This window comes from Nomia melanderi, chromosome 8, assembly GCF_051020985.1.
Source record: "Nomia melanderi isolate GNS246 chromosome 8, iyNomMela1, whole genome shotgun sequence".
In the NCBI taxonomy this organism is placed as follows: domain Eukaryota; kingdom Metazoa; phylum Arthropoda; class Insecta; order Hymenoptera; family Halictidae; genus Nomia; species Nomia melanderi.
This window is the reverse complement of record NC_135006.1, coordinates 10,921,597-11,061,663: the sequence shown is the minus strand read 5'-3', so window position 1 is coordinate 11,061,663 and position 140,067 is coordinate 10,921,597. Positions and strand designations below refer to the sequence as shown.

The 140,067-nt window shown below is 40.7% G+C and overlaps 14 protein-coding genes and 2 long non-coding RNA genes across 41 annotated transcripts; 8 read left to right on the top strand and 8 right to left on the bottom strand.

The window, feature by feature from the left end:
• The first annotated feature begins 4,795 nt into the window (after positions 1-4,795).
• On the top strand, positions 4,796-8,077 carry LOC116427555 (uncharacterized). Its single transcript, XM_031978032.2, has 2 exons — positions 4,796-6,422; positions 6,506-8,077. Exons 1-2 carry the CDS (start codon positions 4,887-4,889, stop codon positions 8,075-8,077), a joined length of 3,108 nt encoding a protein of 1,035 aa, XP_031833892.1. The 5' UTR covers positions 4,796-4,886.
• A 113-nt stretch (positions 8,078-8,190) lies between these two features.
• Positions 8,191-14,804, bottom strand: LOC116427556 (protein rolling stone). 3 transcript variants are annotated; one of them, XM_031978033.2, is made up of 2 exons: positions 14,452-14,804; positions 8,191-9,947 (listed from the first exon to the last, which is right to left on the bottom strand). In XM_031978033.2, the coding sequence occupies exons 1-2, from the start codon at positions 14,561-14,563 to the stop codon at positions 9,094-9,096; spliced, it is 966 nt and encodes a 321-aa protein (XP_031833893.1). In that variant the 5' UTR covers positions 14,564-14,804; the 3' UTR covers positions 8,191-9,093. The 3 variants fall into 3 exon arrangements, with proteins under 3 accessions (XP_031833893.1, XP_031833895.1, XP_031833894.1); XM_031978035.2 differs by lacking the exon at positions 14,452-14,804 and adding an exon at positions 11,846-11,994; XM_031978034.2 differs by lacking the exon at positions 14,452-14,804 and adding an exon at positions 10,508-10,656.
• Positions 12,292-44,414, top strand: Ca-Ma2d (Ca[2+] channel Muscle-specific alpha2/delta subunit). Of its 6 annotated transcripts, none has more exons than XM_031978026.2 (13): positions 12,292-12,432; positions 23,301-23,382; positions 26,232-26,497; positions 28,429-28,877; positions 30,524-30,843; positions 32,813-33,073; positions 34,174-34,302; positions 36,333-36,697; positions 37,278-37,482; positions 38,634-39,222; positions 39,658-40,013; positions 40,984-41,280; positions 42,154-44,414. In XM_031978026.2, the coding sequence occupies exons 3-13, from the start codon at positions 26,244-26,246 to the stop codon at positions 42,445-42,447; spliced, it is 3,519 nt and encodes a 1,172-aa protein (XP_031833886.1). In that variant the 5' UTR covers positions 12,292-12,432; positions 23,301-23,382; positions 26,232-26,243; the 3' UTR covers positions 42,448-44,414. The 6 variants fall into 6 exon arrangements, with proteins under 6 accessions (XP_031833886.1, XP_031833887.1, XP_031833890.1 ...); XM_031978027.2 differs by lacking the exon at positions 12,292-12,432 and adding an exon at positions 14,708-14,878; XM_031978024.2 differs by lacking the exon at positions 12,292-12,432 and adding an exon at positions 19,766-20,232.
• A 2,358-nt stretch (positions 44,415-46,772) lies between these two features.
• Positions 46,773-61,490, top strand: stj (voltage-dependent calcium channel subunit straightjacket). 4 transcript variants are annotated; one of them, XM_031978020.2, is made up of 19 exons: positions 46,773-47,056; positions 48,096-48,282; positions 48,652-49,191; positions 49,759-50,166; positions 50,995-51,309; positions 52,067-52,123; positions 53,921-54,001; positions 54,076-54,150; positions 54,745-54,849; positions 54,957-55,028; positions 55,134-55,281; positions 55,375-55,441; positions 55,568-55,737; positions 56,182-56,305; positions 56,729-56,761; positions 57,391-57,668; positions 58,088-58,431; positions 58,540-58,782; positions 59,286-61,490. In XM_031978020.2, exons 1-19 carry the CDS (start codon positions 46,971-46,973, stop codon positions 59,676-59,678), a joined length of 3,726 nt encoding a protein of 1,241 aa, XP_031833880.1. In that variant the 5' UTR covers positions 46,773-46,970; the 3' UTR covers positions 59,679-61,490. The 4 variants fall into 4 exon arrangements, with proteins under 4 accessions (XP_031833880.1, XP_031833882.1, XP_031833881.1 ...); XM_031978022.2 differs by lacking the exon at positions 52,067-52,123 and having other exon boundaries at positions 46,774-47,056; XM_031978021.2 differs by lacking the exon at positions 56,729-56,761 and having other exon boundaries at positions 46,774-47,056.
• Positions 61,382-63,091, bottom strand: mRF1 (mitochondrial translation release factor 1). The gene is made up of 2 exons (XM_031978103.2): positions 62,758-63,091; positions 61,382-62,405 (listed from the first exon to the last, which is right to left on the bottom strand). Exons 1-2 carry the CDS (start codon positions 63,089-63,091, stop codon positions 61,501-61,503), a joined length of 1,239 nt encoding a protein of 412 aa, XP_031833963.1. The 3' UTR covers positions 61,382-61,500.
• A 1,224-nt stretch (positions 63,092-64,315) lies between these two features.
• On the top strand, positions 64,316-69,543 carry LOC116427579 (scm-like with four MBT domains protein 2). 2 transcript variants are annotated; one of them, XM_031978093.2, is made up of 8 exons: positions 64,316-64,999; positions 65,116-65,185; positions 65,809-66,221; positions 66,307-66,396; positions 66,466-66,980; positions 67,059-67,909; positions 67,983-68,635; positions 68,712-69,543. In XM_031978093.2, the coding sequence occupies exons 2-8, from the start codon at positions 65,140-65,142 to the stop codon at positions 68,880-68,882; spliced, it is 2,739 nt and encodes a 912-aa protein (XP_031833953.1). In that variant the 5' UTR covers positions 64,316-64,999; positions 65,116-65,139; the 3' UTR covers positions 68,883-69,543. The 2 variants fall into 2 exon arrangements, with proteins under 2 accessions (XP_031833953.1, XP_031833961.1); XM_031978101.2 differs by lacking the exons at positions 64,316-64,999; positions 65,116-65,185 and adding an exon at positions 65,256-65,522.
• Positions 69,544-72,187: 2,644 nt separating this feature from the next.
• On the top strand, positions 72,188-82,770 carry Nrg (Neuroglian). Of its 3 annotated transcripts, XM_031978092.2 has the most exons (11): positions 72,188-72,347; positions 73,624-73,700; positions 74,318-74,450; positions 75,016-76,434; positions 76,601-77,061; positions 77,178-77,534; positions 77,615-77,873; positions 77,946-78,266; positions 78,333-78,982; positions 79,290-79,382; positions 79,490-82,770. In XM_031978092.2, exons 2-10 carry the CDS (start codon positions 73,646-73,648, stop codon positions 79,379-79,381), a joined length of 3,747 nt encoding a protein of 1,248 aa, XP_031833952.1. In that variant the 5' UTR covers positions 72,188-72,347; positions 73,624-73,645; the 3' UTR covers position 79,382; positions 79,490-82,770. The 3 variants fall into 3 exon arrangements, with proteins under 3 accessions (XP_031833952.1, XP_031833950.1, XP_031833951.1); XM_031978090.2 differs by lacking the exon at positions 79,290-79,382; XM_031978091.2 differs by lacking the exons at positions 72,188-72,347; positions 79,290-79,382 and adding an exon at positions 72,369-72,671.
• LOC143174827 (uncharacterized) lies at positions 82,490-85,153 on the bottom strand. The gene is made up of 3 exons (XR_012999215.1): positions 84,853-85,153; positions 83,672-83,951; positions 82,490-83,568 (listed from the first exon to the last, which is right to left on the bottom strand). It is a non-coding gene; the product is annotated as an uncharacterized LOC143174827 (long non-coding RNA).
• Positions 85,154-88,839: 3,686 nt separating this feature from the next.
• LOC143174828 (uncharacterized) lies at positions 88,840-90,244 on the bottom strand. Its single transcript, XR_012999216.1, has 3 exons — positions 90,019-90,244; positions 89,041-89,318; positions 88,840-88,936 (listed from the first exon to the last, which is right to left on the bottom strand). It is a non-coding gene; the product is annotated as an uncharacterized LOC143174828 (long non-coding RNA).
• A 5,014-nt stretch (positions 90,245-95,258) lies between these two features.
• shf (WNT inhibitory factor 1) lies at positions 95,259-101,214 on the top strand. Its single transcript, XM_076370165.1, has 6 exons — positions 95,259-96,045; positions 97,265-97,507; positions 97,819-97,962; positions 99,340-99,492; positions 100,385-100,480; positions 100,560-101,214. The coding sequence occupies exons 1-6, from the start codon at positions 95,892-95,894 to the stop codon at positions 100,784-100,786; spliced, it is 1,017 nt and encodes a 338-aa protein (XP_076226280.1). The 5' UTR covers positions 95,259-95,891; the 3' UTR covers positions 100,787-101,214.
• Coq7 (ubiquinone biosynthesis protein COQ7, mitochondrial) lies at positions 99,513-101,553 on the bottom strand. The gene is made up of 3 exons (XM_031977988.2): positions 101,379-101,553; positions 100,103-100,266; positions 99,513-100,025 (listed from the first exon to the last, which is right to left on the bottom strand). Exons 2-3 carry the CDS (start codon positions 100,257-100,259, stop codon positions 99,595-99,597), a joined length of 588 nt encoding a protein of 195 aa, XP_031833848.1. The 5' UTR covers positions 100,260-100,266; positions 101,379-101,553; the 3' UTR covers positions 99,513-99,594.
• ewg (DNA-binding protein Ewg) lies at positions 101,533-111,862 on the top strand. Of its 6 annotated transcripts, XR_012999214.1 has the most exons (9): positions 101,533-101,674; positions 103,741-104,023; positions 105,489-105,613; positions 105,710-106,135; positions 106,222-106,521; positions 106,954-107,094; positions 107,221-107,368; positions 108,997-109,705; positions 109,793-111,862. XR_012999214.1 is itself a non-coding variant. In XM_076370160.1 (8 exons), the coding sequence occupies exons 2-8, from the start codon at positions 103,846-103,848 to the stop codon at positions 109,326-109,328; spliced, it is 1,626 nt and encodes a 541-aa protein (XP_076226275.1). In that variant the 5' UTR covers positions 101,533-101,674; positions 103,741-103,845; the 3' UTR covers positions 109,329-111,862. The 6 variants fall into 6 exon arrangements, 5 of the variants coding, with proteins under 5 accessions (XP_076226275.1, XP_076226277.1, XP_076226272.1 ...); XM_076370160.1 differs by having other exon boundaries at positions 103,741-103,999; positions 108,997-111,862; XM_076370162.1 differs by having other exon boundaries at positions 106,222-106,419; positions 108,997-111,862.
• Positions 111,863-111,956: 94 nt separating this feature from the next.
• Positions 111,957-113,261, bottom strand: COX5A (Cytochrome c oxidase subunit 5A). Its single transcript, XM_031978002.2, has 2 exons — positions 112,924-113,261; positions 111,957-112,387 (listed from the first exon to the last, which is right to left on the bottom strand). The coding sequence occupies exons 1-2, from the start codon at positions 113,129-113,131 to the stop codon at positions 112,137-112,139; spliced, it is 459 nt and encodes a 152-aa protein (XP_031833862.1). The 5' UTR covers positions 113,132-113,261; the 3' UTR covers positions 111,957-112,136.
• A 49-nt stretch (positions 113,262-113,310) lies between these two features.
• Positions 113,311-115,033, top strand: LOC116427541 (SPRY domain-containing SOCS box protein 3). Of its 3 annotated transcripts, none has more exons than XM_031977998.2 (6): positions 113,311-113,610; positions 114,030-114,220; positions 114,289-114,517; positions 114,593-114,636; positions 114,706-114,820; positions 114,889-115,033. In XM_031977998.2, coding segments are annotated over exons 1-6 (663 nt in total). In that variant the 5' UTR covers positions 113,311-113,609; the 3' UTR covers positions 114,972-115,033. The 3 variants fall into 3 exon arrangements, with proteins under 3 accessions (XP_031833858.1, XP_031833857.1, XP_031833859.1); XM_031977999.2 differs by having other exon boundaries at positions 113,320-113,610; positions 114,289-114,521; positions 114,889-114,917; XM_031977997.2 differs by having other exon boundaries at positions 113,312-113,610; positions 114,593-114,820.
• Ogg1 (8-oxoguanine DNA glycosylase) lies at positions 115,002-116,557 on the bottom strand. Of its 4 annotated transcripts, none has more exons than XM_031977994.2 (4): positions 116,266-116,557; positions 115,990-116,084; positions 115,779-115,917; positions 115,002-115,717 (listed from the first exon to the last, which is right to left on the bottom strand). In XM_031977994.2, exons 1-4 carry the CDS (start codon positions 116,361-116,363, stop codon positions 115,156-115,158), a joined length of 894 nt encoding a protein of 297 aa, XP_031833854.2. In that variant the 5' UTR covers positions 116,364-116,557; the 3' UTR covers positions 115,002-115,155. The 4 variants fall into 4 exon arrangements, with proteins under 4 accessions (XP_031833854.2, XP_031833856.2, XP_031833855.2 ...); XM_031977996.2 differs by having other exon boundaries at positions 115,779-115,876; XM_031977995.2 differs by having other exon boundaries at positions 116,004-116,084.
• Positions 116,558-116,686: 129 nt separating this feature from the next.
• Positions 116,687-130,176, bottom strand: LOC116427502 (uncharacterized). 3 transcript variants are annotated; one of them, XM_076370164.1, is made up of 5 exons: positions 130,070-130,176; positions 126,168-126,413; positions 120,722-121,042; positions 119,228-119,506; positions 116,687-118,429 (listed from the first exon to the last, which is right to left on the bottom strand). In XM_076370164.1, the coding sequence occupies exons 2-5, from the start codon at positions 126,377-126,379 to the stop codon at positions 118,237-118,239; spliced, it is 1,005 nt and encodes a 334-aa protein (XP_076226279.1). In that variant the 5' UTR covers positions 126,380-126,413; positions 130,070-130,176; the 3' UTR covers positions 116,687-118,236. The 3 variants fall into 3 exon arrangements, 2 of the variants coding, with proteins under 2 accessions (XP_076226279.1, XP_031833783.1); XM_031977923.2 differs by lacking the exon at positions 130,070-130,176 and adding an exon at positions 128,485-129,001; XR_004235090.2 differs by lacking the exon at positions 130,070-130,176 and adding an exon at positions 128,485-129,001 and having other exon boundaries at positions 118,400-118,429; positions 119,155-119,506.
• Positions 130,177-140,067: the final 9,891 nt, after the last annotated feature.

Here is a 140,067-nt window from a genome sequence, read left to right as displayed (position 1 = left end):
ATAGTGAGCTTGGACCCTATAGCTTCTGCGACGACGAAGTTGACCGCCATCTTGTCGCTCGCGTTTTACCGACAGAGTCCTGTTGCCGCCATTTTGTCTTGTCACGAACAGAGGTTAACTTCGTATTGCGCAAGTTATCGTTTTCTTCAATTTGCATCAAATTGAGAATTGAAAATTCATGGATTGTAGAATATGTTTAACGGTTGAATTGTTCAGTTAACGTCTAAGTGTTTTCGAACAGTTATCCATTTGTGTCACTTTGTCAAATTTCAACGAAAGAGATTCTAACATCACCTTTAGGATTCAGTATAGCTCATGATCCATAGTCGCGCTTAGCGACTCGGCAAGGCTGTCTACCGATCGAAATCAATTAGGGATACGAAAATCAATTTTGCACGGTCGTTGGTGCTCTGATTGGCTAATTTCAGGGTCTGATAAGTCTGCATCGTGGCCGTTCGCGGCTGGAAGGCCGTGCTCGTCGAACGAATCGATTGATTGTCAGTTATGGATAACGATGGATCATCGGGATGCGCTGATACAACGCCTCGGTTGTTACGCCGCGTTTCGGTATCACGGATACCTGCGGATAATAATAGATTCGCCGGTTTCTAGGTACTGTTCGGCTTATCCGGGGCTCAAGGATAGTCAATTTGTTAGGTATGTTACGAGAACGCCGCGCAAATATCATCGATCCGTTACATCCTTTCCTCAATTAAACATCTCAAGAGCCTGCGTCGACGCGCGATCACGGTTACGTAAAGGCGTAGCGTACTCCGAAGGCTTCACGATGAACGTTACAACGCTCTTCGCGAACCGTTTCATTCGTCGGAAGCTTGTCACTGGATATCATCTTGTCGGCATACAAGCTTCGAGACTCGAAAACGGATAATTGTCAGAATGTACAGCCGCATGGTTGGCAAATAATTTCCCGTCGCTACACGAGTCAAATATCTTTAAGTTACTTACGGTCCGACGATAATTGAAAATCTTGAAATCCAAGTTTGAGAAACGACCCCAAGACTCTCGATTATTACGATTCCACATTCGTGCAATAATCATTCTATTTTATTAATCTCGTCCAAGGATCTGTGCGCGCAAATTTCTATACACGACCCGCAGCGGTCGTGTTAAATATATTGTATTATATAATACATTTACGATCGGTATTTTTGCATGGTAAATAGTTTCTCACGGAGCATTCTACATCACTGTTCCGTTGGTGTAACATAACTTTTCAACTGGTCATTAGAGAACGTCGAGAGGAATCTCAACACTTTCGACGCTGCGTTGAAAATTTTGCTTTCGAATAGAAGCCTGTGCAATCTTCGTTCCCTTCTCCGTATAAAAAGGAAATTATGCAATTGTCACGCATGGATATACGACAGCAGTCGTTCCTATAAACTCGCGCGGTTCGCTTCTCGAGGATCTTAAACGCTTTTTACCGTGTCAATTTTTCTATCCTTACACACCGTGCACCGGCGGAATACGAAACACGCATAGTAATTAAAATTATTCTCGACGGGGCATTCGCTTCGCTCGGGGAACGCTTTGCTCGCGTTGAAATCGCCAGAAACGCCCCGCAACGTTTGCGCGGCGGTGCATGCGTCCGGCGATCGCGTTAAACGGCGCGGCGATGCCCAAAAAATAGCGGCAAGAAGCGTATGAAAACGTTGTCCAAGGAGATTGCGGAACGACCGCGGCAAAGAAGAAGGGGAAAAAGAAACGGAAGGAAGATCGTCGAGCAATGATCGAGATTAATTATATTAATATCCAGGCCATTCTATTAAGTCCCCTCTAATGACGACAGACACGTACGTAATTGGTAAACGATTAGCAATTAAGTTTCACGGTCGGCGGTAATAAAATGGACACAAGAGGGGAACAAGGGACAAGGAACGGGGGCCGCCGGTGAAAAATAACGCGTGAGAACATCGCGCGCGCGCCGGCGTTGGACGGCATCGACGCCGGGGCAACAAGTTACCGTCCCTGGCAAGAAATCTAATTATGATTGGCTCCCGGTATAAAATATAATAATCCGAGCCGACAGATACAGCAAACATAATTTCACGCTCGCACGGAGAAAGTAATTTGGCGCTCAATGAAAGATGAAATTTCAATTGCGGTTAATTACAGAGGCGAGGCACCGTGGAACGGGACGCTCCTTCCTGTTCTCGCGTGAATAGAGAAATGATGCCGATGACGGATCCGAGTTATGATACACGGGGGATCGGCTAATTACTAGTCCGCCTGTCCTCCCCCTCGCGGCGTTACTTATGCCGGCCGCCTCGTGAATCATCGCTATGGATGATGTATGTATTGGCCGCGAAAAACGAGGAATTAAAAAACGAACGGAAGAAAACACGCTCGAGCCCGGCTAGACGGTGCCCTCGACCCGCCCGTCGAAAGAAACCGGTAACGACGCTTTGTCACCGTTCGACGACCGCCATTTGCATTCGGCCGAGACACGCGGGAAGTGAATGACGCCGCGTCACGGGGAACGGAGCTTCGCGCCTATGCACTCGCGTGCAGTCGGGGAACAGACTAGAATCTTAATTCGAGAAACGAATCTGCTTTGTCGATCCCCTATATCGTAACAATGACTCTGATGCGTTGGTTCTGCAAATATTGGATTCTCCTTGCGTATCGACGAGGAAAGAATTAATTAATAAGCATTCCAATGCAAGATACTTCGAAATGAGAAATTGTTTCAAGAATGTCTCTCTTCTTGCTCGTCGTCATGTTTCCCTATCGTATTCTTCTCTTGTTCCTCGAACGATTATTCAGTTCTTGAATGAAGAAAAGATATTTAGCGGAAGAACATCCTCGCGGCGGTTAGGATGCTCGGTTGAAACTACCCGATTCAGCAGCTCCAAATGGCAAAAATCATCGACCATCATCCGCAGCGTCTATTAGTTTGCGTAACGCGAACATTCGCTGAGGTATCGGTTGCAGCTAGTAATCGATCCCGTAATTACTTTGAGTCGGCCGTAACGAGGAAGGCGTTAAACGAGACCAAGAACGATATCTAGGAAGTAGAACAATGAGATTGAAACGGCAGCGGAAAATTTGTTCCATTGCGGTTTGCCGTTCACCGGCGTGCGCATAGAACTATGGCCGAGGTGTAGTCGGGCGAACGAAAGCGTGACAATATGCAGAGAGAAGCCGAGGAAGGAAGGACAACGGTGCATTTCCAATCGATTCTCACAATGGCGAACGACGTGTAACGCGTTAATGGGGACACCGCTGTTTCGAACGAGACCTATTTTTCTTGGTCACGTCGGGCATAATAAAAAAGCGAATGCGTTGCTCGCACGGGTGCACCCCGATTCCTCTATGCAACGTTGCGAACGATTGGGCTACCGATCCTTTAGCCCTTTTTGTATTCAACTTGTTGAATTATGTATACATTTACTATTCTTACGGTTTCATTTTATAATCCTTAGCTTGGATATTGAGATGAGATCCGATTTAACAGCGCGTGATTAGAATGCAAGTAAAACTGTTATTATCATGAATTATTTGTTATTTTATATTACGCTGTTGTATTGTAATTGATTACTCGGTATTACTTCAACGTCTCTTTTCTTTTTCTCCGATTTCCTCTTTCCTTGGAAGAGAATTTTATATCAAGAGACTCGACAACTGAGATGTATTACACAATAGCTTAACGTGTGTCCATCTCGGTAATTAACACGTTGAATGCCATGGGGGTCCAACCAAATAGAATTATTATAGTTCACTCAATTGAACGATGATTATTTGAAAACGATTCTATATTGTAAATAATGCTATATAATACGGTGACATTCAGTTAGATGAACGGGCGATAATAATGATGCAATTCTATCAAATGATTTAATGTTATACTTCTTCCATTTCGTGTATTTTGCTCTATGAAATCGTGCGGCGTTTAATGTGTTAAACAAAAATTTATAAATGTCATGAGGGTGGCACGCGGATCCAAGGAAAATCTAACGATACGAATAATTCTTACCGAATCGCTCATAATGCACAATGCAAACTGTGGCAAGAATTATTCATTCTGTCGTGACATCTATAATGAAACTGTAAAACGATTAGCAAATGTTACCGACAGATGCATGAATAAATTATCGGAAGAGACAATTTTGTCAATATTGATACCATTACCGACAACGGATAGGATATATTCGATTACTGACGAGACTGTTGGTACCTTCGTCGAACAGTTTGAAAGGTTTGCCACTGATGTCGACACTGACGATAATGCTAAATAATGATTCCCGCCACAGTTTCTAGGTTATGTTATATCGGAAACATCATTATTTCTCCGTTGGTTGTTTTAATGCAGCAGCTTAAGAACTATATATTGATCTTACAAATACTTTTTAATTTGAATTGTTTCTTGTCACAGAATTTTGTAAATTTTGTGGTGACAACACGCAAGACAGACATTGCAAGCTTATGAAGTTCATCAAGCAAAATAATCAAAGTTGACCTTGGACGACCGAAAGCATGTGACAAAATTTTATATTATATATTTATCTGTACCTCGTCTGTGATGTACAAGAAAATTGTATTTCAGATTGTTTATTACTTCCATTACTATCTACTAATATATTACTATCATATGGCAGTGCTGAAGGATACTATTAAAAATTGTGACACAAAAGGATATTACTGCTGCTATCGATTATTTCACGAGTAATAAAAAAAATAGATAATTATTTTGATCCCAGAAATATTCGAAAAGTCCCGGGGAAATGTGCTCAGGTGGCTCCACCTGGTATATACAAAGCTTAATTGCCAGAACAGGGTTGACGAACTATATGTAGCGGGCTTTTGCCTTCGATGGCGGCGTTGTTGCTGTGTGTGGACCCCTACAGAGCTGGCTACGGGGCAGTCAAATGTCTCGTAAAGGAACTCCCTCCGCTTGCAAGTCAAAACAAATCCCGCGAATCTTTCGTAATCGACGTGGTTTGTGTTCGGTACGCGGTTGGCCGCACGGAGATGTCGGCGTCACGGGTGAATCGTCTTTAGGTTACGGTGAATCGAGTCTGTTGGCCGCTACGCCGGACGAGGACAAAAGAGAGGAAACAAATAAAAAAGGAAAACATAAAGCGAGAGGCGACAAGGACGAGGAAGAGACGACGGTTCCCTACCCAGAGAAGGTTTGGATAGTAGAGGGTAATCGAGAGATTAGCGACGGTGTCCCGGATCAGTCTAGCGTCGTCGAGTCATCAATCGGTAAAGCCGCCGATGTCGAGACTGTAGCAGACATCGAGAAATGGTTGAAGACACGTACGGAGTCCGTGTCGAGCATGGATCTCGACGCGATCAAATCGGGGGTCGAGGAGGGCGTCGACCGGTACCTGGGCGAAGAACTGCAGCACGCTTTCCTGGAAAAGGACCCTGACGGTTTGTCAATTGACATCGATTTGTCCGATAAGAAACTTAACCTAACTTACGATCCGTTATTACAAGAATTGCAAAATGAGAAGCTTCTCGACGAAAAGGACGGTTTCATACTACCGGAGTTTCAGCTGGATCATTTGGATCCGTTGGCTCTTTCTCCGGACGATATGATGGTGGCCGGTGAGATCTTGCCGTCGACCAGCGCACAACCAACTCTTAGTGTTCCAAATGGAGATGTAGGTGGGATGTGTGCAGAGACGGAGCAGAACTCTTTAATTAGGAAGGGCATGATCACCGACGATCAGGAATCCCTTAGTAAATCTGCACAAGTTGTTATCGACGACTTACACGTCATAGAGACTGCAGACAAAGAGGATAATATTAAGTCTCAGAAGAATGGCAGTACAAATCTTTATATGCAGGATCTGGGCGTCGAAAATGCAGTAGATGAATTGTCGAGTGAAAAGTTAGTTGAGGATGATGAGGATAATGTTATAATTGATCAGTTGAGGACTAGAACTAAAGTCAAGTTGGAGCCTAGGATTATTAAAAGACGTAGGAAGTTATCGGAGACAGAGGAGAAGAAATTAGATAATGAGATTAAAATATCTGGAGAGGATTTTATAGACACTGAAGATGGTGTGATGGCTGTTGTAGCAATATCCACTGATAAAATTTCAAACATGACACAGATTGTTATCAACACTGGAACGGAAGAACAGATTTACCAAGGGAAGACTTCTGAATTAATTGAAGCTACCGGGAATTTTCCCAAATTACCAAAATTAGATACTTCGGCTGCATGGAACAGCAAGGTAGAACAAACTGACAACCCAAATAATCATGAAATGGTGATATCTAATGCTCTAGAGGAACTAGGCATTACTGATGATAATTTACAACCAGTATCTATTACGGAGCATGGAAAAGTGTGGGTCTGCCCAAGAGACGACTGCTGTAGACAATTTAGTAAGCTTTATGCCTTGAAAGGCCACTTATTAGCTCACTATGGAGTAAGACCCTTTAAGGTAAATACATCTCTATATTCTTATATTAATATTTTTTACTATTTATATTTACAGCTTTTCCTTTATCTATACTTCTGTTTCAGTGTGACTTTGAGGGATGTGCATGGGCATTTTATTCAGAATTTAAGCTTAAGCGGCACAAAGAAACACACTTGAAACGTAAAGACTATGTATGCGAGGTAGAAGGTTGTAATCGTCGATTTACAACAATTTACAATTTATGGAGCCACGCGAAGTTACATAGTCGGCCAAATAGGATAGTGTGTCAGGTGCCAGACTGCCAAGAGAAGTTCCAAACGAAGAGGGCCCTAGAACTGCATATGAAATCCCACGATCAAAGTCATGCTCCATATGTTTGTAAACATGAAGGGTGTGGGAAAAGATATTATAGTAGTAATGCTTTGACCTCGCATCAAAGATGCCATAGTTATAAAGAAGTAGATGTAAAATGTTCGTGGCCAGGCTGCGGAAAAGTATTTGACAAGCCATGCAGGCTCAAGGCGCACACGCGTTCCCATACTGGTTGCAAACCTTATCTTTGTACATTTCAAGGCTGCCAATGGGCTTTCTCGTCCTCTAGTAAATTAAAGAGACACCAGAAGAAACATACCAATGAACGAAAATTCGTGTGCGATGTTCCATCATGCGGGAAAGCCTTCATGAGGTCTGAACATCTTAAGGAACACAGACTGACCCACAAAGAAGGGAGATACTTTCAATGTTTTTTATGTAATGCTAAATTCTCCGCGAAAAGTAGTTTATATGTACACATAAAAAAGCATCAGGTTAAAGAGGTACTAGAGACAAATCCACGTGACTCTGTTAACGGTCAAAAGCGTGGCAAAGTAAAGGAAACTCAGTGCTCCAGGGTAAATCCGGTTGTGAAGTCGAAAAGAAAGTCAATAGACCTGAATGTAAATACAACTTGTCTGGCCTCACCCACTACCGAGGAACTCGAACTGAACACCAGTCTAAGGAATAATAATGAAAATCAAATAAAAGTTGAACCAGTGCCTCCGCAAGATCAACCTAAGACATTGTATTACTGTCCGGTTGAAACGTGTACACGGTCGTACACTACAAAAGCCACGTTAAGAGCACACATGTTGAAAGTACACGGTACCCCAGTTGAAGAATGTGATAAATCCTCGAACGTCGTATCTGGAAGTCCGGTTTGCAATATGGACTACATTTTATATACCGCGCCTTCAGTGTCGGAGCCCACGGATCAAATGATAATGGTAGCGCCGTGTGATGCTGTCATCCTTAGCACTTCCAATGAAACAGATCGCTCTCTACCAGAACCAGAACCACCACCTCTTTCTAACGTAATGAAGACATCTGAACTTCCTTCAAATATTACAACGCATCATCAGTTATCTCATCAACAAGTGAGAAAGGACCAGGGGTCAGCGAGAACCGACTTAACGTTTTCTGACGTATGGAAATTAAAAACGAATGGTGCTGTGTTAGATTCTGGTGTTGGAGCATCTGATGTTGTATTAGGTGCAAGTGATTTAGAGGAAGGTCTATTGCTCACAGAGGAATTGCCTTCCATGTATTATCAAGACGATGTAGTAGGAACAGAGTATCAGGTACTGTTACTTGACTCAGTACCACCTGAAAGTACTATAAATCTTCGGGGACTTGAATAATAGAAAAGGGTGAAAACCGATCATTGTTATTTTTTAAAGTAGGATAAGTTTTAATATGGTCTGTGATCAAAGGCTTCTTTTCAGCCTTACATTCATTTATACAGCAGTCCATAATTGCTTCAAATCGTTATTTTATTAATAAATCGTTGCTATTTTTCCAGAATGTTTGTCCATTGTTCTTCTACTGTATATAATATTCCTGAAACCTTATATATACAGTAAACAATACATATGAGAAACGAGAAAGAAAAACGAAACAGATTTTTACACATTTTGTAAATAGTTTTACATACTGTGCATTTAAACATTATAAATTTTCACGTAATACCGATTCGAATTACCATCTGTATTCACGAGGATTTATTGTTAAAGAGAAGAATTTTTTAAATGTTTTTATAACATTGATATAAAATGCGATGCTAAAAAATAATGGACTGAAATTAAATGCTTTTACACCTGTAAACGTGTATAAATACCTCTATACATCAGACACATTCTTATCGCATTATTTTTATTCGTTAACAAATCTCGATACTGACGACTAAAATTTATACTAATGGAACTATGAACCACAGTGTCTCTTCACGTTTGTTTGCTTTTGTAAAATTATTTCCATCCTTTTATTTTTATCTACGATCGTGTGCTAATGTCGAACACGGTATTTAAATTTGAATGAACCGTTGCCGTTTGAGTACGCATGCATATTACCATAAATTCATTTCAAGGCGATATATTGCACTGCGTATGTAACCATACACGCGAGGAACGTTTCGCGGAAAATTAACAATTAAATTGCAATTCCTATAATTATCGTCGCAACGATAAATATCATCGAATGAGCATGAAACCGGGAACCGCATTTCCCTCGACTAGGCCCTATTCATAAGTGCTTTACCATAAAAAAGAAAACAAAGTTGCCTTAGAAACGATACTATAACACTTGGAACTACGTATTTCTGTAATACAAAATTTCTTCCGCGGACGTAACGTAGAAAATCGCCTACCGCAGCTAAATTTCATACGATATCAGTCCGTTTCTCCGAGACAGGAGTTTGCGTCAGATCGAATGACTTTCTACCAGCTTTCGCGTATAATCGATGTTTAACACCATCGAGTAGGCATATAATAAAATGTACCACAATGGTAAAAACAGCCTCGACGATACACACCCACGTGGTCTGTAACGGCTTCTTCCAATCGAGTATCTTATAAATGTAATGGTGGCCGTTCCTGTCCAAACCGCCGGCCAAATAATAAATCAGCGAAAACGTAACGTACAGGAACACTATCGTCAAGCACCACCAGAAATTTTTTAATTTAAACGGGATGCTGGTCACGACAAAATCAATGATCATCAGAATACTGTTACAGACGTGCAGCATATAATTCAGCGGGTCCAAATGATGGATCTTCGGATCGTAAACGCCGCACCAATAAGTAATCGAGACGCAAAGAGCGGTATTCATGGTCACGACGAACAAAAACCAGTAGACCTTTTCAGTCAAGCCTAAGGTTAAACCGCGCGAGTCGAAGTCCGATGCTTTTTGCAGTTTCCATCTTCTCGACGTGAGGAAAAGACCAAACAACGCTTGACTGACGCCCAACACTAGGTCCCAGTTGGTCAGGAAAATCGGCCATTTATTGTCCAAGATCGTTGTGGAGACGGTGCCGAATTGGAAGATCGAGCACACCATGATGGTAACCCAAGCGGCGAAGATCAGTCCACGGTAAAGCAGGTACCATGTCGCGACGTGTTTCTGACACTTTGGCTCAGAGAACAGTCGCCCGTGCGGCAGTGGCTCTTCCTTCCTGTGGAACAACTTCCTCACCACATCTTGGCACCAGATTTTATTTACCATTGCTCGGCGACCTGCGAACAATTCATTTGATCGTTACGAAAAATATTCCTGAACGAACAACCACTAAACTAGTCGGTTAACCGTAACAACCGCAACACACCCAGCAGAAACTTTCAAATAGCAGTTGCACAATGGTACCGATGCGAATCGGCTGGAAAAAAGGTGAGCGGAATTAACAAAGGTACTACTCAAGCATCTTCTCAGCGTCAAGGCTAGATGATGCTAGATCTTCGTGACCAGTGGTTAAATTAACTGTAATTATACCCATAATTACTGAAATTTGAATTTACCAGTGACGCGTTCATTTAGTACACATGCGTGCACTGCCGTTTCCGGCGGGAATTCACGAATTTTCTAACGGTTCAAAATCGCACGGGACATCGAGTGGATAAGCGATAGGATCGATCAACGACTTTTCGCGGGACGAGGATATATTTTCACGCGAAGATTCAGCAGCGTAACGTCGTTGTATCGATTCATCCAGTGATAAGCGTTTCGCAAACAAACAAAATACGAGGTAAATCGGTCACCGACTGTTTTTTTCGAAACCGCTTCACCGTGGGTCACTTACAGGATGTGCATTGTAAGAGCAGAAAGAGGAAACGTTTCGGAATCGACAGACTCCAGTGATGCGACGTCGTCACCATCTCGAACGCGAGAAAGCTTGCACGAAGCCAGATAAGTGAAATAATACTGTCACCCTAGAAGCGGAAACCTAACCTCTACGATGTGATTGTTACGCTACCGTGGCCGCAGCCATATTGATTTCGTTCGAACGCGTTCATTTGGAGCGCGAATCACTGCGTATCTTTAAACATATATTATTGAATTCCATTCGAATAGACTGACGTTGATTCTTCAATTTTGCGTAAGCATCGAAGTCAATTCCTCTATTATTTAATTAATCAATAAATCGACGTTTTATTTCATTCATACACTTTTCAACATTCGCTGGTTTAATCTTGACGTTCAACGTCTTTGTATAAAAATCATTTCTTATAATTACTTAACTAATCAATTATTTGACCAATTACCCAAAAAAACACTTCCATATTTTCACTACTTTCTATACCATCACATTAATTTCATTACAGGACATGACGTCGGATCACGTACGTTTTCTATTCAACGTAAAAGTAGAAGCATCATTTTCCGAAAATAATGTAGAATATAGAAATCCTTATAATATTATAAAATCCCCGGTCAATTAAATATAACGCTATGTTAACACGTTGACTGCCACGGTATTCACTGGTGGAGCTTCGAAATGACTTAAAAACAATTATAATTCATAGGACAACTGACGTCGAATAAAAATATTCAATAACATAAATAACTAGGTAATATTGTAACGGTAGAATTGAGGTAGCAAATAATTAATAATTATTCCTATTTATCCTCGTTACGAAAGTATAAGTGGCACGTGAAACGCCGATGTTTTTTCGTGACAGTCAACATTGTTAATTGTGTTAAAATTTCTCGTTGGTAGAGTGAAAAATATATAACACTATAACGTGATAATACGTAACGTAATTTACGGTAGAATGTATGTTCTGGTTTCTGCTTACAAAATGTAACAAACGAAGATGCCGTAGGTAATTAATAGATTATTTCTAATCGATAGATTTGAAGTGGAGATAAGAGTAGAAGTACGGCAAGACCCGTTGAAGTCGCGAATCGAATCGACGTGTAACGGCCGTGTAAAATCTTTAATCGCATTCCCCGGCCACCGGCACAGTTGGATGCTAGTTTGAGCTAATTAACCCTGTTGGCCCGGGGCGCCCAGGTTCGCACGGATAGCGCTGCGACGCACGCATTCGCGCGTACACACGCGCGCAGAGGTCGTGACAGCATGGTCAATCGGCCAATACCAATTATCCGTTAATTTATTACAATCTTCTATCATTACCCATTGATCACGTGGCACAGGTAGCGAATCTGTAGTCCTAACGTCTCTGGGGAAGACAGCGTTCTATTGTCTCGGAACCGCGGTTCTTCCAACAGCTTTGTCACTCCAAATTCGAAAATGATATTCTCATAAACGACAAGGAAACCGTAACGCGATATAAATCATTCTGCAATTATACACGTTTAGCATTTGAACCTTCTGTCTACAGTTCGCTTGCTGCAAACCTATCCCCGGAGTGAAACAGTACTTCAAAACACTTGCAAATGGTTCCTACAAAAGAATCTCGATTATAAAATCTTGACTAAAATAAAACGGCTGCTACGACAACAATCAAACGAAGCGTCGTTCGACGTCTAACTGCGAGTCAACCGATCATGCAAACTGACACCCATACGTCATGTAAAATTCCGTTATCGCGTTGCATATCTGTTAAAACGTCCTTATCAATTCCAGGTACGGTCACGTAATTTATACACGCGATCGATTCACATAACTGTCGGTGAACGATTTTCGAGCTGTCCTGAATTTAACAAGAGGCCATTCGAGACGCACCGAAAATACACCTAATCCAACAAGTATCCAGAATGGTACGCCCAACTAAAAAATTACCAACAATCGTAGATCCTACTGACGAATTGCCAGAAATGGTAGACCTAGTTTTATAATAAGCGAAGAGAATCGAAAATGAAGAAGCAACAAACCCTGTCGTTGTCCAAGATAGATCTATAAGTGCTGTGTTCGACACACGTCCGAGTTTGCGACGCGATCAATGCACGCGGTGCCTTCTCGATCACTGGCTAGTCCTTCGATGGCGCGAGCACGCGATCGGCCCGCACCGTAGCACGCCTGACCCGTCACTGACCAGTCTTCCTGGCCAGGTCCGGTCAAAACCCAGCACACCATGACTGAAATCAATTCAATCCGTTCGTTACCCTTTCCCTTCCTCCGCCCTTTCGTAGACTATCCATTTAAACAGCCCCCTGAAGGAACGGCCGGCGGCCGGTCTACCTTAACGGAACACGTGATGTTCCCTCGCGCGAGCGTTGTAATCACTAACGCACGCACGAGACTCCCCCGCGCATCGTCTGCGCTCGAGCATCACGGAAGCCAAACCGCTCGACTGCTTGCCGATAGGAAAGAGGGAATGTTCACGATAATTAGACCCCAGTGTTCGACGCGTATTACGCATTTTTCTAGAAGTCTGCTTACGGAGCGTATTCATATCTAATACGTAGACTGAGGCTAGCAAATCTGTCTTTAGGTTTGTACTTAACATATACTTGAAATTTTAATGGCATTCCTTGTTTTTTCTTCTATACCGCGAATATTCGCGTTACGTCGCGGACACGAAATTTGCTGGTGAAACATCCGTACGAACAGCGTAGTAGACATTAAGCAAACGTACCAGCAAGATATAAGTACGCGAAACGGAAAAAGTATTTCGAGTTCCGCGGTAATCTTTCCGGTGCAGATATTCCTGATCAGACAGGTTTTTAGTATCTCGTTGAGAAATACGGGTGATCAATCGGATTAATGGGGTATGACTAATTCGAGGAACGTCGCTTTTTGTCGGAATCGTACATCGAAATTTCACTCACGGAATACTGGCGAGTATTTGGAGCGAATATTACGTCCAGTTCCAATTGCAGACGACACGCAATCGAAATACTGAGCGTTTCGGAAACGGTTCCACGGAGAATTATGCCGCGCGCTTATTAATGGTACTGTTAGAAAGATCAACAACGGCCGCTTTTACCGGGAAGAGCGAGCCGCTTAGCCGCGTCGGACGCCGAAAAACGGCTGAGCCAGTATTTGCCGCGCGAGGATCACCGATTCTACATACCGTGAACCTTCTTCCGCGCGAGGAATTCAGTTTTTGCGCGCGGTGTCCTCGTGCGTTAAGACCGCGCGAGATTTCTGAGCGTTCGAGGTAACTGTACCTGCCAGAAAAAGCAACAGGGTGGTGCTGAGAAGCTTCGAGCGATCATCGGCGAACACTTTCCCGTAGAAAAATCGAATTCCTCGTCGCGCGTCGCTCGTGAAACCGATGGAACTCGAACATTTCGAACATTGCACAATTATATCAACATCTATCGAAGGGATCACCAGGATTCAAAGAGATCGCAGAACTGAATCCTTCGAACACGATTTTCAATTATAACTCAACTTCGAAAGTTTAGTTATTCTTCTAGGAAATGAAACTGCAAGAACGTTCTCTAACCTTTGACGAAAATATTGCTCGCACACTATCGAAAGGATATTCTGACGTCACCAGAACTGACTTTCCAACAGTAAATACTCAATGGACATTTTCAGGTCGTTAGAACTACTTCTCAGACATCGAATACCCAAAGAACAATTCTGTCACCGTTAGAACTACTTCACAAACGTCGCTCAAAGGATATCCCGACACTGCTAGAGCGATCTCTCACTGCACAACGGATAGTCCTTCAGAAACTGAAGTGCCTTCGAAGGACGTGTTCGCGTTATGTCAACAGCACGTGTACCCAGCGCGTAGTCTCGAAGTTGGTACGGTAGCGGATAGAAGAAACTTGGTGAATTTCGAAAAGAAAAGGAAGCGAATGTTGTCACACATGAACACGCACCGCATAGCGTGGTGGCGGCCGCAAACCGTAGATGATCCTTGATCCTGCCGTCGATGCAGGATATTTTCTCCGGCATGCTGCGATCCTCCATTTCCTCGCACTCGGGAGGCATTTGAGCCTAGCCTCCTGTCCGATGTGAGCCTGGCCCGTGACTGCCCGGCAACACCGGCTCCGCGTGCTCCGAATCAATATCAATCCCTGTATACCAGCTGTTCCCCACCGAGAGGTTCTACGTTCCCCGTGAACACCTTTTCGACACGTTCTAATAATGATTACACCGCCGTTTCCATCTTTTTGCTAGTCGCACCGCTACCGTGGAACACAATACCGCCGACGATCGTCGAGTCCTCTCGCCGATCGACGCTAGAATCATCGAGCAAATCGGATTTTCCAAATTTTTCTAGAGTGCGCTAAGTGAACGCATTCGGTAACTTAAAAAAGCATCTTAAAGCATTTTTTCAATAATTGCGACAGTTAACGCGTTTACTAGCGTACGTCACTCGCGATAATTGTAATCCTTCAGATAAAGAAACTGTAATATTGTCAATATCGTTATGTGCGGTTTTCAGGCTGGTTAAACTTCGGGAGACGGTGACACTTTTTCATTTGAGTTCTTCAATATTTCAGTTGAATAACGCGTCGAGTTTAGTGGAATATTTCAGACGCATCAACTGTACTTCTAAACTTCGAAACTTCGAAGTTTCCGGACTGTCAAACTTGCTCTTCCCACGGCGAAGCGAAGTTTTCCATTCTAGAAACTCAGATAGATCAGTATAAATATTCATACGCTATTTAAAATTCTTATAACTACCATACTGACAGTGGTAAATATCTGGAATGACGTGCAACACGCGTAGAAACTGATACATAAAATTCTCCAATATTCGACCATTCCTACCAGCAAACATTTTTGTTTCTTCGACCTCGAGGTGCTCGTCCAAGGCGCGAAAGCTTCCCAATTGACGCATCCGTCGGATAAATAAATGACCAGCGAACGAAGATTAAGGTGTAAAATATCCGGCAGGAAGTTTCTCGTTGAATTTAAGTGTCGATTAAGAAGTCGAAGAAGAAAGGGACCCAGCGAAAGAAGGAACGTAATCATGGGCTCCGTTATAACATCGATCTCCTCGGCTGTCCCTCTAATTGCCCATTAGTTAATCACATTAATCCGAGATCGTTTCGCGACGTTCGTATTTCTTTTTGGTCTCGTTTCTCCCTGGGAGCGATACGATTTGCGTGAACGAGGAGGTTGCGGCGGGGAGATCAACCGCGAAACCCTATACGAAAATCAATTAATAAAAGAGGACGTTACAGGTTTTATCTAGCTGCCGGCGACGGATCGAACATTCGCGTGGGGAAGACCTATTATTTTTATTGCACGATAATTGCACGTACGCACGCCACGAATCGGAACCCATTGTTCCTTCCGTTCGGCCACGTGGCCCGGTACGCCCTCGTGGAAACCAACATGAAACGCGTTTGACTCATGGCATCACGCGTTACTTCATTCATTAATACTCGCCGTGCAAGTACTTATGCGCTACATGCGTGTATTTTTTTATTCGAGTAGCAACGGAGTTTCTGATACATTAGAGGATCGATCACGAGTTTATTAATAGAGTGATATTTCCATTTATCGATAGGATATCAATAGTTTATTATTATATTAATTATTGTAGTAATGATACTAACGCTCTGCACTCGAGAGGTGACTCTCACTCACCGTCTGATACACTGTAAAACTATAAAATTTGATATTTAATATTATACTTTATGTAACGCATCAATTTGAGAAATATTGAAATAAAATAACTTTGTTACTCGATGCACGTATGATTTCTATGCGAGTTAGTCCCATAAAACACCGTTTGTATCTCATCAGAAAATGTTCAAATATTTCTAATGGAAAACTATCGAGTGCAAAGGGTTAATATTATTCATTTCAATCGATCGAAATGTTTCAATTAGACCATGAGAAAGTGGTTGATGGACTTTCGAAAAAGAATCGAGTGCTCATTGGGTATGTATATTTCGGACTGTCGAGAATAAGAGTGAGTTTTCGAATAGATCCTTCGATGAATTCATTCGTCATTCATTTCAGAATTCAGATACGATCTCCTTCAACTAGAAAAGAAACTGTTGCTCAAGAGATCATTCGCAAGTACGCTGAATCGGAAATTAGGGACGTTTGAAAAGACTTTTCAAAATTCGGTGTTTCGTGATAAAATCTTTGGTTTGCTTGATCAACGCGGATGTCGCTCCAAAGAATCCACCGCCATTTGTTTCCGTGCGTGTCTTTCGATTCGATTACCTTGTCGCGTGACGCAATAAGCTTTTCCCTGCGCAAATTGAACAAAAGTTCTTCTGAATGCAGCGGACTCGGGATCAATCCGGCCGAGTAATTTGCGGCGGTCCATTTATGACCGGTCTAAAGGATTCAGGGTTACGGTGTGTTCCCCGAAACCGATGAATTGGCTCGGCGATTTCGAAATCGCTCGTAAAGCATCGGGTCCGAGGGGCCGCGGTACCTTTAAACATAATAAAAACGTAATAAGAAGAATCGGAATTGTTGCGGAAGTCGAGAACGAATTAAAACCTTTCACCGAAATGATCTTCTTCCTCAAAATAATCGAGATCATTCGCGCTACGAAATGCCTCTCAAGGAAATTAAAAGACTCCCAATGTATGAGGTCGGCGGAGGATTCAAAGGTTGGAATTCGGAGTGAAGGAGAATATTTCTTTCGAAAAACTGTGTGGTCTATCTGAGTCCTTTGCTCTCGACGAATCAGCTTTTGAGTGCATAGAAACCGTTCCTCCAGGTCAAACATTTACTAATGCATATTAATATGTCCACATTGTACGGCTGAGCTGTGTTCAATTGTCCAATGCTAATGAGAAGATGACTATTAGAGTCCATTATTATATAAAACACGAAAGAAGCAGTGATCAAACTTTCTTCGTTTGAAAATGGAGGTTAAAACAACTTTCTTTGTTATTCTGTTTTATTAATACTATTATTATTCTAATTACTATTATACTGTTAGTATTATTTAATTAGTATTATACAGATAGCCTTTAACACGTTCGCTACCAGCGCTTATTTCGATGACGGTCTCCTCAATTATATTTTCTTCGATCCAATAAATCTAAACAAAATACTAGAAAAATGAGACTGAAACGAGTCATCGAGTTCATAAAACTAATGTCGTAGTTTATAACTTCTAATAAAAATGTCTACAAGATTAATTTCGTTTTCATTATATAAAATATCGGATTACGATCGTCACAAATATGTGACGTAGCGAACGTGTTAAGGAGTTAACGTCCGAAGTTTGATCAATTTTATCGTAACACGTTCAACGTTAAATATGACCCGATTACGTACTACCGACAGTTACTGTAATCTAACAGGATTAAAACAATTGATTCTGTTATGAATTAGTTTTCACAACTTTCAATTATCACTAATCAATGAATTCTATAGTCGAAGTAATGAGGAAGTCAGACGGAATGAAATAAATAAATCACAGTGAGACGACAGTTGCGTTTCAATCGTTACTCCTGGCACACGATTAGATTACATTTCGCTCGCATGTGTAGTATAATACGAAGGTAAAAGAATTAGATAGAGCCGGTTCGGCCGCGGTGCAGCGGCAATTCCGTCGATTGGAAACGCGTCTATAGCGGCACGGTCTTTTGGAGCTTGCTCGCCGTATTACGTAGCCTGGGCTCTGCCTTAAGTGCTCGACTGCTGGGCCGGCGATTCGTTAATAGAGCGTCGGAGATCGCGTGTTTTCGGCGTTACGCAACTTCGACGCGGCCGGCGCGAGGAGCTTCAGCTTCAGCTTACGCGGAATCCGCGGAATCTTATCTTTCCCTGCTATCCGTGTCCCTTTCGCCTCGTAATCTAACACTGCGTCGACAGTCATCAAAACCATTTCTACCGGAACTGTCGCGCGACTGTCCGGGAATATCTTCGGAACTGAAATAAAAACTCCTAGCTCGATCAACGATGAAATCGGTCCTCCTCTCGTTCAATCTTCAATATTCGATATTTAACCCTTTGCGGAGGAACGTCGACATTTCGGCGAGACGAAATGTTGATGTTCCGAAGACTAAGTCGCCGACAAATGATTTAATTACTCAAACGGCAAGAGATCAGCTCGTGGGTTCTGTTTTTTTCTATTATTTAAGTAATTGGTATATAATTTAGCTTCGTCTACTGAAGGTTTTGTATGTTTCAAAGAATCTCCGTCTGCGAAGGGTTAAAGGAGACAAAACTCCTGAATATCTGGAATAACCATTAATAAGATTAGTACTTAATGTATACCAATTAATTAGTAATAAAAAGAGATCAAGCAAAATTTGGAAAACTGTTTCGAAGCTGATAAATCCGTGCTCGGAAGTTCGGAGAAATCATTGCCAGATATCAATTCGAACTACTTTCCAAACTAATCGACATGTCTCATTAGCGAGATATTTGAGAATAGCTTCAAGTCTTTTTTGAGATTAGTTCCAGCACAACTTGCCATCTACAGTTATCTTTGCTACAATTCTATTTCTGATTGCAAAATGATGTGCTTCGACAAAAGCGTCAGATTACAGTAATTACTGCAGAAGTGTCTCATAATCATCTCATTTTCCCAGAACTCACAACAGTGGCAAAACAAGCTTAACCACAAGAGAACCATATTGCCAGTAAAAAATCATATTACACTGAAACCCGTAGAGTAACCGCGAAAACTGACGAATTTAACCCCTTGCCCTATGATTCATTTCTCAACTACAATGCAACTACATTGTCCGTAATAATTTATTAAGGAAAGATCAAATTTTGCTCATTCTACCTACGTTCACTCCAAATGTTAACGATCGATAATAAAAGAGCATCATTGAATTCATATTTAACCCTTTGCACTCGGTGACTCTCAGTCACCAGTTGATTCGATACAGTGAAATTATAAGCTCATATATAACATTCAGCTTCACATAATGCATACATATGCAAAATATTGGAATAAATTTATATTAGATTTATGCAAGCTTCTTTATTGCTTGATTTCAAAGAAATTCGCCTATATCTCATTGGAAAACGCTGAATACTTCTAGTGGAAGATTTACGAGTGCAAAGGATTCAAAGAAGAAGTAAACAACACTCACGTCTCTCAAATTCAATGACGAACGTTCGCCGCGAGTATTATACGACATTGTAGGTCAAGGGGTTAAGGTGCGAGGTAACCTTCCAGCACCCCTAACGCTTATTCGCCGCGAACGGCCGCGAAGGTCGAGCCGTGTTCGTTCTCCGTTTGTTCGGGTTACGTAACCAGGTGGACTCGAACCGGGGGAGAACCGACGCGTTCCGCAGCGGTGCGCCCGGCGATGGGGTCGCGGCGGGCCGGAAATTTTATAAATACACGGTACCCACGGCGAAAGAAAACGGCGCCGCGTTGGACCCGGGTTCTCGTGGCTCGTCGGCCTGCGAGGCGACGCGGTCGTTCGTTCCTGTACCAAAAATAATCGGTACATCTCCGGCCGGCTCTAAAACGTGACGCCAGTCGACGAGGCTTTAGGTGAAACGTGGCCGGTGCCGGCAATCGCCGTCGTCCGCGCGTGTGGCCCACGATGAGGCGATGATGCTGGAAAGACACCGCGTCAGTGCTGCGAAAACGAAAAATCGGGAATATCGAGACCGAGGACAATGAGACTGCACGCTTGTTGGTGGCCGATCTTCCTCGCCCTGTGCTTCCAGCACGCCGGCTGCATTGGCAGGGACGCGCGAATGTGAGTAACACGCGATTTGCATTTCCTGCGGATCGGCCCTTCCTCCGGATGCATTTCGAATGCGCTTTTCAACCTCCGGAAGTCGAATAAGAAAGATCTGCTGGCCGAGGTTCGGTTTAAGCGCTTGCTGGAAATGATCTCAGAGATTCGGCAAGATTAAGAATTTTCTTTTTGCCTATTTCACGGAGATGTACACCAATTTTGTTTATTAACACGTTGACTGCCACGAGAGTTTCTAGCGTTTTGATTAGTAATGTCTTCAATAACAGAGGCAAATGATATTGAGAATAATTTTTAATGGTTTAATATCACAGTAGTTATATTACGCTATGATGTAGCTACTTATGTTACTAAATATTTTTATTTAAAATCAAGTTTTGCATTGTAATTGTTCTTCGGCAATTTGGAAGCTCCGGTCATCGATGACCACCGTGGCAGTCAATGTGGTAACATGACTGCCATGAAAATACTAGTGTTTTGTGTATCACGCAGTCTTTCTGTAGTAAGGTAAAGAGGAAGAATTATTAGTTATTGAGAATCACAATTCTTCCGTTATACTATTATCTAGTTATCTACCCTACTCTTTTGTCCGACATCAGTTATCTTACGAGTTATAATTATTTTCTTATAACTTGGAAGCTTCGGTCGTCGGTGACCATGGCAGTCAACGTGTTAATGATTTTATGTAGAGTGATACATTTCAGGATAATCTAATATGAGTAATGCAACAAGATTATCAATGTGTAAAAGACATCACTGACAATTTTGGAACAAAAACGTCTCGGCGTGTGTGCTACGTCTTTCGAGCGCAAGAGGTTAATGAATTTTTTGGTAGAAGGTTTGAGGATTGTGGATGTTTGTCGTTGTTCGCCGTTGTTCTTAGATGAATTAATGTTGGGACAGTTAGCTCTTGAAATTGGAGAATCGGAAATTGATGATTGGACGATTGGACGATCGGGATGTTTATTTTTATTGGAAATATATCGGTTTATCAGGTTGATCGCCACGAGAATTTCGACCCTTTCGTGTATCACTTATTCACTCACAACAAAGGCAGATAGCATTCGTATCTCTTATTAACGATTTGATGTTATAGTTTTTAAGCTGTGCTTGGTATTTTATTATAAATGTAACTAAATATTTCGATTTCACATTCGATTTCCTCTTGTAATCGTTTTCAATCTATTTGAGAGCTCCCGTCGTGGACTAGTGTGTATACTTAATTTGTTCAAGTTTTCAATGATCGTAATGCTTGCTTCTTTTTGTTCGTTGCGAGTAAATAGGTACACCCGTGAACAAATAAATGAATGATTCTTCCGTACTCTCGATTCGTCGATAATTCGTTCTGTTTCTTTCCTTCATGGCCGTAAGATTTTATGGATGCGTTCGTTACGACACGTTCCAGGGCGATTGATTGATGATAATTCGACTTTATTGCGCGTGCGATGGAAAAATTGTTCGAAGGAACAAGAAGAGTAGAATCACTATTTGTGTTTATACATATTACGTAAGGTAATGAGATTAATGACATGGATAAGAGAAAACTAATTGCAGCACTTCATTAGGAGAATGCATTTTCTCAGTTTTCAATCTAGACTCCGTATTATCTTATGAATTTTAACAATACCGTTCCGCGATGATTACGAATTGAATAATCAAGCATGAACCACTTGACCTATGACTTCTTTCTGAATTGTAATCGATCTAACTACTTTGTTATCAATGATTTATTAAAAGTTCCAGTCTTATTATACGTCAACGTGTGTTCTAAGATATAATCGTTTTTAACAGAGTAATAATACACAATTTGTATTGAAAGAAATTTACGAACATTCATGTTTGTTAATATCGTAGGTCATGGGGTTAAAAAGCAAGAGCGTCATCGACGTCCTTCAAAATCGAATCGCGAAATGGAACGGCCAATAATTCGGATGAATCGGAAAATGTTTGTGTTTACTCGACTGATGAAAGGCGGAGTCACTTTCACCGCCAAATTTAGTTTCCATTGGAACCCCGCCAATTTATGATTCCCACCGCCGCGGATGGATCGTTGGTAGACCACGGATTTTTATGCAAATACCGATAGAAAATGATTTTTCTCAAACAGTATCATAAAAATCAAGCTTTGAATATTTTATATACTTTTTTGCACCGTGTGCGTTCCGTGTAATTTTGTGCTGTCAAACCTATACCTGTATATGTAAAGAAACATGTACTCACTGATCGATTTATCAGTCGCTGAGTTGAAATCACCGAAGTTAAAAATATGAAATTTAAACAGCAATTTCGAAGGGATTGTTCGAAATTCATTCTTTAGATTATTCGACGATTTGAAACTTGACACAAATAATCTATAAAACAAATAATCTCTCAGGAACTCAAAAAATTCACTGTCCAATCATTAGTTCTCCCTTGTCCTATGATTACTTTCACAATGATACTTGCTAAAACTACCGTGGCGATAACAGTTTGTCAGAAACACAACAAAACGTAACGATTGACGATAAAAAAGCAATATTTAAAGTCTACGAAAAAAGGTAAACAACATTTACATTTTACTTTAAAATCGAACACTTCAAAATTATCATTACGATTATCCTATATCAACGTGTGTTCTAAGATATAATCGTTCATAACAGAAGAACAGTATATATAATTTGCATTCAAGGAAATTGATGAATAATTATGCTCGTTAAATTCCATTTAAAATCTTCACAAGTCTGACACGGTATTATAGAAACAAGGTGTTCGCCCGTTGACTGCTTGTTGTTAATAATTTGTACAAAATAATAGAAAATCCCGATCTTATCCTAGCTCAACGTGTGTTCCAAAATATAATCGTTCATAACAGAAGAACAATGCATAACTTGCATTCCAAGAAATTGATAAATATCTATGCTCGTTGAATTCTATTTGAACGTTGAATTGATAAATATCTATGTTCGTTAATTTCTATCCGACACGATGTTGTGGAGCAAGGGGTTAATTCGATCGTCCGGCATTTCGGTGGGATTCCGGTGGCATTCCCGTGGAGATCCGTTCGTGACTGAAATTGTTGTCTTTTGCAGCGTGGTGCGGTGGGCAGAGACCTTGGGCGCCGAATTATGGGAACTGGCGGAGAAGGTGGCGCGACCAGAAGAATTATTAAACGTGAGAACCGTTAAACGATTCCTCCCAGCGTGCCGAAATGATTCTCGCCGTTTAGCCCGTGCATTACACGTGCGCGGAGCGGCAAGGATCAATCGCGATCGCGTGGTTCGGATGATTCTTGCCGCTCCGCTCGCGCGGCGTGTCTTTACTGGCGGCACGAGTCATTTGGACCACGTGTAAGTAATCTAAGTGCATCAGCGAATGCTCGCGCGACCGCGCGTCGTCTCTCTCCCCCTTTCTCTTTCTCGTTCCCTCTATCAGTATCGGCTGATCGCGGTAACTATTTTCGTTACGCCTTCGCGCGCAATTATTGTCACTTAACGGCGACGACGGAGCGGGGCGGAAAGAAAGAGGGCGAATGAACTGGAGGAAAAAAAGAATTGACGCCTAGACAACGCTGAAGCGAGTCACGAGCGTCTTCTATGTGCATCGGTATTTTCTGATTCATTTCTGTTGATTACGGTAATTGAATCTGACTTAATTGCTTTTTAATTGGGCATGCGATCTTTGTAATATCCTAGACCGTGAATGTTAACCCTGCTGTGGTCTTCAGCTTCCGCTCGACCCGTTTAGTTAATAATATTCCATTTTTATAATATTCTGATAGTAGATATTAGATGTTTGTAATATTCTATTATTAGATATCGTATATAATATTCTAATGTTAATTACTTCTAATGTCCTAATATTAGGTATTGACAATTCCTGATATTCTAACATTATTTCCTAAAATTATTTTTCATATCCTCCTCTTTTATGATAACATTCTCGCCCTCATTTTATTTGGGATATTTCTAAATCTGAGAACAGTGCTAGGAAATTGTAAATAGACACGCCAAGTGTACAGAAAGACCGAAGACTTCCTTCTATTTTAGTCTAGAAAAATTTCAATCTCCAAAAGAACCGAATATCTAAGAATTTTATTGGTTCTCGCGTTGATGACTAACACGATCCGCTGACAAACAGTCAAAAAATGGAGTAATTCATACCTAAGATAGTAAAATGAATCCCGCTGATAACAGACAGAGGGAAAAGCTTTCGAAAGGGAAAACCCCGCAATAAAGCGTCAATCGGCAGTGTATCGACCCAAGATAAATCGACTAATCCCTTCGTCCTGAAGATAACAATGCCCTCGCTGATAATTTTTTTGCCCGAGGAATAACTCATCGAGCGACGGGGCATCGTTTAGAAAATATTTTTAGTCTCAATTTATCTCGCGAGTGATCGCGACTGATCTTTCTAGCGCAGCTTCCGTGCACAGATGCCGCCTGCGACACGTTTCGGCCGTTTCTATCGTTTCTATTCCATTTTACGTCGCCGTTTCACTTGTTGAACTTTCCGTCTGCATCGTTACTGTCCCCTTATTCCCCTGAAAGGGAATACCAAGTGAACTTTCTATTTTTCTGCTCGTTTTTTTCCCCCGAGCAGAAAGTCAATTTCAACGATCGTTGATGTCGATGCAATTACGTTGCATTGCCGCCGCGTACCTCGTGGGTGTCGTTATTAATAGAAGCAGCCATGATTTGTAATACAATAGGTTGTTAGAGACACCGGCACGTCCCAAATTGAGAGTACAAGAAAACGCAGATTTCACGAGTTTTCGAGCGACTGTAAACTGTTCGCTTTCCTCGATACTACTGGAAAAATTCGTTTGTAATTTTAACTGACTGATCTCTAATTTTAACGTGTATGTAGAAATTCATCGTTGCAACGAAGGTAGACGCAAGTTTATATATTTGTAGTTTGGTCTGTTAGTATTTCAATTTTCTTAGGAAATCAATGCCTGGAGAACGGATAGAAAAATAGAATTCCGACGAAAATTCTTTTAGGGTGTAATAGACGATGATTGTTGTTCAAGTGAAACTGAATTCGATCATTACCACGAATCGACGTACATACACGTTATTTTGTTGCTTGAACACCGCTCAGTAATCAGTTTCACCCTTCAGGGGAACACGGGATCGCCGTGCGAAACGGCAGCTGCTCAACGAGCCAGGTGAACAGTGCGACATCATGGCCAGCTGACATCCGCTCGTGTTCCACTCCGCCGAAAATTTTAGCATCCTTTAACCCTGCTATACTCCTCGATTCACCTGCACGCTTGAAATATCACCGACAAAGCAGAAACACTCGTACCACTAATGACTATATTGTACCCTTCCTTAATCCAAAAATATTCCTGGGGAAACAAGATCGCGACAGATCGAAGAAACTGAAATAAACATGACAGCATTTGAATTCTATCTAAAACCGAAATAGAATGAATATCAAATCAAATAAACCCGAAAAATTGATCGATTCGACAGACGCGCGTTACCGAGCTAAAGTCATTCACCTCCGGCAAATAATTTCACGACGAACCCTGTGACAGACGTGAACAATATTCTCATAATTCCATCCATATCGATCAACAAAGGGGAAAAACGAGAAATCTACGGAATATACGAAACTCCCTCGAGTTTAAGCATTAGCGCGTTAACCCGTTGACGCGAGGATTTTCATTAATTCCTCGCGACGAAGATATTCCCGACCGTCGTTCCGATTACTCCGAAAACTTTCTCTCTTTCGTTTTTGCCGTTTATTGTTCGCGGAACAATGCAGCGGGGAAACGCGCGCGGGAAAGAGAGAAAGAGAAAGAGGGAGCGGGAAAGAGGGAAAGAGACGAACGCGAACATTGCGCGCGCGGGGTGGAAGATAAAAGAAGGGTTTCGCCGCAAGAAATTAATAATACGTTTGCCTCGGCGCGGCGGAAGGAAGAGAAAAAAAGAGGCGAGGCGGTCGGAATCCGGGTCAGAAAACGCGGGGACCGTTCGCTGGCTCACGACTATACCGTTGCCGATGAATTGCAGAAATACAAGACGATGAATACGCGGGTGGAGGATAAGTCCGGGGAGGAATTAGTGAGCATAATCAGCGAGAACGTCGGCAGGATGCTGAGACGGAAGATGGATGCGGTGACCTGCATCCGTATGAAGGCCGAGGAGAGCGCAGAGAGCTGGGATAGCGACGAGGAGGACGGGAATTTCACCTACGTGTCCGGGAAATACAGCCCTATCGTCAACCAGTCCGCGCCACAGCTTCCGGAGAACATGGAGGACAACGTCGACGTGTACAGGTGCCGGTGAAACAGAATGGAAATAGACCGAGGCGAATCGGATCGAAATGAATATCCAGTTCATATTTGTCGTACCGTCGATTATTTCACTTTTCGTTCCTTGTTTGTCAGAGATTTGACATATTGACAGTAGAACTGTGAGCGTTTAACGCGTTTACTACCAGCGTCACATATTTCTGACGCAATCTTATGTTTTATATAAAGCAAATGAAATTAATCCGATAGATATTGTTATTTAAAGTGACAAGCTACGGCATTATATTTAGGAACTGGTCCCAGTTCAGTCGATATTTTATTTAGAAGATTCATTCGATTGAACGAAATATTACAATTGAGGTCACCGAAGTAAACACTGGTAGCGAACGTGTTAATGTGTTTAACGCGTTGACGAGACTTTTTGGCGTCTCGCGTATTGCTTGTTCTTTCGCAAGGAAAGCAAATGGTATTGGAATCGGTTATTAATGGTTTGGTATCATAGTTCTTTGGTTAGGTTAACGTTTTATCGAGTTTTTTGACTCGACATCAATTTTCTTCGCGCGATTGGCTTGAAGCGTTTTGGGAGCTTCGTTCATTGGTGACCACCATGATGGTCGACGTGTTAATGTGTGATCTTTATAAAGATTGTGGCAATAGATTCTTTTCGACTTCTTCGTGTATGGATTATAGCGTTCGAGTGGAACTGCTTATTTTTGAAATTATTTTTGGTATTTGATTGTTTTGTGGTATCAATAATTGCGAAATGAGAACCCATTTTGACGGGTGCGGGAGTTGTAGTGTTAACCGCGAAGCAAGTTTTGAGCGTTTTATGTAAGACTCATTTATTCGTAAGATAAATAGAGATAATTATTCATTATTTGGCACACAGTTCTTATCTTACTGTATTATCGGCTTACTTACATTATTGAACTTTGTTATTAGATAACGGTCAACAACGTTTTGCATGTTGTAATTGTTTTCAAGCAATTTAAAAGCACCGGTCGCCGTGGAAGTCGATGTATTGAATATTCTTTTTTATTTTAATGTTTTTTTATTTATTATTTTCGTATCACTTTGAAATTTGCTAATGTTACAATTTTCAACTGGTAATAGAGGAATTATATCCTTCACTTATAATTCTACTAATCGCCAAGTATTTATCGGCATATAAATCAGGTACGAATGAATTTTACAAGGTCGTTCTAAAATTATGATAAGAACTATGGTAAGAAGCGTCGACTGTCTTTCGGCATCGATTCCTAGGTGAACGATTGACCTACGAACTAGGTCTAGCGTACTCTTCTGCTCCGGATTCCCTTCTGTTCGAAGATCGTTTAAAGCCGAACGAACAGCTAGGATCAAGATCCCCTTACAACTGGTTCACCGAAAATTCGATATCCCTTTTACTAACGTTCAACATTAATGAGTCTAACGAACAGTAATCCTTCCATACTTAATACTGTACCGAACTAATCGAATTCCATTTTCTTTCAACTCATCTTTCAATCCCTTGAAGACAAATAATATAATGCTACCACCTGACTTTCATATCTAAAATAAAAACTTGGAAACATATAATTTAGTTACTTAAATAACAAAAGAATAATAGACGTTAATAACAATAATACTGAATATTTAACACTAGTACGACCGAGCACTGAAATTGACTTTTCGAAACTTCTCTATAAAAACTTCAAGAGTGCATCCATTCAGACTTTAATTGATTCACGATTCAATTTGCATATTGCCAAATCAAGAGACGCATATGCTATTTTTGTAGTAATCCCGAACAGAAATCTGGAATTGGTCATTTTGACCCGTTCGGTGGTTCTAGTGTCAAGAATCCAGCATATCATATCGCTTCCTACGATGGCTTTCATTTGAACGATCAATTCATACACCCATCCGCAATTTCCATTGAAACTCCGGGAGACAACTAGAAATTATTTTCCTAGAACGATAGAGCTGACGCCGGACTCGCATTTCTACAATATCCCGGTGAACACGAGCTTCTCGTCGGTGCACATACCGACGAACGTCTACGATCTGTCGCCCGCCGTTCTCGAGGACATCAAGAAGACCGAGAGCCTCGACTACACCTTTCGCCAGAACTACGAGTCCGACCCGGCGCTTTCATGGCAATATTTCGGTTCCGTCACCGGCATGCTCAGACAGTATCCCGCCATGCAATGGAAGACGGATCCCACGGCGGAGAGCGCGGATCAGGGCCAAGGAGACGGTGACGAAGAGGACGAGGACGGCGGCGGCGATGGGGGCGACGAGGAGGCAGACATTTATGATTGCAGAGTACGCAGCTGGTTCATCGAGGCTGCGACCTGCAGCAAGGATATGGTGATCCTGATGGACACCAGCGGCAGCATGTTGGGCATGGGAAAGACTATTGGTGATTAACTGCGATTCTATTAGGTCGGCGCACGTGAAGTGTCGGATTTCGCGGGGAAAAGAAAACCTTGTTCGACGTTCTGAAAGACGTTTATTCGATCAAAATACGCTCTGTTCGATTCGACACGCTTCTGCCAACGGGTTTTTAACGACTATGCTCCTTTTTTGAAAAACTTGAAATTTTTAGAATTACTTTGCGGATGGATGTCGGCATTTCCATGAGATGAAATGTTCGGATTTGGAAGACTAAGTCGTGGACAAGTGATCTAATTAGTCGAACAGCAAGAGATCGGCACGTAGTTTCCTTTTTTTTTTCTATTGATTAAGCAATTGATATTTAATTTAGCTTCATATGTTGAAGGTTTTGTATGTTTCGAAGAATCTTCGTCCACAAAGGGTTAATAAGGTCTAACAAAGAGATACTATCGAAATTTTGTAGACTAACGCTGCGCTGTTCTTTTGTTCACGGTATTATCCCCAAATGCTTTGTTTATATTTTCAGCGGTTTATGCATTATTTCCTTAGTTTCGAATTCATATAAAGCAAATGTTGGCGGTACCCGTGTTTTCGAGAAAGTGTTCCAGAAATAGTTATTATGCACAATTCGGAAAAAATTTTTCGTGAAACGTTACTCTGATAATAGACAGTGAAAATAAGAGTAAGAAAAATCTGACATTTCGTGTGCACCAACCTAATGTAATAATTATTAGGCTATACTATGAATAATGCTATTTTCTTACACTCCTTTCACTTTGGAAGAAAGCTTTATTTTCCACAGTTGTATATCAGACATTTATTATTATCTACCTATTCATGATATTATCCACAATCAGGGAGAATATATTGTAGATTAAAAAAAGGAGATTATATTTTTTACAATGGAAAAAAATGTTTCAAAATAGTGTTGAATCGTTGCTAAAAGTGAGATAATCGCGTTGAATGCTAAAGGTAAGCTATGGAAAGGTTTTTTGTGCGAATGTTCGTCGCAAACTACGCTATCGTTGATTTTATCGTACTTTTTGTTCCCGTTGAGTACAAATCGATTCTCACGCGTGGTCAGGAACGTTGTGTTGCTCTATTCGGCGTATCCTAGGCAGTTGTGTCAGAATCGCAACTGGAATATACTTGCGGTCGCCGTCAGTAAGCTGTGCAACGCATACTTGGAGTGCACCGCAAACCTGAGGTTACGCGTGCATTGTTTAGGGAAGGATAGTATGCCAACGCGAGCCCACCTTCGCACGGGTATCGTGATCACCGTCTATACTCGTTACCTTAATATCATTGGTTAAATCATTCAGCAGCGAAGAAATACGACCTCGTAAAGTACATATATAATATTATTGAAAATCCTTGCAACCCATTATCGATGAAATCGTTTAAACAATACATGCAACAGCTAGAAATACTTCTTACAATCGGATCAGCATTAGAAAAATTTCAATATATTCAGCTTAAAGCAACTCTTTCCATGAAATAATATCTTAAAGTAGTTTCTACGCATGAAGGATTAAACGTAATATAACTTATAAGATTAATGCATTACTTATCTTCTATTAACAGGCTAACTATGCCACTAGAAAAATAATCAAAGGTATTACTTTTACTCGAATCATTTTTATCCTGAAATATTATGGTCTTCGTTTTCAGCCAGGACAACGATAAACGCAATCCTGGACACCCTCTCCAACAACGACTTCGTCACCGTGCTTAGCTACTCGAACGGTACCACGGACGTGGTGGACTGTTTCAGGGACATGCTGATCCAGGCCACGCCGGAGAACGTGGAGACGTTCAAAAAAGCGATCGCGACAGTGAAAACGGAGGGCCAGGCGAATTTGACCGAGGCCTTCTCCAGGGCCTTCAACCTACTCAGCAATTACAGGGAGACGCGTAGGTGCGGCGCAGACACGCCGTGCAATCAGCTGATCATGCTGGTCACTGATGGCGTTCCTGGAAATGTGACTGAGGTATCCACTTAAACATCCTCCGGCCACTTTATTACTCATACCCCGAGGAAAGTTAGTAAAAACCGAATTTCTACTTCCAATCTGAATCTTCCCCTTTTCAATTTCTATAATTTTCAATTTGTACTTTTAGCAGTAAACATCACAACGGCCAGACTTTAGTTTAACCATAATTGATAAAATATCCATGACCTCGGCAACACAAAACCTGTAGCTTCTCCTCGATTGAAGCTGACAGTTTTATTGACATCTCAAAAACTAGGGTTCCATTTCCTGTAACAAAGAGATTACCGAAAACATCAGTGTCTACATAGTTAGAGATCATCAGAATCAGTGACCCAACGGTTAATCTACAAGTTCATCCAATAGTAACGTGTCAGTCCCAATTTTCATTCGTGCTTTCCTAAAATCGCAGTGCGAAAAGAAATGGTATCCGCCGCGGGCCGCCATTTTTTCGGTCAACCGTGAGAGGAAGTTGCCCGTGAAGCAGCGCGCTGAAATGAAGTGGCACTCCCGCGAATTTCCACTAGCCTCCGGGGGGAGAAGGTCGCGCGTTTCCAGCTCTATCCTCGCAACGAGTAGCTCTTCACTTTTATAAGAGCCCACTCGAACCAGCGAGGATCACGGTCTCTGTCTCTCCGGCGTTCTCTCCTTCTTTCGTTCCCTCTTTTCCCGGCCGACGCCGTCGTCCGCCGCCATCTTTATTCTTTTCATTGCCGCCGGCTTCTTCCCGCCTTCGCGTTCCCCGCCGGTTCCCCGACCTTCCGCCACGCTGCTAACCGTTCCCATTCTCCGTGACCTCGGCCCGTTCCCTTATCTCTCCTCGCCGGGCTGTGGAAAACGCATCATCGACGATAATGCTGCGATAACGTTGCATCACGATTACGGGTAGTTGCACGGTCAGGCGACGAGGAACTTTGCTAGATAATCCTCCGAAAACGTCCGATTTCCTCCGTCCGCGATGGGTATCGGGGTTCTTCGTGGAACAATGAGCATCCACGAGCAAAAAATTGGGACTCAACATTTTCTGCGTTCAACTGCTGCATTGTGATCTGTTTGTTGCGATGGCACAGGAAAAATTAAGCTTCTTTCGGATTCGTTGGAGTTCGGTATAATTGGTGAAGTTGTCGGTGTACATAGCCTGCTTCGATTTTGACAATTTTCAAATATGTTGTTGAGGACATGACTTTGAACAACTTTTTCCTTTGTGTGTGCCAACGGAAGGCATTAGTTTCCGAGATGATCGCGAGGAACTTGCTACCACTACGCTGAATTTTGTGTTTATGTGCGCGTCCGTGAGAGAGATGCAAGAGCTACATTAAAAATCGTGTCTCCAAAAATATATTTGAAAATCATCAAAATCGGAGCTAAACACATTAACAACTTGACTCAATTGTAACCCTTTGCACTCGAAAGACGACTCCCGGTCACCACTTGATTTGACGCGGTAAAACTATAAAATCTGATATTTAATGTTGAACTTCGAACTAATGAAAATTATAATGCCAACAACACCCACATGCAATATTGGAATAAAATAGCTTTGTTCCTTAATGTACCTGTGATTTCCTTTCGAATTGATTTCAAGGAATATCGTCTTCGCCTTGTCAAAAAATGTTATACATTTCTAGTGAGAAACTTCCGCAAAGGGTTAATGCATTGAATTATGGGTAATAGGGTTTACGAGAAATATATATATCGACAGACGCGGGACGAGCGAGCTGACTCATGAAAGATTAAGTCAATCCTTGTAGATACGAAAACTAATGTATCAGTTTAGTTGGAATATTCAGTTTTCAGTAAATGTAAATGCTTGTGTGTATAATCTTTGAGGTGCTCATTCAGTCGAACTAAAGATCTCTAGTTTTGAAATACTTTCAAATATTTATTAAACCATCAGACCTGCTCTCTGAATCTTTCATTTTCGTTCTTTGGAGTCAATCACTTTGTCAAACGAAGCCTGTCTCTTCAGGTGTTCAAGACGTGGAACTGGCAGGACAACAACACCCACATACCCGTAAGGGTGTTCACGTATTTGCTTGGCAAGGAGGTGACGAAGGTCCGCGAGATCCAGTGGATGGCGTGTCTCAATCGCGGCTATTACACGCACGTGCACACGCAAGAGGAGGTCCGCGAGCAAGTGTTGAAATACATACCTGTGGTGGCGAGACCAATGGTCCTTCAAGATGTGGTGCACCCTGTCGTCTGGACCCACGCATACGCTGACATCACGGTAAAATAGTGGTTACGTTCCTCGCCTTACCATCGTCTCTTACTTTTTGCAGCGTTGCGACTTCTCTATCGTGTTGTCTTTAACACTAGATTTTACAGAACCCACCAATTTAACGAATATTATTTTATGAACATTGTTTATAGAAGTTGAAGCAGATTTTCGTTGAAAAAACTACATATGCGAATAAGTATTCCAATTCATAAGTTTTTGAAGCTTTGATTTCGAAGATCTGTATGAATGAACACCTAGTTTTCTATGGGCAATAGAACAAACTGTACAACGAATGTTCATAAACCTAGTGTTAAATTTCTTTTACTCGGAAACTCGATTAAACCAAATTAAAAGATACTATAATCTTTCTTTCTTTATAAAGAATCTTTTGTCCCATCGAATACAGTAGAAATATTGTAAGAAAAAGATGGTCTCCAGTAAAAATGTTAATATAGCGACATCATATGTAAAATCACAGTCACACGATGCAAGGATAGAAGGTCGCAACGCCGACAAAATGTCGTCCGCCCGCATCGGGCTTTCGCGTCATCGTTTTTTCGAACACAACCCCACTAACAGCGGTATTCATCACTTCTGCAAATTAGGACTTTTATCAGGGACAACGAAGATCACGCCAGAATATTAGACAAAGTTTGATATTCTTCATCCGCGAAATAGAATCCGCTTAAGACGAACGCCGCGTCGGGTTACAGATCCGCGAAACTCAAACCCGGAAAAAAATGTGTCGCATCTGCGTTTTTATGATGCACGCGCGAAATTTTTGTTACAGGATAATCTAGAACTCTTTACGTCTTGAAAAAAACTGTAGATATTTAATTACCGATTCCCTAAGACTACTGCCTTTCAGAAAGTCAAAGTACATAAATGTATAAATAATAATTAAAAGTAACGAATAGTAATAAAAACTAATAAAGTTGAAAGAAGAAAATATTATTCAAGACATAGAGGGTGAAATTGGAGCAGAATTCGACGTCACTTATTTATCAGCCCTAGTCACTACTCAACACAGACACCCGCAACCAGACAAAAAGTAGTCAATTTCTCGATCAACCACGGTTCTGTAAATATTCTACTTGCAATTCCATTAGAATCCTGCACTCGCCACTTGGCTGTGGCTGGTGATGCAGCACGAGGAGCAACAGTCCCGGCTTCAGAAACATCTGAAAGGGAAACGCCTGGGCGTGCGAATAAATGAGGACGAAATCTACATACAGCAGGTTGAACGCTAGCAAACCAAGCAACAACCTCCACCACCCCCTCTTAGTCGCTTCAGTTATCCGTCTTTGTCGTTACCAAACCTCCGTTCTCCCTGGCAACTTAGCTGGCTGCGCGGTGTTTGCACCCTGCCCACGAATCTAGGCAAATCCTGCAAACCATAATCGGTAGCCAGTGATTCTCCTAATTGTTTTTTGGTATTTCTTTTTCAACCCTTAAATCGAAGGAACGTGTCGTACTCTATAGGAAGCGATAGTTGATAGATAAACTATCGATGTTCGTGCGTTTATAACTTCGATTTAAGAGTTATCTCGTCGCAGATTCCCGTTAACGATCCTTTTATCGTTTTGACCACTTAACCTTTTGCGGATGAAGATTTTTCTAAGTATTAGAAATCTTCGACAGAAAACAGAAAGTTATATATCGAACACTTACATACTAGAGGAAATTGCAAACAAATAATCTTACTATTCAAATAACAATAAATCGAAAGTACTTAAAAAAGGAACTCTTGCATACTAGAGAAAATTGCAAACAAATAATCTTATTATTCAAATAACAATAAATCGAAAATACTTAAAAAAATAACTCTTGCATACTAGAAGAAATTGCAAACAAATAATCTTACTATTCAAATAACAATAAATCGAAAGTACTTAAAGAAGGAACTCTTGCATACTAGAGAAAATTGCAAATAAATAATCTTATTCAAACAAAAAATAAATCGAAAGTACTTAAAAAAAGAACTTCCGATTTATTGTTATTCGAATAATAAGATTACTTATTTGCAACTTTGCATTCTAGATGTGAAAGTTTGACGTCGACCTTACGACGTTCGTCTTCAAAAGGTTAAAACATATATACGTTAATTTATTATTTTATTATTACGTACATTAATTAACTAAATTTTTTTGTTTTTCGTATTCCTCTTCGCTAGCAGCGGTTCTCAGCGAACCGTAGAAGATCCTCCGTAGTTTTTACACTCGACTGCATGCGAGAAAGCTGTTTTTATCGCTCGTAGATATACATTCGCGGTAAACATAATACTCGAACTATTCACCGGGAAAGTGCACCCAGAATTTTGACGATTCCCGATGAAGCGGCAAACGAGACTGCAACCCGCGCCGAAAAGTTTCCCCCGGCTCCCTCAGACTTCGTAATATACCCGCTGCATTATTAATATCGAACACCATTGTCCTGTTTTAATGCGCGTGTGACTTTAACGCTGGCCTGCCGGGTTACTTAGAACCATAGAGAACGCCTCTGCTACATTCCGTAGACTAGTGCACCATTAACACTTTCCGTGTTGTGCAACATGTGAAACGCGGCCGCCGAAAAGCTGCGCTTGATTCGTTAAGCGGCGACGTCCGATACACACGTTTCTCGGAGATGAATCGGCTGATACGTTTTCACGCACGACCACGAACGTGTTAATTGCATAATTCAACCGTACACTGGATGTTCCTCGTACGCTCGATTAAGCGAAACATCAGCTCATAGTAACGTTCACTTGAGGTTAATCCTGTCAGCGAATATTAGAATGAAATTAAGACAAGCTTCAACCCCTTCTATAATATCGAGTCAGACTCGTGATGTAATCTTCAACCGAATTCAGCAAACGTAAACGTTATGTATTTTCCATATAAATGAAATATTATATGTCTACTATCAATCTCTAAGTTTTATAACATAGATGCAGAATAATCATCAAATTCTTTTCTTCCTACTAAATTATTAACGACAAAGTAGTTCTATCAAGTACAGTTGCGAAAGAAATCATGCAAGCGTTTAATTTAACAGTAATCTTAATCTTAACCTCCATTTCAGTCTCAAATCAAATAATCTTAAGACAATCGCTACTCTTCGAGCTGCGAAAGAACCGCCAGTGTATGGACCTAGGTTCTCATCCTCCAACCAAGAAATCACACTGTCCGGAAACTCCAACGTTTCCAAAAGCGCATTGGTAGTTCCCCTTTTAACCGAACGATCCCTTCTTGACGAAGACCGACGTGAACACACTTGCTCTCCACAGATCCACAAAGACGAGGACGTTCGCCAGGATCCTTCGACGCTGAACACGACCGCGTGGCAGGAGTATCGGCTGCTGACCTCGGTCAGCACCCCTGTGTTCGACCGCAAGGGCAACACCAGGCACAACCAGACGAGGGTGGCAAATCTGCTGGGCGTGGCGGGCACAGACGTGCCAATCGACGACATCCGGAAGCTCACGTTGCCGTACAAGCTCGGCGTGAACGGCTACGCGTTCATCGTGTCGAACAACGGCTACGTGATACTGCACCCGGACCTGCGCCCCGTCTACAAGGGCAAGCTGAAACTCAATTACAACAGCATCGATCTGACGGAGGTGGAGATCCTGGACGACGGTCGCGAGCCGAGGTAATTGGAAATGAGAAAAATTGAAGAGTTCTCGCGAAAAGGACTGCGAATGCCAGGAAATTTCCTTTCTTATTCTTATCCTGCAGTGGGTATATAATTTACGCAGTTTTCCTTGTGGTGGTCGTCGAAAATAGCACTTGTTTGTAATACTGATTATAGTGAAAGATATTATGACATAATTTTTAATGTAATATCAGGTAATTGTCTTCCTTCCGAGAAATTTGTTGGCACACGCTTTCCTACGAATACTGTTCAGATTTCAAATTCTAAACTTCAAATTCCAAATTACAATTTTAGTCTTAGTCAATCCTTTGCATAAATGACTTGATAAGATTTACTTTCCATTTTCCGAAACCAATCACGTCGGCAATTGGAATAGCTCGGATATCCTCGCGCCACCATTTTGCAGCCGTTGAATGCCTACACTAAACCCCTATCGCGAGAGAACTTTCTTCTAAATTCCCGATACGGATTCGCGGAGGGATCGAACAGCGCGATATTGCTTCGAGCAATTGGTAGTCTGAAGACGATCCATTTACCTCTCCTTGTTCTTTTTTCACCCGCTGAAAAACGATTACAGGAACCCCGGCCCGGAGGTGCTGGATCTGCGCGCCGCCCTGGTGGATCACAAAAGGGGCAGCATGAAAGGTGTGCCGGTGAAATTGCATTACGATGACAATCGCCGCGTGACCCTCGAACAACGTGACTACTTCTACGCCCCGCTGCCCGGAACACCGTTCGGCCTCGCGGTCGCCATACCGAACTACGGGACGACTTGGATCAAGGTAATGCCACGAAGTGTTGACCACCGCTGGAACTTTTCGTCCCGGAATTTCAGGAACCCGGTGTTTTCACGAGCATTTTCAGGGTGCGACAACTGGGAGACGAAGACTGGCCCCGGGGCCAGGAAACTTCGGGGTCAGCTAATGGATCCGAGACGCGCGATTCTTGATCCATGGTACTCTGTTCTCGTGGCACTAGGAGTTTCCATTAGAAGATTCTTTATTCCATTGGATGTTAGATTATTACAAAGAATGGTGTGATTAGAGTTTCTGCTTGTAGTGTTGTTATGTAGTTAACTCATACTATTTTATAACTGTCCGTTGGAATACTATTAACCCTTTGCGGTCGAATGTCGACATTTCGTCGAGATCAAACTTTCATGTTTGGAATACCAGGTTGTGAACAAATGATTCAATTACTCAGACGGCAAGCAATTAGCACATAGTTTCCTTATTTTCTATTATTTAAGCATTCGAGTAATTCGGCAGGATCTGCAGGTTTTGTATACTTTAAACAATCTTCGTCCGCAAAAGGTTAATTACATAATGTATAGAATACTAGATCTACTATTATCTGAAGGGTGTAGTTGAGATTTCAAATTAGACTATGTATCTATATGTCTTATTTATATGTACATGTATTTTAGGTGTCTACCATTTTAACACTAGAACTACCAAGTGGATCAAGATGACTAATTCCTAATTATTTCTGTTAGAGTTACTGCGAAGGTACAGACACTTCTTTAAGAAATGATTAAAGAAGCTGATTTGATACCTTAACTGTAATATAAACCAATTGAAATCTTGATAAATTCACGCTTGTAGCGTTTAAGTGCTCGGTAGTTCTAGAATATTTTTTGCACTCGAGAATATTTTTCTCTACAAATACTCATTATTTTCTAATGAAATATCAATTTTTTTACAACATAAAGAAATATCTTGCATAAATTACTTAATTTTAATCTGTTACTTAACAGAACTATTTTATTTCGACATTCCATATGTTGATACATTAAATAAAATTTAATATTGAATTTTAAATATTACCATTTCATTGGGTCAAAGCAAATGGCGACTGAAATGCGCCCCTCGAGTGCAAAGGGTTAAAGAAACACGAGTACTCTTAATAAAGGTATTACTTCTTCGTATTCAAGGTCGGCGACGAGATCCGCAGAAACCAGAACCTGAACATCAACATCGCCGAGTTCTTCGCGGGTAGCAACTGGCGAGTTCATCCGGGCTGGGTCTACTGTCGCTACCACTATTTAGAGGGTCACGAGTTCGACAAACCGGAAGAGGAGCTCATACACTTCCTGGACCTGCTGAACAAGCCAGGATGGCGATGGTCGGAACAATACGAAGCCTACACGATCAGCGAGGACGACATGAACGAGGATCCGGACTGCGGCAGGAAAACGCTGTCGCAAGACGATTACTACTGCAACAAGGAATTGATGCAATTGCTAGTGTTCGACGCGAAGGCGACTAATTTCAGCTTCGACGACGAGTTCGTGTTCGAGGGCCCACGAGCGCGTCACCTAGCCAGCATCTACGGTATATTCTTGAGATTCGTCGCCACGCAAAGCGGCCTGACCAGGTGGCACTACATGGACACGAACAAGGTGCCTATAGAGGATGATGACATCGTGTTTGGTGATCTTCACAGGAGGGCTGTCAACGAGCCTTGGTACAAGGGCGCCATTTTCCAGAATATACTGGACCCTAATAGCATATCCGTGACAGGTATTACGATAGTTGAATATTATTTTTCTCTAATTGTAATGAAACTATTTTTGAATCTCTGTTCCGTGCTATAGAATAGAATCTTTACGATCGAGGGTGAATAGATAGTAATAAACACATGGAAAATTGTAATGAAGAAAAACATTAACCTCTGGGAAGATCTACGGAGAGCTGAATTGATATTGAATCCTTAAATGTTAGAAAAGAAGGATCTACCGGCCTTTCGTTGTTTAAATAATTACACGATGTTTACAACTTTTATGTGTAAAATTCTAATATAAAATATTTTACATATAAAAATTCTAATATAGGGGTGTGCCAAAATGCATATGAGGCGGAGCGATACTAAAAATAATACTATTGCGCAAATCGAGAAGACGAATAATGATAGCGATAGATTTTTCCGGATGATGGAGACTGTCACGATGATTCCAGTTCCATGGGAAGCGGGCGCGGACGCCATAGTGACGGTCTCCATAGGAATATTCCCGAAGGACGGCGGGAAAACTGCGCCGGCGGCGGTTGTCGGCTTTCAACTGCCCATGACGAACCTTTACGAAAGATTCATCGATCTGACTTCGGAGCCGGCGAACTCGTCCGTGAACTGCTCCCACAACTGGATCGATTGCTACTTGCTCGATCAGAACGGTTACGTAGTCATATCGGAGGCGCACAACGACACCGGCCAATTTATGGGGACGCAGGAAGGCGCTGTTATGAACTCCATGGTGGGCCAGGGCCTCTACAATCCTGTGGAGATTTACGATTACCAGGCCTGGTGCGAGGAAGTTGTAAGTGAACGAGGATCTTAGGCGGTCATATTCGACGTACGGAACAGGAAAGAATTTTAATCAATTTCGACCATGATTCTGTGTTATTTAGAGTCCAACGAGAAATCAATTTTTACTTGACACGTTAAGCGCCACGAAAGTCTTGAATATTTTATACACGATTTGTTCCTTCGTGGCAAAGGTAAATAGGAACAAGTATTAATTATTTTGCATTAGAATTCTCGTTGACTTTTGTTAACTAATTTATGTTATCAAGTATCTTTAATCGACAGCAGTCATCTTGCAGATTGTAATTTTTTTCAAGCATTTTAGAAGCGTCGGCGTTTAACGTGTTAGCTATTACCTTGAGAGCATAGACTGTCTTTAGAAAGTTACATGATTTCACCCTTTGCGGTCGTATATCTCAGCCACCGAAGCTCTTTCATCGTTCCAGTCGAATAACATCTAATATTTATTTCAAATGGAACTCTGTTACATTAAATTTCTCCAGAATTCGAAGGAAACAGTTATTTACCGTTTATAATCACCATTACTTTCACTCCATGGAAATGATTGCCTAACATGACACTATACAAAACGAACACGACCGCGAAGGGTCAATATAACAGCACAATATACGAGTCGTTCATTTACCGAATTCATCAACACCGCGAGAAATTTCGAACCAATGTAACCCTTCAAACAAACGTGTTCCGGCGCCAACATTCGAGAACGATCGGACAATAAACTTGTATATCTCTCCGAAGTGGCACGGCTGAGCCGTTCGAATCGCTGCCCCAACGCCGAATCTTTAATATCCCCGGGAAAGTTGTTCCGCGGGACACGGTTGGAAAAAAGTTATCGCAGGGGGCAAGTTTCGCGCGCGGAACGTTTCTCGCAAACAAAGTGAGAAACTCGGCCAGAGGCTGTGTCCTCCGCAGGGCGCAAAAACGTTTCACTGGACCGGCCGGCCGGACGAAACTGTTCGCAGCGTATCCAGGATGCGGCCAGCACTCTGTCGGACCCGCTGATGTACCTCTGGAAACTGTTGCTCTGGTTTCTGCTGCGTGTGACGTGGTTCACGACCCAGTTCGTCAACTTGCCAGCCACCCTGGCCAAAGTTCACGCAGACGAGGACGCGCCCGACCCGCCGCCGCCCCCGCGGCCTTATCTCATCCACTATCCCTGCGATCAGAAGAGGACGCTGTACATGATGAATTACACGATCGCCGGCGAGGGTGTCACCAATCATCCGGACTACTGTTCCAGACCGTTCTACGCTCGCAGGGTACGCTCGCGCGCGTTCACGGCCCCTGCAGCTGCCACTTTCTTCGCTGCCGGCCATAAATCTTGCCGGATCGTGTTATTAGACTGCGGATCTTCGCGCGGAATCGAAGCTCCTCGGGAGGAGTCGAAGAAGCGGGAGCCGAATGGAAATTTGTTTCTTGCTTTCAGGCTTTCGACAAGTCGACGCGTTATTGACTAACGATATCTGTCTTTGAGAACGCATCGTCTTTCCAGTTTTTTTACTTTCCCTGTAGCCGAATCGTAGGTCGGTTCTGTTTCGTTGTTGACCCCTTGCTTTACAATGACGCGTGAGACTCGTGGTGAACGTTTCGAGTGAAATTTAACGAATACAAAATTGTCTAAATTCGCTTGAATTCAAATGAAATAGTATTCTTCTGTCATTAATTATTATATTGTAGGGCAAACGTAGACGTAGAATATGTATAGGATCTTTCTCTGTTTCCGATGAATTGTTACTGACAAAGTTGTTGCGTCACGGTTGAAAAATAAATCATAGGGGTTGATGTCTATGTTTTTAGTCGTTTCTAGTGGTATATTGAATCTTGCACAGAAATCTATTTAACTGTTTTTCTCGTATGTATTTGCTTTCACGAATACGTTCATGCTTGTTAGGTGTCGATGATATTAATAACGTAATAGTTCTTTTTAAAAGATAAGCCATCTCCCTCCGACTCACTTTATATATTAAATTCGTCCGAAGTTTCCTCGATTCACATTGCAGTCGTGTTTGTCAGAAGTCCGCACAGTTCGTAATCTATCTATTATATTCGGTAGATCTATGAATCCAATTGAATGCAACGATTGTAACTACTTGAACGTTAGCTGAAGATGATCGAATGACTTGGTTTAACAGGTGCCGCACACGAACCTGCTGTTGGTCGTCGTGGACGCCATGTACTCGACCTGCTACAAGAGACTAGAGGTGACGCCCGTGATCATTTCGCCTTTGGAGTACAGGAACGGCAGCGAGATCGCGCCCTGCCACAAAATCCCGTTGAACGATCTTAAAAGAAGACGTCTCGAGGGCTGTTTCACCGAGCATCCCCTGGAGCACGAGATCGAGGACTGCGGAGGGGCGTCGGGATTGACCGTGTCTTTGCTGTTGTTCACCACCGTTGTCGTCAGAATCCTCTGCACATTTGTGTGACCTGTCCTAGTTGGGTGTACCTAACGATGCGTTCACAGCAGAGCCGCGATGGAACATAAAAAAGTTGTATGAGCTGCTCGTTAGGCAAATCGGTTAACTCGAAGTGTTTTGGACTTTTAACGATCTTATCGTCAAAGAACTTGATCGACTCTCAACTTCTGACGTTTAAAATGCATCTCCTTATTATTGGCTTTAATATCACATAATTATGAAACTTCTTTTCGCCATGCAAAAATTCCTATAGTAACTAAGATAACTCCAATAACAAAAATGCAAATAAATGCAAATAAAGGATTTGCATGCATTTTACGTGTTGGTTTGATTAATGCTTCGCCTGTAACAATAAAGTAAAATATATTCTACAATGTTTATTCGAGTTGTCAGTTAAAGGGAAATTTTAGCAAGCAATGCACACTGCTGCATCGTTTTTCTCTGTTCTTTGTTCCGTAGAATTAACCGATTTTCCCAGTGAGTGGCTCATTTGTTAAACGCAGCTCTACGCGTCGCTTCAACGCAAACGTTTCCATTGCAAAACAAAAGCGTGTATCTCTACGCTTCGCTCTCATCGCCAGTTCGACCGAGTATCGCAGCTCTGCTGTAAACGTGCCCTAATGCTGCGTTTACATCATCCAAACAAACGCTCGTTCTTCAGTTTCGACAAAGTCGTGTTGGTTTGACGCAAACGGCAACCGATATTCGTCGCGAGGCCGAGCGAGCGGACGTTCGCCTAGCGTTAGAAGGAACGTGGACGAGTTTATTCTATCTGACTTCAGCATTTGTTCCCGAAATCGAGCGAGCATTCGAAAATGTTCGGCGAGTAAAGCATTTGTTTAGAAAATTATCCGGAGAATAGCTTAGCTGGAAACCTCGTGTTGCTCCGGGGAATACATTTGCGCGTGAAGCATTTGTAAATATTGTACTTCTTTCATTCCTGAATGGCGGTTCATTCTCGCTGATCCGGCGTTTCGAAGTTTCCGCGTTTAAACGTTTAGAACAGTGGTTCTCAATCTTTTTCTTGGCCATGGCCCACCTAAGCATCTCTAATAGAATTCTTATTATTCTAAAAGTGAACTCCTATGCACGTGGAGGAAGCCTATGAAGTCATTATCCTAGTCTGAACAAGCTTTCAAAGAACATAGCGTCAATCAAAGAAAAAGAATTGGCAACACTACTGAGGGTTAACCACACGCTTGCGATATATGAATTATTAAATTTGCTGGTTGACTCACCAGAGCCAGTTGTAAATTTCAATTATAAATATAAAAAATAATGAACGAAAAATGTATAAGAACGAAAGAAGAGTTGAAGTACTAAAGAGGAAATCGCTAAGAAATTATTAAAAAATTAATAGTACATTGTACATTTTGATTCTCATTAAAAGAATTTAACTTTTAATTTAAATCTAATACTGTAGATACTTATAATTTAATTTTAGAAACGTGTGTTAGAATATATATTTATATACTGTAAGTATATGACGCCCTTAGAACCGTCAGAAATGCAAAAAATTCAGTCAACAACTGATCCTCGAATTGCCCTCCTTAATACTAGAACTACCGAGCAGTTACATCAACTTCTTCAAATTCTTCTATAAGAACTCTAAGAGTGCATCTATTAACATTTCAATTGATTTATCAATCAGTTTGCGTATTGTTATATCAATTTCCTTGGTAATTTCTCTGAAAAGTGTCTGTACAAAGAATTACATACTAATTGCGAGAGAAGAGTTTAGGTCAATTTTACCCGTATGGTAGTTCTAGCGTTAAACAATGAATTGACCAATGTTGGGAACCACGGGGTTTGAGTTAGCGGATCCGCTAAGATCATGCTGAGGGCTCGTGAACCCATCGAACGAATAAAGAAGGCCGACCACCGCACAGAATGTCCACAGTTTTGTGAAATTATTGTACGCTGTGTAAAGACAATTTTCTATGGAAAAAGAGAAGAATAAAAAAGGAAACAGCTAATTCCGTTGATTCGAAAGGCAGAAGGTGCAACGCCCCGCGACACGCGCGTATCCCTCCAATCCACTTTGGTGGCTCATCCACAGCGCGAAACGTCCGGGGAATCTTAAGAAGTTCCAGACAGATCTTGTTTATGGATCGGAACTTTTCCCGCTTTTACTGGGAGGACGCAGTGACGAGCTTCCATTCTTTCCCGGGGCATTGTTCTGATAACGCCATTCGTCCTACCGGCTAGTTCTCGCCCCTTAGAAATTTACAAGGACCGGTATTTCTGTGAGACAAAAAAAAACGGGATAGCTGCGAGGAAGTTTCGAGCACCGTTTTACCATTAAGGGAACTTTTTTTTTCAAACATCGGAAACGTTAATTTTATCGTTTGACACTTGAGAATCAATGTATCTTGTATCATAAGTGGTCATTCGAATAAACATCCAAGGATTTGTAATACAAAAATCGCATGATCAGCCACGATAACGTTTAAGGGTTGATAAAATACAAAACAGTCTTGTAATGTTCTAGAGCAAAGGGTAACCCGCCAAATTTTGATGATTCAATGGGGATAGTTATTCAGTAATGCCGTTGTTTAAATGATTTGGACGGATTCTTTATTGCCGGACAAAGCCAGCCGAAAGCGAATCGCGTCCAAGGAAAAAAGGATATAAAGACTGACGAAATGTCCTTCCATCGATGCGAGATACGATTTCGCGGCGGCGTCGCTTGGTCTGTTGACGGGACGAGAAGGGGGCTTGCCCTAGAAAATATCCTACCATCCCCTCTGTTCAGTCGTTCGGGATCTCCGCCGGCGTCTGATTAAACCGTGACAACCCCTCTTCTTCAGCCTCTACGAGAAACCGTGTTAACGTTTTGCATTCGAACATATTAATTATTTTCAAATGAAATGTTAATTGAATCATTCGTTCTGTTCAGTAGGAATAATAGGAATCAATGGATCGAATTATTTTGCTTGAATACTTTACGTTTATTCCGTTATATAGAATATGATATCGAATATTGAATTTCATAACGCCGGCCCTCGAGTGGAAAGGTTAACGATATCGCCTGATTTTACAGTATCACCTAATTCGGTAAGTCGATATCTTTGTTCCCCGAGTCACTCTAATCCCGAAACCGATATTCCAGAACACCGCACCGATATTAAACCCGAAAGTCTCTAAAGTCTCCAAAACTCCAACTCCACGGCTTAAAGATAACTCGGGAACATAAGTCCTTAAGCAAACGTAGCGACAAAAATTATTCTCAGTGGAAACAAACAAAACACAATTGAAACCCCAATTAGACAACACACGAGTTAATATAAAGTTAAACGAACGAAAGAACGAGACTAAATCGAAAGATAACACGTTGATTGCCACGGTGATCACCGATGACCGGAGCTTCCAAATTTGCTGTAGAACAATTACAATAAAAAACTTTAGATAAAAATATTTAGTAACGTAAGTAGCTAGATCATAGTGTAATATGACTACTGTAATAATAAACCATTAGTAAGTATTTTCAATATCATTTGCCTTTGTTACTAAAGAATAAGTATTACTATTCAAAACGCTAGAAATTCTCGTAGCAGTCAACGTAAACGAATAAAACGAAATTAAAAGAAATGAAAACACCAAACAGCAGAACTATTTACTCAAATTTTTTGATTACTTCATATTGCATTTCCAAAAGTTTTTTTGCGCTTTTAAGATTTCAGCCCTATAAACGAACACAATAACATTTTAATCATTCCTTTCACTCTCATAAGTGACCGAGAGTCGTTATAAAATTGAAAATTCGTTATAAAAACACGTGGTACGATTAGGGTTGATTCGAATTCATTCCAGTTGCATAATACTTGCGCTCGTTAAATTTTCTTTAAAATTCTCACCACGAGTCTGGCACGTTGTAAAACAAGGGGTTAACAGTATTTCAAATTGTTTCGCCCGCATACCGAGGACCACCTGCGTGCCTTGATACCTCTCTCCAGCGTAAAATCAACAAATCCCCCTGCCCCGTTCGAGCCCGCGAAAGTATCGTCGCAGAGGAGCCACCGGTGCAGCCCCCTGCGTTCCACCCGCCGCTGGTAGCCAACGAACCGGCTAAACGGGGAGCCAGATCCACGGAAAACAAGAGGAAGACGGGTCTGACATTTGGGCAGAGGCAAACATTACTATCAATTTAAACCCGCGGAGGGTGGACGCTTACGAGCGGCGTCGCGGCGACGCGCCGTGGCCGAACCGTTGTCCCCGAGCCGTTGTCGACGTCGACGGCGAACGGTGTCGCGTCGGTTCGGGGCGCGCAAGCTCGACGGCGCCGCGACGCGACGCGTCGATCGATAAGCTTCTGGAAGAACTCGGCTGGCTGGCTAGGCTGGCTCGGCGTCGGAAACGGTGCGCGCACTGGCACGGCGACGTCGACCGTCGACGGCGACGACGACGACGAACCCACGGCCGGCCGGAGTAGCATCCTTAATGTCAGACGCGAGCCGCCTCTCGGCCTCCTCAGTTTTGTTTACCGTGTCCTCGCGTAAACAGCGGAGAGCCGGGCCACGAACACGGCAGTGATGAGGCCCCGTTCCCTGCCCACCCTCGTCGTCATCCTGATCCTGATCGGGGCACCGGACCGCGGTGACGGGATATTGTCCAATACGTAAGTTGCCAACGATTCGGCTGGTCAACGTATCCGTTCGCGAACAGGAATTAATCGTTCGTGGATTATCGCTGATAACCTAACGCTGTCGAGTTCTCGGTACGCTGGCTTTGGAGACGGTCGGTCGCTATCGACATGCGCCGACCACCGAAGAAACGTGGACGAGCTGGAGACGCGCGTACAACGCGCTACGCGGACCTCGCCACGTTGATTTATTTATTCGTTTCGTTGTTCAGCCGAGTTTCCTTGGTGAAGGTTGTAGGAGAATTTAGAAAATGATGCCAGAAGGTTGAGAATTGAGGGAATTTAGATCAGGTGATTCTTTTTGACAGATGATCTGCGGCTGAGCAATTGTTTTTTTATCACGTGAACGTTTTAACATCGATCTGTTCCACTGATAGAGCTTGTTGGTTGGAGTAGTCGATGAACGCTCGTTATCGTTCGTTTAGGGTTTTCGATTGAAATTCCGTTACCGTGGTTTGGGTAAGATAGTCTACTATGCGGGGGTATGAATTATTTCGATCGGGAGGTTCTATAGTCACGTGCTGGAAATTCGATTGACCGGATTGCGGAAATCGCTGACACCGCTGTGTCGGGAATTATCGGAACGTTTCAGCGTGCTCGCTTGGTCCTTTTCGATTATTTCTTCAACCTCGACGCATCTGTTTCGGGATTATTTTTGTAAGAGATAATGTTATCGAATCGCTGCCAAGCTCCCGCCGTTCACTCGTAAACGGAAAGTTCGGACATAGTTCGGCGAGGCGTGATGCAAGAACCAGCACAATGAGTCACGGGGGAAGAATCGAAATTCAATAACGACAACTCGTACCCTTCGAACCGATCGACCTTTTACAGCGACGTTCCTTCTAACACGGTGGTCGTAACCGTTAAGAACCCCGGGCTCGCTGTCAATAGCGTCAGAGAGGAGACGGTCCCGTTGGATGGACTGTTTTCGAAGTTTCGGCACGAGCGCGCACGTCGAAACTTCGTTTTCCCGTCCGCAGAATTTAATCTAGGCGTTCGCCCCGTCTTCCCGCAGAGTGAAAACATGGGCGCACAAATTGGGTTTCGAGCTGTCGCAGGTGGGCAAGTACGTGACCAACGTGGAGAAGTTCCACGACAGCTACAAGGATGCGAAGGTGACGCAACGTGATGGTAACGCGTTGGTGCACGAGATCGCGAAGGACATCAAGGCGATGATGGAGTCCAAGATATCGGCCATCAAGGTACCAATGATTAATTCTACTTCTAATAAACCTATGCCTCTCATTAATCGCTCGTCACATTTACTGATCATCTCGGGAAACGACACCACTGTTGAAATACGTGTACCCAGTCACTCGTACAGAGAACACAATGCTCGAAACTAGATGTAAACAAACCTGACGTAACCGAGTGAAAATGGTACGGAATCGATTATGAAATAATACACCGTTCTCATTTTACTTTCTTCTCTCTGAGTTGCTAAATCAAACCTAAGCTCTCTGTCCCTATAAACAATTGAAAATCTTTATGATTTTATAAGGGACTGAATATCTCTAGTGAACCCTAGAGAGATTCACTGATTTCTGACCCGTTTGTTTCTCATCTTTCAGAGAATAATGGACGTCGCGGAGACGTCAGCTCTTTCCGCGCCCGACGCCGATCCCCCGGAGTCGTTCCTCTACATCAACGCAAAGAACAATACCATCGACCTCAAGTACAGTTCCCACTTCGGCGGCCAGGTGAACTTGAACATGTCCGCCGTCCACGTCCCGACGAACGTCTACGACAGAGCTTCGGACGTGATCAGAGCGATCAAATGGTCCGAGGAGCTGGACAAAACCTTCATCAACAACTACGAGCAGGACCCGTCGCTGTCTTGGCAATACTTCGGCAGCGCGACAGGCTTCATGCGACAGTACCCTGCGACCAACTGGTTCATGGAACCCGTGGACCTATTCGACTGCAGGACCAGAAGCTGGTACATCGAAGCTGCGACCAGCCCGAAGGATATTCTGATCTTGATCGACACGTCCGGCAGCATGACCGGGATACGCAGAGAAATCGCCAGACACGTGGTCAACAACATCCTAGACACGCTCGGGAACAATGATTTCGTCAACATCATCACGTTCTCCAACGTTACCAAAGAGGTGACATGATTTTGCTAAGAGTCTCATCGTTTTCAATTTTTCTTGATTTCCTTTGATGACAAGTAGAAATGCAGAAGTAGAAGTGAGAAGTTTGAAAATCTACGAGATTAGTCCTTGAAGATAGCTGGCAAAGATTTTCGAGTAATTCAAATGTTTAGAAAGATAGAACTCGATGTCAAATAAAATTCTGTATTCATATGGAATTCGATTAACGCGTTGACCTCCAAGGAGGTCACCAATGGACCGGACCAAATTACTTGAAAACAATTAAAAGAAAACAACTGATGTATCATAATATTTAGTTACGTAGGTAGCTGAATAATAATGTAACTGAAGAGCTATGATATCAAAGTATTGTTAATTAATTTTAATACCATTTGCATTTATGATGCGATAAGTAATGTTATACGAAATACTAAATTCTCATGGCGGTTAACGTGTTAATAGATAGTTCAGTGTATTGAATTGTTCCTCTTATATGACAGTTCAAAGGATTTTGTATCCTGCGAGCGTGGTGCAGTTCGAAAAATTCGCGTCGCTTTGAATTAATTTAGTATCTCGTTTCAGGTGGTGCCTTGCTTCAACGACACACTGGTCCAGGCGAACCTGGCGAACGTGAGGGAGCTGAAAAGAGCGATTTCGAACCTCGACACGGAGAAGATCGCGAACTTCTCCCTGGCCTTGACCACCGCGTTCGAGCTGCTCGACTCCTATCGATACGAGAGGGAGGGCGCGAGGTGCAACCAAGCGATCATGCTGATAACGGACGGAGTGCCGTACAACTACAAAGAGATCTTCGAAACTTACAATTGGAGGGACAATCAAGACGAGCCGTTTAAGGCTGACATGCCAGTTAGAATGTTCACTTACCTGATAGGCAGAGAAGTGGCGGACGTGAGGGAGGTTCAGTGGATGGCCTGCGCCAATAGGGGATACTTCGTCCATCTTTGCACCCTGGCCGAAGTCAGGGAACAGGTAGACTCGCTGAATTCAACATAAATTGTTCAACGCTAGACCACAAATCTCGGGAATGCAATCTGAAACATAAAGCAAAAGGGACAATAGTAATTAATTGACGAAAATTATATTTTGATATAAACTTTCTTGGTAGATAGTTTCCGTAATCTTTAAAACTCGATGGTTAATAGTTATCAAGATACAAAGCCCGGAACAAACAATCTAATTTCTGAAATAACAAACTCTCATTACGAAATTCCCTTTTCCTCTAAAATTTGAGAGTTCGATACGCAATATAGCTTCCTCTGTCGAAGATTTCACATATTCTAAAGAATCCTGTGCAAAAGAGTAACCCTTTGCACTCGGAAGTCTTTCGCTGGAAATATTCAACAGTTTCCAATGAGTCATAGACGACATCCTTCAAAACGAAATGAATGAGGGAATATACATAAATTAAGAAACAAAGTCATTATTTCAATATTCCACATGTTCATGGATTATAAGCTTAACACGTTGAATACCATGGGGGTCACCGGTGACCCCGACCAAATCGAATTACTATAGTTCACTCAATGAGACGATGATTATTTGAAAACATTTCCGTTATAAATAATGCTACCTAATACAGTGACATTCAGCTGGATGAACGTGTAATAAACATAATGCAATTCAATCAAACGATTTAGTATAATATTTTTTCCATTGTTTCTATTTTGCTCGATGAAATCGTACGGCATTGAACGTGTTATTATTATATATAAGACTTTATGATTTCGGTATAACAAATCGTATGGTAACTGAGAGTCACCTATCGAGTAGAAAGGATTAATTACCTACGATTACCAGGTGCTCAAATACGTCCCGGTAATGGCGCGGCCATTGGTGCTGGGGCGCAGCGATCACCCGACAATATGGACGCCGGTGTACGCTGACATCACGGACCCGAAGATGACCGATTGGCTGTGGGAGCAGCGCGAGAGCGAGGCGCAAAAGGAGCGGTTCCTGCAGCTGCACCGGCGGAAGAAGCTCTTCAACGCGGAGGAACGGGACCGCAGGTTCGTGAAGAAGCAGAAGAAGGACCACGACCAGTACGGCGATCTTCAGGAGTACAAGCTGATGACCTCGGTCAGCATGCCGGTGTTCGATCGACGCGAGAACGCGGTAAGATGTTCAAGATCACGATAACACGAATGCACAGGGCGGTCGACGATCCTTCTGAAACCGAGAATCGAACGAAAATCGTCACGTCGTCGTCGACTTTAGCGTCTCTCGAGCGAGAGACGAGCCAATGTATAAGGGGAGGAGCGAGAGAGAGAGAGAGAGCGAGAGAGAGAGAGAGAGAGAGAGAGAGAGAGAGAGAGAGAGAGAGAGAGAGAGAGAGAGAGAGAGAGAGAGAGAGAGAGAGAGAGAGAGCGACGTTGAGGTATTTTCTCTATAAAAACGTGTCCTGAAAGTTTTTTATCGAGAATAGAATACCGTCCCCATCATCGTGTACCGTTAACCCCGTTCTATTAATAATTCTCAGTATCGAAATGCACTCACGTATGCATCTGCGCAGTGTTATGGTCTGATTAAAAATCGCTTGGTCACACAACAACAACAACAACAACAACAACAACTTCTAGCGAACGACTAGTTAGAAGTCTTGTTCTAGTATGGAATCGTTGAAATTTCTGATTGAAGGATCTTGTGCGATCCACGCGACTTTAATCAGACTATAATATCAGAATACCAAGTTCAATCGGTCGATAAGAGAGTAACATTCGAATTTCGCCACGTATCGAGCCATCCATTCATTATCATTACCCCACGAGCCCTTTCTTTCTTTTCGAGCCATCCCCGACGTTAGGGTAGGTTCTCAAGCGTGCGCGGAACGAATCCGATTTTCCTTTGGTTTTAAGCTCCTCTTTGTCCACAGAACATCACAAGGCAGGTGCTGGTGAACGAGGCGTACTGGGTGACAGAGACAAGAGAGGTTGGCAGCAAAACACAAACAAAACACAAAGCAACGTTGTTTCGATGCATAGAGCCCCGTAACCCTTTCGCCTTTTGTACCCGCGCGCGGCAGACGCCATCGCCTCTGGGTTGCCGTGTCTAAGGGCGGGCCGACAACGGCCGTCCACCGCCATTTTGATTCTCTTCGAATCTACGATTAGATTCGAAAGATGATTAAAACGTTTCAAATGCTCGTTTCCAAAATTTTCTTGACGCTTCTTCTTGATGTTCGTAGGCGCAGAATGTCTGTCAAACGAAACAATCGCGATATTTCTCCTATAATTGGAAACAGCTGAAAATTGTCCAATACGTTTTATATACAATTGTACGTCTTACTTAATATCAATGCTAGATTTCTAAATTCATCTCGTTTATATGATTAACAGTTTCTGCGATGATTGCAATATGAAACTATATTATTTGGTAGTTTGAAAATGAGAATAAATATATCCCTGAGGCGAGACGAAGGCCGCGCGGCGATATTTCGTTTCATTTAGGTCCACGTTCGTCTCTCTGGTATCTTACTTTGGTCTAACACTAGTTCTGAATTTAGTTTAATCATTAGGTAGGTTTAGGTACTTTAGTCTACCCTGTGCCCTGTTCGAGACGAGTAGAAACACGGATTATCCTGCCCGCCTGTTGGATTGCGAACGGCGAATACCTCCTGTTGAATTATTATTATTGTTATCATTATTATTATTATTATCGTTATTATGATTATTATTATTATTATTATTATTATTACTATTATTACTATTATTATTATTATTACTACTATTATTACCATTGAATCCGTAGTAGAACTCTCGTTCTGAGGTGATTATATACGTATATATGTATATATACATATACATGCTCTGAAACGTAAGAGAGAATCTTCTGTTTCGGGTTCAAAAAGTAAAAGAGTACTGAGCACACACGTGTACACGGTACGGATTGATCAGTTTTTCTTCAGTGCTAGATTGAGTTAGACGAGTAATCTAGTAGAGTTCAGTCGGGCACCGTTCCGGCGATAGTTTCTTCTCCCGCAGATCCGACGGAAGAAAAGGAAAGGAATTATCGAAATTTCAATCACCGTTCCCAGCAAATAGATTTTCATGATTTCTATTCGGCAGTAGATCGTAGATTATGCATTTTAATTGGATCAAATGACTGATAAAATCTGCCGTATACATCGTCGGAACCCTCGATATTAATTTGGAATGTGCAAAATTAAACGTCGACTAATGAATCTGACGACGATCGATGATGTATCGTTGATGAATGAATGATGGTAACGGTGATTATTTACGACTTGATCCGATAATCGTTATTAAACAGAGAATCGAGCGGATCCACGAAGAAGAAACGAATCGACAGAACGATAAACGGCGCGGCTAATTGTAATTTGATCATTTTGACACTTAGGAGAGCCTGCGTCAGATATTAATTGTTCTTATTATTGTGTATCGTTCTTTATTATTATCGTTTCTTGGTTTCTCTTTCTTTCCTTTTTGTTTTCTATTGAGACCGTAGTTGAGCTAGTTTTATACATCCAGCCGTACGTCAGAGATGATTGTTATCGTTTCTTTAGTAAATATCGTTATTTTGTTTTCATACTAGTACAGTGTGTCTTTAGAGGAATTCATTGTGATAGCGTTTATTGGAGAAAGGTAGATACGCTTATTGGTTATGCGACTTGGGATGATAATGACTCGTAATTCATTTTTCGATTACACGAGCCTCGATATCACGCAGGCCGAATCATTCTGAAACGGTCACGTGTTTCTTTGCGCAGACACGGATCGCTGATCTCCTCGGTGTCGCTGGCACGGACGTTCCGATCGAAGAAATACAGAAACTCATGATGCCGCACAGGGTGAGTCGATCTACACTGAATTTTTACCAGTTAAATTGAATGAATTAATAGAAAACACTTTTTATCCCCTGTAGCTCGGCGTCAACGGATACGCGTTCATCGTGACCAATAACGGTTTCATCCTGATTCATCCCGACCTCCGACCAGTGGTAATTTTAATAAGAGCAATATATATCTTGAGAAGGAATTGTTGATTGCATTCATCTGAATGGTTTAACCCTTTACGATCGGCACATTTTTCTGGCGACAGTACCAACTAGTCGAAGCAAATATGTTTTCAAAGTTATTTTTCTATAGGTGGTTTATAATAAATATATGGATTTCAACAATTTGTTGAGGTTAATGTGTTTCGTTGAATATAGATACTGTAAAGAATAATAAATACAATACCTCTCGATCGTAAAATAACACTGTACTCAGAAAAAAAGGAAAATGTCGCCACTATGGCGGCACCGATCGCAAAGAGTTAAACACGGTTAGTACCGTGAGAAGAATAATGTTGATTAATATTTTATAAATTCTGCTTATCTAGTGTTTACTGAATTTATTTATACGCTAAGATAATTTCCTTATTACCTATCACACATTAATTAATTCTTATTTATATATTATTTATGTTATACTTTGTAACGCACTTTAATATTATCTTATTATTATTTATTATTATTTATTATTATTATTTATTATTATTATTATTATTATTATTAATATTATCTATGACTAATCAAAGCTGTGATTTATAGTTCCAAGGCATCCTGAAGCCAGCGTACAACAGCGTTGACATGGCGGAGGTTGAGCTGATGGATCAGGATAGGGAACCAAGGGAGTTCGACGAGGGAATTCTTATGGTAAACGATTGTTTTAAATAAACTCATAATCATTTGAAATAAGCTTCATCGTTTACGCATCTCGAGCAAATCTCTGTAGCTACAGCGCGACTATGTTTTAATTGCAGCTTCGGAATGACGTGGTCAATCAGAAGAACGGTAGCGTCACGCTTCTCACAAAGTATCATTACGACGATATGGTAATTAATTTCGTAATTAACCGAAGAATGGAGTGGTTAGGCTGTGCTAGAAGACGCCGCATTCTTATCGAACAACGTGTTTCTGTTCTGGTTCTGTTCTTGTAGAAACGGGTGGGCAGAGTGAAGAGGAAATACGATTACACGGGTATACCGAACACACCGTTCACGGTGGTGGTCAGTCTGCCGGAATATGATCACACCGGAAGTAATCGCGTGCACGCAACCCAGGAAATACATCGTTTGCACATCACTGGTACGTATCGCTCATAAAAACCGGGGACAAAAGCGACATCTAAGATTCCATATTTAATCGGTTTTATCATCTTAACAATATTTTCTGTCGCAGGCACGAACTTATCGGATTATTTCACTGGTTCGAACTGGCGGGTGCATCCTCATTGGTTGTACTGCAAGTGAGTCTCTTAAAATTTCGATTTTAGTCAAGCGAGTCCCTTGATTTCTAAATCTGAATCGAGTAAACCGTTTCATTCGTAAATCTAGTTCGAATAGGTAGTTAATATCGGGTTTCACCGTTCCAGATATCACTACGAAGGTGATCGATCGTTCAATAACTCTGAGGGTCAGCTCCTACATTTCCTTAAGCGCATCCACCAGCCAGGCTGGAAATGGAAAGACATGAAACAACCATCCCAGCCGCCAGAATACTCGGCCACGAGTTCCGGTAACGACACCGATCGTAAATCGAAACGTAGGTGTCCTTGCGACAGGATAATTCTAATAGTAACACACTGTCCGACAAAATTGAACCTTTCCTCTGATCTGCAATGTCCGCGGCGTAATAGAGTTCCTTATCCCAAAGATCAATGTAGGGAGTTAACCCCTTGCCCTATGATTTCATTTTGAACTATAATCGATACAACTACCTTATCGTTAATAATTTATTAAGAAAAGAAACAATTTGGATGTCTATGTTTTCATTTACTCCAAAGATTAACCATAGAAAAGTAATACTTAATTTATATTTAAAAAAAAAAGAATGAATAATACTTAGGCTTCTCAAATTCAGTTTAAAAGTCTGACACGATATTGTAAGTCGAGGGGTTAAAAGAGAAACGACATAGATATCGCGTAAAATGCGTTCGGTGATTACGATAATTTCAAAACAATTCAAAATATGGTTTCTGTTGGACAGCCACGGCATACAAAGCGGACAAGGAGTCGTATTACTGCGATAGAGAACTTCTACATAGCCTGGTGTTCGACGCAAAGGTAACCGAATGGTTTGCGAACCCCAGCACCACACGCGAAGAAAAAGGGTGAGCATCGAGTTGTCTGTTACAAGCGTTAAAATGCGTGCTGCATGTGACACGTGGTCGTTCTTGGAAGATAAAAGACCAAGGCGCCGTTACGAATGTCGGGAAATGTCTTGCATACTAGCAGGGGAAACATACTTTTCTCTACCGTTCCGATACGAGTGCGTTGAATTGTTAGTCGAATCGTGTGGAAGAAGATATTTTCAGATTTTTCTGGTCAAAGATAGAATAATAAGCTGACGCGCGAACACCTCGTTGCCATTTAACGGAAACAGCGAGACCATTATTTCGGTGACCGTTCCTCTATCTGTGTGTTTTCCGTTTTCTGCACAATTTTCTCTCGTTCCGTTTTCTTATTTTTATCTTCAGGATAACAAAACGCGCCCGTTCCTTTTTACTAATACTGACCACTTTGACGCCATGCAGACCTTTAGCTAGGCTGATGAATCTGCTGCCCAGGTAACGTCCACCACAACGCACCTTACGTTTTCTTTTTAGAGGCTAACGATTTCTGTCCTTCTGCCGTTCGTTGTTTATCGCTTCTTTTCCATCCGCTTTCTCTCTCCTTTTGTAACGTTCTGTCAATCTTTTCCTTTCAGTTTCGATATCAGTTGTGCCCGTTCATTTATCGCCAGTTGAAGCGACACAGTTTCCATTAACGTTCATTCTACATTCCCCCTTTCATCTCCGCCAAGTAATTTGCGTTCTACTGATTTCGTTACTCCTTCTCTGCGATTCTTAATCGGCGATTCGATCGCGAGCCGTCCAAGGACGGTAATCTTTCAGGGATCTCGAAGAAGAAGAGACGCCAAGGGGAGCCAGGAACTGGAAGATCAGGCTCCGCCAGTTTCAATTGTACAGTGGCGACTCGAAATTGGAAACTCGCTTGCAGAGCTGTCATTCTTCGAAATGCCACGAACAAAATTCATTTCCTTGCTCGATCGTACGATTATCGGCAACGCAGACGAATTACCAATGGCTCCGCCGTATCGCGCTAGCGTTGAACATTAGAAAATACTAATCCTCTGAAGTCTTATTATCTAAACCGGATATCTTCAGCCGGGAGTTTAACATTCCTCTCCTTGTAGGGAAGAGTTCCAACAACGTTTCGGCGTGACGCTCGCGTTCATGTCCACCCACAGTGGCCTGACGAGATGGCAGGACTTTCTGACAGACGAGGAGGCTAACATCCCAGAGGACCATTTCAGCAAGAAGATGTACTATAAAGCCATAGATGAGGTGTGGTACAAGCGTGCCGTGGAGCAGCACTACGTGAATCCGGACAGTTTCGTGTTCTCTGTGCCAATCGACGAGGAGGGTGCCGATAATACCACCATTGTCACTGCCAGCCGTGCCATTTTTATCGGTAAAACGAGACACTACAATTTTACACTAGATTTACGGAAATTTACTATATAGTTTGTTCTATCATTTTCAGAAAGATCGATACTCGCTCATTTACATCTTAGAAGTCAAAGATTTGAAAGTAGATAATTGGGATCATCAATCAAAATCGACCCAAACATTTACCAAATAATGTTTATGAAATTCAGTATGAGTCAAATTGACTCGTTCCGTAAATCTAGTGTTAAGACCAATTTAATATTTTTTTAAAAAATAATACTGATAATAACAAAAAGAAACCAATAAAAGGGGGCGACACTTAAAAGATTAACTCTGCTGGAACTTCGATAGAGCTCAAACATTCGGAAAATTCTTGAATGATCTTACTCGTTGGATCTTGATTATTTTCTTCCCTCGATACCAATGTTGATTACTCTTCAGGATCCCAAGGAACGAAGGCGCCAGTCGCGGTCGTGGGTTTCCAGTTCCAGCATACCGCCCTCCAAGGACTCTTCCAGAATATAACGTACAATTGCGAGGGACAGGGCAACTGTCACGCGCATTGCGGCGCAGACAAATGGGCCTGCTACTTGATCGACAACAACGGCTACGTGATTGCAGCCGAGGACGAGACCGACGCCGGCAAGTTCTTCGGCGAGCTTAGGGGGCCGATCATGGCCAACCTCGTAAAGGAGGGCGTCTTCGAGAGGATCAGGATATTCGATTACCAAGCCGTGTGCTTCAAAAGCACGCAGACCAGCAACGACGCGAATATCTTGCTCACGGTGAGATTTCTTTTTAGGCGCCTCGAGGATCTGGCTTTTCGCCAGTTACTCTTCCGGAAAGGCGATTCCTCGCGTCGCTGATGGGTACTGACGACTGATTACTTTCAGCCGTGGAAGAACGTCCAGAAACTGATCGCCTGGCTCGTGGGGCAAGCAGCCTGGGCTTGGGCCAAAGCTGGAATTTGGGAATCCGAGTACGCTGAGGCGTTTGCTTACCCGAACGAGGAGGAGGGTATCCACGAGGACTACCAGGAGAACGAAGATAAGGCGCCAGTCGACGCGAAAGACGAGAAAATGTTCGATCAGAAGGTTCTGATCAATCGCACCAGGCCGGAGGCTTGCGACAAAGAGGTACGAGCGTAGACACTGTCGTTTAGCAATCGCTCTAACGATCAACACGTTGACTGCCACGAGAATTTCGAACGTTTTGTTATAGTAATCCTTATTCCTTCGTAGTAAAGGCAAATAGTATTAGAAGTAATTAGTAATTACTTGGTATTACAGTACTCATATTACGCTATTATCTACCTGCTTATGTTACTAAAGATTTTTATTCGATATCAATTTTCTTATTGCAATCGTTTTCAAGCAATTTCGAAGCTCCAGTCGTCAGTGACCACCGTGGCAATCAACGTGTTTTGAATTGATAGCGCTAGGATTATGTATTCAAACAGAAAACTTTCCTAAACATACAAAGTTGAGAGTCAATCAAGTGCCGTAACGATCAAATCTTCAACAATTAAACAATGGACCGGCTGTTGAACGGCTCATATCGAAGATTCACCTTCTTAACTGTTAGCTTTTACTTTCACAGCTCTCAGCTGTTAACGCTCTGAACCCTGTTCATCTTGCAGGTGTACCTGTACCTGCGTAACGTATCCTTCGACTCGTTCGACGTTGAGCCGAGCACGAACGACGAGTGTATGAGGCCGTACATCGTCCAGCCGGTGGACTTCAGCAACATGCTACTGTTGGTTGTGAACACGGACTGCATCGACATGATGTCACCCCCGTTGAGCGTCGTGCCGGAGGAGGTGACGTACGAGAACAACTCGCTGGTGTGCCAGAAGGCGCTCACCACTCTGAAGAGGAAGCGACCAGAGTCCTGCATACGCACTCACCCGAGGGAGAGCGAAATCAGAGACCTCTGCGGGCTGGCCGTGAACGCGGCGCCGGACATCTACCTCCTGATCCTGTTGGTGACCAGCTGCGTCCTCGTCAGACGAGTCGTCTTCGGTCACGACTAATCCTGGCCCGCCTGGCTCAGGGACGTCGACCGTTAACGGGTTCTGGGCCGACGAAGGCGAACGAGGATCGTCGCTTTCTTCGCGGCCGATCGTAGATCGTGGTTAGGCGGTTCTCTCTCGTGCGACGAGACCGCGCGTTGCCAATCGTCGTTCAGCTTTTAAACGGGAGAAAGTACAATTTCGAGGTGATTCGTTGCGAGGTATTCAATGTTTCATTTGATCTTTTTTCATTTCTCTTTCTCTCTCTCCCTGTTTTTCGATAGTCACCGCGACTCCAAGGTATTTCTAGTATGTATCTATAGCGACGCTGTACTAGCCGGGAGAAACACAACTCCTGGTGCTGTCCGCCGACGCGCTGTCCGCCGCAGGCCGGGTCTGCGACGAGCATCCGCCGTCGAGCCTGGACGTTCATCGTGTTCTCCACGGGACGAGGGTTGGTTCAGGCTGTTTCGCGTTAGAGAATTTACTCGGCAAACAATGAATGAACGGCGGCCGGGTCTAGAATCCGAATGAGACGTCCGTGATTCAGTGCCGAACACTAGTCCTAATGAAAAATGAACAAAAAAAACGACCTTACTGCCCAGAATGCAACGCGGTATCTACCCCCGTACGCGTCCCTGCTCCACCACATGTTTTCGTTCCTGTCTTTCTTTCTTTCTCGTTTACCACAAGGCAAAATTTTCATCGAACGACGGAGGACGTTTCGTTCCGCAAATAAAATCGCTGCTTAGACGAAAATTTTGTCCTTTTTTGGTGTTCGGTTGGTCGTTCAAGTTCTCGACGCCTCTTGCGATCGGTAGCGTGTCAGGAAGCTTTCTCGTAACGAATCGATTGTCGAAACAATGAACCTTCCTGAAGCGTCCAATGCCGATAGAATAGAGAAAGCAACGAGGAAAGTTTCTTGTTAATTGTAGTTGCACGATTCGCGGGGGTTGATTCTTCCCTTTCAGAACTGACGGATCCTTTGATTCGGCAAGGGATCGATCTATGGGTTCGTCGGTTGATCATGAAACGTTGTAACGCGTGTTCGCGCGGTTCAAATTGCTCGCGAACGTAGGAGGCGATTTCCGGCGACCGAGGACACATATTTCTTAGCTGAGGAACGAGCTAAAAGCCAAGTTACGAACGAGGAAGTCTAATCTCGAGGGCTCGTAGGTAGCATGCATCCACGTTTCGTAGCATAATCGGCGAACGGAGCCGTCGCGATGATGAAATCGCATTTGGCCGACCGGTTGATTCGCGCTCACGCCTGCCGCCGGTGTAATTTCTAGAGCGATGAAGCAATTAGAGTCTGATTAGGGGACGGTCGGAGCAGGGCCGTGATACGCGGGCGTACGTTCGCGATACCATGGGACACATTCCACACAGACTTTCGCGCTTTGTACATTAACCGAACGTAAGACGGTGTCGTCGTTTAATATTTATAAAGATTACGGATATTAATTTTGTATATTAATGTATTATACAAAGACGTTACAAGGATGTGTGCCTTTGGACACGCGGTTGAAAGCGAACGGATTAACAAAAAAAAAAAAAATAAGTGGGAAAAAATGAAAGAAAAGATAATCTTGTTGTATGTTTTTCAAAATAAACAACTGAACTCTCTACTTCGCCGGCTCTCTGCATCCTCGTGCGGAATCTGGCACTCTCACGCGCCCGGGGGACAATGGCGGCGAGATTCGATACCGAAAAACGAATGAATGTTACTTGTATTACACAGAGTTTATTACCGATTTGCTATGTACAATGGCTTGCCTATGTAAAATGAAGTCGTTTCTTATCAAAAATGTTGTTAGCAAACGTTTGAGCGAACTCCCGTCGTCTATTTCAATTCACTATCCGCCTTATGTATCAACTCCAACAACATTTTCCACCGTATGCTTCGGTGGAGCTTCTCCTCTAACTCCTCCAACTCTCGCCCACCCTTCATGAACGTTCTTAAAGAATGTATCGTGGAATTTGATAACCTATGATCCGTCACACGGTCTTGATTGTAATTATATGTTCTAATCTTTTCGTTTCTGGTCTGTTTTCCCACCTGCTTCTTACGCAATCCACCGATAAACGAAGTTTGCTTCTCGTACTGCTGCTCGTACAGTAAGCTTCTTAATTTCATTAAAGCCCACTGTTTGTTCCTTATCTGTGACTTCATTATCTGGCAAGTTACAGCTATACCAGTCGGTAGGTGAGTTACTCTAACTGCTGAATCCGTACTATTTACATGCTGGCCTCCTGGACCAGAAGATTTTTTCCCTTCTATCTTTAAATCTTTCTTATTCAGTACAATTTCTATTTCCGAGGGCTCTGGCAAAATAATCACTGTGGCCGTACTTGTATGCATTCGACCAGATCTCTCTGTCGCTGGTATTCTTTGTACCCTATGTACACCACCTTCGTATTTAAATTTCATATATGCCTGAGTGCTTGTCACTGCTATAACAGCTTTCCTTATACCACCTGTTTCATTATTGTCCATTTGTATTATTTCATAGTCTAGTTGCAAGTACTCTAAATACCCTATGTACATGTTCAATAAATCATGGGCAAACAGCATAGCTTCGAGCCCTCCTACACCTGGTATTATTTCTATAATAAGATTGTTATAGTTTTCTTCATCCAAATGCTGTAAAATAACATCCAATATCTGTTTATCGATATCTTGCATCTGCTGTACATACATTGCTTCCTCTTCTTTAACAAGGCTTTCCATGTCTTTATTGTTACCAACTAAAAAGCAATTTATCTGTTATGTTGGTATTAAGGAATACAACAAAGGTAACAACCATATACAAAATAATGAAACCATGATGTTTTATATGAATCTTATTAGATGATAATTCTAAGAACTCTCATGTAACATCAGTGCTCCAAAATTCTTTAGGCGCATATGACATGCATAAACGTACACTGAATAGTTTGATTCCATTACCTATTTTATAATTTTCATTCACCAATAAATAAGCAGCAAAGGTAAACGGTATATTCTATTTAAATAACTTTCAGCGATTTCCTACAATAAGAAACTAACGCAAAAGATTATAGTTCCATTATTTTGTGGCTAGAATGCTCGAAGACTTACCAAAGTCCTTTAAACTGTTCATGTTCTGTAGTATACATAATTTTTCATTCAACAAGTGCGACAATGTTTGTACTCCCAAAATTTCCTTGATACTTTGACTTTTCACATTCTTATTTTGGTACGCGGATATAAGATAATTCATATACCTTTTGACATTTTCATCAGTCACGGATAAATTAGTTTTTGTACAGAATAGATTCTTACAAATTGGAGGGACTTCTGTGTTGAGGTTAAGCAATGCCGGAAGACTAGATTCAAGTGATTTAACTTCATTAACTGTGTTCCTCAAGCTACAGGACATGTTAAGAACATGTCCTCGTAGAAGGAACAACATATTTCAGGCTAAATTATGAAATAAAAATATACTCAAACCGCCGAATACATTCCGAAGAAATCCTATCCCTCCATGGCGCACTATTTTCAACTGAAGCAGCGATGCGCGTGTCGTCTGCTATCAGGATGGAAAACATTGAAGACCTATAATCAATTAAAACATTTTTTCAAACACCTTACAGATAACATATGCTTAAGACAGATCTACATTATTCGTTGCATTATACTTCATACGTGTACACACATTTTCCTTAAAGCAAACCTGTTCCCATAAAAACCGTAAACAGAAGATAATTAAAATCTAGATTGGCCATTCACGACGCCGTCGATTTCCTCTATTGGTAATAGTAAGTTGTACCACCATTTCGATAGTTTTTACAATCTCGATTCAATTAAGTTTATCCTGTTTGCATACTGTTGAAAACCACGTTACCCGCTCACATCGGCTCTCGTCAAATTTATTTTCGCCTTATCACCTCGATTTCGGATGCGACATTCGCTTCGGTGACCTCTTTCTTTGCAATCATGTTTCAGCCAGTTTTCTAAAACGTGCCAAGTACCACTATGCCCGCCTGCATTGGAAAATAACAACACTTTATTGTTATTTCATTCAATGGTACGCATCGTGAAGCATCAAGGTGCGTGAGAGAAGCGCGCGCGTGCGGAAGTGAAACGAAAAACATATTCCACCAATTGTATCGATTTTCTAACGAGTACACACGATTCGCCGTTAATATATTTCTGTCTTGTCCCTGCAACATTATACATATAATACCGTTCCATAATACACGACACAATGAAAGCACCAAAGCGAGTATGATCCCCTGATAACTCGTCATAAATTTGTAACCGTGCATTTTCATCGTGGAATCGTGTGCGTTCGGCGTCTCATTAATTCCAAAAAGCACGTGTCTAGGACACGATTCCAAGGTACGAATTTTCCCGATTATAATTACAAAACGACTTGCTTCGCCGTGGGTGTGAGTACTCTATACCGTTGGCTTAACTCGTAGAAACAACTTTACATGTGCATGAGTAAATAGGAATCTAAATGTGTATATATATATATAAATAAAATTAATTCATTGTCTAATTTTTCGACGAGAACACCTTTATGATTTTAATAATCGTGACACAAGAAATTAACCATTTTATTCTATCTGATTATTTTAAAGTTAATGTATCCAGAGAATAGGAATAAGAAATATAAATATATATATTTAATATCGCGGTCCTTGTCTCTCTCTTTCTCCAGTTTGAAATACCTCGACCGAGCCAGTTACCGATCCCTATCCGTAGCGTTGTGAATTTCATCGTAAAGTTTTTCGCCGATTCGATGCGTTGAACGTCTATGGGCGTTCAATGAATACGATCTTCGAATAGAACCACGGTTAAATCTGCACGCAGCCATGCTTCAAACATTCAAATTTCAGTGTGAAAGAAAAAAGTTGTACATTATTGATTCGTATCATCGTCACGCAAGAATGCTCGTGTAAAACAATACGATGCAGCGCACAATCGCGAAATATGTGTATCTCGTTGCATAGCGAAAACAAGGCACGCGAGCGTGTCATGTTCGAAAGGAAAACGTTGGGGCTTTGGCGTCGTAGTGTGAAAGGGTTAAAACGTTGGTATATGTAACGCGGGACGGTAGCGGTCATTTCATGAAATAACGTTGAAGGCAATTCAAAATGTTGCTCAATTCGAAGTAGGTAGCTCTGATATTCGGGACAAGTGCGCCAGCGTACCGCACAAGATAGAGAGAGAGCGGCGAGCAACGAGAGAGAAAGAGGAAGACACGCACGGTAGACCAGTATAGAGCGGCACGAGCAGCTACGATTGACGATATTATTTTTCATTAAAACAAGCAGCACGGGAATTTCGAAAAATACGTGCGGAACGTGACAAGGTAAGCCGTCGAATTCTCGATGATTAGTTAAACGGACTCGATAGCGATAGATAACACGTTTGTTTCATTGCTGATTAACGAGGAATCGAAATTAATTCGAATGTATTTATGTGCAGGCTTTATAATATTATAACGAAATCATGGAACCTTGCGAGGGCTGCACGCAAGAGAAAGTGCAAGAAGGAGGTAAGATCGAATAAATAGTTCTATTCTGAATTAATTTGCAGTCATGATTCGCGCTATTTTTATTATATAACGTCGACGTTTGTTTGCGGTAAAATCAACGTTTTCTATTGTTCGGTAACCTTTTTAGTTTTTAAACTCGGCTCGCTGACTGTTGATCGGGAATTCCATTGTGACGGTATTCAACAAACTTTTAATATGTTTCGTATCGATATGGAGATCGTTTGTAATTATTAATGAGACGCGCAAAAAAAGTTAATTTTATTTCATCGATCGTTGTCACGGCAATCACGGATCATTGCGATTTATCTATAATTCTAGTTAAAAACGTACTATCGAAGTAAGTAATATAAGATTTTTTTAAAATGAATTCTTATTTATATTTTATTTATAAATTAATGTGAATAAAAGTAATTCAAATTACAACTATATTTTTTAAGGGCATTTAGTTTCTGAATATTATATATAATATTTATATATGTCAAATATATTATAATTATAAATATATGATATAATTTATTCACATAAATATTTTTACTTTTTTATGCAGAAATGTACTTGATATAGGTCAATTTATATTGAAAAATTAAATTCTATGAAATTAAAAATAGAATTTTATGTTTTAGAATATGGATTCTTCTGGCAAGATTATCTTGATGCTACACAAAGCGTTGAAGTACCGCAGATTATGTTCCCACACGTGGAACTTACATTGCAAAGTGGTATTGAAATTGGTATGTCACTTGAAGTGCCACATCCAAAAAATGCAAACGAGGGAGATCACAAATTTTGGGTGGCTTCCATTGTTATGGCATGTGGACCTCTGTTACGTCTACGATATTTTGGTGGGGATGATAGATCCTTAGAATTTTGGTTCAACCTTACCAAAGAAGCTGCTCATGAGCTTGGTTGGTGTATGAAGAATAACAAAAAATTAGAACCTCCTGACATTGTACTTCAGAGGTCTCCAGACTGTGTAGAAAAGTTAACTGAATTTTTGGCAACAGCTAGAACAGTTCCACCGGAAATGTTGTCAGGGGTAAGATACAAACTTTTGAAAGAATTTTATGATCACAGATTTGAATGTTTATTTTTCTATTCTTAATTTACTATTATGTATGTAGGATGGTCTTAGCATGACAGAGAGAATTAAACAAGGCATGAAGGTTGAAGTTAGTGATACTCTACATCCTTACAAATTATGGGTAGCTACGGTAAGGAACAGTTGATGGGTTTCAGTTTATTTTCATTTTTCTTCTTTCTTACTCAGTAATTTATTTTAGATCATAGAGAATGTAGGAGGACGTCTTCTTCTAAGATATGACACACCTGGCTCATCACGTAAAGACTTCTGGATGTTCTGTACATCAGAACATCTTCATCCATATGGATTTGCTTCTAAGTCAGATTCAACTTGGTTTTTAGAACCACCCAGTTCTATAGTAGAAATGCATACGTATGAAGAATGGAAAGATTTATTAGAAACAACACCAAAAGACAATGGTCTACTGGAAGAATTATTTCATAATAGTGTAGAACATCAGAAACATAATTTTAAAGTTGGCATGAAACTAGAAGCTTTAAGTCCGAGTGATCATATGAAAATATGTCCAGCTACTGTCATAAAAGTGCTTGATGATACTTACTTCCTTGTACACATTGACATGTACGATGACTCTGTAAAAGCAGTTGATATAGAAACATTTGTGTACAATAGTACAGAAAAGAATACTTGGCTTTGCACTGCAGAGCATCCTTATATTTTTCCAGTAGGATGGGCTAATAAGCACAATATTAAGTACGTATAACATATTTTCTTAAATAGAGTTTATACTCTACTACTTTCTGTGTATCCTAATATTTCATTAATTTCCAGAATCTCGGCACCACAAGGTTGGACTTCGAAAGAGGCCGAGTTTGATTGGGATTTGTATTTGAAAGAGACTCGGGCAACCGCTGCAGAAGAAACACTGTTTCCTGAAAGGCAAAGTGCTGCTGATGCAGGCTTTGAAAATGGAATGAGATTAGAAGCAGTTGATCCAGGAAATGAAAACATTATATGTGCCGCGCATATTACAAACATTGTTGATAACCTCTTATGGTTAAAATTAGATAATTATGATAATTCATTGCCGGAGCATATAGTTGATATGCATTCTCTGCAAATATTCCCTGTTGGATGGTGTGAATCTAATCACTATCCACTGAAACCGCCAAAAGATTACGTAGAAGTTTGTAAACCGTTACAAACACCTCCAAAAGAGGACAAGAAAAATAAAGTTTTAGATATACCAATATCTGAACCGCGTTCGTCGTTATGGTGTCCAAAAATATACTTCAACTACCGTTGTTTCACTGGACCCATGATTTCAAAAGGAAAATTAGCCACTTTACCAAAAGCCGTTGGACCTGGTCCTGTAATTTTAGTTATGAGAGAAGTATTATCGATGATTGTATCCGTTGGATACAGAAGTGCCCGTATACTGAAAGTGTTACAATGTGACTCAAAACCAGATCCTGGTTACCACTTAGAAGTGCTAAAGGCAAAACATAAAAATAATACTTATCGTGCCAGTGTTGCTGTTGTCACATCTGGAGACATGGTATCTGACTTTTGCAGAAATATTTGCAAAAAGCTGATGGTGTGCCCAAATCTCTTTGGGCCCTTATACGTACCTGAGAATGAATGTCCGGATAGATGTCATAAAACGTCTAAAGCAAAATTCAGTAAGTATCAACTTTATTAAATGGTTATTTGGTTCTATATTATTGTAATTAATATTAATATCATTCACTTCAGCGGCATCAGTTGGTACTGGAAGAAGAGGGAAACCCAAGGGCTATACTAGTATTATGGTACAGAAGCCAAAGCCATGGGGTGGTCGAAGAAAAAGGAGACGAGGCAGATGGGCAAACAGAGAAAAAGAAGCGCACGATGATTTTGATCATGAAGACGAAATGCCCTTTATGTCACTAGATTTAGCGAAGCATGTATCAGGTATTGAAGGGCACCTCGATGATTCTGAAAGGCCGCAACTATCTGAAATAGATATCATGATTCAGAAGGGTTTAGAGAAAGCAGACAAATCAGACGACTTTAAAACCGAACCACCTTCGAGTAATGCCTCTGAAGATTCTGGAAGCTCGTTTAACGATAGAAAAACAAAAGATGGAGGAAGTCCTAATAACTTGAGTAACAAACAGCATTCGTCCAAGTGTAGTCAAAGCAGTACTGTAACTAGGGCGAGCAAAAGAGAACGAGATTGGGATACAAGTATCGAATCAGACTGTTCAGAGGCAGATGCCGAGTACGTAAGGATGCAGAAAAAACAGAGACGGCCCAAAACACGAAAACTCGATTCAAACCCGCTGTTTTGGAGCGTTGATGATGTATTTAGATACTTGAGGAAAACGAATGACTGCAAAGACATCGCGTATAGAGTCAAACAAGAGGTATCATATATATAAAATAATTTTAGAGACAATAACGTCCAAGTAATATACTCTACAGATTTATTTTATTTTTCAGGAAATTGATGGACTAGCATTTTTATTATTAAATCTGCCGTCTCTAACACAACACATGAAACTGCGGACGAGCTTAGCTATGAAACTTTGTCGCCACGTGGAACAAGTCAAAGTTACATTCTTCTTACGTCATATAAACGAAGTAGAACCGGAACAATATCAAATTGTGTAACTTAATCGATTAGAAAATTAAATTAATTTTATTATTTATACAATGTAACATAATATATCGTGAGAAAATGACGTGCAACGCTCAGATATTTATTGTATAGTATTAACAGAGTGATTTTTAATTTATGTATATGAATGCAAGACTGCATTATCTTTAAATAGGGTTGCAATATATTTAATAGTAGCACAATATATTTAAATTATTTCTATCACATTGTAATTTCTGAATGGAGCTCAATTTTATTTGTATAAATCAAGTCCTTTAAGGAGAACGTCTAAGCCATTCACGTATGTTCATTCTCGAAGTGTATAAAATTGTACAAAATTCTAGATTACAATTTTGTTCCGTAGTTAACATTACTATTATCAATGTTTATATAGTACAAACTATTTGATCTTTTATTTTGTAAATTGACAATAAAATGATGTATTCATGGTTACAAAGTGAACTTAAATTCCAACGGAGCGCATTAGTAAATACGTTGACCCAAAACGCTTCGCTTCGCCCACTAGTCATTTTCGTGCAGCTAAATCTAAACTCGCAACAATGTTATCGCATACTATGTACCCGAATTGTGCTTCTTGAAACACCGCCAGATTCTGTAGGTAACACTCCCTGCAGGAATGATGAGTGCATTGGAGAAAATCAATAAAAAGCCATTTCAAACGTGTCGTTTTGTTTATCTATACTCTGCAACTGTATTATACGTAGATGTGCGTCAAATTGCTGTCCGCTTTCAAACGTTTCGATTTTTTCGCGTCGATAGCGGACAACTTGATTGATACCTCACGCACGAATAAAGAGACGAGATCGAACGATTAATGAGACAGAAATATTCAGCGTGAACGTCGACTTATTTAGCGTTCAACGCATTTCGTCGGATGCATTCTCTTTCGCGCACGTCCCATTAATTGACGGCCAAAGAAATGACTCGACCAGGTGCTTTGTAAGCAACGCTCGTGACACCTCCGTGTGTGGTCCGTCGAACTAATGCGAGGACGCCAAATATGCTTACGCGCGTAATTGTTACCATAATTTCTGTTCGATGCTGTTTCAGCCGCCTCGAACATTAAGGGAACCGATTAATTTTGCTGAATACGCGACAGCAACGCGGCCTGACCTATATCCTTGTTCTAAGCTCTCGATCGAACGTTTAAATTTACGCAGACGTATTGCTTATCACCGGGCGGACTAGCCATTGGCCCCTCGATGATATGCTAAAGCTATCTTCTTACAATATTTGCGTCAAAGTGTTACAGTGTACCTATACTTCCATGTTATAATATTCTGAGAAGTATATGCATTACACGCTGTTCAATTGACACTCGTGAATCTCCATTACGTCATAAGAACAGTTTTATCCCTCTATTTTTATGGAGGTCAATGTCTAATGGCGGAAGACCATCGATAGCTTCCGGTCTGTTTTTAATCCTTTTAACGTCAGAACTACCTGACTGGTCGATACGATTAATTTCAAATTTTATGTTTTTCAGTTATGAAAATTGTAAGGTACGAGCACCAATAGGTGACCAGTTAAGAGAAATGTTTTGCGTGAATAATAGTAAACGCTTGCGTCATTATTAACCCCTTGTCTTACAATAACGTGTGAGACTTGCGGTGAAAATTTTAAACAGACCTTAACAGACACAAATATTGGTCAGTCCTTATGAATTCAAATGAAATATTATGTTTCTGTTATCAATTATTATATTTTACAGCAAATGTAGACATAGAATATGCATAAAATTCATCTCTTTTTTCAGTGAATGACAAAGTTGTTGTATCGATCACAGTTGAGAAATAAACAGGATAAGGAGAAACTCTATACGTGAATATGCTATCTGAACTTCTTACATTATGTAACAAACTGAAGTTTTTTGAGTTATATTATCCAAATTTGATAGATATTTTTGAAAATTCAATATTTGCCTCAGAACTTGACCATCTTTTAAAACGAGAAAATTAGTAATTGACCATATGTTAATTACTAGTTGACCACTTATAGTGAAACCAAAAACAATAAAAGTAATTACTTTAATATCGTTTACTTGCAACGATTATGAGAAATTACAAGTAAAAGGGCAAATACAAATAAAAAGTTAATTCCATCTTGGAAATTGGAGGCATGCAACCAACGTCAATGAAATAAATCCTTAGTTTCTACGATAAACAATTTGATTCAGATAAAACTGTTTCGCAATTGGGTCTATCGTACCTTTATCGAGATTATTAATTTTAAAAATTATTTTATATTTTCCTGAAAAATGATCAGCTACTGATATCAGGTTAATTACTTGCCTTTACCTTAATTGGGAACACGATATAATTAAATTAAGCAATTTATGGACATTCGACTAATTGTCGGATGAATTTTGGCTAGTCAGTTTCGATGTGAAATATGTCGTGTTAATATTTTATAATATTTTATCTGAATCGAGATCATTTCTATATCCATAGCGAAACATTTATTGATTTTCCATCGTTGCGGCAAGCATAGGATTTTATATGTGAATATTTGAAGAATAAATCTAACGGATCAGACGAGGATACATCAGTTACCCTTATTTATCACGACATCACATTTAAAACGTATCATTTCCCCTTGTTCACAAAGTGTACGCAGCTGCACTTTAGAATCCTATACATAGGAGCATCGTTTACTCGAGGGGCGCGCCTTTTTCGAATCTGGCGCGACAGATATCTTCGATCTGCCTCGACCGTTATTGGCCAACGGATACTCATTCCTATAAGACTCCGTTCACACCGGATGTTCGATCGATGATCTCAAACTGTACGTTCGAAATTGAATATAATCGGTTTCATCAATTTATTTCCTTAATAATTATTTTTCTTATACCCACATAATAAATCAATTCTTTCCTGCCATTACTATAAATTTTCCCCACAAATTTAATCCCTTATAATATAAATAATTAATATATTCCACTTCACGTGTCAATAATAAAAATAACTTCATCACCCGTCATATAAACAATTTTGCTCGAAATATTTAATTCGTTCGATCAAACACTTTTTACCTAGGATAATGCACATACTTCCTAATTAGCTGGTTGTTACATTTATTTCAATGTACGCACTCCTATTTAATAAGACATCAACCTCATAAAGAAAAATGTAATCGAAAATAATAATAAAACTCGTCGATAATTGACAAGTAAGTCAAAACTTCGAAATTAACCTGACATTAATTCCTCGTAGGAAAATGAAACGAATTTCTGCACGTTGTGAAGGACTCCTAAAGTTTGGTTAAAGGCGCATCGGTGTGAATCAGTGTGTCAACGGTGGTTAGGTGGTGGGGATCGGGCTTGCAATACATGCAACGTGCACATCTACAGTGGTACAGTACCGTACGGTGCGTTACGTGTGCGAGTCAGTGGTTTTTCGATGATGCCATGGTGATGACGGGATTTTAACGTTCGATTGCTTCTGAAAACGTTGAGATAGGTGAGCTTAATCTCTGCGAGGAGCGAACCGAGCGGCTTTTCACTGACGCAGATCCAGGCGATTTGGCCGCGGAACGCGTGAAACGAGCGGAACAGCGTCGGCGATCAATGTTGGTTCGCGGGTGTGCCCGTTCGTATGCCCAGCCCCGTGTGTGTTCCCTTTTTTCCCTTTTGGTTCCCCACGGGGAAATCCATTTTCCCAGCTAACGCCCGATCGATACGATTTCTTTGAACGTTTGACAACCAGTCGAAGGAGCCGTGAAGGATTCAGTGACGCTAAAATCGGTGTTCGTGCGTGATGTTGTGATCTCGAAGGACAACTCTGGTGAGATCATCGTGACACCATCACCTGTTCCCGACAACGATTGTGTGCGACCCCAGACCCAATTCCGGTTTATATTGTAGCCGCCCGTTGATTATTTTTTTTTCGAACTCACTTGTAATCGACGTATCAGTTTCCTCCTGATCCTTATATTTATTCGTCACTTTTCTGCCATAGAGAGCACGCCCATTTTTCACATCTCCATTGGCAACATGCAGTCCTGCATTGTTTCCACAGGGATTCGAAAATTGCTGAACCGTTCGAAGAGAACAGCGAGCATAGATTCATTTAGGGAAAGTGAAATCGGACGTTCGCTCGTTTGATTAGAAAGAATTATTTTTATTCAATACTGAAAGTATGAATCTTCGGCCTTCTTACTATGACCCATTGCAGGAACCGCATTTTGTATTTTGATTAAATATACATGTGGTAAATTAAAGATGCAAAGTTTATGGAAATTATTATTGATTAATGCTGGATGTGTATTCAGGATGCACGATTTCGGGTAAACTGAATTTTGCATGCTTTGTAAGGTGAATTCCAAACACATTTTTTCTGTTCCCGGCGACCCACTAAAGGGTCGCGACCCTTCGCATAAAAAACTCTGATCTAGACGTTCGTAGTGACACTCGTGAAGCGATCTCAAGGATTAGATCCTCGGTGTTATTCGAGTGTGAAGAAAAAGTAAACCGACTCTTATGAATGCAAATAGGGACCAGAAAAGCCGCGTCGATGATTTCATTCAATAAATTCGTTTTGAATAGTGTAGGTTCAATGGTTGAATTTCCGGTTTCTGTGTGGTAGTGTTTTGTATTTTCTTAACGAGCGAAACGAATTTGGGAATGTTTGCGACGGAGTATTTAAAAATTTGCGAATCAGTGTCGAATTAAGTTCATTACACCTCTTTTAGTCTTAATTACCGAGAATTTTGAGAGAGTTCGTTTTCTATTTCTAGATCAAGAAAATACCGGCCGATCATGAAGCTAATCGTGTGCATTATCTCAACGCTGGTACTGCAGGCATCGGCAATAAGTGAGTGTAATTCTGTCATCGTATTTCGTGTCAACACGATGAATTTAATGTAACACTTGTTACAGTCGATCAATTTTTATAACGATCTGTGATTTTTAATTATAGTTCGTATCCCGGATGTTATAGGAGGTGAAAAATAAAACTGTAGAGTTGTTAGAGACAGATTTGCTTTACTACTGATGTAGTGTTTAATAATGAACTGCATTAGTTATTTTACTGTACATTTAAAATGCTTATAGACACATAAATTAGGAAATTCATTGCTACACATTTCAGGAGTTTCAAAAAGATGTTTGTTTGCTTTCATTTGCTTTAATACCACTGTTTATGCTACATGAATTTTATTTCATATAATTATATGATATTAAATTAAAGGCTTGTTTCCATTATTTTAATTTCATTGACATTTTATACATTTAATTGCATTCTTTTTTATACACTGTTCCAATCTTTTAAATAGTTACTAAAGTATTTTTGTTGATTTTATGTTTCTTTCATATGATAGCATAATATTTATTTAATTGAAAATTTCAGTTTGTTGTTGTTGCACAGCAATAGCAGAATACATTTCAACAGTGTAACAGTTATACATACTTGTCATTTGTATCTTCCATTAGTTCAATCTCCGCCACGGATATCCAAACAACCCCCGACAGATGAACAGCTTTTTCAAGTGGCTCAAGCGAAGGTTAATGAGAACGACAAACCATTTTTAATAGAGTGTGAGGCAGAAGGAGAACCTGCTCCAAGGTAAAATATATGTTATTTAAAAATTCTTTTTTTATTATCCAATAATGAAATATTATCTTTTGTATTTCTCATAAAATATATTTTTCTCTAACATTTTCAATAACGAAGGAACATCACTTTTCATTTCTATTAATTTATTATTCGTGAGGATAACAATTTTATAGGAAGTACTAATTACAAGTTAATGTACTACTAAATTTACATTTTCCAAGAAGATTCCATTCATGTAGTTTCATTGCACTCATATTTAAGTGTAGTGTCTCTGTTCTGCAAAGAAGCCAGAGTAACTGGTCTTAATTACCAGGATGACCTCATAGCCTTAGGGGGTATAAAGTTACTAGTACTGATAAAGATACCTTACTTGTGGTGTAAATTGTACAAGCATGGGAGTGGTCATTGTGTTACCAAAAGAAAATAAATAATATCAATATCATGTTGTGATGTATTTTAATTTTTTTTTTTAAACAGTAGAATTTGTTTTTACTATTTTTAGAACATTGATCTTTATATTCAATAATTACAATTAATATAAATTTTAATTTCTTTATGTATATTTTGATTTTAGATATCGATGGATTAAAAATGGAAAAAATTTTGAATGGCCAGCTTATGACGATCGTATCTCTCAACAACCAGGCAGAGGTACATTAGTGATCTCAAGACCACGAGATGAAGATCTCGGGCAATATCAGTGCTTTGCAGAAAATGAGTGGGGAATAGCCACATCGAATTCAGTTTTCGTTAGGAAAGCTGAATTAAATTCTTTCAAAGATCAAAACCCTATAAGTTTGGATGCAAATGAAGGACAACCATTTAAATTAACATGTCAACCACCAGATGGTTGGCCGAAACCAAATGTATATTGGTTAATCCAAGATACTGCAGGGGGTATCAAATCAATCAATAATTCTCGAATGACATTGGATCCAGAAGGAAACCTTTGGTTCAGCAATGTTTCCCGAAACGATGCTTCTGATGACTTTTACTATGCATGTGCAGCCACTTCTTTATTCAGGAGTGAATATAAATTAGGAAATAGAGTTTTATTGAATGTTATCTCTTCGGGAGTGTCTGCTAGTCAGAACAAACATGAACCTGTTAAGCAGTACGTCAGCAGGAAAAACGAAGTTGCCTTACGCGGTAAAAAAATTGAATTATATTGCATATATGGTGGAACGCCACTGCCACAAATAGTATGGAGTAAAAACGGCGAAGTAATTAGAACAAACGATAGAATAACGCAGGGGAATTATGGTAAATCTCTGATAATAAAACATGTCAATTTTAAAGACGAGGGCTCATATACTTGTGAAGCATCTAACGGAGTAGGAGATGCACAATCGTATTCTATAAACTTGCAAGTAATGGCAGTTCCATATTTCACCGTTGAACCTGAGATAATCAATGCAGCAGAGGATGAAACTGTTGAGTTCAAATGTGCGGCTGACGGTGTACCTGTTCCAGAAATAAACTGGATACATAATGGTAAGCCAATATATGAGGCGCCACAAAATCCACGCAGAAAAGTTACACCAAATTCCATTATCATTGAAAAGCTGACAAAGAAAGACACAGGAAATTACGGCTGCAATGCGACAAATTCGTTGGGTTATGTATATAAAGACGTATACGTGAATGTATTAGCCTTAGAACCCGAAATCACGCAACCCCCGGCAGATCTTACTTCTACAGTTGATGGCAAAACAGTGAGAATTACATGTCGAGTGTTTGGGGCACCAAAGCCTGCCATTAAATGGGTTCGAAACGATCAAGAACTGACTGGCGGTCGATACAAAACTTTAGAGTCTGGTGACTTGGAGATTGAAAATGTAATATTCTTAGATGCCGGAACATATACATGTCATGCATCCAATAAATTTGGACATGTTGAAGCTACTGGTGTGTTAGTAGTTAAAGAACATACCAGAATTACTGATGAACCAGAAGATTATGAAGTTGCTGCGGGCTCTACTGCAACCTTTAGGTGATTTATTATTGTATTTATGTATATTTTACTCACTGAGTATTTTACGGACTGTTAATAATGTGTACCATTGATAACCTATATGACGTGAATCTAAAATCACATAAATTCAACGTACTAATTTACATTTTAACATGAAGTCTAATAATAGCTATTTTTTATTTAGATGTAATGCGGTAACAGATCCGAGCCTAAATCTAGAAATTGACTGGTTAAGTAATGGCGAACCCATAGATTTTGAGATGGAACCACGGTTCATTCGTAGTACTGATTACTCATTAATGATTACAAAAACAACTGAATTAGATTCTGGTACTTATACGTGCGTCGCTCATACGGTATTGGATGAGACTAGGGCGCAAGCAACATTAGTTGTTCAGGATGTGCCAAACGCACCGAAATTAATCAGTGTACGCTGTATGGCAAGCGAAGCATCTGTTCATTGGACTCCCATGGGTGATAATAGAGCTCCAATTTTAAGATATACTATCCAACACAACACAACTTTCACACCAGATACTTGGGAAGTATCGAAAGACTCTGTTCCAGCTACTGAACAGACTTACGTCGTTTCCATGACGCCATGGGCCAACTACACGTTCCGTGTACTGGCTTGGAATAAAATAGGTAAGATTTTAACTACGTAAGGATCAGTCTCAAATGTCACTCGAGAAAATGATCTATATATTTCAGTGTGTAATATAATAAAATCCATTAATGATTATTAATAATGGTTTGTGTAGGACCATCTTTACCATCGCCGCATAGCGATGTATGCACCACATTACCGGATGTTCCATATAAAAATCCTGACAATGTTATGGGCAAAGGAACTACTCCACAAAATATTGTGATATCTTGGACAGCCATGCCACAAATAGAACACAACGCTCCTAAATTCATGTATAGGATATACTACAAACGGGACATACCGGGTGAGAAATGGACTATAGAGGATATACACGATTGGAAGAAAAACGATTTGGTAGTAGACAATCAGCCCACCTATCAGAGATACAAGATCAAAGTTGTAGCCATTAATGAAAGGGGAGAGTGCAGAATTGCACCTGAGGAAATAACTGGATATTCTGGGGAAGATGGTTTGTTTCAATGGATTTGATGATTCTTCAACTGTAACTTAAAAAGCAGTATTGGTAAAATTGTACTTAATTTTTAACAGTTCCACTGCAAGCGCCCAGTAACTTTACATTGAATCATGTAAATTCAAGTACCAGTGCGCAGTTCTCATGGAATCCAGTTCCAGAGGAAACGGTACGAGGTGAATTACAAGGATACAAGATCCAAACTTGGACAGAAAGAGATGGTGAAAAAGGTTTACGGGAAATTGATTTAAGAGGTGGCAACAGGACACATGCTCTTGTAAGCAAGTTCGTTCCGTTCAGCAAGAATTACGTTCGGATACTTGCATACAATGGACGGTACGAGAAGTAAAATAATTATTTTTAAATGTCGATTTCTAATGGTATCTAATACAAAGGATTTTCCTTTAGATATGCGGGACCCCATTCTGAAACGTTAAGTTTCGATACCCCAGAAGGAGTTCCAGGTACAGTCCTTAGTTTAGAGGCGTATCCCATGGGTTCTAGCGCCTTATTCTTAATGTGGACCAAACCTGCGGAACCAAATGGTATACTGACTGGATACAGAATTTATTACGAATCCGTAACTGGCACCAGGTTGGGGCCATTACTAGAAAGGAAACCGCACGTCACTGACCCAGAAGCTATAAGTGCAAAGTTGGGAGATTTGGCGCCTGATACAAAGTATCGTATACACATCCGGGCAACGACAAAAGTTGGCGAAGGAGAGAAGTATGTCCCCTAATTTAATATTCCTTTGCTATTTTTCCATTGAAACTAACAAATTCTTTCTTGTAGCTATTTCATTGAACAGAAAACACGAAAGTCCCAACCTCCGGACATACCTCGATTCACATGGGAAGCGATTCCGAAAGAGAATGGCTATTCCAATGTGAGAGTCATTTGGGAGCTGAATCTAAACGGAAATCCAGGAAGTCACTTCTTTGTGAAGTACAAACTTAGAGGTGAAACGATATTCCTCGAAACGGACCCAGAGTATTTGACGAACACGATCGAAATACGTGGATTACAAAGCGGTGAAGTATATGTAATGTCTATCGTTGCTGTGGACGGAGACTACGTAACTGAAAGCGAACCGCAAGACGTTGAAACAAGCAGTGAAGGGCCCATCATTCAACCGAAGGAAAATGTCGCAACTGCCGGATGGTTCATAGGGATGATGTTGGCGATAGCGTTCCTTCTCTTGGTACTTATAATTGTTTGTGTCATCAAGCGCAATAGAGGTGGCAAATACGCAGTACACGAAAGAGAATTGGCTGCTGGCCGAGGTGACTATCCAGAAGAAGGCGGTTTCCACGAGTATTCGCAGCCTTTAGACACTAAATCAGCCGGTGGCCGAGCGTCTTTAGCGTCGTCCTCTCATCAAGATGGAAAGCAGCCGGAATCTGACACAGATTCAATGGCGGAATATGGAGAGGGTGATACAGGTCAGTTTACAATGTAATAAAGATCAATTTATATTAACAAAGTAATGAGGCAATTCAGGTAAGTATATTCTTAGTGGTGTAGTACTAGCGCACCAATTCCCACATAAGCACATGCAACCGGAAGCATGGTTAAAGACATTTCTGTTTAAAGGTTCATTAGTTTTCTTTTTTAGAATAATTATGTACACGTACAGTATTGATTAGAATATTATTTTACAATTTATTGATTTGTTTCTATAGTTAGTACCTTAAGTTACGTTATATTTTGTTCCCCGTTTTATTTCCTTTGTTGCTTGACTCAATACAGAAGGCATGAACGAAGACGGATCATTCATTGGTCAATATGGTCGACATCGTAAGCAAGAACCAAACTCACAAGCATTTGCCACATTGGTTTAAGGTCAGTCGATATTTTCAAACATTAATCGCATTATTTGTTGTATTCGACGTGTAAAAAAAAAACACTTCACCTTTAAAGATATTCATTTAAATCGTATTTTATTAAAGGACGTTTCACGGAAGACGGTTCTTTCATTGGACAATATGGGCCCAAAGGTAGGCCAGAGGAAACACCACCCATTCCAAGCGGCACTATGGCTACATACGTGTAACCTCTGCCATTATCTTAATCAAGCCGCATAAAAATTGTTTTCTTGTCAAGAGTGGGGACTCCCGTCCTTACTAGCCGCAGCAGCTCTGCTATGCACCTTGCGCTGGGCGCAATGTCCAATACTATACTGCCAATTAGACTTTGGTTTTGGGTTTTATAGTTTATGTAGAAAAATAAGTAAATGTTTCTATATTGAGCCGGTGTAAGGAATATACAAGTCATGCACAACATTTGTACATTCGTGTCATCCGAAGACTTAATTCCTCTTAAATCTTTGATACATACATTTTAAATGCAGTGCTCGAGTATTTGAGCGATTTCTTTGGTAATTAGAAGAATGTTGATACGAGATTATTTGATCGTGAACTGTGAGTACAATTTGTTAGTCGAGTTGAAATTAGTTATAAATGATTAGTTTGTTGAACATCTTTAATTAATTATAAAACCCAAAGACGGTAGGTGTCTCATAGCGTGCAAGCTATTTATGGACATAATATAGTAGGAAGTACTCTAGCATTGACCGTAAACATTTTTGACAAGGCCAGATTGGTACAGACACTACAGCTTATCACAGGGTATACGAGTTACGTTTATATTGTTCTAAGTATGTATGGCACAAAAGCATGATGTACTTTTGAGGCTGCATATGAGGATCACGTCTATTGCGAAAAGAAAAAAGATAAAAGGGGGGTGGGGGGAAAGGTAGAGAAAATAATCAGTACCTATAATTCGTGTTATACAAAAATTAGTTAGACTGGTGTTACTTATATGCACTCTTAAAAACGGAGGGACTGATGTCAAGAAGCGTGTCACAATCTGGCCTCGACTGATTCTAATTTTAAACTAAAGAAAGCGAAAAGAGGATTGTTCTAAGGACCTTTAGATACAATCAATTTTTACTCTGCCGACAGAGGGCCAAATATAAACGAATCAGTGACTATCTAACAAGTATTGTGCACTTGCACTTTCATTAACGATACACGAACGACAAAAATATATGAAAGATATTATTATTAATGCTATAATATTAAAAGGAACATTGTACATGCACTATAGTAGTTAAAGAAAGAAAAATTTCACATGGCCTCTAATTGTTGCTTTTTGTATGTGAAACGTGCTTTAGCTGAGACAAAATGAGGAGTCCTTTTATTTTTATGGATGTTTACTTTTCCTTTTTTGGTAATTTTATTATAATCCAATGAATAGAAGGTATTGATTATTTAATATATAAAATATTAAATATATATATATATATAGAGACATATATTGATTATTAATTAATGCTTAGATTCTTAAAAATGAATGCGATCACACAGGAGCAGCTATTATTACGTTTTAATATATAAAATGTTATGAGATCATAGTGATGATCCGTTGATTTCTACAAGAGTAAATGTACGTTTTTATTTACCGTATTAAGTTTAGCATATTCAATGCAATGTACAGGTTGTCTGCAAAAGTGTCGCGAGCAAATATGTCAGGTACAAAAATAAAAGAAAGGTACAAAGTATAGAATACTTACAATACATGTGCGCGTAAAGTTCGTAAAAATGTATATGATAATTCCAAACAAAATGACGTACACCTCTCAACTTGCCCAAAAGGACAAAAGATATACTAAAAGGTTTTCTTTGGAATTTTCATTAGAAAAGTTTGGATTGGGTGCCGTTGTTAGAACAAAAAATCCGTTTCTTTTAGCGACAAGAGTTCCACGTTTCAATTAATATTTGTCAGGGTCTTTTTTGCCGATTATCCTGTACAAATATAGAAAATAAATGGCTTGGACGTCACGTAATTTTTACGAACTCTATACATATATACGTACGTATATAGGCGCCCGCGAAAAGGGAATATGTATTGTAAATTAATAAAAAGAAAAAAAAACAATAATTTATTGTAAAGATACCGAAGTATATAAAAAGAAAAGTGAAAGCGCAGAGGCATATATATGTAATATATTAGAGCGTCACTTGAGCTATTCATTTGACAAAATGATCAACTCTACGAAAGGGACAGTAAGAAAATTTCACGAAACCACAGAACGCATAATCAAACTGAAAATGTGTTGGCACAAAAAAATTCGAGAATATTTGAGAAAGTGAAGTTGGTCAGTTTGGCCTGTGAACGACTCATTTATCGTAAACCCGTATTAAATTATATTTCCAAGAATAAGTATCGACGTCCAAGTCAGTTACAATCGTATGCAATTACGTTGTCAATGTAATCTCTCCTAATCGTATTATCTTTTGTATATTTTCGAAAACGTGAAAATCACTTTACCATCTTCTGAATCTCCGGTTGGACGAAACACATATTACCACTTATGTGATCTTCCAAGTAACTTTCGTACGTGTAAATGGTGTTTTGATACTTTTTAATATATTTTGATACTTTTTTTTCTCATTTATTATATTATTTCATTACTTGTTATATTGTACGAACTTTTCTTCTTTTGTATTCACGGTAGGAACGTATAGGGGCGTTTAATATGAATCTCGTGTGTTGAATCTGACATTTAGTTTTATTGACTTATGAACAATTTTATTTATACATACATACATATATATATATATATATATTATTGCGAGGAAATCACACCGTGCCAGCGCAGCTCATATTTAAACCGAAATGCGATGTACGACTGTCTACGCAGCAGTGTTCATTTGACGGCGACAGGACAGCACATGTTATTCCTACAATATCAAAGAAAAGCAAAAAAAAAAAAGGAAAAAGAGATACGTAGCGCAAACAGAATAAATTCATTCAAACATGTGCGCGCCTATCGTGCTAACCTTTCATTGTACATTATCTTATTACTATTAAGATACCAATGCGTTTACTGTCAGAAAAAAATGCACGGACGCGGTGTTAAGCGAGACACGTTCCAGTGCGTATACTTCTGACGGTGTCCACTGTTTCAATATTTTTTCTACGACTTAGAAACTGCAATGTTTAGCAACCTGGTTGAAAGTTCGTTTCACCATAAGCGCAATCGTACCGAAACATACACCACATTACATTACGTTACATAAAGGAAACACAAATTTGATCGATTCGCCTTTAGTTTTGATCGTTTATCAACGATCACGGTAACGCGCATTCCAACGCCTGTGTAACATCTCCCATGTCAATAAAAAGATGATAAATAAAATAAACGAAATCAACAAACGACAATACACGTTCATCGTATCCGTTTAATTATCCCTGACAATGATTACTATGTTGTATATATGTGTATACTGCATATAAAATACTTTCATTTTGATTTCTTGAATGTTATGGGGATCACCGGTGACCCACAACCAATTGAATTACTATAGTTCGCTGAAACGATGATTATTTGAAAACGTTTCTATATTATAAATAATGTTATCTAATACAGTGACATTCAGCTAGATGAAGGTGCAATATTAATAAAATTCAATCAAATGATTGAATATTTGATTTCTTCCATTTTACGTATGTTGCTTCATGGAATCGTGAGCGTTCAACGTGTTAATGGTTTGAAACATAAAATTCTTAAAAATACTTTTTCCCTTTAACCTCTGATCTCTATACTTCATAGTACCTATTTAGTTTTATTCATCTTGACATATCTATCGTATGATCACCGACCCTATTAATAGCAACACGATTCACTAACACTAGAACTACCGGATGGGTCAAAACGACCCACTCCTGACTTCATTTCCTCCAGTTCTTTAACAGATAACTTCTCCGAAAAGGTACTAGAGAAACTGATTTAGCAGTACACAAACTGAATTGCAAACCAAATGAAAAGTCTCGATAATTGCGCCGTTGAGGTTTCTACAGGACAATCTCAAAACAATTTAACTGCTCGATAGTTCTAGCGTTAGGCCTCCGTCCTGGATATTATTCCCACCCACGACGTTGTTCTCCGGGCATCTGGTACAGACTTAACTCCGCCATTACGAACATGACAATTTGTTCGAATTTTCAATTCCAATCGTCGATGCTGAAAGAAAGACCGAATGTAAAGGCAAGCATGGAGACCCCCTGCAGTTCTCGGAGGAGACTCTGCCGTATCCTCGTCGAGGACGGCAGGCCCCTCTACCCACAGAAGCACGTTCGGCCAGGCAAGCAAGAGAGCCGCGCGGACAGAAGTCGAACGAGATGTGACCGATAATGTAATTATGCGGGACAGGTTTTTTGTGCCAGTACTCTAACTTGATTTCTCGTGAGTCTCCCTTCTTCCCTGCTACCTGCCACCATTTCGCTCTATCGTCCGTTCTTTCTTCTCTCTTTCTGTCCCCCGACACATACCCCTGTCCCATCTTTTTTCCTACTCTTCCCACCACGGTGGAACCTCGATAGATGCACGGGACCGGAACCAGAAATCTATACAAGCATCAAGATTCGTATAATCGCCGACGAAACCGATCCATCTCTCAATGTTCCTACTTTCTTATATTTCACTCTGTACTCGGGAGGTGACTCTGTCACCATTTCATTTGATGTAGTAAAATTATAAGGTCATATATAATACTAAGCTTTGTATAATGCATCGATATGTGAAATATTCGAATAAAATGGTTTTACTTATTGATTTATGTATGTTATTACCGGAAATTACCGGGAAACGTTAAATATTTCTAGCGAAAAACTTTCGAGACATCATTTGATTTGATTCGGTGGAACTATAAAATCTGATATTTGATAAACTTTATAATGTCTCGATACGTGAAAGACTGGAATAAAATAGCTTTGTGATTTCCCTTTGAGTTAGTTTCAAGGAATATCGTCTTCGTCAAAGAATGTTAAATATTTCTAGCGAGAAACTTCCGAGTACAAAGGGTTAATACTGTTTCTTCAACCCTAATCGGACCACGATGTGTCTTTGAGTCACGTTTGAACGTTTTACTTAAATTCTCTGATTATTTCATGTCGCATTTCCAAGAGTTTTTTTTTTTTTAATTTGGGCCCTATAAACAAAAGCAATAACATTTCAATCATTCCTTTTATTCTCATAAGTGACCGAGAGTCGCATCGTGCTATGATTCGTTATAAAAACACGCGGTACGATTAGGATTAACCGTTTGCTAACTCGAAGAGAAATCACCGGTACATTGAGGAACAAAGCTGTTTTATTCCAATGTTTCACGTATCGAGGCATTACACAAAGTTTAACATTAAACATCACGTTCCATAGTTTTACTGTGTCAAATCAAGTGGTGACTGAGAGTCATCTCTCGAGTGCAAAGGGTTAAATACTGAATTTTATTCTCATTTAGGAACTGACCGGTCATCCTTGCTACGCGCCGATGGAATGCGATGCGCGAGAATCACTCGCAACCGTGGAGCTTCTGTCGTGCACTCTCCCTATTTCTCTTCCCAACTTTTCCCCGGTCCCATTGATTTCGTCCCATCGTTCAGCTTGTACCTCCACCTCCGAAATCGTTGTTCCCTTACCATTGCTCGCGTCGAATCGCGGGAACCGAGACAGGAGGAGAAAAAAGTCATACGCGAAAGGGAAAACAGTGCCGACGACGGAGAAATGTATATACCCGAGATCAGGCGGCCGTCAGGTACGTGCATCGACGTTAGCGCCTGCCGTTTGCCTGGCCTGCCTCCTCTGCACGAGAGACGTTCCTGTGTGGGACCCAGACGGAGCCGTGTACGTGTGTCCCTGTGTCCCGAAGGAGAAGAGGAGGTAAGGTCGACTCGTATGATGGAAAAAGATCGTGTATACGAGTTGCACAAGCTGATCGAACACGAGAATGTTGCAAGGTAAGAATCGCAATGATAAGTAAGCATCTTGATGCATTGTGTTATGCATCCTGGGATGCACTGTGCGGACAAAAATATTTGAATCATTGGTCCCTCGTCCAACGACCTAAGTTCGATATCGTCGTATTCTTCTGGTGTATCAGCAAGAAACAAAGCGATATTGAAAGGAAAACAGTTGAGTTTCTATTCTTCGAACTACACCGAAGATTATTACATTAACACGTTGATTGCCACGGAGGTCATCGATGACCGGAGCTTCGAAATTGCTTGAGAACAATTACAATAAGAAGATTGATATCGACTAAAAATCTTTAGTAACACGAGCAGTTAGACAATAGCGTAGTATGAGTGCTAATATCAAATGATTACTAATTACTGCTAACACCATTTGCCTTCACTACGAAAGAATAATTTAATTGCTGTAACAAAACGCTCGAAATTCTCGTGGCAGTCAACGTGTTAACATTAGAATTACTTGATGGATCAGAATGATTTCTTCTTGATTTCTTTTATAATTGGAAAGGTACAAATGCTTCTTTGAGAAATCGTTAATACTAGAACTATCAGATGAGTTAAAATGATTTATTTCTGATTTTTTTTTTTGCAATTACTGGAAAGGTGCGGTTACTTTTACAATAATTTAGTAATAGCATAACTGAAATACAGTTAAATTGAAATCTTAGTAAATTTATGGTTTTTATGAAGAAGTTTCGAAAAGTCAGTTTAACACGTTCGTTCCAGTGACGTCCCTCTCAATTACAGTTTATTCGATTGAATGAATCTAAACAAACTATTGAAACAAATGAAGCTAAAACGAGTTACATCCCCAAATGTAATTTCGTAGCTCATAACTTCAACTAGCTGTACCTATAAGATTAATTTCATTTTCTTTGTATAAAATACAGGAATGCAGCCGTCACAAATGACGCTGGCAGCGAACGTGTTAAGTGCTTGTTAATAATTCTAATTTAACATTAGAACTACCTAAACTGACTTTTACAAATTCCTTTATAAAAACCATAAACGCACGTTTACCAAGATTTCAATCGCATTTCAGTTTTGCTATTACTGGATTAGTTCCTTCAATAATTCCCCGCAGAAGTATCTGTACCTTTCCGGTAATCGTAAAAGACATCAGAAATAAGTGATTCCGACCCACCTGGTTCTAACGTTAAAATAAACTAATACGATCCACTAACGACAGACAACATAATTTCACGACGGTACTCATGGTGACAACCTTTTCGCACTATCGATAATGACTTTTGATGTTCGGTTGACTGTGACGCTTAGGTCCTCGGATCGAATGGGTTAGACGGATGCACAAAGAACTGCTTCTGATGAACGGGTGGTTTTGTTATCGCTAGATCATGCAAAAAGTGCCGTGTCAGCGTAGCCCGCAAGAAACGGGACGGCGTTGAGAAACGCATTTTGCGGGTTACAAAGTATCCGTTGCGATTAAGCGGCGGAACGAATCGGTGGTCCAATCCCATTCCGCGGGACACGATGATCACGGATCGCAGGACCACGTTGATACGGGTTCAAACGGGCCGGCTTTCGGCCGACATTTAAAAACCGCCATCCGTGGTACGTGATTTTGCGTAATGTCCGGCGTAACGCTGCTCTCCTCGTGTATCGTAGTGAATCCAATTAGGTTTGCGACGGTCGAGCAAAAACATTCGATCGGGAATAAAACCGGCACCAACCGTGCCCTGCCGGACGGCCCCCGGAGGACTCGCTTTCCCGTTCCTGAGCCACGTATAATACCCGCTCGGGATCAATTGTACGTTGTATCGGCGAGATCTGTTATCCGCGCCGCAGCCGGCCGTAATATAACAGCGACGCGTTTATCGAATATCCTCTAATTTCGTCCAGCTATTAGGCGAGCGCGAGTATCTTTACCTCTAAAAATTGATTACCCGCGCGGCGATTCCGATACCCATGAAATCGATTATCTCAGGCCTCACCCTTTTCGTCTGCCCGCCACTTACCGCGCGTAAAAGTTATACCGTGATTTTTCTCTTGTAGCGTGCTTACATATTTTACAAAGAATTTAACACTACAAGCGTGTATTTCGAGATATCTTATAGACAGAATAGCTGTGCGTTCATATGGTCGAAAAAAAGTCAATTAGGCAATTATTAGAGGTGAAATAAAGTGTAATTGCAGGTTCAAGTCTGGCTGGACAGCTTCACGAGTATGTGGTAAAAAAAAGAAGTAACAGCTTTACTTCTTTTTTTTTTAAGTAGACAAGATAGTTTTGAATCTTGGTTAAGTGTAATTGAATCTTTCGCGAGTACTTTAACACTGAAACTACCGACCAGTAAAATTGATTGTTCTGCAACTTTTTATAAAACTTGTAAAAATACATTTATTGGGTTTTCGATTCTCTTATATTTTAGTTTGTATTTATCTAAATCAATTTCTTGAATAATTTCTGGGAATATCGTCTGTGCCTTTCCCATAATTGCAAAAGAAACCTAAAATGGATGATTTTGACCCATCTGGTGGTTCCAGTGTTGATAGATTCTATTTTGGAAGCAAAATGGTTTTCGAACGATGACAAGGTTCGGTCTCATCATATAAATATGATCAAGTAATTCGAATATTTTTATTTAACCCTTTGCACTCGAGTGGTGACTTGATATGATTTGATTTGATTTGATATAGCAAAATTAAAAATTAATGCATCAATACATGAGATATTTATATAAATTAGCTTCTTAACACTAGAACTACCGAGCATTTGATGCGATTAATATGCAATCCCTGTAAAAATTGTAACAATAGATTATTTTCAGTTTCTCCAGAGATTCATTACAGCATTCAAATGAAACTATATATTTTCAAGATCATTTCGAATATTGAATGCTTTTAAGATATCAGTAATCGCGAATCAAACAAATCGAAACCGGTCATTTTGACTGGTACGGTGGTTCTAGTGTTAAATTACATATATTTTCTCATTAGTTCCTTTCAGAAAATGTCGTCCATGTATCATCAAAAGTCGATAGTTTCTAGTAAAAAGCATCCGAGTGCAAAGGGTCAAGAACGAAAGATCCGTACCATATATTTACACATTTTCAGTAAATTCAAATCATTCCTCACTTCCAATTACTCCTTCAAAAACATTGATCGCGAACAATGAAATTATATTGTACGTAATAATACACATTCCGTTATCGAACGCGATAATTCATTCCAGTGAAATCCCTAAATCTCCAGGGAGCAATTAGCCGATACGCGAATTCGCGTGCACGAGGAGAAATCATTTCAGCGAACCAAGGGTACCCGAAAATGATTACCACCGTGTACAGTATTAACTTCAATTCGGTCCAAGGTATCGCGCGCGAAATTCGAACGATAGAAAAAATGATATTTTATGGCTGTCGATTACGGGCTGGGCAAAAGACCGCGTGTATTTTTCAATCGGCGAAACGGCGTAATAATAGCCCCTCCCCTCCCCTCCTCCCCCGAACGTGAGATGGTTTCGCCGGTTCGTGATTTACCTGTGTGTGCACGGCCGTTCCGTGCACGGCGAGAAGGACGGCCGGAGGAACGCGACGGAGCAGAAGCAAGAGGAAAAACCAAAGAGCCTGTAACAGATAACAATGGGCCATTTGTTAGATGGTGCCCGTCCCACGACACGCGGCCCACAATGGACACTATTATCAACTATTCATTGAGCGTTCTGTTAAACCTGTTGCACGACGGGGCCAGAAATAGCCCCCGCCGTCCCCCGGTGATTCCCGGGCCGGCGTGACCTTTAAAAATGAAGATATCGCCTCTCGAAGACTTTCGAGACTCCTCAACCGCGGATCGTCGCCGTGAACGGCCCGCACGTTAAAAACCACTGCCGGTTAACTCGCGTCCCCTCGAACGGATTATCCGGAACACCTTGGAAACATAGGCTTGTTCTGTTGACACGGGGATCCGTCGCGCTGGCGCGCGCGCGCGCGCACACGGCACAAGGCGCATCTGTATAAATGATTCTTTCGTTGAATATCCGAAAAAGTTTCTGCGATTCTCATCGCTCGAGCACTTGGCTTCGTGTTCTCCATTTAACATTAGATTCACGGAATGCGTCAATCTGACGTATACTGAATTTTATAAACCTTAGTTGGTAAACTTCGATTTTGATTCATGCAATTACGCGAATATGTATCGTAGTGATTTGTTTTTAAGTCCCTGATTTCTAAGGTCTGGACTAACGAATATTAATTTACATAGGAATAATAGAATAAACCGTCGAATAAACGTAAAGCTAGTGTTAACACGTCGACTGCCACGGAAACCTTCAGAGTTTTATGTGACGCTTATTCTTTCGTGGCGAAGATAAAGAGGAACAGTTAATTATTATTTGGTATCGCAATGCGTAGTTTACATTGTCACCTAGTAATTTACGCAATGAAATATTTTCATTCGACATTAGTTAACCGAAGAATTATAATTATTACCGAGTAGTTTGGAAGCTCCGGCCATCGGTGACGTGGCAGCCACCGTGTTAGACATTTTCAAAGTCAAGGTATACCGTTGCACGACTTTCTACTTGTTGCTTCGTGGAATTAGCCGATTTAGCTAATGAGTGGCGCAATTATCGCTGTACTTGTACATCGCGGAGTTAGGAATATTTAGAATGTACCAATTAATGTCCAAGTTCATTATAAAAGTACTGTACTAATGTATCCGACCGTATTCGAATTAAGTACAGCTTTTATCCGCGAATTAAGCACATCTCTTGCCGAAGACAGTTCACTGCTGACGAGCTGAGGCCACAGTGGGCCCCGTCTATCGGGTATCATGTATTATTCATCGACCGAGGACCATTCGAGCGCTGCGTTCGGAAATAGCGATGCAGTCCACGAGCGAGCCATTACATGCGGCTGTTTTCTACTTTCGCGTTGATTTCGGTGAGCAAACGACTGACGGAACCTTCTTTCGCTCGTTAAACAGCTGTCTTCTTAGCGATGCGTTCAACTAGAACTACCAAGCACTTAACACTTAGGCGACCGCCTAAAAAGAACTATAACTACAACCTCTTCCATTATCTTCAATTGAACTCATTGAATTAATTTGGTTGAAAACCTTCTTTTGTAAAAGCAAGAACCATATTTGATGAATTGCAAACAATCCCACGTCAAGACTTACCAACCAAGAGAAAAGATAAACAGAATAAAAGGTAATACGTTGCTAACTGAAAGTGGGAGATCTCATTCGGTTGGCTAAGCGTTAAACTGACTTTTCCAAATTTCTTTATTAAACTTGTAACTGTGTGTTTATCAAGATTTCAATTGGTTTATATTTCATATGTATCTTCTCAGTTATTGTATAAAAAGAAATCAGAAATGGGTCATTCTGACTTACCTGGTAGCTCTGGTGTTAACAGCGAAGAGTCTAGGGTAATAAAATAAAGGAAAGCTACTGGAAAGATCATCGTTCTCTTTAACAATGAGTTATCTTTCAATGAATTCGAGAATTCCTCCGGTCAGTCGTTGATTTCGCGTGACCGTACGTTAAGGAACACCTTGTATGTACATTTTACGACACTTGTGTGCGTTCACCGCTTCACCGCACCTGTTTGTAGAAAGTCCCGCGCAATGCTGCGTTCCTCGGAAGATCAACGCGTCGCGAAGTGTCTTCGATCTACGGGAGGCGCGAAAAATCTTCGCGGATCGTACTGGCAGACACATACAACCGGCGGAATGTAAAATCGTGCGTGTCCCGTAGACCGGGGGCACTTAACGAACCGGCCTTTGTAACGGATTACAAAACGACCATGGAAATCCGGTCAAACATTGGACGGGAAGAATACCGTGGCCAAGAACGGATGGCGAAAAGAATCGTGTAACAATTCCATGCTTCGAGTTTGTTCACCCTCGAAGATTCGAGATGTTTCGACGAGTCGATCGTTTCTCTATCTCGTTCCCGGGTGAAAAGCAGACTTTGAGCGCCACGAAAATCTTTAAGCGTTTTCCCGTAGAATTTTCCTTTTGTAGCAGAGAAAAGCAGGAATTATTAATTACACTATTATCAACTTAGTTACGTTATTAACAGATTGGATACCATGAGGGTCACCGGTGACCCAAAATCGATTCACTATAATTCATTCGATTAAACTTGAAAACTGTTCTATATTATAAGTAATACAGTGACATCCAACAAGATAAATCTACAGTGATAGTAACGTAATTCAATTATATAAGTTGATATTACATTATTTTCATTTGCTATATTTTTCTCAGCAAAATCGTGCGATACTCAACGTGTTAAACATTTTCATTTCACATTGGTTAGCTTGTATGTTACGATTGTTTTCTAGTCATTCAGAAGCATCAGTCAGCAGTGACTAACACGGCGCTTAATGTGTTAAGCGTTTACAGTTTGCCAAAGGAGGAGACAATTGAATATATTGTTTATTAGACTTTTCCAAATTCCTCTATTGTAACTCCAAAGTTGCATCTACCCAGAGTTTAATTGATTTATAATTCAGCTTGCGTATTGCTAAATCAATTTCTTTAATCATTTCTCAGAGAAATATCTGTTACTTTTTTAACAATTGCAAAAAAGAAGGAATCAGGAATGGGTCATTTTGAACTGTCTGGTAAGTTTAGTGTTAAGGAACTGAATGTTTGTAGGATTGGCAGATTCATTGCGGCACGAAGACGACGAGACGTGTTAACTGGGTCCAAAGATCGGAAAAGAAAAGATTTTATCAAACGGGAAGCGAGAAAAGTCCTGTTAATAGGATGGAGGATCGGATACAAAATTAGCCAACCGAATGGGCAGATTTCCCACTTTTCAGTTACCAACCTATTGCCTTTTATTTTGTTCATCTTCTCGTTTATTGTTTACTAAGCCTTAAAGTGGGATCATTTACAGTTCATCAAACACGGTTCTTCTTTTTACAAAACAAAATTTTCAACCAAGTTCATTATAGTTCTTTTTAGACGGTAGCCTAAGTGTTAACACTAGAACTATCCGATAGGTCAGAATGATTCATGATTTCCTTTTCTCCAATTACTGAAAAGATAAAGGATGCTTCTCTGGGAAGCTACTAGAGAAATTGATTTAGTAATACAGAAACTACAGTGCAAATCAATCAAAGTCTCAATGGCTGCGCTATTTAGTTTCTACAGAGAAATTTCAAAAAGACAGTTTGACTTGGTAGTTCTAATATTAAGCGCAACAGCACACTTAGAAAACGAACACTGCTTATAGCAGTCGCCGGACAGTTTTTACAGAGATGGAGACGAAAAAGTGTCCAGTCATACGCGACTAGCAAACCTCGGCCATTGAAGTTAACACTAGAGCTACCTGATGGGTCAAAATGACTTATTCCTGATTCCTTCTTTCACAATTATTGAAAAGGTACAGACATATCCGCGAGAAATGATTAACGAAACTAATTCTGTAATAGCAAAACTGAGATACAAGTCAATTGAAATCTTAATAAACGCAGCTTATGGTTATCAGAAAGAAGTTTGTAAAAATCAGTTGGTGATCGGTAGTTCTAGTGTTAACGCTAGATTTACAGACATTTATTGTACAGTTTATTCTGTTGTTCCCAGAAATCTTTATGTTTTCCCTTTCAAATCTAAAACAAATGTTTAAAAACATATTATTAGGAACCGTGATCACATAATTGAATCAATAAAAATCGAGCCAAACATTTACCAATGTTTATAATGTTTATAAAATTCAATACGAGTGAAATTGACTCGTAAATCTAGTGTTAAAGAAGGATTCTATTCGAATTCCTCCGTGTACTCGAGCTACTTAACACTAACAATTAACTTAACTACCGACCAGTCAAATTGACTTTTTGAAATTCCTCTATAGAAACTCCAAGAGCGCGTCTATCGAGACTTCAATTGATTTCCAATTCAGCTTTCGTATTGATAAATCGATTTCTTTAATAATTTCTCAGAGAAGCGTTTGTTATCTTTTTAATAATTGCAAACAGAAGACGCCAGGAATGGGTCATTTTGACCCATCTGGTACGTTTAGTGTTAACACGTTGACTGCCACGGTGGTCACTGATGACCGGAGCTTCCAAATTGCTGAAGAACAATTACAATGCGAAACTTGATTTTAAATAAAAATATTTAGTAACATAAGTAGCTAGATCATAGCGTAATATGACTACTGTGATATTAAACCGTTAATAAGTATTTTCAATATCATTTGCTTTTGTTATTAAAGAATAAGTAATACTATTCGAAACGCTAGAAATTCTCGTGGCAGTCGACGTGTTAAGGCGAGTCTGGTACGTCGACAAGTCAATGGAGACTCGGTGTCAAGCGCCAGAACAAAGTTCGAACTGCAACCGTGTATTCCCTTTGCCGAATGCAAAGACAGACAGCCCTGAAAGAGGGAGCGAGCTGGGGGAGGAGGACGAACGAGGAAAAGACGCCGAAGGAGGAGGAGGAGGAGGAGATGGAGAAAGAGGAGGGGAATAGAAGACGAAGTACGAAAGAGAATGGAAGAAGAAACAAGGAGGAGGACCCCATCCAAAGACGTTTAAAAACTGGTTCCTTCCACCGATCTTTCTTTTCACCTTATTTGCTAATCCGAATTCTGATTTCCATATATCCGCGTGTACTATATTCGAGTCCAGTGGTAGATCGGTATCGGCCGGCTGGACCGTAAAATATGTCGACGGGTCCGCCTCCGATTTACCAGAAGATAAATTCGCCAGATGTTTATCGAGACCGAAGCGTGTCTGTCTGTAATAAAATCATCCGTATCTCGTGGCACAGGAGGAATTCGAGCGAGGAATTGGTACGCGCGCGCGCGCCAATTACATTCAGATCGATGGTAATTCTCAGCAAATCTTTTTCTCGGAGATAATCGCGCCGAAGCAACGTGTTCTATAAACAACGATCGTCTAAAATAGTTCTAATTGAATCGATTGAACCTTCCTCTACAATTATTTCTAATTACTTTCAACACTGGAACTACCGAGTGGGTCAAAATGACCCACTCCTTGGTTTCTTTTGAGATTACCGAAGAGACGAATATCTCTTTGAGAAATTACTGAAGAAGCTGATTAACCCTTTGCACTCGGACGTTTACTACTAGAAATATTCAACATTTCTTTACGAGGCGAAGACGATGTTCTTTGAGACTAACTCGAAGAGAAATCACCGGTACATTGAGGAACAAAGCTGTTTTATTCCAATGTTTCACGTATCGAGGCATTATACAAAGTTTAACATTAAATATCACGTTCTATAGTTTCACTGTGTCAAATCAAGTGGTAACTGAGAGTCACCTCTCGAGTGCAAAGGGTTAACTAATAAGCTGAAATTTAAACCGACTCAAATCTTAATAAACCCACGTTCGTAGTTTTCATAACGACATTTTCGAAAGTGTTTAAACACTCGGTAGTTCTAGCGTTAAAAACATACTACGTTCTTACAATTCTTATCGTATCATTCTTTCCATTTCAAATCGCATTATCGACGACTAATCAACCAGGAACGCAAAATCTATTCTATAATACGTTAACGGTTAATAACAATCAGCTCGCAAGTTCCGTTGTAATCCAGCCCATTAGGCTCGCGAGCACCGCTACTGGACACAATCGCATCCCAGAATCTGTCCGGAACACAGCCGAAACGAGTCGAAGTGGGAAAAGCACAATTAATGAGGACAAAGAAGAAAATAAGTGAAAGCCACGGTGGCAAAAGAACGATCGATCCAGCAAGAATCAAGGGGACCAAGTGGGTATCGACACCTCGGATCGTTGTGCACGCACCCTTATCCCTAACCGTATCGGGACCCCTTAAGAAGATAGAGATCTCGCTCACAGTCTCACGAGCAAGAAGACGTGCTGCCGCCGCCGCTGCCGCTGCTGCTGCTGCTGCTGCTGGCTGCTGCTGCTGCTGCTGCTGCAGACCTTTTCTCATTGAGTCAGTCAGTTAGTCAGTCAGTTTGCCGCAGCGACGCGGCCCGTACGCACGTGTGTACGTTCGTCTCGTTCACGTCTCCCGGATCCGGTGGCGGCTGTATTATCGACAGAGCGAACGGGAGGAATTGGTCGTCGGTCAACCGGTCGGTCGGTTCCCGTTCGATCGCGAGTCGATCCCCACTGAGGCACCGGCTCGACTCGACTTCTCTCCCCCTTCTCTCTTGGTTGTGTCAGCTCGTTAGATTGCGTGCGTGAGAACGTGCCCGTTCGGCTCGAGCTTCTTGCCGTGAAATCCCGAATTTCACGCGTCGAATCGCGGCGTGTTCCTCTGACTTCTCTTTCTTCGTTTCTCTGTTTGTCTATCTGTTCTCTCTCTTTCTCTCTCTTCGTCTCCCGGTCACTACTTTCTCTCTCTCTCTCTCTCTCTCTCTCTTTCTTTCTCCTCCCTCTCTCTTTCCATCCACGTCCAGAGCGTACGGAAAAAAAAAGAAAAAGAGAGGGCACGCAACAAGCAACAGACCAGCCGAGGCAGCGCCTGGGCCCGTGGTCGCGAGAGAAAGATAGATAGACCTGCTCACGTAGGCCACAAAGGGGGGCTAGTCATAAACCGTGCAACACCTGGCGGCACGTCATTAATTATGCAGTGGGCCGCAGCCGCCCTGGCCTCGGCGGCGATCGCTCTGCTCCTGGACACGGCGGCCGCGAGGCATCACCATCGGTCCGGCAATGGGCACAAACCGTCCGGTGACATCTCTCTCTGGATCGACCAGCAACAGATTAAAATGTTCAGCGGTGAGTGGACTCGGTGACGAAAAACCTTCCCGCGGTTTCAGGGGACCCTTGAGAAACGTCCCGTTAACAATAGAACTACCAGCCGGTCGAGTTGACTTTTTCAAATTTTCCTGTAGAAACCAAGAGTGCACCTATCGAGACTTCGATCACTTAAAACTTCGTTCGCGTGTTAGTGAAACAATTTCTTTGGGAATTTCTTAGAGAGATCTATTGTTTTTTAAATAATCGTGGAAGGAGAATTTAGGAATGGGTCATTCTGACCCATCTGGTAGTTCTAGTGTTAATCTAGAGAACTGTCGAACTGGTTAATGTCATTCGTTGCTTGTGCAGTTCGACTGTTGTTTTCTTGATAAATCATTGTACCGTAAGATGTTTCATTGCGTAGATTAAGACGTTACCAACGTCACATATTTGTGACGGACGTAATCCTGTATTTTACATAATGAAAACGAAATTAATCGTATCAATATTGTTATTGGAAATTATAAGCTACATTATATGCAGGAACTCGGTGACTCGTTTTAGTTTCATTTTTCTAATATTTTGTTTAGAAGATTTATTGGATTCCAGGAAATATTATAATTGAGACCGTCGAATAAACGCTGGTAGCAAACGTGTTAACGTAGACGTGTTTCGTACGGTAGATTGCACTGTAAGTAGGTGGAAACTGATTTGTAGTGACTTACTCGCGTTGCGGTTTTTAGTATTATATGTAACTGATGTGTCAACTCCGGTTAACTGTTTGCTAACAATTGCAGTTACGAATTGACCGGAGTTCATGCGACCACCACCCCGTGCAATGACTTCTATCATTGGGGATAGTGTCTGTCAACGCTTGGAAAGTTTTAATTGATGTTTAATCTCGCGAAATGTTTATTTGAAAGTTAACTAACAGATCAATTATTCTTTAGTTTTATTTTTCAAACCGGTGTCATATTTAATGATATTTTGATAATCACATTCAATGATATTCAATGATATAACAATTGTTATATTTACTTCTTGTGCCCATTGGAATATCTCATTGAGATTCGAATTATATTATTTGAATGAATTGTAATGCTGAACCGTCTTGACGCAAGTCATCAGTAATTTTAAAAGATTCCGGTATGTTCTGGCAAACAGACTTTTCGCAGTTAATATTGTTGCGATAAATTTGAATTCATATGCATGTCATACGAAACGTCTATTATGTGAAGTATCATTCTGTCACATTTAGGGCTTGAAATGGAAATATTCGCGATCACCGAGGGCAGGGTGTTGCCGTATCTGCTGGACCCCGAATTCGAGAGTAAACTGCCGATCATCCCGAGCGAGGTAACTTACGTGAACTTCACATGGAAGTCCGGCGTAAAGAAATATTACTACAACTTTTACCGGTTGAAATCCTTCGACGAGTCGATCCTCAAAACCCCGTCTATCACAATCAAAACACAAGGAAGAGTTCCCAAGAGACCGAAGGGTAATGATTTCAATTTCTCTCGGTGTTACGTAACAGGGAAGCAACGTTGCAAGGATCTTTACAGTGTTTCTCGTGAAAATATATTACACGTCTCATTTACTGGATAATACTGATAAATAGTAAACACGTAGAAAAATGATTGTCTTTTCGAATCACTTAGATTAAAAGTTAAAGTAAAGGGTAGAACTTCGATTAAGTGAAACTTCGATTACAAAACGAACAAACCGAGAATCCTCAAACTACGAGGATGCCTGCAACGTTGCGGTTTGTTATAAATGCTGATGAAGATGATAAATGAATTTCCGTCACAGAATTCAGCGTGATGTTGCCCTGTTCCGGCAATAACTCGGGTATAGCGCAACTGGGTATTGGTCTGATGATCGAGACACGCAAGGGGAAACCTTTAAACGGAACACCCCTTCGTCTTAACCTGAGAAAAGAATGCACCGTGCGCGGTGAGTGCGTCAATCGCGCCCACGATCACCATCTCTCCACTCACACATACAGTTCTGTATCTGCAATAATTCATCGCCTGATTTGCTGCATGTCACAGTGAAGAGTAATCGAAATTGTACACTATACGTTTCTGACTGTTTCGATAGAAATTTCTATATTATTATTTGTTTCATACGTTGCGATCACGTTCGAATTTACTATTTTTTTATAGTTAAAGTACTCGTAAAAGATTCAATTACACTTAACCAAGATTCAAAACTATCTTTGTCTACTTCAAAAAAAAAAAAAAAAAGAAGTAAAGATATTACTTCTTTTGTTCCACATACTCGTAAAGCTGTCCAGCCAGACTTGAACCTGCTTACAATTACACTTTGTTTCATCTCTAATAATTGCCTAATTGACTTTTTCGACCATATGAACACACAGCTATTCTGTCTATAAGAATCCCAAAATATACGCATTAATAAAGGTATCTTAAGTGGCCGAGACGTTCCTTAAACGACGGTCGGTGAATGCAATTTACGCTTATCTACTTGAGAATTCGAGTGGGCGTTGCGGAAAATAATCATTGAATGCCTCCTGTGTTTCCTCGCGATAAACTGTGGTCTGCTGCCTGTCGCGCAAAGATGAGGATCAATGAGATATTGATTGACCACGTTTGCATGGCATCGCTAATAGAGTGCATGAGATCTAAGGGTGATGGAGGCAAGATGGAGGCACTAAGGGAAAATTACGTTAGAACATTATACTTATTGGTAATATATCTATAAACAATTCTAGTTGTAGTATTTCTCGTTGGTCTGCTTAACACTAACCGTACCGGAAACCGGTGAAATGACCGGATTTAAAATTCTGCGTTTTCTTTTGTTCATTTAGTTTCATATCAATTCCTTTTGTTTCTGTTTCCACTAAAAAAAATTTATCATCTACTTTGTTTATCTCTATTTTGTAGCCAGTTATTTGGTTAGCCACGGTAGGAAAAGTGCCGGTATGGTTAGTGTTAAAGTTCAATTTTCCTACAGTTTATGAAAATGTCTCCATCTTGCTCTGAATGTATTAAAATTAGTTGAGTAATAGTAGTTTAATTTCTTAAAAATTTAAGTATCGAAAATTAGCTTATCTGTTAAAGAAGATTAAACAATGTTGCAAACTAACTAAAATATTGTTGTTACACAAACTTCAAGCAATTTTTTAGTTTTCATAGATACAGGAAGGTGGCGGTATTCCTATAAATATTAATCCCATCTTGCCTTCCTTCTTTATACTTAGCATGCATGGAACTATGCACTATTGTTACAATACATTAATAGTCACATATACTCATCTCAAACAGTTTTCTACTCTGATCTACAAATATACAAATGTGTTTATTGCAGAACCTAATCCTGGGCCGTGTCCTGATGGTTACTTAGGACCTCCCCATTGTAAAAAGGCATTGTGTTATCCAAATTGTATGAATGGTGGTAATTGTACAGCTCCTGGCATCTGTTCCTGTCCACCAGGATTTCAGGGACCATATTGTGAAGGAGGTATTCAAAAGCCAATATAGTATATATAAAACAAGATCGTTTTTTTTTATTTATTAAATTCTACATACGGATGAAAAATTATAAATAAACTACTATAATAGATTATACTACTTTAGATATTGATATGGCTGTCTTACAGCCGAACTTAATCACATTTGTTAATGCTTGGTAGAATGGTGCTTGTTCCGCTCCATGATTTATACCTGTGTCATGGTGTTCTTGTTCTTCATCTCTGAACTGTTTTATGGTATCTAACAATTCTTCATCCACTTTTTCACCACTATCCATTAAAGTACGTAATTGATCATTGTAATGTTCTGTGATCACTGTTTCTACGGCCACTGTGCAAGCCATAGCTGCTTTTTCTCCCATAAGTGCTGTACCAGCACCCAAAACAAAACCAGCAACATTCCAAACAGGTGTCAAAACGGTGGGTCTCACACGATATTTTCTAATTAAATCTTCAAATTTTTGTCGATGCCTTTTTTCTTGATCCCACATATGTTGGATAGTTGGACCAACTGGAGTCCTGCCTATCTTACATAAATTATTCAAAATTTATGCTTAAAGGAATGTGTTTATCCTCATAATCTTTATAGTTAATGTATACCTAAAACAGCCATCTGTCCAGCATATATTCTATCAGCTCCTAATTCTCCAGCATGATCTACTCTTATAATTGAATCTAACAGTTTGTTTGCCTTAGTTGCCCTTGAAGCTGCAGATGTGCTGATAAAACGAACTCCGAGCTGCCTTAAGTGTAGCATTTTTTTTCTATAAATTTTAAAGAGAAACTACTGATATAGTTAATTTGAAAAGAACTTTTTTGTTTAAAACTTTTAATTATTAATGTGTGCTTATTGTATCTTTACTAGAATATTACAAATTCTAGGTATCTGTGCAGAGAAATGTTTGAATGGTGGAAAATGTGTACAGAAGGACACCTGTGAATGTCCTAAAGGGTATTTTGGATTACATTGTGAATTCTGTAAGTAGCAAAAATCTATTGATAATGTTCCAGATTTAAATGTTGTTTAATAAGCAATTATATTCTTCCTTGTCTTTAGCAAAGTGCGTAATACCCTGTTTGAATGGAGGTAAATGTAAAGGTAACAATATCTGCAGATGTCCTGCAGGTTTCAAAGGTGACCATTGTGAAATTGGTAGAAGATCTCCGCAACGTTCTGCTTGCACAAGAGCTTGCAGGAATGGAACTTGTCAACCCGATAATACATGTTTGTGTGAACCTGGATGGTTTGGAAAATTGTGTAATAAGAATAAGCCATGGGCTTGAAAGTAGACACACTTTTCCATTGTGGTATTATGTTTATAACCAATTGGATCAACACAGTGAGATTTATTACTAGCCATTATAAATCTTTGAATATTATATAGACTGCATTTATATAAAACATAACATTCTTTGAACCTCGCATGTATTTTAACGAGTCTGCTACTCGAAGCAATGTATACCTAAAATACTACAACAAAGTATTATTTTAACAAAGAGAATTAATTCTCAAGAAATATTTCTAAATCCAATTGGTAAATACCACTTTAGCTAACGTGTATAGTTAGTAATTTACCCCACCCCAGATGTGATATGTAAAGCTGCTTTACAACATTTTATACTATTAAATATTATTTTTAATAATATACTTTTATATTGTTAGATTTATTATAATGATTGTAAAAAAAAAATAAAACGTATTTTCTCCCTTATGAATTTTGTTCTAATATTGTCATTTCACATCTTCGCATTTCGAGTTCCAATTTTCGATACGATTTACAACGACGCCCCATTAACAAAAGAGAGAAACAACATTCCACTAAACGATAACCACGGTCCTGTCATACAACACGAAAGTGAGATGCAGATTTCATACCCAGCGACGTAGATCGGAGTGAGATGTCAAAACAACATGCGGGACTCGGCTCGACCACGGTCAGGTTTCAGGCAAAGAGTTTAGGTTAGACTGAAACTCGGCAACATCGTTCCAGGACCGTTGTGGAATAGGAGTCACGTGTTTCAGGCTCCAATGAAAGCGTAGATCGAGCGGACGCCATAACGCGTACCCCGGACGCGGCGGCCAATCACGTTATTCCAGACCCGTATACATGTATATGGTGTTCGTGTTTCCGTGGTCGCTGGTACATTTTCGCGGATTCTCACGGGAAATCGGTGAGTGGTGAAAACGTATCCGCGCGTTATTAGCGGATAAGCGTGGCTTGAGGGGCCGAGCGATGCGCGGGCGTCGCTCGGTCGCGAAATAAGGGCAATTTCGCATCGTCTGCTTGGAGTGCACCGCGCAGGCTCGCTCAAAATGGCCGCCTCGCTGCCGCGTTTGTTTGTGGTGGAGATGGAGGGCCGCGTAGCCGATCGATACGGCGACGGTCGCTCGGTCGCACGAAACTGGCGATGGTGTCTATGGCGGCTGTTGTGTGTGTTGCGGCGTGGCGCGACCTGCACGCGATTTACGCCCGGTGAGATCGAACGTGGTCGCGTGGCTAACAGGCTCACGGTGGCAGTGGTGTGCGGGTGAGAGCGGGTGCTTTGACACAGGCGGCGAGATGACCGCGAGACGCGAGCGTAGGGCGTGGTGAGAGAGCGTAGCCGACGGCGGCCTCCCCGCAGACGCGAAACCCTGAGCCCTCCCTGATCGGGTGACCACTCAGAGGGACACACAAGGTGCGTACGCAACTCGCGATTTTCACTGGGCCTGCTCCATGGCTCAACCGCGGTACCACCGCGGTCATGAGCTTTGCGGCCCCGGAGGTGGTCTCTTTTGCGTGTGCCCTGCGCATTTTCATTGCCCCCCCAAACGTATCGCCGAATAAACGCGCCGTGTGCGCGGCTTGGCGCATCCTCTCTCTCTTCTGTCTCGTCACGCTTTGCCAAGCCACGCTCTTTACCGGCCTCCTTAAGCTAGAGTCGTTTGTCAACTCTTTCTACTGTTAGATTCTCTTTCTTCGTGTGCTCCCGTCGTCATGCGGAGTTCAACATCCATCCGCCTTTGCGGTTCACTGGTGTCGCTATTCCATCCATCGTCGATCACGATCACGCCGCCTACGACGTCGTTCACGATCACGTTTTGTCTTCTTCTTATGCTGCAAGTTCTCAAGAGTCTCCTTTCCCTCCCGCGTGCGTCTCACGCACGAGGACGCGTGCGAGCCTCCCGACCGCGACGCGCGGGAAACGTATCCAAGTGGACTACGGTGTTGTTGCTTTTTCAAAAAGTCTACTATCGTTCTGGACGATTATCTTCCACGCTTTTCCCGTGACGTTCAGTATGTTTCCAATGTTTTTCTTCTCTATATCGATACATTACCGTGAACTTCTGTTTTGATAGTCATTATTCAAATATTGTTTTTCGCATTTCAACTGCGGGCAACCCCCGTGTAACGCAGTATTCTTGCAGTCAAATTTCGCTTTAATACGGATAGAGAAGCGGGTATATCCCCAAGTTATAACACAACATTCCCTTTAATGATGCAGGAAATTTGAGAAAGATCATGCTTAATGTATCACTTCATATTAGGAAATTTTTAAATGGTGTTTTAAAAAAAGTAAATGAGTAATGATAAACAGATTTCAAAGATGTAATTTAATTATACTAAATGTTTGTTAAAATTACATTAACATTAAATCATGATTACACTGTTTTAGTTTCATAATTCTTATGATTGTAAAATCTTTTTGTATAAAACAGATTTGGATAACTATATTTTTTAAGAACATAACTACCATATTATTTGGGAATTATTTGCATTATGTTGTTTAATAGGGTTTAGATGAAGTATACTTGTATGCTTCGGGCTTTGTTTACTATATTCCATGCATACTTGTATCTGTTATCACATGCATTAATATTCATATATATAAGTTTTGAACAGTTTGTATTATTTCTTGCAATTTAAACTGCACTAAAGATTTAACTGTGAGTTATTTAATTTCATAAAGATAAAAGGATATTATAATATGCTAAATGGGATAGATGTAAAAAGTTGCAAGTATGATCCAGGAATTTAAGTATGAGGAATAAACATGTTATTTTATTAGCATATCTATTTAGATAATCTGTAATGTTATTGAAATTCAAAAAACTTTTATGTTATAATAAGAAAAATATGGTTCAAATTTATTAGAAATACATTTTTTTAGTAGCATATTGATTGATGTATTTATAAACAGAAGGCCTTTCTATTTTATGTATTATTTTTAATAAAAACTTGGATATTTTTATATAGGTGAAGGTGATGTAGAAAAGAAATTTAAATTATCAAGGGCCAACACCTGCTTTGACGGGGCACTGCAATATATCTGTGGACAACACGGGCGACGAAGATAGGAAAATGGTATCTCTGCCCACTGCAGAGTCTGGCACAATGGACAGAATCTCAGATGATGAAGATGATGAGCCAAGTAGTGGATCCGAAACGTACGAGGAGGGTGACCTTCTCTCAGCTGCCATGGATGATGACGTGACGGCCCAGCTAGCAGCTGCAGGTTGGCAAATCAAACACGCTAATGGTGATTTCCATTTTTTTGCTTTTCACCTTTTGAGTTATTTATGTTCTAATTATTTTCATTTGCAAGTAAAGAGTAACATGCAGGGTGCACCAATGATGTTAAATGATTGATTCATTTAAACTAAGAAGGGAGAGTTTACTGGAAACATGTATAAATTATGTTTGTGAAATCATTAATACAATCAAGTATTTGATTAGTAATTTGTTTTTTGTTAATCTCCATAATGTAGTTGCAATTTCTTTCACATAAAGTTCTGTAGAATGTACTTATTGGAGCTATTAGAGAGATAAAAGAATCTTTAAAATTGATGTCATTAAATTGTGGTTAATGGAAAGATGCAAAAGTGGATACTGCCTGCCAATGATACATCAAATCTGGTAATTATTGATGATTTGAAAAAATGATAGAAGACAAGAATCTTTCTTCGAGCTCTAGTATTATTACTGTTTTTTATTTTTTATATATAATTTTGCATTTATAACTATGCAGACATCTGTTACTTTTTTTTTATATTTATGTCATTGACAGTGCAGCATGAATTTATTTTTCCTTATCATACTAATTTTGTTCTTTAAAGCAATAATTTAAAATAGAAGCATACTGCAAAAACACTGTTGTTGAATGCATTTTACATTGTTTGTGTGCTGTATTATTTGCTTACATTTTTATTATTTTATTCATATGGAAACACTGTTCTTATATTTGCAATATTTGTATGTGATTATCATTTGCATTATTTTATTTAATATTGTGTTCTTTTGTGTGTTCTTTAACATTCATTATAGCCTCTTGATGTTAGATTTAGTTCACCATCCAAAATTCTGTTCCTTTATTTATCTAGCAAATGTATGTTTGCTGTGTCTTATGATCTGTAAATATTATGGAAAAATATAATAATTTATAAACATTCATTTTCACTTTATTCAAAACAGTATCTAAGATTATACTTTTTAGCAGTTTCATAAATGAAAATTGGAGCTTTCAGTTGAGTACAATGTACCATATATAAAAGCTATTCCAGACTAAGATGCTTTGTATACATGTAGGCTGTCTATAAACAAGGTCGTTTGCCCAGATCATATTAATGTCTTCTGTTTTTCATTACAACAAAATACAAAATACACACCAAAAATTTATTTGCAGTCACAACATACACAGATGGTTCGCGGACACGTGTTCACAATCAATTGTCTCTTAGTCTGGATTAGCCTTTACATATATGTATATTCTTGGATACTAAGCACGTTTCATATCATTACTGCTTTCGCATCTCTTATGTGTTTGAATGTACTACAACTGTATTTTCATGTCAGCAGAATGTACGCGAATATTCGCTTTAATAGAAAAAGCAGGTCTTGATTGTTAAATAACTTTTTTCTGTATTAATTGTTACATTCTACTGACATCTAATTTGGTGTGGGATTCTAAAATTGGAAAACATATAATTAATAATTCGCACATTTAGGCCCTGTTGGCGTAGCCGCAGCCGCCGCCATTGTGTCTGCGAAAAAGAGGAAACGACCTCATAGTTTTGAAACAAATCCCAGCATTAGGAAGAGACAACAAAACAGACTTCTGAGAAAACTCAGAGTAAGTAGGCATTCTCATCATTTGAGCTGATTTACCTATTCATAATCTGTTACCTTTTACTGTATATCATATATATTTTACGCGTGTGTCTTACAGCAAACAATAGATGAATTTGCAACGCGAGTTGGACAACAGGCAGTAGTATTAGTAGCTACACCCGGAAAGCCAAACAGTAGTTATAAAGTATTTGGGGCGAAACCATTAGAAGATGTAGTAAAAAATTTAAAGAATGTTATAATGGAAGAACTTGAAAGTGCACTCGCACAACAAGCTCCACCTCCAGTACAAGATGACCCATCCTTATACGAATTACCACCTCTTATAATAGATGGCATACCTACACCTGTCGAGAAAATGACACAAGCTCAGCTCAGGGCGTTTATCCCCTTGATGCTGAAGTATTCCACGGGTAGGGGTAAACCTGGCTGGGGTAGGGATAGTACACGACCACCTTGGTGGCCAAAAGAACTACCATGGGCAAACGTTCGTATGGATGCAAGATCTGAGGATGAGAAACAAAAGGTTTGCGAATGGTTTCATTTTTTATTTATTTTACAAGAAAACATCTGATTTGTATCTATAAATTTCCTTTTTATAACAATTTTCAGATTTCTTGGACTCACGCGTTAAGGCAAATTGTAATAAACTGTTATAAATTTCACGGAAGAGAAGATCTTCTACCTGCATTCAGTGAAGAGGATGATAAGTCAAATGTATTAATACAACAGTCGGCTCCTCATTCCTCGTCGCACCCATCACATTCGTCCACTCAGGGGCAAGGTGGACAGTCACAACAACAACAGACGGTGGGAGTTGTTCGCCTGAGCAGCACGGATTCATCTAAGGGAAACTCTTCGCCAGCACAAATCATTGCCGCGTCTCCCACAGCTCTTGCCACTGCCACTCAGGTGGGAGTGGGTAGAGTGTACCAAAATGAGAAAAAAGAGAAATTGAATGAAGCGATATGTTCGATAGCTGGCAAATTAAAAAGAAATTTATTTGTCTTTAGGCTATTTTAAAAAAATTGATTCTTGACACGGAGCTATATGATCATAACGCTTCTTCAAATTTCTATGTAGAAAAGAATTAGAAATCGGAACGTATTCCTTTGAACATAACTCGTATTTATATTCGTGTGTTTGGTTTCCCTTATTTGAGTTTGATCTGTCTTTTATTTTTACTATCCTTACACATACAAAATCATATACTTTTCATATAGTTACTTCTCGTATCGTTTTTATACTTTCTTTTGTCATTCATGTTTAGCAAATCTTATTTATTAAATATTTAATTGAAACAACCCATGGTTCTTATCATTAATAATATCTTTCTCGCTTTAGATGACGACTCAGTATCCAACGGCAGTTTTGCAAACGATAACGAACCCCGATGGTACTGTTTCTATCATCCAAGTGGATCCTAATAACCCAATAATCACGTTACCGGATGGTACAACAGCTCAAGTGCAAGGGGTTGCTACCGTAAGTTGTCAGATTGTGATCGGATACAGATGTTTACATTTCTATCCGTGACCATAAGTGTTTAATAGTCTTCAATGAAACTTCTCATAAGCAAAAATTGTAAAATTATATATTTCCCGTGTGTAGATTCATACGAGTCAAGGGGAAGTTCAAGCTCTCGCCGAAGTAGCAGGTAGCGCGGAGGGTACTAGCGTCGCTGTCGACCTGAACAGTGTTACAGAAGCGACATTAGGCCAAGACGGTCAGATCATTCTCACAGGAGAAGACGGACACGGTAAAACAGTTTTCTATAGGCTCTGCACCGTCGCCGGCCAGGAGCTACTTGAGCAGTGAATTCGTTTTTACTGGCCCAGGATCCTTTGTTGTTTTGCATGCTGTCTGCTACGCTCCATTCAAGAAACTACCTACTGTTCTACTACTTTGTACAACGAGAGTAGAATGTCGAATTAGTTTAATCTTTTTTTTGGTACTGTACATAATACGACAACTTCACACTCGAGGAGCTATGCACAGCTTTATTTTAATTTCATTTTTTAAGAATCCATGGTACCCCCCCACAATTTAGCATTATCTTCAGAGGAGCGTTCAAAATGTACGGAAAATATCGATTCTTTTTTTACAAGACACGTTCAAACGTTGCATAAAATGCAAAGGAAGTCGTTTATGAAACGTAGATCGCTCTCAACGCCGTGTCATTTTTATACGGATCGTATACGTCTCAGACTATTCTCTTTCCGAGATGCTCCTTTTCTTTTTATATCCCCAATAGAAGATGCTCGATTATGAAAGAGTCAAAGGTAAATGAAATGTGTATATGTATGTAGATAATTTTTTAAAGATCGAATTGATTTCATTCAGATACGATATACTTGTACATCGAAATGTTACATGTACAGTTCGTACTCCTCTGGAAGTAAATGATCAGAGAAATGTCGTGACATTCTGAAATCTGTAAATCGTGAACGTAACGGTCAAATCTATTTGTTCACATGGATTCTTAAGATTTTTTTATTTAACGAAAAATAAAAAGAAAATATCACTTCACGAACACGACAGAACCTGTCCCCGTTCTACAAACACCATTTACCGTTACTACTGAAGATTGGTGATTTACTTTAATTTAAAAAAAAAAGAACAAAGAGAAATAAAACTGCTGTACATAGAGTATTTTTTGTTGATGTTTTATTATTTTATAGTTGTAGTCAGCGGCTTTTGTTTAAGCTACTCTTTCGCGATTGTCGTCTTTAACTTATCTCAAATAAAAGAACGTGCCATTAAATATTGAGTTCGTACTTATAAAACGGTTTCGCAACTTGTCGGTTAAGGATTTCGTAAAATGGCTTAAACATCTGTTGCTTCTTTATTAATGCCTTATGTTTTCGCGAGCGTAGGTATGTTAATATATTTTTGCGCATTAATAATACGTGTTAAAAGGGTGTGTCAGGAAAAGAAAACTGGCAAAAGAAATGAATAAACTGATGTACAATCAAAACGTTTCACTTTTCAAAATTTAACAATTAAACGTGTACGTACCGTAAGTACATATGTACGCATTTTCCTTTTAGCACACCCTGTTAATATAGAACATTTAATTTATTTTTCTCAACTTTAACGTTGAACGTTTCGATTGATAAATGTATTTAAGTTGTAGACAATTCGTATGTAGCTGTATCGTAAACTGGTAGCATTGGTAGCACAAGTACCGGATGACGAGACGCACAGAAGATGTAACAGTGCATTCTTCGAATAAAGATTTCCAATATGAAACTCCGCGAATGACGCGCGATTTTTGTTTTCGCTTCTCGTGTGGGTCTACTTCTCTTTACTAAATTTCCCAGTTTGCTATACAGAACAATGCCTGGTCACAGGGCGGAACACAGGACAGTTGTTTCTCTGTTTCAGGCTATCCTGTCTCGGTGTCGGGTGTAATAACGGTACCGGTATCCGCTAGTATGTATCAGACAATGGTCGCCAATATACAAAGTGACGGCACAATGCAGGTAGTTACGCCGATGGTCCAAGTACCGAAAGTTGAGCCGGGGAACGGAGAAACTAGTATCGAAGCCGTCACTATACAGGGCCATCCGATGACAATGATAAACGCAGCCGGTGAACATCAAGTTCTACAAGTGATATCGTTGAAGGATGCCAATGTCCTCACCAAAGCTATGCAAGCTGAAGTAGTGAAGGATGAGGATAGTCAGCAACAACAAACCGTCTCTAGTCCAGAATAAAACGTTTTACATAGTTAATAAAAAGAAAAAAAAAGAAACACAAGAACTCAAAAAGACGAGAACAATAGAAGAACCAGAAGCTTTTATGTTGACACCAAAATGCGACACAGGTGAACATTAGTGGTGTTGAAGTAAAGATAAAAAACAAAACAAAACAGTAAAGAGATAGAGCGAAAGTGAGAGCGAGAGAGAAAGAAAGAAAAAGAGAAAGAAAGAGTGAGAGTATTAGATACGTGTTATTAATATTAAGGCAGGTGATTGTGTCTTTTCTGAATCATTGTGTAGTGTGTCATCGTGGCTGTTGAAAACAGCGAACGGGAGTAGCGAATCTGTCTGGGAGCGAGGATGACTGAATGTTCGACTCATCGGACTTGGATGTAATCATATTTGTATTCAAGATTCATTGTAGACACTTAGAGTATTCACTTGTAATTCGACTTCTCGAAGATAGTACTAATTTTTAGGGGCTAATCGCGCTCGACGAATGCGAAACCGTCGAGTCTCCGCGGAGATCCTCGACGGTTTCATTGTAGCGACGGTGTCCGGCGGACCGGATATTATTGTTTACCATCTTCCAGTTCTAGCGATCACGGACCCAGCGAGAAACACGTTCGTCTAGTCTTTAGTGTCGTGTCCAGAAGAGCGATATCGATATACCAAAGAAATTTAAGATTTGTGTTAAATTATTTTACCAGAGGAACGAATACAAAGAATCTATATATATATATATATACACAGAGAGAAAAAGAAAGAGAGAGAAAGGGAGACAGAGAGAAAGAGAGAGAAAGAGATATATGTATATATATATATAATTTAATTATGTCAAATTGATAATCCCATGGGGCTTTTTTTGAGCGAGTTGATACTTGTAAACGTAATGCAATTCAGTGTGGATATCACTACGGACAAGATGATGCTCCTTCGTTCTATTCACAATTTCAGAAGTATTTAATGAAAGGTGCGTCACACCGTGAAGTAACTTCTCATTTTTTAACGTGACAAGTAATCGAATTTCGCGACATCAGAATTTTTGGTCTGAATGTTTTAGGTTGAAAAAGAAATTCGGCTGTAAAGTTAGTTTTGAGAGAAACGCATGTAGCCTATTTTTCTGATAAATTGAGATATAGAGAGAAGAGAAATTAAATCATTTTTCCGACGGTAACGACGTGTAACAGTACATATTAATATACACCGATAGTAGCGGTAAATCTAAAGAAAAAAAAAATTTAAGCATTTCTGACGGGTACAAATAGGCTATAAGATTATAATTTTTCTTTGATTTTTCGTTTTTGAAAATAAGATGTATGGATTTGAAGTCTTGATGCACACCCATGAAACGTGATTAATTTTATCGCATTGATGCATACATTTTCTTAAATAATTACTTCTATCTGTAAAGAACACTATATAATTCTCGCAAACGGAGACTAAGTCTTTCCATTCCGTTTTTCTCTTAACAATGATGCAGAGTTTGAAATACGAGGAATCATGTATTGTTCTTTATATTGATTTCCAGATAAAGAAAGGAGAATGTATTTATTTTTGTTATCAACGAGGAAAAGAAAAGGAAGAATCGAAACGTTTCCATGCATTTAAATGCCAACTCACTTTTATACTGTACCTAAAGTTAGGAGAAGCGTTATTTTTTCTGTGCAATCTTGTTTCAATGTTGCGGTTTCCGGTTTCGCTAGGGATGCGTGATTGACTATGTCAGAATGAATTTTGATTTCGCCCAATAATCTTACATACATATTTTTTTCTTTTTTCTTTTTTTTTTACACTTTTTAGTATCTTTACATACTAACTCGCGTGGATTATATATACATGTACGACATATTTACTTTTCAATTGATTCTAATAATGAGTTTGTGATACTTACTTAATTAATGTTTATCGGTACGCGTGTCTATATCGTGAATGAAGTTCCTGTAGGTGTGTAACGTGCTGTTTTATATTCGAAGGCTCAAATCAGGAGCAGAGTCGTAACATTGAAACAACAAACTGCCCCCAATACCAAGTATGAACGATACCAAAAAATAAAAAAGGTTTTTATATCATTATAGAAAAAAGTAGTCAAATTTAATAATTATCAGTAGAACAAATCACGAGAACTAGATTATTAATTGTTATATTGTTTTCTTTTTTAAAACCGCGGCCATTATGTGCAAAAAGAATGTAATATATTAATATTCCAATGTAAGGACATGTTATATTTTTTTTTGTTCATGTTTGTAACAAAGCACACAGAACGTAAATTAAGTTGAATGTCGTTTGAAAGGAGAACAAGAAGTGTAATACCATTTTAGATAATTATAGATGTACATGTACATGACTTTATCGCTGTGTATCTTACAAATGCAACTTGTACATATGTCGTCGTTGTGTCACCTTTCCGCTTTGGTTACTTTTGATGTAAAAAGGACAAAAACTGGTAAATTGAAAAATATTAAGAGTTTAGAAGCAACTCAAAGAACCAATGGACGTTGCTATTAAAATATAATGCATACATATCATTTTGTTTTGTTAATTCTAAACGTGTTTATAAATGTTGCACAAGCATATGTGATTTTTATACATTTTTTCCTCACTGAATGATCAGTGTGCTTTGTGTATGGAAGAGGCATTACATAAGATAATGATCATTTATTGAATTCAGCTTTTAATAACAGGTATGTATAAAAGTACCTTTTTCTCTCGAATCAAGGATTATTCCTGTTTTCCTTCATGAAAGATCCAATGAAAGGCATTTTTCTATACACGAATACTAACTTTATGTTTAAATATACAATTACATAGAGGTATTTATCCTTACATATCATCAACTGATTCAAGTGCTAATTCAGGTTTATCATAACCAAGTTCTTCTGGAGTGTTCACGCCTAATTCATCCAAGGTAGGCCTGATTTCTTGCAAAATGTAAGGATAGATTTTATTAAGTTGATCACCACATTTGTCTTTTACAAGTTCTAAGAACCTAACTGCAAGGGCATAATCATTCAGTCGTCTGCATGCCCTTAGCGCTGTATTGATAATTACTGGGTCAGGAACAAGATCCATTCCTAAAAAAGTATAAAAAGAATTACAATTATATGCTAATACACCTAACAAATAACCTCAGAAAAATTAATAAATTAGCCAATTGAGAAATACTTCTAAAGACAACCTTATTAAGAGGTTTGTTCATAGATGTAAAAAATGTTACTTCATACTTGGTCAAATTTATTTTTCTTTCTATACAACACATGTTCATGGTTCTGAGTATTAGAACCTGTAGATATTTTAAGTATTACATTTTTTTTATTTTCTATCAAGTTTAGTTTTATACAACTGAAATTCTCAAAACTGGACAGATCAATTTGACACAATTTTTTATTCTATTGGGTACAGTCGACAGAGAACATTTAAGAAAAATATAAAATATATTTAAAATGTCTTTAAGGTACTTGGGAAAAAATAAATGAGTGTTTTGAAATTGGAACAGTACTGTTGAATTTAAATGAACTAAAGTAAAGTATGAACTGAGGTTTAATGAACATCTTTGCAAATTCCATTCAACTTTTTATACAATACATAACGCGAGCATACGATTACTGACCTGCTAAAGAATTCATAACTTGTCGGATTTCCCAACTATCAAGATCTGGACGTGAAAGGTATTCTTGATATCTTTTATTGAAAGACTCTTCGGATTCTTCTGGGCCATCGTGCGAAGAACGGGCGTTCTGGACTCCGACAGCCGTACTGCGTGGCACTATTGAATTCCTTACGATAGAGTGTATGCGTCCTCCCATGAAACGCAGCATTTTGCGTTTTGTTTTATTGAAAAATTCGACAAATTCGACGGAAAGAGAACGATCGTTGTCGATTGCGTAAACCCAGTAAAAGACGGAAATTCGTCCAGAGCATCGACTCGAAATGACACACTCTTGCCAATCTAAAACGTCTAAAAGCACACATGCAGTGTTTCCTTCGCGCCTATTTTTAAACATCCCAATTTTCATTCCTCTACGGTAAATTTAACGAAATGTTTAAACTAAAGATTAGATCATATTTTTTTAAACGAAATAGAAACATTTAATTATTTATTTTTCAAAATCATTAATAGGAAAAAGAATTTTCGTTTTATTCCCGGGGCTTTTAAATACTTGCGATAGACTTATACTTGCAATGGAATAATGTATCGTTAATAAAAATGCTATTTCTTTCTAAATGTTTATAAGTTGCATTCAATGAAACAGTATATTGAACGATTTTAGTGAAGTCGGTGATAAACCTCTAATTAGTAAGTATTCAAATTTGCGGTTGATAACTGTTATCACCAGGCTAAATAGTCATAAGTATTTTATATAAATCGAAGAGCAACGTTAAGTTACAAGTGATCGTGGAAAAGTTGCTGTGAAACAGTGGAAATATCTTATGATTATGTACAGTTATTAGTTTCGAACAACATCATTTTTCCGGATCATCGTATTACTTTTGGTTCTGTGACTGTCAATTAGGGGTTTGTTATTACGAAAAGGATGATGGTAACAATTGCGTCGTGTTATTTAACATTTTTCTATCTTCTCTGAAAAATAACATCGATATCCACTTCCAACAATCATAAATAAAATATTATTGTATTACAATATGGTTGGTGCAATTTGTATGAAATAGATGTTCCAAATGTTCTAAGAAATTGTAATTTTTGTTTATGTACAGTGCATGAATGGGAATGGGACAAAGAATATGCTACAACTTCTATTACTTTATTTGAACAAAACTTAAGTGTTCAGTTTCATGGCATATTTAGTAATGGTACATCAGCAGTTAGAGGTACTAAATTGTTGGAAAAAGGGAGACATCATTATTGGGAACTTAAAATACTGACCCCTACTTATGGAACAGATATTGTAAGCATTTAATATATATTTAATGTGTTTTGCAATGTATGAAAGATATTTTTATGTAATATTTTCAGATGATTGGTGTCGGCACAGATAAAGTAGATATGAACAGTAGGAAGAATGATTTTTGTTCATTCCTTGGACTTGATCAAGAGTCTTTTGGCTTTTCCTATCGTGGATATATACAATATGATGGTAAAAAACGCAAATATGGATGTTGTTTTGATCAAGATAGCTTAGTTGGAGTACATTTAAATACATGGAATGGTACTTTAGAATTTTTCCACAATAGAAAATCTCTCGGTATGTAAGTATTTTATGATGTTTTATTATTAGCTAATATACTACATTCATGATAATTATAGCAATATATTCTAGGTATTGCTTTCACTGGATTAAAGGACACAATGTTATACCCTATGGTGTGTTCTACGGCTGCACAAAGTAAAATGAGATTGTCCCATTGTAGTTCTACACCTGTATCTTTGCAGATGGAATGTTTGACAGCATTAAAATCATCCCAAAGAGAGTATTTATTAAAAATGTTCCCTGGACTTTGCTATCTTTTTGAGAACATTTTTGCGGATATATTAAAAGCAGATTTAGGTAAGGAGGTATGATACTATGTAAAGAATTATTCATGTTCATAGATAATACTGTATGTTTCTTCTTAGATGATAGTGATGATGATGATGATGACAACCTAAACCCTCTCATGGACTACACAACTTTTGATGATTACTTTAAGCTTAACTAAACACAAGATGTAGAACATCTCACATTCAAAAGTGCTATATTTTATATATTTTAATTGTAAACTTATTGTCTATATTTAAAATGAAGATATTTAACTATTACTGTTACAATAAAGTTCTTCGATTTTTACACAAAATAGTATATGCATATATTTTATTATTTACAATAATATGCATAAGTATTTTTTAATTACACAGACTTTTTCTTTTAGATTTTTTCCTTGGAGGAATTTTAGATTGAGGTTTGTTGATTTTTGCACAAAATACTACAGCTTGTGCCCAACCAGCAAAAGGGCCCCATAAATTACGTAAATAATTGCTTACTTGTTGATTACTAATTTGTTTCTGTTGCTGTAAATGGACTAAATAAGTTGTTACAGCAATTTGTTTTATGTGGGTGTCTACTGGAACAGCTTCTAAATGACCTAAGGACATTAAACATATACAGTCTGCAACCTTTGGTCCAATCCCTGGAAGAATAATTAATTTTTCCATAGCTTCATTATAAGATACATTGTTATCTTTATGTAAACCTAAAAGCCATTCTTTGCCACCAAGTTCCATCAAACGTTTTGCAGTATGTGCTATATATTTTGAACGGTACCCAAACTTCTCTTCTTTCAATTTTTGTTCGATACTTCCCTTTGCTAATGCCTCAATAGATGGAAAATTATAATAATCCCTACCCTCAATTGAACAGATTTTCTCACCAAATAAGAAGCACAGTTTTTCTACCATTGTTGATATCCTAGAAAGATTACATACTTTTATTTACATTGCATTAAATTAAGATAATGTATTAGACAAACCTTTGTATATTGTTATTTGAACTACATATAAAGGAGAAAACATTTTCCACAACTTCTTGTTTTAATATCCTAACACCATTCGTTTTGTCCAATGATTTCTGGAAATGTTCATCAATTGCACTCCATTCTTTGCAAAGCTCTAACAATGATACATCTAATCTGAAGTACTGCGATAAAATATCATTATAATTTATGGAATCTTTCAGTGGACCTTGAACAACATACGATAAGTGTGTGTCATTCTGCACGAGAGTCCAAACACATCCATTAAATACGCCTCTGTATCCATTATTCTCAGCAGACCATCTAAAATATATTGTATTTCATTATTTGATACTTATGAGTAAAATAATGTATACATCTATCAGCAGACAATTAGGAAAATTCTAAAACTTCTATGAAAAATATCACCGAAAAGCTACAGGTGTTTCACGAATATTGGTTATGTTAGATAGACAAAATAATTACAAAATTTTTAACAATTTACCTAAAACTCTGCCCTCCGTTTAAAGTGATTCCCAAATCCAATTCTTCCCGCGGACAAATGATCTTTCCCTGCTGTGTCTCTATTGCACCTTCGTTCATTTTTAGATGCAATCGTCTTAAAATACTTAAACAATATTTGCTATCCACTTTTAAGAGGCAGTACTAACAGTTTGCAGTAAAAATCTGAAACGTAGAGTAACGAATGACTTAGAAATAATCAGTAATTCTTCAACACGACATAAGACTGCAATAAACCGCGCTTTCTCAGAATTCTGTTTCATAGCAGTCTCTGACGTCAGTTAACGCGAGAAATTTAAATGAGAATTTGAATTGAAAAGGAATTAAGGGGAAAGTAATGAAAGAAATCTTTAATATTCCTCACAGAACTTTAATATAACTAAATTTCCAATATTTATGCAAGCTTATTCTAATAATTATTTTCGTAATGCGTCATTTTTTATTGGAGATGACAGTACAGTATTTCTATTATACATATTTACAACAATTAACCTACTAGTAAATACAGATCAGACAGACAGTTCTTGTATGTCTATCAATAATACGTGTAAGCTATTTTCATTTATACAGTATATATATTTGTTAATTTTAGTACGTTTTAATCACAAAAAGAAAATGTTTCTCATAGGCGAGTGACTTTTGAATACTTAATGATATTGTATTTAAAGAAAAAGATGGAAAATTCTTTCAATATATCACTAAGATATAAGTAATTATCATTTAATTATAATTAAATATCTTTCACGACTTTTTTTTTCATACTTTTTTGCATTGCATACATTTTATTCCGATTGCATAATCCAAAGGAAAAACAAATATGTATTATTATAAGAATTAATTATTCTTCTCATATCTGCACATTGCCACACTCATACATAAATACAAACATACCAAATACACGTGTAAAATACAGTTAAAAAAATGTTCATTAATCAAAATAAGTTGCTGACTCAAACAATTCTCGATTAAAATCGGACTCATTGCCACTTTATAAATTAAGCTACACCTTAACATTGACTTCTCTAATTTTCTCATGCTTGAAAAATTATGCTACTTTGATATGTATAGTTTCAATATTGTTTATCTACAGAGTAACGTATTTGGCCTCTTTTCGGACGATAGTGATTACACAGCTAGCATATAGATAATAAAAACGATACAAGCTTCAATGACGAACTCATTTCATTCCAACTGCTATTACATTTCTCAAAAGTATAATTAACACTTTGATTACCATAACATCTACACGTGGGTGATGACTGCCAGTCTAACGTTAATTAAAATCGAAATCAATTTAACTAAAACCCACAGAACCGAAGAAAGCTGAATCGAATCTGAACCAACAAATTTATATTTTTCTGAAAATACATTTGAACCTCCGTGAAATTTTTATCGTCGTTAATCTGGTAATCAAAGAGTTAAAGAGTTAAAAGTAAACGATGTACAGAGATCATTTTGTTTAAATTACTAATCAAATGCAAGTACTTATGCTTAATAACGTTATAGGCTTCAATGGAAGTATACATAGCTATACAAATTCAATTAATTAAATAAAGAGGGGCCAAAATGTAGCCATTTAATGGCGTTTATCATAATACAAGGTTTAATCTAAAAAATGTACAGTTTCGCGGTTTCTATATACTACGACCACTATGTATTGTCATTCGTGAAATTAGACAACGATTGCTTGACAAGAAACCGATCGCCCTCGACGATTTCGTTCACAGTTAAATACTCAATAAAATGTTACATCCCTGAGAATTGGTATTGACATCTCTAGAAGAAGAATCATTCGAAATCTCTCTCTCTCTCTCTCTCTCTCTCTCTCTCTCTCTCTCTCTCTCTCTCTCTCTCTCTCTCTCTCTCTCTCTCTCGTTCGCTCTCTCCCAATCTCTCTTTTTCCTTTCTCTCTTCTCTTCTCTCATTCCGTGAGGCTCGACTCTTTCTTTCCATATTAATAAGGAACATTATCGCGAATATGAGCTTGCTTCCGGTACTCGTGACGCTGGCACTTGCCCATCCATGACCATTTCGCGCATACCTTCTGCGGCTTTAGGGTGAAGCATTTCGTGCGGAGAACGTCGAAGAAGATCTTGCCGACGAAGTTCGCCGACGATGTCCCAGCCATTCTCAAACACGTGCGGAAACTGCACAGTGAAAGCAAACACTTGTACGTCTGAACAATCGGGGATTCAAACGAAAAATTCAAATCTAATCTCACGCGAAAGTAGAACCTCCAACTGAATCAATATTATTAACACTATTTCTACCGAAGGTGTCGGAGGACACCTTTTGAAATTTTCACTTAAAACTATTTGCCATGTTTAGTCGTATAATTTGAACCGACTTTCCGACTTTTCCAATAAAAATTATAAAATCACTTATAGGAAATGAAAATTCAATTGAGGAGAAACGATTGAACTGAGAAAATAATTTTAAGTTAAAGTGCCAGAAGGTGTCTTGACACCTTCGGTAGAAACACTGTTAACAATTTGACTCATATTGAATTTTATAAACATTATTTGGCACATGTTTGGGTCGATTCTGATTGATTCAATTACGTGATTACGGTTCCTAATGATACATTCTTAAACACTTGATTTCCTAGATCTAAACGAACATCAATCTTTCTGGGAGCAATGGAATAAACTGTACAATAGATGTCCGAAAATCTACTGTTGAATATACGATTTAAACGAAATGGTTTTACTCGTTACGTTCGAATACGATTTAATTTCCACTTGAAAATCGCACGATTTGGAAGAAAGAACATTTTCCAGTACTCGTTCATTCTCGAAGTGTCAAAGTAGATATATTTTCAACCCTCGACTCTATTTCTGAGGGTCGTTGTTACGGCCAGTGAAAGAATTACCCGTTGAATGTTCCTCTAACAACTTGAATTTAAAGATTGAATTAATATTTCGGCGAAATATCGATCTCAGTACCGTTCGTCACAGGCGCAGTGCATCATGCTGGAAATGCCCCAATTGAAGAAACCGTAACGCGTTTCGAAAGGCGGTATGAAGAACGGGCAGGCGGTGTCGTGTCTACGGCAACAAGCGTCTGCGGTACCAAAACCGCCCAAATTCGTGTACTTGGTGGCACGATGACCGCGGCCGCACCATTGTGTGCCCGGGATCATGAACAAATCCCTCCGGGATCGACTCTTGCCTTTTCTTTGCTTACGGCTGTTGCTCGTCGTGTTCTGAAGCTTCGCGTACTTCCTACGTTCAAACACATATTCCGATAATAATTTCTAACATTATCCGATCGTTTAACACGTTGAATGCCGTGAGGGTCACCGGTGAGCCACAACCGAATTGAATTACTATAGTTCACTCAATGAAACGACGATTATTTGGAAACATTTCTATATTACAAATAATGCTACGCGAAGAACGTGCAATAATAATAATGCAGTTCAATCAAATGATTTAATAACATATTTTTTTGCATTTTGTGCACTTTGCTTTATAAAATCGTGCGGCATTCAACGTGTTAAACAATAAAAGAAATTACCTTGTCTCTTTGACCTGAGGACAAGGAAGAAACATTTTTATAATCGTTCCAAACAACCAACTATCAAACTCGTAAACATTCTATATTGAAGCAATAATAATTTGCATTCCGAAATTAGTTTACTTCACTTTCTATGTTGACAATCTTTTATTCAATGCAATTATTTCTTTTCCATTCTATTCTAAATGTGAAGATTATAGCTACTTATGTTATATTGATTATAGTTATTATAAACTTTACAAATTTCCTAGTTTCTACTGTGAACAAATCGCTTAACCCTTTGCGGACGAAGATTCTTTGAAATGTACAAAACCTTCGGCAGATGAAGCTAAATTATATATCGATTGCTTAATTAATAGGAAAACAGGAAAGTGTTGATCTCTTGCTGTTTCAGTAATTAAATCATTTGTTCGCGTTAAAGGGTTAATGTAGGAAGTTCCTTGTTTCTCATTATTAACTCTTTGCACTGCTGGCTTAGCAAAAGTATAAAGTCTTATATATAATATTAATCTTCGCACGATGGATCAGCATGGAAAATATTGAAATAAAATATCTTTGTTCCTTAGTTTATCTGTTTCCATATTAATCGGTTTTAACACTGAAACTACCAGACTGGTCAAATTGACCCAATCCTGATTTCCCATTTCGCAATTACTAAAAACATAACAGACGTTTCTCTAAGAAATTACTAAAAAAATTGATTTAGCAATGCGCGAACTGAATTATAAATCAATTGAAGTCTCAACAGATACACTCTTAAAGTTTCTATAGAGAAATTTCCAAAAGCCAATTCTACTGCTCGGTAGTTTCAGTGTTAGAGTCGTTTACGTCTCATCTCAACGAGAAATTGTTGAATATTTCTACCGAATTATTTTCATGTGTAAACGGTTCAAGTGGGTATCGAGATCTTTCTTTCTCACCTGCGGCGATGTTGTCCGACAAGCTGATTTCTCGCCCTGCTTCTGACGCGAGCGCACCGATGCCTCAGCTCGGACGTGGACGAGAGCCAGGAGAGGTCCTGCGGGATTCTCGAGGCGTCCTCGTGCTCGTCCACGTCGAACACCTCGATCGACGCCTCGTCATCGTAATCGCCGGAGTGCGTACTCGACGCGCAGGAGCCCTCGTCCCCGTCGACGAGCTCCTCGTCGACGCAGTCGGTCAGCGATCCGGCCTCGTATATCAGTTGCAACTTTCTGCCGGTCTCCTGCAGCCAGACTTGCCTCAGTGCTACGTCCGTATCTCTAACGAGGGGGGTGCATATATCGTGAGAACAGAGTCTAACTTCCATTTGTCTTTTTCTGATTGACCCTTCACGGTCGGATACCAAGTCACCTCTCGCGGTACGAATCCTATCAGCTTTCTCGTTGACAAGAAACGAGTGCCTTCTTGTGTGATTGTAAAATTCGAGGAAAGAGCCTTGTCAACTTTTCCCATATTACAGGATCTGTTACAGTTTGCAATAAAATTGAAAATAATTTCATTTTTTTTCCCAAGATGGCGGTAAAGGGTTCAACGGATCCTTTATTTCCCTTATGAGCAAATAAAAAGTATGTTTCCAATCACCAATTCCGTTACATTAATATTACCAATTTCTTTCTAGTCAGTTTCGACTGTACAGTCGAGGTAATAAACGCGCGTTCGCACTATGAGTGAAAAATAGATCTACAATGAATATCTTTTGTTCACGACCTGTTGAACACTCTTTAAACAAATGCATTTAATTCTCTGGCATCTGTATACTTTGAAAACAGGAGAAATGTGTTTGTCAACTCGTCAAGTCTGCAAAGTAGAGTTGATCTTTTCAACTGTAGTACTCCGACCGTAAAGGGTTCACGTGAAACCTGCGTTGAAGTTCGTTTCACAGGGACGAAGGTTTTATCGGGCACGGGTGATAACAATGGAGCAAAAAAAGAAATAGATACATGTATATGTATAACGATTCGTAACTGGAAACAGGGGACGACGGGGCGCAGGGACCGGGTCCAAAAAATCGGCGAGCGTGACGCGTGAGTAACGCGGGAGAAATTCACGGTAGATTGGGTGTGCACGCGTTTGCTGGATACGAGGCCGTGATTAACGTGCACCTATGATTGATGCTCCCCCGCCTTATTTTCGACGCGCGGATAACCATCTTCCTGGCCATCGTTAAAGTCGTTACTGTCGCGTTCGGTTGCCGACGACAATGTTTAGCACTGACCACGCCGCCATTTTGTATTTACCTAATTCTTCCTATCGTAACCAGTCGAACAACTAGCTACAATAGGCGAACAAGTTAGATGATAAATTCTTAGCGGAAGCAGAGACAAAATATTTATCCAGTATTTACCTAATTCTTCCTACCGTAACAAACAACTGGCTACAAAATAAAGGCGAAGTTAGATGATAAATTCTTAGGGGAAACAGAGACAAAAGGAAAGACAAGAATTGAAAAGCTTATTAACGGATGATATAGGAATCGATGAATGAACAGATGAAATTTCATTCGTGAATCATTGGTGTAAAGATTATCTATGCGGTGTACAGGGTTAGTAACTGGAACTATCTTCACACACACGACGAATTTCAAATATGTCATCTGATAATACTAACGAAAGAGGAAGATTTGTCAATGAGTATATATCGAGGTCAAATTTTCACGAATTAACCCCTTGACTTACAATATCGTGACAGACTCATGACGAAAACTTGAAACTGAATTTGAGAAACCTAAGTATTATTCATTTTGTTAAATATAAATTAAGTATTATTTTTCTATTGTCAATCGTTGACCTTTGGAGCAAACGTAGACGTAGAATAAAAAATTTGTTCTTTTCCTAATAAATTATTAACGATAAAGTAGTTGTATCGATTATAGTTGAGAAATAAATCATAGGGCAAGGGGTTAAGGGTGATGAAACATCACCAATAACATCGAGAAACATCTCCAAGCCTGAATATTCTCTTGATTGTCTCTGTCAATCGGACACTAGAACTGAATTTTCGATTTTCGAATATTGTTTAAAAAGTGCAATAAAAGAAGGCTGCCGGAGTATAGGGCATCGTATATATCGAAAGATTCGATGAATTGGTCGAGGCGGAAGGAGCTCACTCGTCCTATACGGTACCTATCCTTTCTCGATCAAAAATTGATCGCCCCCCATACTCGGAATCATGAGAACGGACAACTCGTGCTTTTCTCGTTACAGGAAAAGAGCTTTGCCTCCCTCCCTATCCTCTGTTTAAGTGCAAGGCGACGTTTCGCGGTCGTGGAATTCTCTGGTATCCTCGTGAGAGCATCAGCAGATGAGTTAGTGCCGTTGTTCCAGGCCAGTGTCCTTCAGGACGCTGGGCGCGCTCCTGCTCGCAGGAACCTAATCCTTGCTTACTTAACTTGCCGCTTTTCGGCTTAAGACCACGGTTGGCTTAGCGGTCGCTGTCCACGCCTGGCCGTGATAAATTGTTTTTCGATTCGCTTTTCCGTAGAGATCAACCTCTCTCGATCGAATCAACGACGAACGGAGCCCTTCAACGGAATCCACGGAAATAAATCCGTTTCGAAACGAAATTACCAAGAACTACGACGATTATAAAGAACCAATTTTTTAACTAAATCCCATTGGCGGGTATTTACTTTATCCACTGAAATTGGATCGAAACGACCCATTCTAGAATCCCTCTCTCGCAATCGTCGAAAAGACGGATGCTTCTCCGAGAGATCACTGGAGATACCGGTTCAAAGGTGAAAATTGAATTACAAGTTACTTAGAGAATTCAGTAAAGTCACTTTAACCGCTAGGTGGTTTCGGGATTGATTAACAGGTTCGCGACCTCGATCATATTTGAGATACCTTTACTGGGGACCATGCCTTTCTTGCAATTGTTTCGCGTGATTTGTTATTCTTGTAATTGTCAAGCATTTGAAACGTAGTAAATAAACCGAACAAAGCTACTGTAGGGTATACCATACGCCAAATATATATTAACACTGGAATTACCGAGCATTTAATATGATTAATATGTAATCTCTAAAAAAATTGTAACAATAAATTATTTTCAGTTTCTTCAGGTATTCGTGATAGTGAAACTATTTAATTCCAAGACCATTCAATGGTTTTAAGATATCAATAATCGCGAAACAAACGAACCGAAACCAGTCATTTTGACTGGTACGTAGTTCCAGTGTTAATAACATAACTAAGTTGATAATAGTGTAATGCAAACATTGTAACACCAAATAATTAATAATTGTTACTGCTTTTCTTTGCTACAAAAGAAAAACTCTACGGAGAAACGCTTAAGATTTTTGTGGCGTTTAACGTGTTAATATGATCGAAACAAAGGTAATCAACAGATACGTGACGCAGGGTTCTCCAAACGAATCGCTGTCACAAACTCGCAACGCGTGGTCGCGAGCGTGTTAATCCCTTGACGTACTATTTATTTTCGCTACGAAACACGTATAACATTTTACTATCGGCAATTTAGAAGAAAAGTAGCAAAATTTTCCATTCTACTTCAAGCGGAAGTTTCATTTGAATATAATACATTGATAACAGCGAAATAGTTATGTGCCTTGATCCGTGGATAATGAATAACATTGATTGTTGACAATTAGTCTAGAAATCTTCATCACGAGTTTCACTCGTCATCGTACGGCAAGAGGTTAACCTGAAAATAACATTGTTCGCTAATCTCAGAATTAAGAAACGAAAAATTGGTCAGTGTCCGAATGAATTTCGTATGTCGAGTAGTTCCTAAGCGTCACTCGTTAGAACTCGTTAATCCGATTAAATAAAAAAGCAGGGGTTAAGGACGCGTCCAAATTCTAATCCGAATCTCCCCGGGACGACCGCTTATTGGCGCGTCCGCGGTACCGAGTCCGGGACCGCAGAAGCGAATCGCAAAACCGCTTCTCCGCGCGCCCACCCCCACGCCGAACCCGTCCAGAACGTCGTGGAAACCGGCGCAACGCGCGTCGCCGCTCGGCGTCCTTCTTTTTTCCCTTTCCCTCTCCTCTGCCGCCCCCCCGGCGAAGAAAGAAGGTGAGCGACTCGATTTAGCGCGCGATTCTATGAGCTTTCCGGTCGACTGACAAGGACGTGGACACGCTAGCGGGTTGGCCGCGGATCGCGGACGTGCCGGCGACGCGCGTTCCGCGGGGACGGTGGCGTTTGAAAGAGGTGTAACCGATGGTAAACGCAACCCCCGCCTCGTGCTCGGCGCGCGTCGTATCGGCAAACGGTGAAAGGCGGCATTGTTTTCCCGCTTCGCCGGCGGAAGCGTCCTCCTCTACGAGCTACGCGGCTCAGGGTCGGGCGGCCGAGGCTCGCGCCCGGAGATTTGCTTGCCGGGGAAATGTTATTCTAACGAAGAGGACCGGGGCCACCGTGTTGGCGTGCTTGTCCCCGAAAAAACACCGGACGCCGAGAAATCCCCGAGAACCTCCGCGTCTCGTCGGTTCGGTGCACGCCAGGGTGCTAACCGGTGACAAAGAGTCCCGTTCATCGGCCGTCGATCGTCGGCTTGGCCGATTCTCGCGCAGGGAATTCCGACGTTGCTTAGTTTGAGGATCAGGAGGCTAATTCGGGTCAGTGAGATTCGAGGAATATTCCTTACGTTCATCAGGGTGTAAAGGGGATAGCGCTCGGAGGGCCGTATGGTGGAGTCTGTAATGGGAAATGATGTTTGAAACGGCGCGCAAAAATTAGGAGCTGTCGAGGGATGAAAGTTGGGTCGGTTGTTGCCTCGATTGAAGCGATGATCTTGATGAAACTGTTAACACTCTGCACTCGGGATCGTTGCTGGAAATGTTCAACGTTTCTCGTTGTGACGTAGACGACATTCTTTGAAGCTAATGAGAAGATGTATGTAAACTTAGAAACAGCTTTGTGTTATGTATAAGGCTTTATAGTTCTTACATCGAATCTTCGAGTGCAGGGTTAACAGACTAGTCAAAACTAATTAAAACTACCAGACGGGTCAAAATGACCCATTCTTAACGTCTTTATGCAATTTTTAAAAAGAAATGTTTCTCTGAGAAATTATTAATCAAATTGATTCAACACCACGCAACCTGAGATCTACATCAATTAAACTCTAAACAAATGCACTCTTGGAGCTTTTATAGAGAAATTTCAAAACCTTAATTAACTGCTCGGTAGTTTTAGTGTTAAGTATGAGGAATGAGTAGCAGTGTCTCCGTATCTGTAGCGAATGAATTTTCCGAGTAGGATTTTAATGAAACTGTTAGCGCGATCGAAAGATCAGCAGAATCTTCGAAGCTTTTGGACGGTATACTGCGAAACGACACGATTGACAACCTGATGGTCAGAATATCGTTAAGGGGATGAAGCGTCTCGGGGTTGGGAAGAGGAAAAGTCTGTTTACCCCCAGTTAACGACGGTCTCCTTGGCGCAGATCCCGCGCCAGCGAATTACACGCTCCAGCTCGCCATCTTGAAGAATCCTGGTGACCGAAATACCGCGACTGGTCCCGGTTCTGTCCGTTTCCAGCGAGGAATTCGCGTGCGACTGGACGTCCGACCGCTGAACAGCTCCGACGTCCGACAACGCCAAGAGTAGCCCCAACGCCAGCAGCATTGGGCACCGGATCCAAACGATTCGCCTCCTTTCCCTGGACAAAAATGTTTATCGTCTCATCAAGCTGCCTTCGATACTCGATACCAAATCTAATCCCATTTTGAAGATAGGAGCATTGAAACTCTCGAGTTACATATTCCTCTGATATTGAATTCCCAATACCTTCGATCTTTCAAAATACTGTTTCCTTGACCGCAAAATTAATGTTAACACATTGGGTACCGGTTAATTTTCGGATAGCACTTTTCAATGAGATCAACTTAAATCACTATACATATAAGAATTCAGATATCATATTGTCGTGTAATACATTTTAAATAGATAATCAATTCGAATCAAATTTAATATTTTTTTAAATACTGTAGTATTAGCGAAGTTGCATAGCTAAGTGTCTTTATATAAAAACGTGATTTCTCGTTACCAGTACGCAACGTGTTAAGAAGTTATCGTTTACTCATAGAGTATCAAGCTATCAGTAAATCAGCATTCCTCTTTCAATATTTCTCCTTTTCGACTTCAAATTCAAGAGGATGAGAAATGTTGTAGTTCGAAGGATGAAATTAACAGACAATTTCGATAGAAATTTCAGAGTCGAGATCTCTGAATTTACAAAGAGAGGTTTGGAACGTGCAAATTGAACTTCCGAAGTTCGTTGACTGGTACCGGCGGGATTTCTGCGGAGAAAAAGTATGAATTTTCATTCGATACGTCAGCAACGTGGTCAGGCTTATCGCGAAACTGGTTGGTTGTAACGCGGTATATCAATTCCCGACATTTTGTAGCGATTTAAAGAAATTAAAAGGACGTGGCTTCGACAGGGGTCCCGCACGCCGATACCAGCCGCGGTCCCGTCGTTTTCTTTCCGCCGTTTCACGGAGGCACTGTTTGGCAGCTCGCCATCGGCCGCTTAATCATCTTCTTTTCATCGGGATGATAAAAAGGAGCCGCGCCTCCGTACCCCCCCGGCTCTTACGTAATTAGCACGTATGATATCTGCAGAGCGGAATATTGCTAGCCGACGAAAATTTAGAATCGCTTCGCGAATCAAAGGAGCTACAGATACGCCTGTGAAGTAAACAGAACTTTAGCGGCTACAAATAATCAAGCTGATTAAATAGAAAAAAATAAAGATCGAATGGCATCAACAAGCGTCTCTAAAAATATTTAGCGACGAGTCAGTGAAAAATGTGTCACGCGATACAGTTCCAATAGAAATTTGGCAAGTAATTCTAAATTTTTGAACGGTCGGATTAAAACGAAAAAGTTTTCTTCCATCTATGCGAAAACTGAAAAATGCTCGATTTTAAAACGTAAGCTTTTCTATTTTTATAAGAATGAAACCGTTTTCGGGAGTAATCTAATTTTAATTGACGCGTTCGTAGATCAACCGAGATCTTGGACATTTTTCTGTTAAGACATTTACAGACGAACAAATGGCAAGTAGACCGAATGGAGATTCGCGAAACGCTTAATGAAAATGAACCTCCTCACGATTAGCGCTAATCGTTACCGTTACACGTGAGGCTTAGAGTACCAGGAAAAATTACGATTAGTCCCGCTGCGCCGACGTAATCGCAGTATCGTTACTTTGTGCAAATTCTTCGCGAAAAAGTTATCGTATCGGAGTCACCTCATGCGCCGACACTCGCGTAATTCAGTAGAATGAGCAGATAGCGGGCACGCGTATCTATATCGTTTTTCAAGGCGGATCTTTAACAATCTTATATTTCTGCGTGCGCGACGATAAAAAAAGAAACGGGCGCGGAATCGTTTAATTTTTATCGGAAAGACTATGTTTTCGAAGCAAATGTTAGCGTGAAAATGAAATGAAGAAACCTCGCCGTGTTCTCGGAACATTATATTAGCAACAGTTCTGGCGATTGTTATTCTTTCTTACGCTTAAAATTTGATCATTGTATCTAGCCACTTGCGACAACTCGAATTCATTCGCCAACGGACGTTTGCGCGAAGTGAAACTCTTAAATGCGAAATTTCTATGACATATTTTCTAAACTTTTCGTCTCACGCGCAAGGTCCGCGGTCTACATGATCAGCCGAGTTCTCGCAAAATGAAATTCCTATTGTGCATTCGTGTGCAACGATACCTCGGTAACACGCTCATCTGCATCTCATCCGCGAGCGAAAGAACGAGCCAGTCCCCGGCGCGGCTGTTCAAACTCTTCCATAAATCTTGTACAGGCTCATCTGCGAACCTCGTCGATCCCGTTCAGAGAACGCATACTCGTTCATATTCGAATGAACCGCGAACTGTTCCCACTTTTAGCGAGCCGACCGACACGTACGACGAGAACCGGCGGGGACGAGCGACAGAAAATCCAAAGGGAAAAACGAAGAGAGACTGGAACGGTCCCGATGCTCTCGATCTACGAACTGTTCGACGGGACGTTACGGAGGACCGGTTCAACAGTGTCAATTTTTAATTTTCAATTTTCCGTTGACCGAGGAACTTCACTGTACGGTGTGAAAAGTCTCGCAAAATCTGTCTGGGTCCACGTGGCTCGGCGAAGGCGGGATCTCTCCTCGTCTCGCGCCCTTTTTCTATCGTCTCGGGAACCGTGTGCACGTTTGCTCCACCGGCGAACACCTCGTGGAGGCAATCGGCCGTAGTAACTGGCGCGCTACGCTCGCGACTCTCCCTTAAATACCGGCGAGAGAAAGAGCGAGAGAAAGAGGGAGAAAGAGGAAGGGAGAGAGAGAGCAGGCGAGCGAGTTAGAGGGAGATAGACAGTGTGTTCTGGTGGTTGTCCAGTTCACCTACACCACCAGCCACTATTCTGTCACTTACGTCTCCTTCTCTGCCGCTCTTCCCTCGTCGCCGTGTTTCCCATCCGGCAAACCCCACCACCACTCGGACACCAACCGAAGTCTCTGCCTCCCCTATCCTCCATCTCTCCTACACCTTCTACCACCAACTGCTACGCCGCCTCTGCCAAATCCAATCCTACCCACTCACCCTGAGATCTAATCCCAGCTCGCTCTCTCTTTCTCCATCTTCCCCCGGCCCTATATACTGTTTCTCTTTCTTCTCCCCCTTTCGCCACGTTCCTCTCTTCCTCTTCCCGACTCTCTTTCTCTGCCACCCGGCCGCACGCTTTTCCCCTCTTTCTTTCTCTTCCTTTTCATCCCTCTTTCCGCTTCTGAATTCCGCGCACCTCTTTCCCTTCCTTTTTCCCCCTTCCACCATTTCTCTTTCTCCGAACCTCCCCCTACCCGTTGCCACCCTCAGTCCAGCCGCGTCGTCTTTGGATCTCGCGTGTCTACCCCCTTTTTCGCATCGTCGTCGTCGTCGTCGTCGTCGTCGTCGTCGTCGTCGTATTCGTCGTCGTTGTCGACGTCGTCGTTCGCTCCTTTGTCCTTGCTCCGCGGTCGCTGCTTTTTTACCCCTGATCCTTCTATCGTCTAGGCGACTCTCCCGCGAACGACTTTGGTAAATGCCGGTGCATCCATCACCGACCGTCACCGTGGGGAGAGAGAAACAGAGAGACAGAGAGACAGAGAGAGAGAACAGCCACGGGATCCGTTTCCTCTACGCGCTTGCGGAACCGCCGCGGAGGCACCGCGCGGCATGGGAATAAGGAACCGCGCCGGGGACGAGTCGACGCCGGTAATCGATGTTACAGGGACGTTGACTGTAACGATCCAGGATCGATGAAGCGAACGGAGACTTACGATCGTCGTGCCTAAGGTCGCGATGGTCCTTTGTCTTCAGGTGTCCTGCCACGCGAATTGTCGAGTCAGGTTGCTTTGCACCTTTCGATCTTCTTCCTCGATTTCCCCTATGATCTATCATCTTCTGCTACGCATATCCCACTGTCACACGGTCCATTACCTGAAATTATGAATAGACATTTCTATCGCTGTCGTTTCCGATTCTACTTCTCATCGTTCCACCTACCGGCTGCTTACTCCACTCAACCCTATTGTTTCCGGAGATGAAAATCCCTGCAAGAAAGCAGATCCGTGAATCAACGGGAAAATCATGTTGTAGCGCGATTAGTTTTTCTTTAATTTACCTTTAAGGAAACCGTGTACATAGGATACTCTGGAAGCGCCAAGGTTCGACGAAAGTTTGCGGCGCAAGGTCGTCGACGTTTCCCGGCGCCCGGAATTTCTGGTAGCGGTGGCGGCGGTGGCGAACGATGCCGGCGCGAACGGTTCGTCGATAATAAATTATGCAGGCCCGTGCGACGCGAGCGGTCCTCGTCATTGGCCATGAGCCCCGAAAGATCGTGCCCACGGATTGGCGGCCAGCCAAAGGTCGTTTTTCGCGAGCCGCGGCGATAAACTTTCGGTCCCCGGTGTGCAGCCGGTGTGAGCATTGTCGCGCGAATTAGCGGCCGGCTCTTCAATTTTTCCACCGACTAGACTCCATAGAATCCTCCGCGTCTTCCAGGCTGGAACAGACGCGGCCCCGTCGCGACTCCTTGCTTCCGGCGCACGGCCGCGGAATGAAATATTCCCCGCGGCGACCCGGAAGAACGTCCGTCAGTCCTCCGAAAAGTATCCTCAGAATTTAGGGAAGGGCTGAATTAACGCTCGCCACTTGAGAATTCGCTGCGGCACTTCAGAAGCGTCGCAGGACGGTTGAACGGCGTCCGCGGGCTCCTGAAAATGAATAGGACCAGTTAATCCTATCCGAGTTCTGCGATCTTCGAGATATAAAAGCAACTCTAAATTTCACCGAACTCTCGAGAAATCAACGCTTGCTACCATTTACCCAATAGACGAAGGAGAATACCTCAGAGACAAGATTTTAATGATCTGAAGTGCCATAAACCACAATATTTAGCGTCGTAAAAACTGATTCGGAAACTTGAGAATAGCGCCAGGGTCCACTCTGGACTGGTAAAAATGACTGCGGTTCCTCTCAAGGGGTAAACGCCATTAACAAGATTCCGTTTATCGTCCTTAAAGTATTCCGAGATGAAGATCAGCGTATCCCGTGCCGCGCCATAAAGCGCAGGTACACGACAATTAGCTGTGGCGGCGCGTCGGAAGAGCCGGGGCAGTAAACGGGGTGGAAGCGGTCCCGGCGTCGAACACCTCGAGGTGGACCGCTTCGCAAGCGAAACGCGTCGCACGGCGGAAAGGAAAAAGGGGCTACCGGAGGATTCCGAGATTTATGCTCGTCCATCGGCGGCCCTCGAGCCTGCCTCCTCAAACGGGATCACCGCCACGGAAATTAATTGGCGGGGCGAAGAAGTGGCGGTGAAAAGCCGCCGGTGGTTACCACCTATTGTACTCCTTGCGGTTATGACTCGACTGGCGTAGGACAGGCTCGAAGGAGAGAGGGCTCGAAGGAGAGGCCGTAAGCGAGTAGGTAGTTCTCGGCCCACTCGATTGTTCGACCCTCGAAGGTCCGTGGCCGAGCCACCTCCGTATGCACGCTTCTGAGTGCCATAAAGAACCACCCGTGCCCGAAGTCACCCCTCTTGTTTCCGAACCGACTCGTAAAATCCGTTCTGCGACGTCCCGACCTCCACTGTTTTACACCCTGGACCCTCCTCCGTCTTTCCCAGCTCGGACACGGATTGCGCCGGCATCATGGAACTGAATTTCCTCGGGCCGAACTATTTAGGCGAGGTCCGCTCACCTGTCCAGGAAATAAGAGCCAGCTGAACGAACTCAAAGTCTGTAGAGCTCTTTAGCGAACCTACCTGCAACCATCGTCGAGATTTTGGGAATGGCTCTTTGAGTTGTTTCTCTTGGAAATGGTCTCATTGTTCACGGAAAACCTTCGGGCTCGATGCATATGGCACGGAGATTCACCGGTTGATTCCTTTGGCCACTTCTCCTGGCCAGATCTGTTTACCTCCTGTCGCGCGCACCTGGACGCTTCCTTCTTTTGTATTAGGGCATCGACGATCGGTTTACAGTTATCCCTTTATCGTATGATTATGTCCTTTCAGAGTGGCCGTGTCTACTGCGATGTCTCCGTTATTCTTTTTTCCTTAAAAAATCAAATTTCGTTGATCCAATATTTTGCTTCTAGATTTCTTGAGCCCCGCTCTTGAATGGGGTATCTTAATGGGCGTTGAAAAGCAGTGTCATTTGCGAAGCAATGTGTACACCCTGAACGAGGCTAATTTTTCAAGAATTCATTTAGGAGAAGGTCCTCCGGTACTCTCGAGTTCAGCTCCTCGAAACGCCGGGTCCGGGTGCCGGTCGAAAGGCAAACAAAGAAGCGAGAGCAAGTATAACATTACCTCCGCCCACTGACACGGTTGGTAAGCTTCGTCAAATATTCCGTGGGCCGAAGTTTGCCGTCGAGAAGAAAGCGGTGACATTAGACCGTCTCATCCTCGTGACTGTGCCCGATCAACCGGCTCGCAGTTCACCCGACTCCGGCGAGTCCTCGGCTCTATAACTAACTTGCTATTATAGCGGCCGAAGTGTAATTATCCCACGATAGTTCGACCGCACGACGCTTCGCTAACTGCTAAGCGATTTGTGGATACTGGCCATAATCGAGTTTCGTCCTGGCGCGCGGTACCGTTGGAAATCGAACCCATTTTTGCATCCGTACATACTGAAGTATGAAGATATTGCAACATTTTAAAGAACCTGTATGGGCAGCGTAATTTCTGCAAAAGAATATTATACAGTAGTAAAGAATAGAAATTAAACAGACGATTCATCTTTCCTCTCGAAAATTTCGAGAAGAAACGAAGTATGTACTCACGTATACAATAAGTACGTCAAAAGTAATACATACCGAATATTGTTAAAAAGTAGAATGTATTACATGCAACATTCTGATACATTGTCTCACAATTTTTACAACCGATTCCTGACAGAAGGTTCAACCCTCAAGCCCAACGAAACGGTCCACCGGACGTGTAGCCGTGCCGTCCAAGTACTAGACTCCCATTCAACCGAACTATCACCGTGAGAGAGTGTATTCTTTGGTTTTGTTAAATTTTTCCTCCACTGCGGATCTCCTCATTGACACGACGAAACGATCAGACGGCCAGTGTCGGACGGTCGGAGACTGCGGGAGGGACGATTTGCAAATAAAGAGGACCGGTAGGAAATCTGCGAGCGCGGGCAAAGCAAACGAGCCTGGCACATTAATATTCCCCGCGCAGGATCAGAGCAAGGAATGTACCAGGCGGGCCGGCCGAGGTTATAAAAATTAATTAGCTCTCGGAGGGAAAGGTCGCTCTATAACTCTCTCGTTCACGAAACCGTGAGGCCATCCGATAGAAATGATCGTGGACCAAAGCGAGTCCTCGACGCTGGACCCAGCTAGCCGGATACTGGCCGCTGTCGATGGCTACCCGATGGATGATCGATACGATGCAGAACCATCCTTAGCCAACGCAGGGTATAATTAGTCATTTATTTCTCGGCGGTTGATGATCGACCGATCGCTGCGCTCACGCCGAGCGATTCCGGATCCGGACGATTGTGTTCTGCGCACGGAGGAATTTGTTAACGAAGAGGTATCGGGTCATCACACTCGAGGCTCGTTTGAATGATCACCATCGTTAACACTTCGATCGGTCACTTCGTGGATCCAGCGAAGCCCTAGTTGCGAAAAAGAGATTCATAAATATGTGACACGATTACATTGAATAGTATATAAGAAATATTGTATTCTATTATTTATCCTTACATTGAATTTATTGGTTATATTTATTGCTTTCGAAAATTACTCGCCGACGTCGGAATGAAAATGAAGTTGTACGAGGCGGGAAAAGGATCAATTTCAATGACCGTGGGGATTCCTGGAACGTTTTAGAAGGCTCCGATTGGTTGTACATTGAAGGAGCGTTCGACTTCTCCGTAATATTTATGGCGCGGCACGATTTTTAATCGAGAATGTTCTACCTTGTATCGTCTATCGGAACAATGAATTATAGGTCGATCCATGGACAGACGATGATTAGATTTCTCGGGCTCCATATTGAGAGGGCAGATACTAATTGTCTGCCGCCGTGGTATACCAACCGTGGAACGTCGTTATTACTAAATTAGTATCTGGAAATTCGTCTGCAGGAACGAATATATTATTCTCGAAGCTTTCGTCATCGGGAAGCTAAAGGAGAAGGTATTGTAAGGTTGCGGTGGGTTGAATGGATCGCGATTATTCCGCTCGATCAGTATGGTTCGAGGTGTTGATTTACGCCGACACCGGGAAGTTCTCAATAGAAATTCGCGGACTTCAGTGAAAGACGAAATAAACTGATAGCACCGGTGAATTCTTTTTCGTCTGCGCCGGTGATCCTTCTTTTCTTTCATCGTGCAAGCAATTTTCATTGTCGAAGTCTAATGCGCTCGTGGCAACGGTCTCTTGTTCGACTCTACGAGGCAACAATTCATTAAGAAACTCATTCGGTCAGCTCTGCGAACGAGGAGAATAAAATCCGTTGGTTCGTTTCTTTTCATCATTGTCCGAGAGAATTAATCGGCGAACGTCCACAGTCTGCTCATAACAATACAAGGACGCATTATCTGAGAACTCATTCACGAAGGTTCATTTGCATCCGCTATAAATCGAAAGCTGTGCTCCGTTCGGCCTCGGTTATCCCCCTGATCCTAAGACACCGCAAACAGTAAGTAATTCAAGCGACCGGAGTCATCGGCAATACCCTACCACCGCGGCGGTCAGTAATGAAAGCATTGTTTGACATGGATCCGCGTCTTCTTCACGGTATAGCGTGACGCGTGCAAATATAAGGCGCACGGGCGCGGACATGTTACTCTGAATGAGCACAAATCAGCGTTGTTAATCGCGTCTGTGTACCGGGCGTCAAAATACCCGCATATGCCCGCCAAACGCACACACACGTCACCGCAGTGTATTACATCAAGGTATAGACCGACGTCTTTATTAAAGCAAGCAGATCACTCGATTCTCTTCTCCTCCGGTTCACTCCTGAATTCCAAACGAATATTAACGGAACGCTTGATACTTTAACGTAGTTTCACTCACTCCACTCTCAATTGAAATTTTCAAATTGTTAAGTTTCCAAGTTTTTAAATATTCAAGTTTTCTAATTCTCAAATTATACATTTTTCCACGAAAGTGTAAACTCGATACCTGAAATACGATAAGATAAAAAAATACTTTGTACTTTCCTTATGCTGATGTTTAAAGCTGATATTAGCATACATAGTTTGTTCGTTAAAAAGAGAATAAAATATTACGAGGATAAAGACTTAAACGTGGCTCTATTTATGGCGAAGATACTCGCTATACAGAGGAGCACGCACCTTTCCGGTGCAGACAGATTTAGCGGAGCCCTTTCCGTTCAGATGGTAAAGAGTGAGAAACACTTTTCGGGGTCCAACGTGCCAAGTATTTTAGGCTGCGAACGGCCTTTGGCACTGTCAGCCGGGATAACCCGGTGACCTCCGAAGTTCTTGGGATTCGCGCGATACATCAATTTGATGGATTAAAGCTGCAGCAACGACGTGCGATCCACTCGAGAGGATCTTGAAAACAGTCCTTACTAAAACCCGAGTTACTTTTCTGGCGCTATGAACATGTTCTTCGCATATTCCTTCGTTATTTAACTTCTACGATTGTACTACCCATCCTTTTATTCTATCTCACTTTGTCCATCTTCAATTTGAAATAATTAGCTGCCAAGCTGTGGGTAATCTTCATTCCCTAAAATATAAATACCTTAAAATATACCTCAACAATGATTAACCACTACATACCCTGTTGAATACAATCGTCCAAAGTATAGTCTTTTTAACCCTTTGCACACGAGAGACGACTCTCAGTTGAATATAAAATATTGAATAAGGTACTAACACGTGAAACATAGAAATAAAACAATTCTGCCCCATAATTTATGCAAGATCTTTATATAAGTTGCAAATAATATTGTTAATATTTCGTCAGTAAACAATGAACGTTTGTAATGAAAAATATTGTTGAGTGCAAAGGGTTAAGACCACAATTCTTCTCCTCCAGATGCAACTTTCAATCTATGAATTAGATGAATGAAAACTGCACCGGATTAACATGCCGCTCAGTCATCGATCCAGAATCACTTGGCCTAAGATTGAACCGTTCACCCTATGCTCGAAGACGCGAGCCGCGAGTTTCATCCCCTTCGAGCCGCCCTAACTGAAATATAAAGGTGGCCTCCTCTTGTAGCTACAACTTACAACCTGCAATTCGGTGGCTACCACCCTTTCGCGGCTGAACCACTTCGTGCCCACCGACCACCACCGCCGAGTGCCAAGTGTTGCGAGAATTATGCAATTATTGCGTTGCGCCCCGACAATTGTCCTCGCGGAAAACGCCCGGGCTGCCTGAATGGGCTGAGTGTCTCGAGGAAATGGGGGGCGGGGGTAGTGCGAGAAACGGGGATTTCCTCGCCGATTTACTACCGAGATCCACCCCTGCGCCCATGCAGTACGCTTCGCTCCTCGTTTTATTCATCGCGCGTACCGCGACGAGGCTGAAAGAAATGAACAACTGCGAAAATGTTCCCAGGCTGAACCAGGATCCGCGAGAAGCTAAACACTTCCGAATCGTTTCGAGCAGTTTCGAATGAAGAAACATGTATGAGAAAAATGCCTATACGATTTTGAGTTTATCGTACGGCTCTCTATCAAGAAATCATTATAAAGCGGTATAATTTTGTATATAGCTGCTTGGAAGATGAATATTTCTGTGAATAAGGTTGGCGGAGAATATTAGAATTATTTAAGCAACAGAGCTCGAGCAACTCTGAGCTCTGAATGAATCGACTGTCATTTTTGGGCAAGCGGTTCGTAGGCCTCGCGATTAAGCTTATTGCGGCCGCACGGTTGTTAGAGTGGATGGCGATTATGAGTGAAAACGATTTAATTCATTGCTGGAAGCTGGTCATATTTTCGAGGCGTGACGAAGCGGGGGCGGAGGGCGGTCGGCGGGAAAAGAAGAGCGAAGAGCTAGGCAAGGCGCACACCGCTTGGCGAAGGAAATAGAATTCAGAGGAGAACTTCCTTCATTTCGACTTTTACCGGGCAAAGGAACGTTCCGTTGTAACGGGTGACGCTCGCACAAAGGACATTAAACTTTTACGTAGTCTATCTCGCTTTCTCGCGGCCCGCGTCTGCCGAGCGTGAGACCCTCTCGATAAAAACTTGCACAATTTTCGAGTTGTTTCTGCCGAGGTGAAAACAAAATAACGCTCCGCCGACAAGAATATTTCCTTCTCGCTTGGTCAATGATATCAAATAACATCAAATTTTGCCAATCACGAAGCCGCTTAGCTTTAAACTTCTTATCTAACTTTTGACACAGTTCTACATTATCTTCTTATCTGCAACGATCAAAGCAACGATCGATCATTCCTCAATCGATCTTATATTAACAATTAATTATTTCTCTGGAAGAACTAAATGATACACTCTTCTAACAACGCAATATCAACAACATCGCGAGTAATAGTTATTCGATCGAATCACTAAAGAAATTAAACCGCTCAGAGATGAATATTTCATGCGCAACTACTTATAAACCAACGATGAGGTATAATCCTTTGTAATCCTAAGATTTTCGAAATACAAATAATCCTATTCGCAGTGCAGGGCCAGCTAAAATAAAAGTCTGCCACAAAATATCGTCGCGTGCCGTAAGATTCCTCCCTCGGTAGAGTACACAAGGAGAGCCGTTTAATAAAAGGGCCCCCGGTGGAATCCAAGAGGCCGAAATCCCTCGCGATGCCTTCATAAAGGCTTTCGCCTCGCGCTCGGCATAAATTTCCCTCGATCCGCCTCGTTGTCCTTCCGCGGCGTTGACCGACCCGCGGCCGCGCCGAATTTTTCAACTCCGTGGAAATCGCTTAGCTGGTAAACAGACACAATGACTCGGTCGTCACGGGGGATTCGTTCGATCTGTCACGGGTCCTGGCCGTCCCCCACTCCCGGCCGAAGCCGAAGATTTGTCAGGCGAGCAGGGCGTTCCTGGAAGAAAGGCGAACGAAAAAACTGAAAGAAACGGGGGAAAGGGACGAAGAAATGAACCGGCAATCTCATCAATTCATCGAACACATCCGTGGCCGGTATATACCTACCCGATAATATTTACTGCGCGGAGAACACGCGGGCCGGAGAGGCACCCGCCGAGATCAACCGGCCCATTCAAAAGACGCCATTAACCGTGTTATTGTCAGACCTGAATGCGACTTACGGGAAATTCAAAGTGAACCAATATCACGGTACTAATTTTCGGCTGGTCTCCGGAACAATGTTAAAATGTGTATGAGATGAAGCTTCGAGCATGGTTGATCAGGATGAGTTTTAAGATGACGAAGAACATTCCCCTCTTGGCTACGAGCCTGTAGAAGTTTATTGAATATTATTAACCCCTTGTCATACAATGTCCAGTGAGACTCGCGACGAAGATTTCTAGATCAATTCAATAACAATCAATGTTGTTCATTACCCACCGATCAAAGCAAACAACTATTTTGCTATTATCAATTTATTATCTTCAAATGAAATTTCCAGTTCAGGTAGAACGGGAATTGTTGTAGCGTTTCTTCCAAATTGTCAATAGTAAAATGTTACACGAGCTTAGTAGTGAGAGTAAATAGTACGCCAAGGCGTTAATATCGTGCTTGAAGAATACTTCTATTCGATTCGGCAGAAATGCGATCGTTTAATCGCGTATATTGATAAAATGGTAACGCGAATCTCTTTGATAATGATTACATTGGCTGCACGAACGAAATCATGCGCTCATCCCTGTCGAAAGCGCTGTAGAGCCACCCTCGAAAGTGATCATCGGCTGGAACCGGCGATCGACGGAGCCCAGTGCCCCGAGAAGATCACAGAGAAAAAGAGGAACTTTACGAGCCGCGTATATGCTGCACACGATCCGGGCTGCGGCACAATTCGCCACTAATTGATTTTACGACGTCCGTTATATTGACCGTGAAGATCGTCGACAGTGCTCGTAGCCGGTGATAGCAGGGGGTGCAGATGACGCCCTGGTGCGAGCCATGCATGACGCCCTTTTTCAGGAACGTAGATACACCCTGAGGAATCTGTATGTGCCCCGATCGTCGGGACTGATCTCATCTTAGCGCGCACGCCTGGCCTCTGGCCTTTGTCTGTTCAATATCCTTCCGATAACACGGCTACTGTAGGAATAATTCTGTCCACGGTTGGGAGATCCAGTTACAAACCAGTATTACTTATCTGGCTGCATCTTGTTAACGTCGTCAAATATTCCTCGGCATTTGTAGATTATATTTATGAGTACGCTGCGGGATACGCTTCGCTAAAACATTGAAGTATATTCAACGAACAGTCATGTAATGAATCTTAAATAGCTGAGAAGATACACGGTTAAATACGTACACATACCAGGTCACTAATCGAAAAGAAGTCCGCAAGCTGCTGGTCTAACTCGGAGTGTCTTCGAGGTTTCGGACTTTAAATATTCCTGAGAAGACAGGCAGGTAACGTCCGCACGAATCTAGAAAACATAAAGTCAATCAAGGTGGGCATTGTGTGGACGAGCGTTAACTTACATAATAAACGGAGGAGGAACAATAAAAAGTCGAGCGTCAATTCGAGAATAGGCTGAGGATAGAGGTCACAGCCCCGATTCTCGTCTCGTGGCATTAGTTGCCCATAGAAGAACAGAATCCCCTGGCATCCAATAGGATCGAGTCGATCTCAAAAGGAGGCAAGATAGGAACGAAGGA

Bases quoted from the DNA above. Each gene is read 5' to 3' on its own strand.
- Ogg1 (XM_031977993.2), bottom strand. From the start codon at position 116,363: ATGAACGAAGGTGCAATAGAGACACAGCAGGGAAAGATCATTTGTCCG. The intron at 116,085-116,265 runs GTAAATTGTTAA...AATATATTTTAG, and splicing joins AACGGAGGGCAGAGTTTTAG to ATGGTCTGCTGAGAATAATG. The intron at 115,718-115,778 runs GTTTGTCTAATA...TAATCTTTCTAG, and splicing joins TCAAATAACAATATACAAAG to GATATCAACAATGGTAGAAA.
- LOC116427541 (XM_031977997.2), top strand. The intron at 114,221-114,288 runs GTAAGCATTTAA...TAATATTTTCAG, and splicing joins CTACTTATGGAACAGATATT to ATGATTGGTGTCGGCACAGA. The intron at 114,518-114,592 runs GTATGTAAGTAT...AATATATTCTAG, and splicing joins CCACAATAGAAAATCTCTCG to GTATTGCTTTCACTGGATTA.
- LOC116427556 (XM_031978033.2), bottom strand. From the start codon at position 14,563: ATGCCTCCCGAGTGCGAGGAAATGGAGGATCGCAGCATGCCGGAGAAA. The intron at 9,948-14,451 runs GTGCGTGTTCAT...AATTGTTCGCAG, and splicing joins GGCCGCCACCACGCTATGCG to GTCGCCGAGCAATGGTAAAT.
- COX5A (XM_031978002.2), bottom strand. From the start codon at position 113,131: ATGCTGCGTTTCATGGGAGGACGCATACACTCTATCGTAAGGAATTCA. The intron at 112,388-112,923 runs GTCAGTAATCGT...ATACTTTTTTAG, and splicing joins AGTTATGAATTCTTTAGCAG to GAATGGATCTTGTTCCTGAC.
- mRF1 (XM_031978103.2), bottom strand. From the start codon at position 63,091: ATGTTGTTCCTTCTACGAGGACATGTTCTTAACATGTCCTGTAGCTTG. The intron at 62,406-62,757 runs GTAAGTCTTCGA...ATTGCTTTTTAG, and splicing joins GAACAGTTTAAAGGACTTTG to TTGGTAACAATAAAGACATG.
- LOC116427502 (XM_031977923.2), bottom strand. From the start codon at position 128,507: ATGCAGATGAGCGTGTTACCGAG. The intron at 126,414-128,484 runs GTATCGTTGCAC...ATTTTTGTCCAG, and splicing joins CAGATGAGCGTGTTACCGAG to GGAAAGGAGGCGAATCGTTT. The intron at 121,043-126,167 runs GTAAACAGACTT...CCCCCTCGTTAG, and splicing joins GAGACCGTCGTTAACTGGGG to AGATACGGACGTAGCACTGA.
- stj (XM_031978020.2), top strand. From the start codon at position 46,971: ATGAGGCCCCGTTCCCTGCCCACCCTCGTCGTCATCCTGATCCTGATC. The intron at 55,738-56,181 runs GTAGGTGTCCTT...TCTGTTGGACAG, and splicing joins CACCGATCGTAAATCGAAAC to CCACGGCATACAAAGCGGAC. The intron at 56,762-57,390 runs GTAACGTCCACC...CTCTCCTTGTAG, and splicing joins CTGATGAATCTGCTGCCCAG to GGAAGAGTTCCAACAACGTT.
- Nrg (XM_031978090.2), top strand. From the start codon at position 73,646: ATGAAGCTAATCGTGTGCATTATCTCAACGCTGGTACTGCAGGCATCG. The intron at 77,874-77,945 runs GTACGAGAAGTA...ATTTTCCTTTAG, and splicing joins ATACTTGCATACAATGGACG to ATATGCGGGACCCCATTCTG. The intron at 78,267-78,332 runs GTATGTCCCCTA...TCTTTCTTGTAG, and splicing joins AAAGTTGGCGAAGGAGAGAA to CTATTTCATTGAACAGAAAA.
- Coq7 (XM_031977988.2), bottom strand. From the start codon at position 100,259: ATGCTACACTTAAGGCAGCTCGGAGTTCGTTTTATCAGCACATCTGCA. The intron at 100,026-100,102 runs GTATACATTAAC...TATGTAAGATAG, and splicing joins TGGACAGATGGCTGTTTTAG to GCAGGACTCCAGTTGGTCCA.
- shf (XM_076370165.1), top strand. From the start codon at position 95,892: ATGCAGTGGGCCGCAGCCGCCCTGGCCTCGGCGGCGATCGCTCTGCTC. The intron at 96,046-97,264 runs GTGAGTGGACTC...TGTCACATTTAG, and splicing joins ACAGATTAAAATGTTCAGCG to GGCTTGAAATGGAAATATTC. The intron at 97,508-97,818 runs GTAATGATTTCA...TTTCCGTCACAG, and splicing joins AGTTCCCAAGAGACCGAAGG to AATTCAGCGTGATGTTGCCC.
- ewg (XM_076370157.1), top strand. From the start codon at position 103,846: ATGGTATCTCTGCCCACTGCAGAGTCTGGCACAATGGACAGAATCTCA. The intron at 107,095-107,220 runs GTAAGTTGTCAG...TCCCGTGTGTAG, and splicing joins AAGTGCAAGGGGTTGCTACC to ATTCATACGAGTCAAGGGGA. The intron at 107,369-108,996 runs GTAAAACAGTTT...TCTCTGTTTCAG, and splicing joins CACAGGAGAAGACGGACACG to GCTATCCTGTCTCGGTGTCG.
- LOC116427555 (XM_031978032.2), top strand. From the start codon at position 4,887: ATGTCTCGTAAAGGAACTCCCTCCGCTTGCAAGTCAAAACAAATCCCG. The intron at 6,423-6,505 runs GTAAATACATCT...CTTCTGTTTCAG, and splicing joins ATGGAGTAAGACCCTTTAAG to TGTGACTTTGAGGGATGTGC.
- LOC116427579 (XM_031978093.2), top strand. From the start codon at position 65,140: ATGGAACCTTGCGAGGGCTGCACGCAAGAGAAAGTGCAAGAAGGAG. The intron at 66,397-66,465 runs GTAAGGAACAGT...AATTTATTTTAG, and splicing joins ACAAATTATGGGTAGCTACG to ATCATAGAGAATGTAGGAGG. The intron at 66,981-67,058 runs GTACGTATAACA...ATTAATTTCCAG, and splicing joins GCTAATAAGCACAATATTAA to AATCTCGGCACCACAAGGTT.
- Ca-Ma2d (XM_031978024.2), top strand. From the start codon at position 20,150: ATGAGACTGCACGCTTGTTGGTGGCCGATCTTCCTCGCCCTGTGCTTC. The intron at 26,498-28,428 runs GTGCCGGTGAAA...TTATTTTCCTAG, and splicing joins GACAACGTCGACGTGTACAG to AACGATAGAGCTGACGCCGG. The intron at 28,878-30,523 runs GTGATTAACTGC...CTTCGTTTTCAG, and splicing joins GGGCATGGGAAAGACTATTG to CCAGGACAACGATAAACGCA.